This window comes from Prionailurus bengalensis, chromosome E2, assembly GCF_016509475.1.
Source record: "Prionailurus bengalensis isolate Pbe53 chromosome E2, Fcat_Pben_1.1_paternal_pri, whole genome shotgun sequence".
Classification (NCBI taxonomy): domain Eukaryota; kingdom Metazoa; phylum Chordata; class Mammalia; order Carnivora; family Felidae; genus Prionailurus; species Prionailurus bengalensis.
In genome coordinates, this window is record NC_057352.1 from 20,655,118 (window position 1) to 20,777,219 (window position 122,102).

Below are 122,102 nucleotides of genomic sequence, written 5' to 3' on the forward strand. Positions count from 1 at the left end.
GTTGATCAGGACATTCACTTCAAATGTGCATAAAAAAGATTAAGAATATATATATATATATATATTTAAAATCATAAAAGTTGATAGCTGAATCATTTGAGGGTGCCTATTTTTTTAAATACTCTTCTTAACGTTTATTCACCTTTTGAGAGGTGGAGACAGTGTGAGCAGGGCAGGGGCAGAGAGAGAGGGAGACACAGGATCGGAAGCAGGCTCCAGGCTCTGAGCTGTCAGCACTGAGCCCGATGTGCGGCTTGAACTCATGAACTGTGAGATCGTGACCTGAGCCGAAGTCAGACGCTTAACTGACTGAGCCACCCAAGCACCCCTTGAAGGTTCCTTTAATGACCAAGTTATAAATGCTTCACATTACCTATTTTACTTAATTAACAATTTTCATTAGATCATCATTCAAACAGTTGACATGAAGCCTTTAATTCCACGTGGATCTGATGCCTTGTACAAAGCAACCCGTGCTGTGCTCACATTTCACATCAGGTGGCCAATGCAGTTACAGTGCTGAGGGCACCAGGTTACTTACAGAACAGGATTTTCCCAGCCTCCCTGATAAGTGACAGGGTTTCACATCTGTCACGTCGCAGAATCAGGTTAGGTGGCCTGACTGCTGGGTAAAACAAAGTGTTTAATATATAAATAACTAGGCTTTCTTGGACTCAGGCTTATAGTCGGAATTTAAATTCCGAATCTAATTTAAATAGTATACATAAGTAGCATGTACACGAATTTACTTTTAAGTCCATCCACTAATCCTGATATATACGAAAACAACAGTAAGCTCAGTTCATTCTGATTTTTAAAATGTCTAGGGAATTTTACCAACAGACTAATTTTAGAAAATAACCACCACGCTGTGATATTTTGTTTCAATGTGTACGGAAACCAACAACAACCCAGAATCCCCAAACAAAGTAACGCTTTCTTGTTGAACTTCATTCTGTTAAATGTTTTAAACTCTGGGAGAGACCTTTGCGACAATCGGTCAGGACTCCCCCAATTTCTCCATTGAGGGAACTGAGGCACAGGGAGGTCAGCGACTTATCTGAGGTACTTGGAGAGAGAGGCAGAGCCCCTGCCCATCACAGCTGGTCTGGCCTTGAGGGAGGAGGCAGTCCCCAAAGGAAGACAGAGGCCAGTCCTTCAGTTCTTTACTTAGGCTGACATAGGGGCTCACACTTTGGGGCTCGCACCTTCAACAAGCATTCATTACAGAAAGGACAGGTGCATCTGAAAAGCTAAGGGCACAGCTAAAAATGTATCCATATGCAGGTTGCAAAGGAAAATGCAGCATTACCAGGATCCTCACGCAAACCCAAACTCTCTAACCAAAACTACTTGTCATTTGACATCATACATGTCTTACGTAGCTTACTGTAAACCTTGTAGGTAAACCTACTGTAAATCGTGCAGGTTATACTCTGAATTTTACTTGCCAAAAATATTTCCCTTGCAGCATTTAAAAGCCTAAGTTCTTAGACTACATAAGAAAGAATTTTCCAGGCATGTTTTTTCTTTCCTACAAACATTCCTGTTTTTTTAAACTACTAACAATAGTTCAAAGTTTCTGTAAGTGCCATGACATTCCAATTGTCTTCTCAGTCAGATAAAACTGTACTGTTTTCCCAAAAGAGAAGTCAGTGATATTTTCTCTTTACAGGTATTTATCATAAACATTTAACTCTGGAAATAAAGATCTATCCTTTAACCTGTACCTGTAATTTGGGAAACTAGCTGTTTTTTGCCATAGTTTCTAGCACTGACCTCATCATGCATACCCTATATTAAACATTTTGAATTTGGGTTTTTTTTTTCCCCTACGCTTGTATCATGGTATGAAATACCAAATGTTTTTAGAAAATTAATGACTTTGATATCATACATCTAAATTGAATCAGGCTTCTATCAGAAAGCGATGTCTTGAATTATATACATAGAAATGAGAACAGAGAGCTACAGTGAGAGCAGCCTATAGCTCAAACAGAAAGTGATTTTGCTGGCCTCACATAGCAAAAGTTCTAGTAGGCAATGTTTTAACTCCAAATAATACCAAATATTCCTAATGCTTAAAACTTCCAAACTCAGAATTGTTTAGGCTAACAGGTCCATTCAGCTTTTTTGTGTGTGCAGATGCAACATTAATCACTGATTTCAGTGAGCAGAGGACTCTCAGAATTAGGTACACATCTGATTGCACATATAATTAAATACCCAAGGATCTGCCAAGTGAAAGGCCCTCAGACCATGGCAAGAACAAAGAAATGTGTCCTAGTTGCTTTCTATGGATTACACAACGTCTGATGGATTTTGTTCGCCAATAGGTTCTGTTGAACAATTTTTTTGTTGTTGTCATGAAGCAAAACAGTTTGGTAAGAACAGAAGAGTTACTGTATTAGAAACAGAAGAATATACTTAGGGTGTGGTTTTAAAGGATATTTTCCAACATTGGGTCACAGAATGCCCCAGCCTCCTCTTGTCTGGGAGAACTGAGAGTTTGGGGAAGGTAATAGAGATCCCATGCTGCCGTTGTGTATGGGAGGAGCGGGAGGGTACTTAGAAAACTTTTTGTGTTGTCTCTGAAGGTACCCTGAACCTTCAGATGCAAAAGAATTTGAGCTGGCCCCTATTCAGATGAGGCAGAAGGTGTTCCTTTTATTAGTTAAGGTCATAAAACTTTTAATCGGCTTAAGACCTTGTGGGTGTTTTAAAACCATTATCACAGACAAGCACACAAACAGATCCCATACTTTCACTGTGAGGTACTGGAATCTGTGTGCTCAGGAAGGGTGGGAGGAAGTTGGGCTGGAAGGGTGGCCCTTAGGACCGCCAAGGCTGTAATACTTGTATCTGCCCCTACTCCTTGGCCCTCCAAGCTGTCCTTGTGAGACTGTCAATTCCCTTCTCTGGTCCCCTTTCCCACCTTCAGGGTACAAAAGAAAAAAAAAAATCCTTGTCAGTTTTCAGCCAAACCAAAGTCTTGGGTTTTATTCCAAATTACCCTTGGAGAGTTAAATGCGTGCGTTTTCTCAGCCTTATTTCCCCAACGATGTTCTCTCTGCACCACAGGCAGAGGTGGTGGCACTGCTCAGGTAAATTCCAGCCTGGGTCCCAGGGTTTTCCACATTCTTTATTGAGCGAAAGAAGCAGGGGCCACTCAGCTTCTGTTACCCACACCGTGTTCCGGTAGTTTATGCTATAACCTGCCTTCGAGAAGGTCTATTTTAATAATAGATGTAGATTTACTAACTTAAGCATGTAAGTAAAGACCACGATGTTTGACTCATTGGCACGTATGGATTCGTGGCCAAATGTCCTTTACCGAAAAACCCAGCTTTGAGAAGACAGAACAAATGTTATATGGTTTTTCTTTCAAATGGTTATTGTTTTTAAAAAGCTGCTGAAATTCTGAGCCGAAGCTTTTGCATTCTAACCCAGTCTCAGGGCTAACTGGCTCAAACTGACATGAGACAGTGAGGTTTCCCCTCTCAGGGTCAGTGTGAGGGTCAGGGAGCTATGCAGCTTCCTCCAGAGCCAGCTCTCCTACTGGCTAGCAGGCAAATTCCAAGGGATAGATAGGATTAAGGGCTCCAAAGAGGATTCTGCAGCTCTCCCCCAAAGGAGGATCAAACACTGGTCTAGTTTTGGAACAAAAAATAAACCCCAGCAAAGGAGAAAGTGCCTCTTTAAACAGCATGTGTCCCTTACCAAAGCTCGTGCCCCTTCCAGGCTGGCTGGGGAGAGCCCTTTTTAATAGGCAAGTGTGTGCAATGGATCCAAGAATGTGAGGGCAGGCTCGACATGCCTTCTCTGGTTTCCTAAGTAGGGTCATAACTTGCGGGGCAGGTCAGCATCCCAAACCTCTTCCCGCTGCTTTTGGTAACTAATGGATAAACTCTGCCAAGAAGCTCAATCGTGCACCATAGAGATAGCACTTTGCATGAATGTCTCTGCACACTCTCCTAAGCTTAGGCCCCAAAGGATTAAGGTAATAAAACCTGCTTACATCTTCTTACAGTTTTGTCCAGGAAACAAAGTCACCACCCACACAGAGCAAAACAACCCCACCCCCACTCATTTCACCTCACCTCCCCTTTCAAACTGCCCCCCTGCGCGTGGACAGTGGGAATCGCTGGTAGAGGTGGGGTAATCCGACTCAGACTCCGTTGTAAACGCGCCCCAGCTGCACAAGCGGTAACCCATTAACTTGGAATCTAGGGTCACTGTGGACGGTTTTCTATTAATAGGGGATAAAGCTGCTGCATACATTAGCGGTAATGCCCTGGCCGCCCGCGCAAAATTAACTCCTCACAGGCCAGCACCAGGCAACCATGTTCTGCCCAGGCAGATGTGTACACACACACACACACACAGGGCTTTAGAACCCCTTCCCTTAAACATGCCAGATCCCACTCCCATCCAGAGTGCAGGCAGTGGCAGTCGTTCCTGAAGGATGTCTTCGGGGAGGGAGCGGCGGCGGCGGCGGCGGCGAGTAGAGTCTTCTGTCGGTCAGCTCAGCTTCGCCACGCAGATGGCCAGGGCCACGGCCGCCAGCAGCACGGCGCTGAAAACGGTGGCGGCCAGGGCCTTGCTCACGTCGCAAGGCCCGGTGCGCTCCTGTACAGACACGACGCCCACCGAAGAGGCGCCGACACTGGACAGGAGCTCGGCGCCCGCCGTTTGGCGGGCCTGCACGGTCCAGCGGGGCACGTTGACCTTCATCTCCATGTCGTTGACCATCTCGCTCACCTGAAGGATCTCCCGCTCCAGCTCGCGCAGGTCGTCCACGTCGAAGTCGCGCTCCGCCTCGTGCCGCAGGCTGCGGGCGCTCAGGGCGCGCGCCGCTACGCCCGCGGAGCCGCCCGCTACGCCGGTGCGCACCAGCGGCCGCCGCGGCGCGTGCAGCGGGAACGCGGTGCCCAGGGCCAGCGCACGCCGCATGTCGGCCTCCAGCAGGTCCAGGCAGCCAGAGAAAGCCACCCAGAGGCGCTCGAACTCCGCGCGCTCCTCGGCGCCCAGGCCCCGGTCGCGCAGCGCGGCCGTCAGCTGGGCGCGGATGGCCACCGCCAGCTCCTGCGCCTTCTGGCGCGTCTTCTGCAACTCCTCACGCAGGTTCTGCGAGTCTGCCGAGCCGCCTACGGTCAGCACCAGGTGGTGGTAGCATGCGGTCGTCTTGTTGAGAGCGTCCAGCAGCGCCTTGCACTCCTCCCTTGCCATGGCGGTGCGCTCGGGCGCAGCCCAGCCGCCCACACCCCTCTTCGCCCCCAAGCTCTCAGCGCGGCAGGACGCGGCCGGCCACGAGGGCAGCCTGGGGCCGGGCGGTCCGCGCGCTTCTCATGGCCCGAGACAAGCTCGGCGCTGCCGCTGTAGACAGAACCTCTCCAGCCCCACGACGTGCGCCTCCGCGGACCGGACGCAGAGACAGAGCCCCGTTAGCTATCTCTCATCCCCTCGTCCATCATTTCCTGATGCACTTCAAGTCACACGCCGAGTCTCTGCACCGCCCTCGCCTCCACGATGGTCCTCTGCGAAGCCCGGGTTGCGGTCCCCATCCTTCTGTGCCGTCGCCAGCGCTAGCGGCCAACGAGCCGCGCGCGGCGCCTTAGCCACAGCCAAGGGCTGCGGGGTCGGGTTTCTTAGGATCCGCCCACCCCCGCCCGTCCTCGCGGAGCGCTTGCAACTCTTGGATCTGGGATAGGCGGGGCCCCGCGCGGGGAGGTCACGTGTAGGTCCCCCATCTCCCCCTCCTCTGCACCCCATTACATATTTGGAGACTAGCCCTCGGCAGTTCCAACCCTCCAGTATCGTAAAGATGGGGAAACCGAGGCACAGGTAAAAGGGAGCCTAGATCACGCGACGTCCGTACAAGTGGGGGAACCAGAACCCAGGGACCCTAACTCCTAGACCCCTTCATTGACATAGTGGTGTCCCTTGTAGGACAGGAGGACTTCGTCCTCCGAAGCTAGCAGTAAAGGGCGATCCACCGGGCGGGACGACTCCCTGATGCTCCCTATCCAGATCCCGCCCGCTTTCTAGGGACCAAGCTTGGACCCCACCTCTAGTGTCAGATCAGCTTTCGGCCCCGCCCCCTCCCGTTCCGGGCACGCGCAGTCCGCGGCTCCAGGCTGGTCCCGCCTGAGTAGGAAGCGCTTGTGCGCCGCCTGAGCCCCACCCCGGCTGGGCGGGCTCAGTGATTGCTCTGTGCACACGTCACTCTGGCTAAGGGCTGTCGCTCACTGGCCTGACCAGGTGCGGCTCCGCCCAACGGCGGAGTAAAGGGGTGGGCGGTGGAGCTGAACTGCTGCGCTGGGGTGGTGGGCACCGAGGTCCGAGTCGAGGGCCCGGGAGGTGTCGCCGCCGCTCCTGGAAGGGCAGGGAGTGAAACTATGTAGCCTTTTAAGTAAGTGTCCTCCCTCCTGTCTCCTTCCGCGCCTCCCTTCCTCCGGGACGGCTGCGCCTCGGGGCCTAGTGGCCGGGCGGGGCCCCAGAGCTGGAAGGGGGAGGGGCTCTTTTCTCACCGCCGCGGGAGTCCCGCGGCGCCCCAGGCTGGGCTGGCTGCCCCTGGACGGCCACCCCAAGACCCCAGTCCCTCGTTAGCTGGGCCGCCCGCCCGCGCTCTCCGGGTCCGATCGGCAGCCGGGCTCTCTCTGCCCTTCGTGTGCGGAGTGGGGGATGGCGAAGAATGCGCCCTCTGATCCCCATGACTACGGGACGGGTCAGCGGGTGCGGGGGCTGTGAGCTCGGACTTGGGGGCAGTGGGCGGGGCCGTCGCCCCAGCGCTGAGTGGCCTCGGTGGTTTGCTGACTGCCTGACCCGGCGGCTGGAGGGGGAGGATGTGGGTGGGGGTCCGGAGCCTCTGGCCTTGTGGTCCCGGGGGAGTGGGGGGGGGGGGGTGAAGGGGCAGGGAAGGAGGAGGGAATCCCTGTCAGTCAGTCGTCTTTCATCCTGCTGGGTAAAATTTACTCCAGGAAAACTTAAGCACCAAGAGATGTTCCAGATTCTGGGTCTGTTCAGTTCTTTTCGTTGAACATAGACTACTGTGGGCTCTTGAGCCAGGCATGGCCCCTGGAGATGTTGAGGACTTGGGCACTGGAAACCGAAGCCTGTGCTGGGCCATCACGGAGCAAGTGACCCGTCTTCCTTGAGAATTTAGGACATGCAGGGAGGGAGGAGCTGGAGAGACTGGAGGGACTACTGGTTTGCATGCGAACTGGCGTTTTCCAAGTTTATGGGTTTCGTGGGGGAGAGTACCCTATTTTGATTAGCGCAAGCCTCCCGCCAGCCCCAGAGAAGAGCAGGGAATCTTGGTGAGATATTAGCGTTTTGAGTCTGCCTCCCCCAGCATGGTATTGAGGCAGTCCAGAGGATCCAGAGCGCTTCACCCCAGGGTTCCCTCTCACTGAGCTCTCTGTCCTTTTATCTATTGATTTGGGGCCATTTGGGGCCAGGGCTTGGATGATTCTTGGATGATTCTAGGCTGTGTGGCTCTTAGCCGCCCACTGGCCACATGGGGCCATGGCAAGGGAAGAGTAGTTTTCAAGACAAAATGGACAGGAGGGAGAACCCATCACTTTGGGGAGCTTTGGGGACAGTGGAGGGAGGTGAGGCTACTGAGATCGGTGGAAGGCCAGAATGAGAGGTTCTTAATGCCAGGTGGAGAAATTGAGAGTTCATCTAGTAGGGAGTTCAAGTACGTAAGTCCTTGAAGAATATAGTAGCCCTCTTTTTTTTTTTTTTTAATTTTTTTTCAATGTTTATTTATTTTTGGGACAGAGAGAGACAGAGCATGAACGGGGGAGGGGCAGAGAGAGAGGGAGACACAGAATCGGAAACAGGCTCCAGGCTCTGAGCCATCAGCCCAGAGCCCGATGAGGGGCTCGAACTCCTGGACCGCGAGATCGTGACCTGGCTGAAGTCGGACGCTTAACCGACTGCGCCACCCAGGCGCCCCAATATAGTAGCCCTCTTTAATCTGTGGGGGATGTTTCCCAAGACCCTTACTGGATGCCAGAAACTTTGGATAGTACCAAATCCTATACCTACATACCTATGATGAGTTTAATATATAAATTAGGCACAGTAAGAGATTAACAAAAATAACTAATAAAAAAGAACACTTATTCATGAGGCACTGTGATAAAAGTTATGTAAATGTGGTCTGTCTCAAAATATCTTACGGTACCGTACTCATTCTTCCTGTGATGATGTGAGATGATAAAATGCCCACGTGATGAAATGAAGTGAGGGGACCCAATACGGGTTATTATGATACCGTGTTAGCTACTGTTGACTTTCTGACCGTATGTCAGAAGGAGGATCTTCTGTTTCCGGACTCCAGTTGACCATGGGGAACCAAAACTGGAAGATGAAACTGAGGGTAAGGGGGACTACTATACCATACAGACCTCAGTGTTGCAAAGATCACTTTGTTATCTTTTCATGTGGACCAGTATGAGTAAGGTCAGGAGGCAGAAGCCCCTGAGGGAGAAGTGCAGGATGGGAGCAGGGACAGACACTTGTGACTAGCCCCGGCGACAGGAAAGCAGTCGGGGCTCTGAAGTGGAGAAGCTACTGGGGTGAGCTCTCTTGACTTTGGCTTGCCATCTGAAATCATCCTGCCTGGCAGCATTGCCGGGAGAGCAAGCAGTAGTGTCTGCAGTCAAGGTCTTCTTGATTGTGTCTCCTTGTGGCTCTTGGACTGCATTGCCCTCGTGAGGGCAACCGCTGGGTCTGTGCACCGTTAGTGTTTCTGTGGGGGCTCTCCCTCCATTTGTGAATTGTCAGAATTAGATTGGTGGCCAGTAACTTAATCCTCTCCTAGAGGAGCAGAGGAATGTGGCCATGTGATGATAGATACCAGACCTCGAAAGGATTCAGACCCGAATCCAGACCTTCTACGTCTGCGAGACACCGAGACGCGGCCCTCGGAACTCCCGCCTTTCTGCTCAGGATTCTGGCAGGAGTTGGGTGCTGGTGCCTCCTCCGGTGACTTCCGGAGCGGGGTGATGGAGTGGTGTTCTGAGGGGCGGTTGTGCTCCTCCGAACTCTCCTGCTTAGTGGTCACACCCCTCTTCCAGCTCTGAGGCCTTCTCTCCCTGTGTGGCCCTCCACATTCCAGCTGTCACTGCGTATGGCCAGCTCTGAGCACAGTTTGTTTCTGGCTTTTTGCCAGTGCCTGCATAGCTGCCTGGGGCCAGCTCCTCACCCTCCCCTGGATATGGGCAGTGGATTTTCAGCTCCTATGAGAGATGACACCTCCCGGGGAGCTTGAGCTTCCTCTAACACCCCGCTATCATTTTGTTCAAGTGGACGACACAGATACAGCATGCCTACGGAGAGCCAGCTGGCCACAAACAGGCTGGAAGCTTTGAAGGAGAGCTTTGAGAAAAGTATAGATAGGATCCACAGATGTTACAGGCCGGAAGGACATAAGTGACTGTAATGCCATACGTTACACCGTCCAGCTGCTTCCATTTGCTATTAAATATAGATGAATTAGAAAGTTTTGCCCTTTTGCCTTTCCCTTCTGAACCACAGATGAAACTAGTTGGAGAATGTTGCTCATCATTTGGAAAATATGCCTGATCAAGACCTTTGGTGAGGGCCCTGTAAGGGTGGGAGCAGCCAGAGCAGTGACATTTCAGCCGGGAGTTTATCTCTGGGAGGCACAGACATTGGATTGTGCTGAGCGAAGCTGCACGCTGTCATCAGATGGTCCCTGACCACCCAGCCTCATCTAGGCTGATGGGACGGTTGAAGACCACAAAACCACAAGTGTGCACACCACATCTTGAAATGTCTGGTGCTAGTTTGAGACCTTGCCTGGCTCTCCTGTTCATAGGGTCACCTCAGATAACTCATGTTCGGGGGTATTTGTTACCTGTGACTAATTTCACATTGGAGTTGCTGTAAATCATCCCATCATTTGAGCTTCGTCAAGGGGGGAATTTTTTTCTTAAGGGGTTTTATAAGAGGATTTACTGCTCTTTCCAGTTTTATGAGGAAGAATCCATTTACTTTGCATGTTATTTTAAAATCTAAAGCTAATTCTTGCAAGTAAACTTGTTCAGGGTGTTAACCTACTTTAAGTATTTACCTCTGTATGAGAATTCCATTCTGGCATTAAGCACCAGACTGCATCAGATTATTATATGTTTTTAACACTGGGAGGAAAAGGTGGACAACAGTTCTGGACAGAGCTCTTAGAATCCGTACTCCTGGACAGAGGGTTCAGTCCTTGGCAACTGGGAGGAATGATGTCCGAGAGAAAACAGATGACTTGGGACTGAAACACAGCAAGCTCTGTCCCATTCACCAGCAATGCTTGCTCGGTCTTGTGTGTTTCGTGCATTTGAATGGAATGTTTTTCTTTTTATAAATGTTTTTTTCATTTTATTTCTTTTTAGAGAGAGAGAACGCACAAGTGGGAGAGAGGGGCGGGGGGGGGAGAGAGAGAGAGAGACAGAGAGACAGAGAGAGAATCTCAAGTAGGCTCCACGCTCAGCACAGAGCCCAATGTGGGGCTCGATCCTACGATGTTGGGATCATGACCTAAGCCGAAATCAAAGTTGGACGCTTAACCGACTGAGCCACCCAGGTGCCCCTGAATGGAATGTTTTGATGTGGCCTTCAGGGGCCTTCCTTTACCTTGCTGCCCCTCTCTGACTGGCACTATTTGGATTCTTGTATTTCCCTGGACTCACTCATCTGTCAAGAGAAGTTTACTCTTGGATTTCTGTTCCTGCTTCCCAAACCCTTGTCTTACTCTGGTCCTTGCCAGGGAGGCCTTCTCTGCTCCCCACCCCACCCCCTTTCCTTGCTTCTCCCTTCTCTTGTCTGGTCCTTACCTGCCGCAGCGCTGCTCTGGGTTGGTTTTACTCTGCTGATACACATTCCTTGCCTCCCAGCCAGGTTGTCACTTCCTCCATCAGAGTTTGCCCTTGTCACCTCCATCTTGGGCGTGGAGGTGTGGACGCTGAGCCCGCACCTCGTCTGAGAAGCAGAAGGAGTGTCCCTTCCCAGCTTCATTCTGCCCGAATCTCATCCTGTCTCATGCGGTTTCTGTCCAAGGGGTGTTTACTTTTGCACTCTGCTGTGTAGAACCAATTGTGTCAGAAACCAGGAAGAATTTTTGTTTTCTTGCGACTCTGTCCCAGCAAAGTCACCTTATCCAGTCGTTCTGGTAGGGACTTGGTAGGGACTCGTAAAAGGATTATTTGGACTCCGGTAATAATTGAATTCAACAATTCAGATACCTGAATTGTTCAGGTACCTGAATTGTTGCAGAGCCGTCTCTGGGGTCCAGGAAGGGATTATATGTAGCCTTTTTCATGCTAGGCTCTTCCCCTAAGAGGATTTTCAGGGAACTCAGGCAGTCCCCAGGGTGGGGCTGTCCCCTGAGGCAGTCCCCAGGAGGGCCTGTAGCAGAGACTGTTCTGGCTGGACCAGACCGGGGGAGTTCAGTGTAGGGCCTGTGTGGCTGTCTGTCATGGTAACTTTTCCTTTGGGGGAATCTGTGCATCTGTGACTCATGAAATAACCCTTAATCCAGGCTTACTTATTTTTACACGATGAGTGTAGTTGTTGAAGGGGTGCATGTTGGAATAAATTCTGACATGTGTGTAACCTCGAATGGGCCAAACGTGCCTCAGTGTCTTCATCTGCAGCATATGGGGGCTAATGATACCAACAGTTGTTTTGAGCATTAATTATAGTTAGTTACCTATAGTTATTATGAACATTAAAATGGGATGAAGATACATAGACGTTATCACAGTGCCTGAACGAAAGATGCTTTCAAATAGTTGCTGTTTTTGTTTTTTAATGTTTGTTTATTTTTGAGAATGTGCAGGCAGAGGAGGGACAGAGAGAAGGAGACAGAGGATCTGAAGCGGGCTCTGTGCTGATAGCAGAGAGCCCGATGTGGGGCTCACACTCATGAACTGCGAGATCATGCCGTGAGCCAAAGTCACTCAACCTACAGAGCCCCGCAGGTGCCCCATCAAATAGTTGCTATTTTTATCATTAGCTGAAACTGATAGAATTCATAATGTATGTACTTATGTCTACTGTCCTGGTATTTTCCCAAGAAGGCATTTTGGAATATTGTTATATAGTAAGAAAGTAATTCAGTTTTTCATTCCTATTTCATTCATCTTATTGTATCAGGGATAAGTTACTTGATGTTCTTTGATAGTTGCTAATTTTCCCTTTTCAGTGAAGGGGTCTCAGGCTCGGGTTCAGAGTGTTTGGCAGGTAGTGGTATTTAGCAAGGTTTTAACGTCAATTGTTTTTATAATTTTTAAGATTACATATTTTATAGGAGTGATACTGTTTTTATATTTAAAGTTGTAATAAGGGTTCTTTTTAAAATAAATTTTAGAGGCGCGTAGGTGGCTCATTTAAGCGTCCAAGTCTTGATTTTGCTCGGGTCGTGATCTCACTGTTAGTGGGATCGAGCCCCACATCGGGCTCTATGCCAACAGCAAGGAGCCTGCTCTGGATTCTCTCGCCTCTCTGTGCCCCTCCCCTGCTTGTGCTTTTCTCTTTCTCTTTCTCTCTCAAAATAAATAAATAAACTTAATAAAAATAAATAAAATTAAAAAAAATTTTTAAACGTTTATTTATTATTAAGAGACAGAGAGAGACAGAACATCGGCATCGGAGGGGCAGAGAGAGGAGGAGACACAGAATCCAAAGCAGACTCCAGGCTCTGAGCTGTCAGCCCAGAGCCTGACGCGGGGCTCAAACTCACAAACCGCGAGATCATGACCTGAGCCGAAGTCAGACGCTCAACCGACTGAGCCACCCAGGCGCCCCTAAATAAAATAAAATTGAAAAGACAGTAGGTGTTTAAAGGAATATGTCAAACATTAGCAGTAGAGTCATTGTGTATAATTATGCAGATTATTTACTACACAGGTGCCCTGCCCAGGGGAGGGAGATATTGGCAAACTGGGACTGATAAATAGCCTGTGAGCTACTTACCAAGCCATGTGCCCTGGCATAGGACTGTACCCACTGGGAGGATGGGGTCCCTTTTTCTGATTCTCACAAAGACACCATATGGGCCAGCAGTAGGTGGTGGTATACTGGTATGCAGTATGGCAAAAATACTGAAAGCGGCATGTAAATGGGAATCCTGCAAGACAGGTGTTTATATTCTTCATTGCACTGCCTGAGATGGAGGCTCAGATTCTTTTTCTGTGCCCATTTTTCATATTCCTCTCTGATAGCTCAGGGACACCACACAGATGTATGGTAAATGGAGCAGACAGGGGCAATGGAAGCTCCATTCACAACAGGAGAAAATCTATACAGAATATGCAAATAATGTTTAATAAGAGTTGTATATAATCTATGATTTTTATGGAGAAAATTTAATTGGAGGACATAGAAGAAGACATACAGGGAAAGACATACCATGTCCATGGATGATGAGATTCATTATCATAAAGATGTTGACTTTCCAGTCCATAAATTTAGTGCATTTCTAATAAAAATCCCAAGAGGATTTTTCATGGAATTGATGAACTGACTTTAATTTATGTGATATTGCAAAAAGTTAAGAAGAACCAGACAATTTTGGAGAACAAGGAGGGAGGCCTTTATGAGACAGCAAGGCTTATTATGAAGCTATAGTCATGTAAAACAATGTGGTGTAGCCCTACTCTGTCCAGTGTAATAGCCACTAGCCATATGTGGCTATGGAGCACTTGAATGTGGCTAATATGAATTGAAAAGTGAATGTAAAGTACACACCAAATTTTGAAGATTTAGTAAGAGTAAAAAAGAATGTAAAATGTGTCATTAATAGTTTTAAAAATTGATCACATGTTGAAAATATAATATTTTGGGTGTATTAGGATAAATATATTATTAAAATTAATTTCACCTTATATTAAAAAATTTTTTAATGTTTATTTTTGAGAGAGAGAGAGAGCAAGCAGGGGAGGGGCAGAGAGAGAGGGAGACACAGAATCCAAAGCAGGCTCCAGGGTCTGAGCTGTGAACATGGAGCCCAGTGTGGGGCCCGAATTCATGAACCGTGAGATCATGACAAGAACAAAAGTCAGATGCTTAACCCACTGAGCCACCTGGGCGCCCTGAAAAAGTAAGTTTTTTTTAACGTTTATTTATTTTAGAGAGAGAGAGAGAGACAGAACGCGAGAGGGGGAGGGCAGAGAGGGAGACACAGAATTGGAAGCAGGCTTCAGGCTCTGAGCTGTCAGCACAGAACCTGATGCGGGGATCGAACTCATGAGCTATGAGATCATGACCTGAGCCGAAGTCAGATGCTCAACCAACTGAGCCACCCAGGCGCCCCTGTTTCTTTTTTAATGTGACTACCAGAAAATTTTAAGTTATATGTGTTTATGCATAGTGTGTATGTAATTACATTTCTCAAGTGTTGGATGGCACTGGTTAGACTGTTGAAATAGCATAGAGCTCAGAAACCAGCTAAACATATATAGGGACTTGGAATATAGCAAAGGTAGCATTATTGGCCAGTGTGAAAGTGATCGACTATTCAAAAAAGCATGATGGGACAGTTAGCTTATGCTATGTACTGAATTTTTGTGCCCCCACCCCCCCATTCATATGTTGAAATCCTAATCCTTAATGTGATGGTATTTGGGGGTCAGGCGTTGAGATTCATAGGGGTTAGATTAGGTCATGGGGCCCTCGTGATGGAATGAACAGTCTTGTAAAAAGAGGAAAAGACAGGAGAACTCTTGCCATGTGAGGACCCAGCGAGGTGGTGGCAGTCTACAAACTAGGAAGTGGGTCATCAAGAACCAAATCTGCCAGGACCTTGTTCTTGGGCTTCCAGCCTCCAGAACTATGAGAAGTAAATTTAAGCCGCCCAGTCTGTACTTTTTGTGTTAGTAGCCCAAACAGCCCAAGATAGCTTACCATATAGGAAAGAAATTAAATTAGATGCCTAATTTATAGTATATATAAAAACGAAGATTCTTAGGAATTATAGTGATTATATTTATGGTTTTGGAGTTGAAAGGATATGATTTCAAGTAGTCTGTGTTGCATAGTAAACCAGCCCAAAACTTAGTGGCTTAAAACTGCCACGATTTATTGTTTCCTACTATTCATGGGCTGGCAGACTGATTCTTCTGCTAGTCTCACCTGGGCTCACATGGCTGCATTCAGCTGGTGGGTGGGCTGGCTGGCTGTACTCACTGGACCACATGGGCCTCTCTTCCCCTCATGGTCCTTCATCCCACGGGCTGCTGCTGCTGCTTCTTCTTCTTTTTTTAATTTTTAAAATGTTTTTATTTATTTTTGAGAGAGGCAGAGCATGAATGGGAGAGGGGCAGAGAGAGAGAAGGAGACACAGAATCTGAAGCAGGCTCCAGGCTCCGAGCTGTCTGCACAGACCCTGACACGGGGCTCGAACCCACAAACCGTGAGATCATGATCTTAGCCAAAGTCAGATGTTTAACTGACTGAGCCACCCAGGCGCCCCTCACAGGCTTCTTCATAGTGTGGTGGTCTTAGGGTGCCAAGAGAAAGGGTGTGGAATCTGCAGTCTCTTGAGGCTGACACTCTAAAATCCCAGAGCATCACTTCTGTCTGTTGGTTGGCTAACGCAGTCACAGGGCTGGCTCAGATTCACAGGGGTGGGGAGGTAGACTCCACCTTCTGAAAGGGAGAATGATGAAGTCACTTTGCAGAAAGGTACTCCAGATGATAGGATTTCCTAAGATCCACAAGGCACTGACCATTAAGGCAAGGGTTGACAGGTTCAGCCACATTAAAATCAAACACTTCTATTTCTGAAAACATCCATTTGAAAAAATGAGGAGACAGGTCACAGATCGGGAGAAGATATTTGCAAGACCTTTTAGTATCCAGATGCATAAAGAACTATAAATGGTAAGAAAAAGGCCAACAACCCATGTAAAAAGTGGGCGAAAGACGTGATAAGGCAATTTATAGAACATAAGGAAATGACGTTCAATTTGTTTTTCTTTTTCTTTCTTTGTTGAAGTGTATTTAGAGAGACAGCATGGGCAGGGAAGGGGCAGAGAGAGAGGGAGAGAGAGAATCCCGAGCAGGCGCTGCACTGTCAGCGCAGAGCCCGATGTGGGGCTTGAGCCCATGAACGGCGAGGTCATGACCTGAGCCAAAACCAAGAGTCAGACACTCAACCAACTGAGCCGCTCAGGAGTCCCGATGTTCAATTTCATTAGAGAAATGAAAATTAAAAACAGCAAAATACTATTTTATACTCCCAGACTGGCAGAAATGAGATAATTGGACAATACTAAAAAGGGTTGGCTAGGATGTGGTATGAGGGAGGGGTGCACCCATGCTCTTTTCATGGAAGTAGAAAGCAGGTGGGTGTACCCTAGACTGCCTCTCCTAGGGACGTTCCCACATATGTGCTCAGGCTATACACATAAGGGCATAAGCGAGTTCATTCCAGCATTGTTTGTAATCCCAAAAATGTGGATGCAATATAGGATATCAGATAAATAAATTGTGTCATGTTCCCTTAAAAGAATACTAGACATCAGAAGTTAGTGAAGGAACGTCTGATCTGTATGGATCAGCATAGCTAGGATTTGAAAACTTGTTGATTGGAAGAGGCGTGTTCCAGGATACTTGCAGCGTGAAGCCAAGTATGGAAATTCTGAAGCTCCTAAAAGAATATTTTATGTTACTTATGAATGCACGCGTATTAAAGGAATAGAAACGTGAACAAGAATAGTGGTTGGTTCTGAAAGAGGAGGAGGGAATAGGATCAGAGGGGCATAGGGGGATTCCAGTCTATTCTGACAGACTTCTTAAAAGAAACTCTGAAGCAAATACGCAAAGTGTTAAATTTGGTAATCGGGGGTGGCAGGTTTCCATTGTTCCTGTAGGCTTAAAGTATTTCATTCAGAATACACACATATATTTAAAATGTCATAATTTTGGTCACAGAGGATGTTCTAAAAATAGCCATTTTTATTTTTTGCAATGATTTGGAGCTTAAGATTTTCAGGATGTAATGTATACAGTTAGCCAGTAAAACAACTCATCTTGGAATTGGTGGGTTATCTTTGATATTTCCTGATGGGGTGTTAAGTCTGTAGAGTAGAATAATACATGTCAGAGATGCTTTTTAGAAGTTGCCAGAACAGGACTTTTCTGTGTTATATAAATCTGAAAGTGGTCATTAACTGCTTTTTCTTTCCTTGTCCCAGGAGACGGTCTCTGCCCCATCTGAAGTCCATATGGCTCTATATGACGAAGATCTCCTGAAAAATCCTTTCTATCTGGCTCTTCAGAAGTGGCGTCCTGACTTATGCAACAAGGTGGCCCAAATCCATGGCATTGTAAGTGCCTCAAGCCTGAGGGTCATCCTTCTCCATTAGGCGTGGACCAGGCAGTGCCGACGAGGCCAGACATACTGTCGAATTTTGTTAAGCATAGAGGGAGTCAGTTACAAACTTGCTCAGTATAACAAGCCCCTGGCCATGCTCAGTATGTGAACCAATAGAGAGGGACCACCACGAGCTGCCTCCTCCAGGAAGCCTCCTGGTGTTGCACCAGCCTCGGGTGTAATCCTTTCTCTGATGACATTATTGACAGCCCCTGATGACGTTGATCTCATGATATTCACCTCTGTTTCTCTTGTCTCCATGTTGACCATGAGGGCCTCTGGGGGCAGACGTCATATTTCCCTCAGGGCCTCAGGCTCCTTGTCTGTGAGGTGTGTGCTCACTTGCATGGAATAAGGGAGCTATAAACGCATTCGTACGTTCCTGTGGGAGGCATTTCCTAAAGGGGAGGACCTGGTGGAATAATCGAGGCATCCAGATTGCAGGAGGAGGGAAGCGCATAAGAGAAACCACGGTTTGTCGCTGGGGCACCTGCTGCCTGCAGGGAGGCAGGCCCCGCAGCGCAGAGCTTTCCAGTGCTTGGGTGGTGACGGCCGCCTCTTGTGTACACGGCCTTGCGCCACACAGAGTGCTCGGTGCCTTCGGGCTGCTGCCTGCTCGTTTTCTTGCCTTTGTGCTTCTTCGTGTGTGTTGCCCTCTTCTCAGACCGGGTTCCTGCTTTGCGGCCAAGGAGTTGAGCTGGAGGAGAAGGCAGCTTACTCGGGTTCACTGCACGTTCATTGTTGGCTGCCTTGTCTGGGAAATGGGAGGTGACTTTCACCTTCCCCTTTCTGTCCCGCGGCCACCACAGCCTGCTTTCCCCAAGTTCCTCCCCGGTTTTAGGGTCCACTTTGTGATTCATAGATTTGTCCCAGAGTTACTTTACTTCGGTTTGAAGAAGTCACAAAGTTCATTATGTATAACGTATACATGTGTGTGTGTCTATATATGTATGTTCGCGTGTGCGCACGCACACACACACACACACACACACACACACACACAAGCAACTGAAGACTATCGCTGTTTCCAAGAAGAAAATAAGGAGCTTCTAAAGTTCACCAGAGACACTATCATCTGTTCATTTCACGGCAGTTATTAAATGCTACTCTGAGCAAGGTACCATGTTTAATGCTGAGGGTTCAACAATAAATAAGATTATATAGGAATATGTTTTCGCTGTCTTTACCCTTATGGAGCTTAAATTCTAGTGGGGGAGATGGCAAATACGTACTAATTACAGCTGTGGTTCATGTCACAGGGAAGAAGTACAGGACACAAAGCAGTCACGCTAACTGACCGAATAGGGGATGTATGTCCTCCCCATCTCTGTCCTATATTTGAAAAAATACTGTCTAGATAAGAGCCTACTACGTGTAACTTTCTCTTGCTCTTTAAGAATGCCATGCTGTGAATACCCTGTGGGACCCATCTGTCTTGCCAGATTGTGTTGCCAGCACGTAGCACGGTTCCTGTCCCCAGGTAGATGCTTTTCCGGCTGCAAGCAGTGGACTCCCACTCGAGCTCACTTCAGCGAAAGGGAAATCCTGAATGTGAACTCCGGCATCTTGGTCACCTTCCTTCTGGCTACCCCAAGGAACGGGAGATTCTTCATAAACTGTGTCATCCCGAGCTCCCGGTGGCCCCCAGGTCCTTACTCCAGCCGCTCCTGAGATCTGCAGGGTCCGGCAGCAGCTGTCTGGGGCCCACATTTCGCAGCACTGACTTTCTGGCCTTCAGTAGATGGGAGAGAATCAGTGAGGCCAGCTTGCCAGCAGAAGTCACAGCGGGAAGGAGCTAACTGCCGCTGTCTGCCTCAGCCCGGTCCCATCTTGATGGCTCGCTCCTGCCCCTCTCAGCTGTGTGATGGGCTAACCCATAGTAGTGTTCTGTCCACCTCTGTTGGTGGAATGAAAAAAGAATATTCCAGTAGCCTCTGGAAGAGTACTTAATTGTTTCTGCCACCGCTCAGGGGTCCCTGCCGCCCCAGCGGGTGAAAGCTGAATTTTTTCCCATGGGGTTTGGCCATCGGGCCAAGTTTGGCTGCCCCTGAATCAGCCCTGGGCATCAGAGTTGTTTATTGGGCTCTAAAAAACTGTGATCATCACTTTTGAACATGTGTTCCCCCCACCTAGGTTTACCTGCCCCTCACACTCCTTTCTAAAGCACAGCTGGTTGGCCGCCTCATCCTCCTGTGACAGTGTGTGGCAGCTGAGGGTGCACCTGACTGCCCCCCCTCCCCCGCCCCCTCCCTCCTTGAGTTTGACTCCTTTCAAAACCTTCCCATGATTCAGATGCCTGCATCCAGGCAGGCGCCTCCTGCCATCACCTGCTCTCTGACTGGACAGGAAGCTCTTACTCCCCGTGTTTCCCAGATTCCAACCCCAGAGGCCTGTGACACCCCCACACTGCTTCTATTTAATTAGCACCCAGCTAATTATATACTGTGGATTCTTCAGAGTGGGCTGGGCAGGCCCGCTGCTTCCCTGGGGCTCTTGTCCGTGGGGTATCAAGGATTCCCAGGTGGATTAGGGGTGGGGCCATTTGCCTACAGGAAAAACACAAATTTCAAAGGGAGATTAAATTTGTTCCTCTCCTTGCAATCTTTTAATTATGGGGTACGTAGGCTTTTGAGGGCCCGCCTGGGAACCTGTCAGCATGTCTTCCAAGTTCCAAAGAACTGACTTCCAAGTAAAATACCTAGACAGGCCAGCTGAGGGCACTGAGGTCTGTATTCCAGTTCTCAGCTCTTGTTTAGCGTAGATCCAGCCAACAAACGTTTATTGAGCACCCACTACGTGCCAGCCCAGCACTGTGCTGGGTTTCCAGGATCACACAGGTGGGTGGGGAGCATGGCACGCCTTCAGGGAATTCCAGAAGCAGGCCGTTGGTAGCTCAGAGGAATGAGTGTCAGGACAGAGGTCATCCTAGGCGCCTGTGGAGTGCCTAACATGGCCTGGAGAAGAGTCCGGAGTGTACCCAGGAGTAGCAGCATGCTAATGCTGGTTCTTGCTTTTATTCTACTGTCCTTTATTTATTTACTGTTGTATAAAAATTCTTTATAAAGGGGCTAGAGTAAAAACTTTTATTGTTAATCTTTGAAATAAGCAGGTCCCCAACCTAGGGTCTACTCAGAGACTCTAAACTTTGTGGCCTCCATGTAGACTGTAATCTCCATGAGGTCTGCTCCAGAAGTCTCAAGCTCTGTCTTGGGAGGGCCCCTGAGACACTTGCACTTGACCCCGCGTCCTGTGGGCAGCTTCACTACTGCTCCTCGTCTCTGCCCTCCAGGGGCTGGCTTCCTTACCCCCTTCTCGGCCAGGGAGCCCGGCTCCTGCCTTCTGCCTGTAATGAAATGCTCCGGGCAGCATCATCTACCTGAAACTGGGGGGCCCTTGATGTTAGAGGACCCCTGCTCACTCAACAAACATTCATCGGGTGCCTACTGTATTGTCGAACAGTGAGCAGGAATGGGGATCCAGTACAGCAGGAGCCGGTTGCGCTTTATTCAAATCAGGGAGGCAGAGAAGGCACACGTAAACAGGTAAATAGAATGGAATCACAGTTGGGGTGAGGTTCTCCGAGGCACCTCAGAAGTTCCTGGTCTCTCACGTGGGACTGTGGGACTCCTTCATCCATGGAGCGGGCATGGGACCATCTCTGGGCCTCCCTGAGTTTGGGCGATAAACAGTCCCCCTCCTGGTTCATGGTGTTCTCTTGCCTGTGCCAGCTCTCAGGTCCCCAGGCTCTTCTTTCTGTGCTCCCTGCGACCATGAGGTTGTTTCTCAATTCATGCTTCTATCTGATGGCCTCCCTTTTCTTTCTTTAAGTTTTACTTGTATTAAAATTTAAAATTATATGTTTTAAAAATACCTTTTGTTGAGTAATCTCAGTGCCCAACGTGGGCTCAAACTCATGACCCTGAGATCAAGAGTCACATGCTCTATGGGGTGCCTGGGTGGCTCAGTCGTTTGAGCGTCTGACTGTGGCTCAGGTCATGATCTTGTGGTTTGTGAGATCGAGCCCCGCGTTGGGTTCTTGCTGACAGCTAAGAGCCTGGAGCCTGCTTCAGATTCTGACGCTCCCTCTTTCTGCCCCTTCCCCACTCACGCTCTGTCTCTCTCTCTCTCTGTCAAAAATAACAAACATTAGGGGCGCCTGGGTGGCGCAGTCGGTTAAGCGTCCGACTTCAGCCAGGTCACGATCTCGCGGTCCGTGAGTTCGAGCCCCGCGTCGGGCTCTGGGCTGATGGCTCGGAGCCTGGAGCCTGTTTCCGATTCTGTGTCTCCCTCTCTCTCTGCCCCTCCCCCATTCATGCTCTGTCTCTCTCTGTCCCAAAAATTAATAAACGTTGAAAAAAAAAATTAAAAAAAAAAAAACAAACATTAAAAAAAAAGTCACATGCTCTACCAACTAAGCTTAATATCAAACATTTGATAAGAGAAGAAAGAGTAATATAAAGAGCCCCATGCATCTGTCACCCAGCTTCAGGAGTGATCAATTCAGTGGCTGGTCACATGTCATTTCTGCTCCCTCCTGCCCTCCGCTCTCAGCTACTGGATTCTTTTGAAGCAAATCCCAGAAAAATTGTGTCAGGTTGTCATGTGGTTTTGTCTGCAGATATTTAGGGATGTGTTTTTAAATGATAAGGACTCTTAAAAAATGTGACCACAGTGCCATTATCACAGCTAAAAAATTTCCTTAATGATTCTTCAGTGTTGTCAACTATCTAGTCAAATTTCCCAAACCATCTCGTAATTGTTTGTCTGTTTGTCTGTTTTGCAGTGGGTTTGTTCAGATCAGGATCCAGAGGAGGTCCACAAGTTATGTTGGATTGAGGAGTCTTTAAGTCTGTCTTTTCTCCTCACTGCTGAGCTAAACTGGAGCACGCAGAGCCACACATGCTGCGTGTGTGAGATGCGGTCAGTTTTGACATTTGTGTAGCCTTCTGAAACCATCACCACAGCTTTGTGTGTCTTTTTAGTTTTATCTTCCCCTTTCTTGTTTTCTTTCTCTTCCTTCCTTCCTTCTTTCTTTCCTTCCTTCCCGTTTCCTTTCCTTTCCTTTCCTTCCTTTCTTTCCTTTCTTTCTTTGAGATTCATTCCCCTGGGTCATTCACCCTGTAGTTTCCTGCATTTTGACTTTTGCCAGTTGCAGTCCCATGGTGGTGTTGACGGTGGTCCTCTGTTTCCTGCGTTTCCTGAGATTGGTAGTTAAATCTAGACGTTGATCTGATTCAGTCTTGATTTTTTTTAGGAGGGGTGAGCCACTTCATCGACAGGGCTGTGTTCTTTTGTCAACAAGTGCCTCCTTTTTCTGCTGCGAGGAGTTGGCCTGTCCCCCATGGGGGGCGAGGCCATGCTGCTCTTCCTACCCTGCCTGAGGAAGCCCCTGATTACAGCCTCTCTCGCCGGCTGCAGAGTTTTACGGTGTCTTTGCAGGGGGACGTCCAGCCAGCCCTGGGCTGAGCTCCCAGCACTGGCTCCAGGAAGTGGCAGGACTTTGAGTCATGGCACCGCCACTCACTGGCTGTGTGACCCTGGACAGTTTCCTCAGCTCCCTTGAGCCTCAGTTTCCTTGGGCATGTATGTATGATGGGGATATGTGCAGAAGCCGTTTGCTTTGTGCTGGGTTGCTTTAGGAGAGGGGGCTCTGAGGGACTAGGCCGTCATCTTCCTTCTGGGTACACTTGAGTTTGAGAGAGTCCCTGAGCCATGCAGACTCGCTTGTTGGTGCCCAGTCGGCGTGGTGGCCACGGTCGGGCCAAAGTTCACGTCTCATGTTGAGCCTGCCCCAAAGACAGAGTCTGGCACGCCAGGACACCTTGGTGACGGTGAGAGTCCACACAGGAAGTTGTGTTTCTGCGGCTCACATTACAAACTATGATCATGACTAGGCTTAAAAAAAAAAAAAAGGCAGGGAAAAAAGACAGGAAGGAAGCTGTCTTTGAGGTGCAGGGTTTCTCGTTCAGGTGGTGGGACTACATGTGCCTTCTTAGTTTCACTTTCCCAAACTACCCCGTCTTCATCTGGAACCATCCCTGAGCCTGCTGAGAATACAGTGGGGCGCCTGGCACTGGCCGTGGGGCAGGACCCAGGGCGCCTGTGACCGCCTGCCCCTCTTCCCAGGTGGGGAGCGCAGCTTTTTCACCAGGACTTCATCACCCCCATCACTCGGCTCCGTCAGCCAGTAGGTCCCCACAGCTGGATGCAGCCCGTCCTGCCAAAGCTGTACGTGGCCCATCTCTTAGCATTCACCCTTGTTGTTTTTTCCAGGTCCTGGTGCCCTGCAAGGGAAGCTTGTCAAGCAGTGTTCAGTCTACATGTCAGTTTGAGTCCTATATTTTGGTACCAGTGGAAGAACACTTTCAGACCTTGAATGGAAAGGTATTCATCTCTTTTTGGGTCGCCCTGAGTCACTCTCTCAGTGCTTGGGAGGTGGGGGGGGGGGGGGGGAGGAGGGCAGGGAGACCTGCTTCTCACCCTGTCCCATCTGTGTTAAGTGGTGGCTCTGACACACACACACAGCAGCAGCCCCGTGGTGTGGGAGGAGATACTAGTCATGAGCAGGGCCTGGCTAGACCTCTGCCTGGGACAGGGAGGGGGTGGGGTGGGGAGGGCAGGCATCTCTCCCTCAGCCCGTGGGCCTCTTGCTGATAAGTGCTCCTGAGAGCTCATTGGTTTCCGGGCCACAAACTGGACACCAGGGATGAATTTTAAATCTTTAAAAAACACGGTTTTGAAATCATCTCAAACCTACAGGAAGTTTCAGTAAAGTACAAGGAACTCTCATATACTCTTCCCCCAGCCAGCTCAACTGTTAGCATTTTGGCCCCATTGTTTCGTCTGTCCCTCTCTCCCATCCCCCACACACTATCATTACTTTTTCGGAACCTTTTTCAGAAAAAGTAAGTGTGAGTTACAGACACCACGTCCCTTTATTCTAAAACGTGGATTTCCTGCATCATTACAGCAGAGTGATCACAATCCAGAAATTTAATAATAGGATACTGTTCAATATTTACCATCAATAGGATACTGTCCTCATACAAACTGTGCTAATGATACAAATAGTTATTCCCTTTTATAGAAAAAAACTTTTTTTTTTCTTTTTAGATCCAGGATCATGCAATGCATTCAGTTGTTGGTCTTTTTAGTTTTCTTCGATTTGGAACAGTCCTCAGGCTGTCTTTGTCTTTCGTGACATTGACAGTTATGTTTTGCTTTGTAGACTGTTCCTCGGCATGGGGTTCTCAGAGGTTTCCTCATGGTGGGAAGGGTGTTTCATTTTTCTCAGTGTATCGTGACCGGAGACATGTTGTCTGTCTCATTGTTGATGTTTAACTTTGGGGTCTATGTTTTCATTCATTATTTATTTTGAGAGAGAGAGATTGAAAGGCAGAGGGGGAGAGGGGATCCTAAGCAGGTTCCATCCTGTCAGCGCAGAGCCGGACGCAGGGTTCGACCCCACCAACCGTGAGACACGACCTGGGCCGAAATCAAGAGTCGGATGCTAAACCAACTGAGCCACCCAAATGCCCTGCATTTTCTTATTTTTTAGGTTGAGATAGAAAGATTCTGAGACGGGGAGGTCCGTTCCTCGCCAGGCCTGGCGTGGGTCCAGGTGCACTGGTGTTGGTGCTGTGGCTTGGTCCCTCGGACCTGGCAGCCAGGGCTCGTCAGCCCTGTGGTGGGAGGGGAGGGACGGGACACAGGGTCACCGGTGCACCAGCCCGGGGTCAGCAGCCCTGTTAGCCCTGCTGGTCACTGTGAGTTTGTTCTCTTTGAGGAATCCAAATCCACACAGAGAACATGGGAGTCAGGCTTATGGCTTGTCTGCCTGGGCACCCCGGCCACGGCCAGAGTGGTGAATGTGGGCAGGACTGCCGCATGCATGCTGGATCATTCTAGAAGAGCCTTCTTCCTTCCCCCTTTCCCAGAGGCACAGGTTTTCTTCTGCTCTGAGAGCAGCATGTTTCTCTGCCACAATATTTAAAAAGGATCAGAGTACTAAGGAGCCGCAGCTGCAGGGTGAGCAAAGGGGAAAGAAAACAGTTTTGTATCAAAAAGCAAAACAGAAGAGTATTCATGCGTGCCACCCCCCCCCCCACCCCGCCCCACTGCAAACCCACACTGGAGTGAAGGCGGGAAGGTTAGAAGTGCGCTGTAGGGGCCAGGCTGAGAGCGGATGGACGGGCACCACCGGCTGTGGGTGCAGGGACGCCTTTCTTGTTCCAGGATGTCTTTATACAAGGAAACAGGATCAAATTAGGAGCCGGCTTCGCCTGTCTTCTCTCAGTGCCCATTCTCTTTGAAGAAACTTTCTACAATGAGAAAGAAGAAAGTTTCAGCATACTGTGTATAGCCCACCCTTTGGAAAAGAGAGAGAGTTCAGGTATTCTGGGAGAAAACCCCTTTCTCCTGATTTGGAGAATTGTGTTTCTTGAGCTTCCTCCTGACAAAGCTGTTATTAACATCCTATAAACTATTCAAGAGCCCACTGGAAACCTGCATAACGTTATAGTAACTCCCCCAGGACTTAATCAAAAAGTCATCCAGAGCCAAGACAATGTGGCTTGGGTCTGCCGTGTATGGTTGCACAGGTTGGACGTTACCCAACTCCGGGAGGCAATATTGATGTAGATCTCTGTGTGAATGTTGCCCCCTGGAGTTGTGCAGAACGGGAGTCCTGGCTTGGACTGGGCCTCAGCTTTAGAGCTGCTCTTTACCGTCATTGCCCTCCAGCTTCACTATTGTGCCTCTCTGAGAGTCATTCAAAAAAAAATTTTTTTTGAATGTTTATTTATTTCTGAGACAGAGAGAAAAAGAGCATGAGTGGGGGAGGGGCAGAGAGAGAGGGAGACACAGAATCCGAAGCAGGCTCCAGGCTCTGAGCTGTCAGCACAGAGCCTGACGTGGGGCTTGAACTCACGGACCATGAGATCATGACCTGAGCCAAAGTCGGTCGCTCAACCAACTGAGCCACCCAGGCACCCCAAGAGAGCTAATTATTTTTAATAAATAATAATTCTTCAGTTGTTCCAGGAAATCGAGATAACAGTGTGCCAGATGTGCTCTGAGGCCTTTATTGTTAGGAGTCAGGGCTTCCTCACCAAGAGCCTCATGGGTCATGCCCATGGTCCCAAATTGTTTTGTCCAAGGAAAGGGCTTCAAGAGGACCGGGCTCTCTGGACCCTGAGCTGTCCTGTAACTGGGCTGCTCTTGGGTAGAATCTTGAAATAATTCCTATCCTCCTCTGGGAGATGGGGCTCCAGATCCTGGGGAAGCAGGGCAAAGGATGTGGTACTTGCCCCATTAGGAAACTGTGAAGGCTTCAGCCATTCTGACCCTCTGTTTCTTTTTCAGAAGAGCCTTCAACATCTTCAGATCCCTTTTCCCTGAAAACCATCGAAGATGTGAGAGAGTTTTTGGGAAGACACGCGGAGAGATTTGATAGGAGCATTGCCTCTTTCCAGCGAACATTCCGGGAATGTGAAAGAAAGAGCCTGCGTCATCACATAGTCAGTAGCTGCGTCTTGCTTTGCCAGACATGCTCTGTTTCAGGCCAGTTCAAGAGCATGGGGATCCCTCTCAGTTCACTCTGAAACTTTGCTGCCTCCGCTGTTGGAAGTTTTGTTTAAATGTTTCTCTCTAACTCTAAAAGTAGTACAAGCCACCGAAGAACGCTTGAACATGACAAATATAAAGATGAATATTATTATCACCTATGTTAACCCCAGAGGAAATTTTCTCCTGCCCTTCATGCATATACAGCTAAAAAAAAAAAAAAAAAAATTGAAAAAAAATCACATAATTTATTTGATAAGCTTGTATTAGGACTTCAATACAGGAAATGCATCTTGCGAGATGTTCTCACTCCGGGACACATTACACGTTCTGGGTTTTGTGTCGTGGCCTCGGACTGTGAGAGTGACCGGTTTCTCTGTGTTGCACAGGACTCGGTGAATGCTCTCTACACCAAATGCCTCCAGCAGCTTCTGAGGGACTCTCACCTGGTAAGCAGCAGGATCTCCGAGAGACAGAACTACGGTTTGCCCACATGCCGATCTAAGCCCTTTAACGGTGGTACCTTCTTGTTCCGCAGAAAATGCTTGCCAAGCAGGAGGCCCAGATGAACCTGCTGAAGCAGGCGGTGGAGGTAAGAGGTCAGGGCGGCGAGGGGCGAGAAGGCAGCGGTGCCAGGGGGCGCTCCTTGTCACCTCTGCACACCCCAAACGGGGGTCTGTTCGTTGATTCCACAGATGTACGTCCAGCACGATATTTATGACCTGATCTTTAAATATGTGGGGACCATGGAGGCAAGCGAGGTAGGTTCTAAATCGCCGTCATCCCGGTTGGAAGCCGCCTTCGAAACTTTTTAAGAAATCTGAAGCCTCGTTAAAAATCTGTTGTTAGGATGCTGCCTTTAACAAAATCACAAGAAGCCTTCAGGATCTTCAGCAGAAGGATATTGGTGTGAAACCTGAGTGCAGGTAAGGGTATGAGCTGCAGCATCTTGGCGTCCTCAGCGGCGGGGGCTGCTTCTTCTGGAAGCAGGGCTCTCAGTGGCAGGGGCCGCACGCTGGTTTGACTTAATTCATACTGAGGAGCAGTGCGGGGTATTTGTGACCAGAGATAAAGGGCCGAGGTTGGCAGATGAGTGTTTTGTGGCTGTCACCCTCCTGCACCTGTCATGCCAGCTGGTTGGGAGCTCCAGGGTGGGATTTGGCACAGCTGGTCTCTTGGCAGGCCCACCGCTCCCCCAGGTGGGTCCAGTGTGCGGGCGTCTCTCCTCACCTGCCTGTCTGAGGGAGGCCTGCCAGAGAGGCACTGGCTTTTGAGTTAATTTCCGTTCCATTAAGATACAAAACTATCTAAAGTGGTTATGTTTAAACTGTTTTAACCCCTTGGAGCTATTTCACTTTAGGGCTGAGGACTGTTTTTTTTCCCCCTAATTTTCTGGTGCAGCTATAATATCATTTTGCATACTGAGTGGGACATTCAGAGGTGTTGAGTTTTGCCACTGACCTGAGTCAGATTGCTTCTGAGTTTCTGTGCGTGTTTTCTGTTACTTACAGTTTGTGGGAAGCAGTGTAATAGGCCAGGGAAGAAGGGCCCTTACACTGTGGTCTTAAGTTGTCACTTTCCAAATTTTTTCACAGCTTCAACATACCTCGTGCAAAGAGAGAGCTGGCTCAGCTGAACAAATGCACCTCTCCGCAGCAGAAGCTGGTTTGTTTGCGGAAGGTGGTACAGCTAATTACACAGTCTCCCAGCCAGAGAGGTTTGTGCTTGGGGCAGGGGGCCGGCCGGGGCGTAGATACATCCACATGCAGATCTGTCAAGGAGCAGTGTTCTCTTATTTGTTTTTAAGTTTATTTTAATGTTTATTCATTTTTTGAGGGGGGGCGTGGAGAGAGAATGCGCTGGGGAGGGGCAGAGAGAGAGGGAGACACAGAATCCAAAGCAGGCTCCAGGCTCTGAGCTGTCCGCACAGGGCCCGATGCAGGGCTTGAACCCACGAACCATGAGATCATGACCTGAGCCGAAGTCAGCCACTTAACTGACTGAGCCACCCGGCACCCCGGAGCAGTGTTATCTTAAAGGATCATACAGATGGGCTCACGTGCAGCAGACTGTTCCAGCATGAGCCCCCTGGAGTCTGCTCTGATGTGTGGGTGCCTCGTAATGGGGGTGAAGAGGTAGGTGAGGTATGATTCGGGTAAGAAAATGGTGGCAGAGAAGCAGCGCCCTCAAAAATGAGCCAGGCTGCCCCACACCTGCATGGACATCATGCAGCTGATACATAAATCAGAATCCAAGCTGCGTAGGTCCTTTGAGAACCTGACTTTGCGAAGTGAATGACACTGTCTGCTCGAGTCTGAACTTGCCTGGGTGCCGGAGCGTGTATGATTGACTTTAAACTTCCTATTGTGTGTTCTCTTGAACCTGTCACAGCACTGGGGCCGGGGGGGGGGGGGCGGTATTCGTTTGGTCCAGTGCCGAATTGTCCACTGGCCCCTTCTGCAGTTGTGTTCCAGTCTGACAATGTTTGGTTGATAACATTCCTTGGCTAAAATTAAACACCTTCAATCTTAAAGAAAAATGAGCCAAGCTGGTGATGGGTACATGGGGGTTTGACTGTTCATTAGACCGCTCTTCCTAATTTTGTGTATGCTTAACATTTTCCATTATAAAAAGTAAAGCAAAATAAGCTAAGACGAAAAAAGGAAAGGGGAGTCATATCTGTGTGCCCAGATAGGGGATGCTTTTCAAAGCACATCGAGTGAAATAAATGGGAGTGTATATGGTGCACTTCTAACAGCATTCCAGAAAAAGGAGGCGGCTGTATGTGCACGACGGCGAGTTCCTAGACTGTCTCTGGAGAGGCAGGTGGGAAGCCACAGCAGTAGCGTCTGGGGGAAGAAGACTGCCTGGCAGGGATGGGAGAGACAGTCACAGACTGCTCTTCTGCGCTATTCGAGTTTTTAGAATGATTAGTGAATGGAGTCCTTAAAGTTTCGAAGTGGAAAAAATGGAAACGGGCTAAGTGTGAGCATTAGGATCTGCAGTACATAAAACGGAAATGATCTCAGGAGGGAAGAGGCTTTTCGAGGTGGCTCTGGGCACACCTCTGCCCACCTTCACTGACTCTAACCGTCCTGGAAGGTGGCGAGGGGTAGTCTGCTGGGAACCCCCTTCTTTTGCGCGTGTTCTGAGAATGCTAGGCATTCCCCTCAAATGTGACGTCTATTTAGGACACTGTAAAGAAAATCATAGAGTTGAGCCGCTCCCTGAGGCATAGCCGTACTGGATTGTGGTTTTGTGGGCTGGATGATGGTGGGGAGTTGATATGCTTGTTGGTCTGTTTGAATCTCATGCTGGCTTCGAACATGTGTTTCCTTCCTGCAGTTAACTTGGAGACCATGTGTGCTGATGATCTGCTATCGGTCCTGTTATATTTGCTTGTGAAAACGGAGATCCCTAATTGGTAATATTTTCTGTTGAAATACTTTTTGAAAATAGCAAAATGGTTTTAGTCTAACTGCAGGAGATTGAGCGCCCCTTGTGAGTCCGTTGCTGTGCCTGCCCTACACCCGTTCTGGGGGGTGGCTGTCATTCCACTTCCAGATGGGGAAACTGAGGCCCACAGAGCTTATGTTTCTTGTTCTGGAAGACACAGCTAGTCAGTGATGGAACAGGAAGCTGGCTTCAGTTCCGACTCCAAAGCCCATCCTCTTCCGATGGGAACCCCTGGTTCGCTTTACAGTAATCAGCTTTTTCAAAACTAGCATACTCCAGGAAAGGACCAGGTGGTTTTTCTTATTTTCCTAATTGCACATGCGCTAGAGGTTAAGGGGGTAGCAGTCATAGGTCCCCGGAGCTAACGGACTTCAGTCACTCACGCCAGCTTGAGTGACTGCACTGTTTGTGGAGAGGTGTGAATGGGATATACAACAATGAAACTGTTTTCTTCCTTTTGATAGGATGGCAAACCTGAGTTATATCAAAAACTTCAGATTTAGCAGCTCAGCAAAAGATGAATTGGGATACTGCCTGACCTCCATTGAGGCTGCGATCGAATATATTCGGCAAGGAAGCCTCTCCGCTAAGCCGCCTGTAAGATCCCTCCTGCCTGGCCTTTCTTTGTGGGTGTCAGGGCATGTTTGATAGGGTTCTGAGGTTGGGGGTGAGGAAGGGGATTCTTAAATGTCCCCCAAGAATGAGGCCTCTGTTGTCTAAGGGCTGTGAGACTTGACAGTCGCCTAGCAGACCGAAGTGCTAAAATTGGTTGTGAAAGTGGCAGATTACGACCGGGATTCACGTGGTTAAAATCCTGCTTCGTGAATCGTCACCATCCTCAAAAGCATAGGCAGGAGGGGGAAGCTAGAAACCATGAGTTTGGGTATGTAGGCAAGAGATGAGGTTATTAATAAATGCAATTTTAGGACTCAGTGGTCTTATTATTTTCTTGGCGAGCTTTGCTTAGGGGAAGTGATTATATTTCTACGTGAAATATGAGAATCTTAAACCGGGGTTGCATTGCTGGCCTGTTTTCACCGGCCAGCAAAATGTGACCATACCCCCAGAAATCACAAAGTTGAAATTGGTAAAGTGAAGAGATTCCTGTATTACACACAAGGAGTCCTGAGGATTGAACACTCCCTTGATCTTAATTTTCTGCTGATGTCAGAATCTCCCAAAGTAATGATAAGTTAATATATCTGGAAAATACCCATAGGCCTGCCCAGACAGGCGCACTTGGGTAAAAACAGTTCCCCTGACTTCGTTCATTGTTAACATGTGTATGTGCTTTCCTGTCCTCCCATCCGTGTATACTTCACATAATTTATATCATATATGGCATTTTACACTGTTTTTCCCCAAAACAGTGGTCGTATTTTTTTCTGGTGAGAAAACCAATACTTGCTTACAAACAATATTTGCAATATACAGTTGACCCTTGAACAACGCAGGGATTAGAGTTGCTGACCCCCCGCGTGGTTGGAAATTGGTGTCTAACTTACGACTCCTCAAAAACTTAACTACGAGTAGTCTACTGTTGACCAGAAGCCTTACCAATAATGTAAATGGTCAATTAAGACATATTTGAGGGACACCTGGGTGGCTCAGTCAGTTAAGAGTCCGACTTCGGCTCAGGTCATGATCTCAGGGTTCACAAGTTCAAGCCCTGCATCCAGCTCTGTGCTGACAGCTCGGAGCCTGGAGCCTGCTTCGGATTCTGTGTCTCCCATTCTCTCTGCCCCTCCCTGCTTGTGCACTCGCTCGCTCTCTCTCTCTCTCTCTCTCTCTCAAAAATAAATAAATAATTAACTAAAAACCTTAAAAAAAAAAAAAAAGGAGAAAAAAACACCCTAAAAAAAAAAAAAGACATATTTTGTATGTTGTACATATTCTATACCGTATCCTTAAAGTAAGCTGGAGAGGAGAAAGCATTATTAAGAAAAACACAAGGCCGAGAAAATACATTTAGAGTACTGTGCTGTGTCTGTCGCCATGTAAGTGGACCCATACACTTCGAACCTGTGTTGTTCAAGGGCCAGGCCAGCTGTATAAAGTTGCAGTGAAGAGAATAAATACCTCTCATAAACTCACTAGCTGGAGATGACTTACTAACCTTTTGGTACGTATCTTTTTTCTGTGCCGACGCAATTATATTTTTAAGGAAAATTTGAGATTATGCTCCTCTTGTTGGCACGTAGGCTGATGGTAGGAATTGCCTGACATCCCTCGTGGGGTCAGAGGTGCTCCTGGTCACCTGGAGGGAGGTACTCGCCTCCTGAGGGTGCAGCTTTCCCCTTGCCGTCCCCATCCTGCACCATGGCCACCCTGATTGCTTACTTTCTGTGGTGTGTAGGCAGGAAGCGCAGCACTTGAAGCCTTTGACCAGAGCGTAAGGAGGTGGCTGACCACAGAGCAGCAGTCAGCTTCCCACATCCACTTTGACTTCATACAGTGTCCCAACTGGGATCGGGAGAGGTTTTTGTTTGTTTGTTTTTTTGATTTTTATTTATTTAAGATTTTATTTTTAAGTAATCTCTACACCCAACACAGGGCTTGAACTCACAACCCCGAGATCCAGAGTCGCATGCTCCACCGACAGAGCCAGCCTGGTGCCCCTGGACTGGGGGGCATGTTGAGGGGTGGCCCTTCTTGTGCTGGTGTTGGCTTGAGCCTGATAACTTGTGTTAGCCCTGGGCAAGGCTGTCTCTCTAAGTTTATGTCCATTTCTTGTCTACACTGAAGACGATGCTGTATGCTTGACCTCTTGCTGGGAGTTTACGAGAAACAAATAGGGTATTTGAAAGTGCCTTTGTGAAGCAGAAGATGATCCTGGTGCCCTTAACTTGCTCTTCCAACACCCCTGCATCCGGGCGTCTCTGTTTCCTGGTCCTCTGGTGCATCCCGCATGGATGGCCCCAAGGAAGGCCATTAGTTTGGGTGGGCAAGGTAGGGACACAGCCCAGTGTGCCCCTCTTGTCCGGGGTGTCTGACCCTGGTCCTGGTCCTGCCTTCCTGGGTGGGGGGTGGTTGGTCCTGTCAGATGTCGGGACAAGGTGTGCATCATCCTTACGGCTGGCCGTGAAGCCAGTCCCTTGGGTCTTGAGTGGGTCAGGTCTGAGAGATCCTTACCTTTATTGACAGAGCAGGTAGTGTGGCTTCCTTGTCTTTCGTGATGCCGGCACTGAGATTCTCCCGGTGGCGTTGCCTCGGCCTTAGCTGCTGACTGGATTCTTGTCAGCAGTGCAGTTCCATCTTGGAATGTGGGAGGCCACTGCCCTGTGTTGGTGTCCTTTCCTGGGGAAGGAGCTTAAGTGTATCTGCACACGGCGGGTGAGGTTTCTGAAAAGCATTAAGGACTAAGTATTAGTAAATCAAATTATGTTTTACTATTCCTTCTTTATATAACACGATGTTGTTTCACAGAAAGTTTACCCCCCAAGATATCATTGTACTTGAGGTGACCTTATATATATTCTTTAAGCATAAAGACTTAAAAGTCTCGTAAATAAAGACTAGCTTCTTGCAAATGAGCATTACTGAGATGACTCTAGTTTAACCTGTGTCGACCAGAAAACGGGGAGCACTCTGTTCCAGCTCTGTGGGCTTCTGGTCTTTGTCTCTTTATTGAGCTTCTAATAAATAGTATTTACCCCTTTCCCAAATAGATCTGAGCTGATATGTGGTCTCTTCTGGTAGCTCATTTCTCCTTGAAGATTCAGGACCTCAGGGCTTGCCCCTCTTCATCACTGCCATTCATGTAGTTACCCAGAGTCGAGGAAGGGACCCCAGATTTACCTGAGCAACAATGTCTTTGACATTTCTCTGACATTAAGCTGCGTGGCCTATTAATCACTGAATAAAAACAGGTTGTTAGAGCCTTATATCGCCGATGGTAGGTGGGAGCAAAGTGGCTCTCACCCTGAGGGGTTGGTGTGTGTTTGCCGGGTTAACCCTTTCAGGGCAGCTGGTGTGAGGGACCCTGTCTGACAGAGGACCCCAGAAATGGGCCATCCCTTGAGGTGCTGTTGGCTCTGTCTTCAGCTGGATCTCTAAAGTCAGAACTTGTAGGGCCATCAAGGGCCTTCTCCCATAATTTTGTCAGGGTTTGGGGAGTTCTTCTAGCGGCAACTGGCTGGGGAAGACATCTCCCTTTACTTCCCACTGAAACTTCTGAGGAAGTTAATTTGTCATTAGTCAATTTGCAGGTGCTCCGGTGAGCATTGAAGTGTCTTGCTAGGGATTATTTCATAAAGTAAGGATGCAGTTTTAGGTTTTTGTAGCTAGGTAGATATTACCTGCAATACGAAGACCTGAGTTTATTATTTGGGGTGGACCCCGGTATGTTATAGGATTTGGGAACAGTGGCCATATTGTCTGCTATTTTCCGAAGTATGTTAGAAAGGCAAGACCCCTCTCTCTCCTGCTGGTTGACACTGGGAAGCGCAGAACAGCCTGTCAAATGGGTTTCTCGTCTGTATGCCCAGATAAAGTGGCAGGGGACAGGGCTAGGCAGGCGTTAGGACAGCAGTTTGAGAGGAGGAGGAGGAGGACTGGACAATCCAGGCTTCGATCTGGAGGGTGATGGTGTGTGCACGCTACATTCCACACTTAGCGATGACACATTCCACACACGGGTGCGCATCGGCAGCGTGCCGCCCCTCGCCCACGTCCCCACCGGGAAGGGACCATCACAGCTGCCGCTTCCTGTGGGGACAGACGGGAAGCGCTTCTCCCAGCCGGATGCGGATCTGCTGTCTGGCTCAGGGAGAGAGGCACTGCCGATCCTGTTCTGTGCAAAGTAGCAAGGACTGCTCCCGGGCTCTCCATTTTGAAGGATCTGCACTGACATCTTGTGACAAGTTGATAAAACAGATTGTTGGGTTTTTCCTGCAGGAGTCTGAAGGATTCGGTGACAGGCTGTTCCTGAAGCAGAGAATGAGCTTACTGTCTCAGATGACTTCAACTCCCATTGATTGTCTGTTTAAGGTAAGACACCCAAGACGCCCTTGTGGGCGCAAGTGTGTGAGGAACGTTTCATCTTTCTGCATCTCTGGGGTCTCTGCAGAATCCGTCAGGGTGGTCTGCTTGGTGAAACACCACGGTTCCTTTTGTGCTCCGGGTGGGTGGCCGGAATACTGAGCTTTTATGTCTGTCTCCCTCCCCCCAGGTGTGCTGTGCCACAGCCGGGAGGGGCCAGCACACCAAGGGCACTGGGCCTCGCCGACAGCCCTCTGCCCGGCTGTCCTCTCTCCCCTCGGCAAAATACGACTTGTTCTCCGTGATCTGCCCTGTGGAGCCTCACTGGTGGCCTCTGCGGAGCTGACACCTCTCCTGGGCTCCAGGAGCCCCGTGTCGCCAGTGTTTGTGGGAGCTCGCCCCAGGCTGGGAGCTCAGCGCCCGGTGGTGGTTTCATCACTCATGCATTGAGCCCTGGGAGGCTGACAAGGTGCCCTGCTGGGTAGTTGGCGAGGGCTGAGTGAAGGCACACCTCCGGGAGCCTGTGGGTGCTTCTGGCTACCCAGAACCACACTGTGTTGGTGGAGCACCCCTGAGCCTCCCCGGGGGCAACGTGCTCCCAAGAACATCTCATCTCCTGAGAGGGGCGCATCCAGGAATCGCAGGGGTGAGCCCTGTAGGCCTGTTGGTTGATGGATCTCTTGCTAACTGCAGCCGTTCCCTTTCCCTCCAGACCAAGGCTCTGTTAGAATACAAGGGGACAACACCGAGGGGTGTGCTAGTGAGGAGTCAGCGTCCACACTGAGGTTCAGGAGGTGTGGTCCTCCCCCACCGTTGGTTTGGGAATTTTGTCACGTCGTTGTTGTTTTCAATTACAGAAGATTTGTAACATTTCCAAAAGTGGACAGAGTATAAATGCACACCCACGGGGCTATCTTCGTCTGTTTTTGTCTCCACCCCCACCCGCTTGCCCTGTCCGCCAGGTTATTTTGAAACACATCCCAAAGAGCAAGTCGTGTCATTTATCTGTACAGAGATCCTGGCTTCTGTAAGGAAGCTCCAAAAATTCACGCCTTAAAAAGCAAGTAATTCCTTAAGATGGACATTATTTTTGATGTCACTTCTTAGCACATTGCCTCAGGTAACCAGAAAGAAGTGGAAAGACTTCTGAGCCAAGGTGACCAAGATAAAGATGCCGTCCAAAGGATGTGTCATCCTCTGTGCTTCTGCGATGACTGTGAGAAACTGGTCTCCGGGTAAGAAGGTCCCCGGGGAGGCCGGCAAGTGGCAGGGCAGGGCTTTCACGCTAGTTGTGCAGTTTTGAATAAAGACCTTCCCCTCCCTGCACTCCGCTTCTGCTGCTGTAAAGTGGAGACAAAAACACCCGCCTCTTTGGAGAATCAGATGGGATAAATTTCGTAAAAATACTTGGCACTCTGCTGGGCGGGATGCCAGAGTAGGCAGGCACAGAGCCTGCCAAGCCTCAGAAAGTAGATCTTAGGATGGGAGGGATGTCAGTTTCTCCCAGTAACCCTTCGGGTTTCTCTTCCCTTCGTCAGGCTGTTTCCAGGCTGTGTCGCTGGATGTCATGGCCTAGAGGGGGTGGGTGGGGGGAGGGAGTCTACCAGCCACCTCACCCTGCAGGAGGTCAAGCAGGGACTGGATGATCTCTGGGAAGCTCTTAAAGAGACCGAGCTTGGCTCACACCCCTGAGATCTGTCTGCTAGCCCCAGGACCCTGGCATGTCCAGCATGGTAGGGAGAGGCTTTGCCCTTCTGTTCCAAGGATATATTTTTCTGTATCTTCCTCTTCTAGGAGGCTGAACGATCCCTCCATTGTCACTCCATTTTCCAGAGACGACAGGGGTCATACACCACTCCATGTGGCCGCCCTCTGTGGTATGTGGTTTTGCGTTGGCCTTTGGTTGGGCTTTTAAGGCAGAGGGATGGAGTGGGGGGTGGTTCAGCAGAGGCCTGACGGACAGGGCGGTGGAGTTGGGGGTGGAAGGGGCCGTGCCATGGGCCACTTCACCACCTTCTGTTGCTGAGGGGTGGACTGGAGCCGAGCCCCCTCCAGACACCCTACAGTGTCCTGAATCTGTAGAGTCTGACTTGATGTTAGCTCTGGTTCCTCTCGAGTAGAAAAACACTTCCTGGCATGTCTCCTGCCAGAGAAGAGAGTGAAATAACGGGGCTTCACATTTAGGGTTTGGAGAGCCTCTGCTCTTTCCTTCTCTGTGGTGCAATGCTTCTGTTCCCCAGGGCAGGCATCCCTCATTGACCTCCTGGTTTCCAAAGGCGCGGTGGTAAACGCCACGGACTATCACGGGTCTGCCCCGCTTCATCTCGCGTGCCAGAAGGGCTATCAGAGCGTGACGGTGAGCAGGGGAGCCACCCCCGGCTCAGCGTGCTGACCTCGTGGTCATGCGCCTGTGTCGCATCCTGGGTCTGCTGCAGCCTCAGGGAAAGGCTGTGCGTCTGAGCCTCAGGGGTCTCCCTGTGGGTCCATGGGACAAGACCCTTCGGTGTAGACCTGACACAACAGGATGGCTTCGGGGAAGGAGGGTGGGGCTCTAGGCCTTTTCCTTGAATGTCTCAGCGCTTCGCAGGGAAGGCTGGGAGTGATGGATCATTTTAACTGTAGTGGAGGGAGATGTGGTTGCAGTTGGAAACGGGCCACTTCCCCGTGGGGCTCCAGGCTACGCCTCCCGCGGGAAGCGTGCACCTGCAGCGGCTGGGGGGGGGGGGCCGGGGCTCACCCAAATCTCTCCTCTCCTTTGGAAGCTGCTGCTGTTGCACTACAAAGCCAGCCCCGAGGTGCAGGACAACAACGGCAACACGCCTCTCCACCTGGCCTGCACCTACGGCCACGAAGACGTAAGTGGCGCTTCCCGCTCCCAGAGTAGCTGTTCTTTCCCTTTCTCGCTCCTGGAGAGAGGTGCACTTCCGATTGGTTTAACATCGTTAGTTTATGTCGATCGTTATTGGAACATTTGGCGTGCAATTTCTTTTTAATTAAAAACATCTTAAATTTATTGCAGATGTTCTACTGAAATAACAGAAATCTAAACTTTAATTGCCCGTTAGCTTATCCTGAAATTAAATCATTGTCACTCATCCCCACGGCCATCTGGTTCTTACCTTTGTTCGTATTCAGTTTTTATGTTTTGGGGTTTGGAACAATAGCAAAAATTCTATCATTTCTGTCTCCACTTAACATTTAACTGTGTGTGTGTTATTTTGCCATAGCCACTCTGTCTCCGTCTTCTCTGTGTGGTAACACAGGGGTGGGTTTATACAGGTTGAGGCCGGATTAGGTGGTTGATGTGCAAAAAAACAAGATCATACCCTACACGTCTTTATGCAACTTTTTCTTTTTTAAGTTTGTTTATTTTGAGAGAGGGCAGGGGGAGGGGGGAAAAAAAGAGAGGGAGAGAGAGAATCCAAGCGGGTTCTGCACTGATGGTGCGGAGCCCGACGCGGGACTCGAACTCACGAACCATGAGATCGCGACCTGAGCCGAAATCAAGAGTCAGATGCTTAATCAACTGAGCCACCCAGGTACCCCTATGCAACTTACTTCATTACCACTGCATCATGGAAATCCTGTAGGTCAGTAAATGTAGATCCAGCCCGTTCTTTAATCACTATCCAGTGATCTGTTACATGTGTGGTGTCTGTGTCCCCAAGACCGCCCCTTGGTTCAGTACTTTGCTAGGACGACTGAGAGGACTCAGCATATGGTCATATTGCTATGATTGATTATAGCAAAAGGACACAAAGCACAGTCACCACAGGGAAATGTGAGTGGGTGAAGTCTGGAGGACCCCAGGTGCAAGCTTCAAAGCGTCCTGTCTCCAGGGAGACACGCAGGCCATACTTGGTTCATCCAGCCGTGAGTTACAACAGCAAATATGAAGTGCTGTCTACCAGGAAAGCTCATTAGGGACTCTAGGCCCAAGGTTTTATTGGAAGCCAGTCAGGTGAATACCCTCTGCCTGGCACATACCTGAATTCCAGACTCCTGGAAGGAAAGCAGGTGTTCAGCATAAACCACATTGTTGCACGATTTAGACGCAGTGAGCCACTCTTAACGCATTAGGGGACTGGGAACACTCCCCAAATCCAAGCTCTCCAGGAACGTTGCAAGTCAAGGGCCAATGTTGCAAGCATTCAAGGGATAGCGGTCTCATGCCTGCTATGGTCACTCCTCTCTGCACATGGACATATCACAATTTATTCAGCCTTTTTGTACTGATTGGCAGTTGGGTTCTTTAGAAAAAATGATGTGTCCTGATGAGGTAACCCGGAAGGAACCTTTGAGGTCTGTCTGTTCCCGCACACTTGCTTGGTGAGCGGAGCCCAGATTCCCCTGGGACGTGGACTGAGGCTGTGGAATCCACAGACGTCGCCCGAGGCTCAGCGTGTGACTTAACGGTGGCATTTCCCACTTTCTTTGCAGTGTGTGAAGGCTCTGGTCTACTATGACGTGCAGTCATGCAGACTGGATATTGGTAACGAGAAAGGAGACACTCCACTCCACATAGCTGCACGTTGGGGCTACCAAGGCATCATAGAGACCTTGCTACAAAATGGAGCATCCACAGAGATCCAGAACAGACTGAAAGAAACACCCCTCAAGTGTGCCCTAAACTCAAAGGTAGCTTTTTTCATCTCCGAGCATCAATGTGACTTTAAAACAAAAAAAAAATCAATGTCCAGAGATTAGCTCTTGGCCGCGCTGGACAAACTGCACGCTAGTGCCTGAGAACAGAGCTTGGCCTGCACCCTGTCTGCTGCATTTGGGGCCTGGTGGCTAATGGGTCTTACTTATTTATATTGTTTTGAGCGTCACTCGCGTATTTTGTCCATGTTGTTCCAAGAGCTGCTCGCTGCAGAGTCTGCCCCGACCCCGAGTGCTGTGGGTTTATGAGCAGACAGAGCGGGGGGAATAGGACAATGGCTCTGGCCGTGAGAAGCAGGGATGGGGGGCCCGGGGCCTGGAGGCAGTGAGCGTCGGAGCTCTGTCTTCCTGTTACTTCATCCTAACAGCTTTATTCTCTTTTGGCCAGTTTTGAACATCGTTGCGTATGGTTTCTTTCCTCAATGGCTCACGAATGAGCGATTCCTTTCCTGTTAGTAATTTCTGGGAACACGGAGTGTGGTCAGAGTGCTCGGCTCGTGGGCGGGTGGGGAACGAGGGATGTACAGAGGCCGGCTCTCTGTGCCTCTCCTCTTGCAGCCGCTCTGGCTGAAGAGACACCTTCAGAGAAGCACGGTTGGCCCGCTGGCCAGGGCAGCAGAAGGCTGAGGCCGTCACACTGCACCCAGAACATCACGGATTTGCAGTCATGTCAGCGATTCTGTGTTAATATGGGTCTCCAGCCACTTCCCTTTGCCCAGGCTCTGCTCTCTGCCCCTTAACGTTTCACTGGCCTCTTACACAATTGCCATCTGTCTTCCAGGGCGTTCTCTCAGTGTTCCGGTCTTTTTCTAGGGGAGCGGTTTTTGTTTTTCAGCCACTTTATTGAGGCACAATTGACATACAAAAAGCTGAACTTCTTTAATATATACAATTCAGTGGGGTACACACAGACCGGCTCTGTAACCCATGCCATGGACGTACTCATCACCTCCAGATCTTTCCTCCCGCCCTCTTGATTTGTCGTTACTATTGTCATTATTTTGTGTGTGTCATAAAAACACAACGTAAGATCAGGAGCAGTTTTTGAAGGTTTCAATCCCCACTCCTCACCCCAGAGGGCCTCAGCCATGCTTCCCGTGCACTCGCGGGGTCTCGGGCTCTGTGGCGGCCAGAGCTGATGGGATGGGCGATGCCACCCTTGGCCTGAGGTGTCCGTGAGCAGCAGAGAGCTCTCCCGCCGCTGTACTCCCTTCTAGAAGGATATGTGTAGAGAGAAGGGCAGACCGCCTTCTTGGCTCAGCTGTGATCGGTTCCTGCCTGAGACCCGGGGGTGCCAGTGGAAAGGTCACACTTTGTGTCTGTGGACAAACAGCCCAGGGGCCCCTTCTGTTCCTGGACTTCTCTTGTCCTCTGAGCCCATTCATGGAAAGCCCCAGCTGGTAGACAGCAGGAACAGAGGGGTGGCAGCAGGAAGCCCATGCTTAGTCAGTGTGATCCTGAGTGAGCTCCTGCCCGTTCAGGCTGTGGTTTCTCTGTCCCTCCAAGGGTGTGGTTGGGCCGCGTGACCTTCGGAGGGGATGGGCAGGCAGCAGGGCATATGGGTGATGATGCTCTGGCAGCCTTCCTTGTTCAGTATCTTCCATATCCCCTTCTCCTCCTAGATTCTGTCAATAATGGAAGCCCGTCATTTGTCCTTCGAGAAGAGGAGGAAGTCTTCCGAGGTGAGTGGACAGGGCTGGGCTTGGTGGCCCTCTCTGAGCCCTGGGCCTGCTCTGGCCCTCACGAGGCCCTTCTCCTGTCGGTCCCCCTGGCTGCAGGTCCCAGTGCAGCCCGCTCAGCGCCCTGTGGATTCCATCAGCCAGGCCTCCTCTACCTCCAGCTTCTCCTCTGTGTTGGCATGCTCCGTACAGGAGCCCAAGAAGGACTACAGAGAGGTGAGGCTCCCAGACGGGAGGGCGGACGGGATGGTGGCCCTGTGTCATGGCTGCTACTTAAAGAGCCATGGCGTGATGAGAGCTGCTTAGCGGGCCACCACCGGCACTACTGGGCCAACTTGTCTGCCGTGGCCTGGAGGGAGCCCAGCCAATTCTTGCCTTGCTTCTTGCATGGTCAGCTCCTGAAACAGCTCTTTGCCTTAGGGATTGTGTGTGTGTGTGTGTGTGTGTGTGTGTGTGCGCGCGCACGCACGCGGCAAAGGGAGAGAAGAAGGAGCCTTCTAGGAAAAGTCCCAAGTCAAGTCTCCTGTCGGTCCACAGATTTAAGACCATTTTACAAACTAAATTCTCTCCCCTTACGACCCACTCCATAAGCATCCTTGTCAACCTGATGCGTCATTTCTGACTTCTTGCAAACACATTGTGTTCTGTAAAAGGTGGTTTATAGCCTGTTTTTTTTTCTCCACTTAATCTACCTGAGAGCTTGTCCAGCGTCAGCCCCCAGAGCAGACCATCCCATGCATGTGCCATGACTCCTTCCCCTCTTCCCCTGTGGATGGGAACCTCACTGTGTCCACCCAGGGCATCTGTCCCCTGCCGCCCCCATACCGTGATCTGCTCTTGGAGGGCCCGATAAGCTTAGCTCGAGTCGATAGCACAGCAGCACAAGCCAAGAGACACATTCCAAAGTCTAACGGAGACCTGAAGTTGTTCCTGGGAGGGGTGTGCCCCCTGGTGTCCCCTCAGCTGTCAGACGCTGAGGGCTGAATACGTGTGGTTCTAGAAGGTGGCTGGGCTCCTAGGAAGCACCATCATGTCACTTGGCCATGTCACTAGCAGAGACCTTTCAGAGAACTCAGGTGGTAGTGGCTTCAGTGCATGCTGGCGCCCTCCCAGACATCCTACTGGGGCAGTCTCAGGGATGTTTGAAAGATACTGAATGAGGGGCGCCTGGGTGGCTCAGTCAGTTAAGCATCCGACTTCGGCTCAGGTCATGATCTCGCGGTCCGTGAGTTCAAGCCCCGCATCGGGCTCTGTGCTGACAGATCAGAGCCTGGAGCCTGTTTCAAATTCTGTGTCTCCCTCTCTCTCTGACCCTCCCCCATTCATGCTGTCTCTCCCTGTCTCAAAAATAAATAAACGTTAAAAAAAAATTAAAAAAAAAAAAGATACTGAATGAGATGTTAAAACTCCAATAGACCAACAGACCAACCAGAACTACTAGGTTTTCAGACTTGGTTACTATTTCTTTTTTAAATTTTTTTTTAAGATTTATTTATTGTTGAGAGACAGAGACAGAGCATGAGCAGGGAAGGAGCAGAGAAAGACGCAGACACAGAATCAGAAGCAGGCTCCAGGCTCTGAGCCGTCAACCACAGAGCCCGATGCAGGGCTCAAACTCAAACCACGAGACCACGACCTGAGCCGAAGTCAGACGTTTAACCGACTGAGCCACCCAGGCGCCCACCCAGGCGTTATTTCTTTTATTGCTTTATTATTGAAATCATTTTCTAACACTCTTTTTCCTTTAATTAAGGTAGACAAACTTCTAAGAGCGGTTGCTGATGGAGATCTAGAAATGGTGAGTTTTGAGAAGCGCATCTGAAAAAGCTTGCTCTCGGTTGAAAAGAGCTGTATGGGTGTTTCTTGTCTGTGGTTCCTCCAGGAGCCGAGTTCTGTTCACTTTCACTCGGAAGGGCTGCGTTGAATGACTATGTGGTAATGGAGATGTTAGCAGTTTCCCTTCACGTGACAAGCAGGTGGATGTAAAGTCGCATAGCGAGCCTTTTAGATATTCACATTCCCGGAGGCTGATGAGGTGTTGGCCAGCCCTCCCGTGTGCAGGAGCTCACAGTGTGGACTCAGAGCCTGGCCCGCTATCGGGGAACAGGATGTGTGGGCAGGGCTGGCAGAGAGGAGGGGTGGAGGATGGAGGGCCGGAGCCCAGAGGTGCCGGTGTGGCCCTGTGGAAGTTGTGGGTGGCTCTGGTGCCTGGGCAGGAGGCTGAGGTCTGAGGCTTGGGGCTCCAAGGAGTCACAGGCAGGTGTCTGGAATAGGTGGTGCTGGCTGCTCTGGCCTGGCATGGGGAGGGGACGGCCCTGCTGGGAGAAGGTGTCTGCCCCGAGCCTCACTGTCAGGTGACAGAGAACATCTGACGACGTCACTGGAGGGTGGACACAGCCTTCCTCAGATTCCACAGGCAGTGTTCCCTAGCTTGCCTCTGGCTTCCTGAAAGGAACTTGTTATGTCTTCTGCTTTAATTTTTTTTTTTCAACGTTTTTATTTATTTTTGGGACAGAGAGAGACAGAGCATGAACGGGGGAGGGGCAGAGAGAGAGGGAGACACAGAATCGGAAACAGACTCCAGGCTCCGAGCCATCAGCCCAGAGCCTGACGCGGGGCTCGACCTCACCGACCGCGAGATCGTGACCTGGCTGAAGTCGGACGCTTAACCGACTGCGCCACCCAGGCGCCCCTATGTCTTCTGCTTTAAAAGGAGGAGTAAATTGGGTGCTTACCAAATTAGGAGCTCTGAGAAGATCATATTACGAGAGAGTTTTGCAGTGATGTGTTTCAGGAGTGCCTTTTGCTGATGGTCAAGCTTGAGGTGGCGCACAGAGGTTACGGGGATCTGATTATAACCAGCTCAGGATGTTAAGAATCTGAATGTAGGGGCGCCTGGGTGGCTCAGTCGGTTCAGCGTCCGACTTCAGCTCAGGTCACTATCTCGTGGTCCGTGAGTTCGAGCCCGCGTCGGGCTCTGGGCTGATGGCTCAGAGCCTGGAGCCTGCTTCCGATTCTGTGTCTCCCTCTCTCTCTGCCCCTCCCCCATTCATGCTCTGTCTCTCTCTGTCTCAAAAAAAAAAAAAAAATTAAAAAAAAAATTGAAGAATCTGAATGTAGTTACTGGTATATTAGCTTCTATCCAGAGACCACTGCTAATCCATCAGACTGGCACACGGTTCCTCTGGGGGGCAGGACATGGTGTCTGTATCTCTGTCTGTCCTCTTGTGAGACTGGCCCCGGGAGAACCCAGCATTCTTTGGAGGAAGCAAAGTAGGACTTCTTCAGGCACCCTGGGAGCCATGGTGTGAGCCGGTGACATAGTCTGTGTGGAGAAGCGAGGATGGCCGTCCCTGCATCATGATACACCCACTCCTCTTCCTCCTGTGGGTAGATGACGGGGCTGAGGCCGTTCGTGAAGGAGGTGAGCAGAGGCAGACTGGCCAGTGTCTTGGGGTCAGCACCCAAACTAATCTACACGCGTGACAGCCTCTGACCCCCTGCCCAAGGCACCTGCCCCTCCACTCCCCCCCGTTCTTGTCACCGACCCTCATCTGTCTCTGTTAGGTGGCCTGTTAGGTGAGGCCCCTGAGTCGACACCTTTGGTGTTTCCGCCCTGTGGAGTATCTGCTGTCAGGATGTGGAAGGGACCTGAAGGAAAGACGTTTGGGCTGGAAAGGGGTCTTCTTGGAACCCTTGTCCCTCCCTGCATGCACGAGCTTAGAGTGCTCAGAACTAGGCCTAGAAATGTACTTCCGTTGTTTCCATTTTTCAGATTTAATATCCTAGACACCAGTTTTTACTGGAGCATAAATTTGACCTCTTGGTGGTCTGCAGTACTTTCACCTACGGGCTAGCGCGTGGTCATGGAAGGGACGCTGGCGTGGAGTCAGGGAGCCTGTGTGTAGGTTCCTACCACCACTTCCTAGTTGTGTGGCCTTGGACAGGTTGTTCCCTCTCTGAGTTTTCTCCCAGCTTAGAAGGGACGGCTGGGTGTTGAGAGTGTGCAATCAGGTGACACCAGGCAAGGTGCTCAGTAAATGCTCCGGGACCAGGGTGTGACAGCGGCACCATTCTTCCCTTTCTAAGATGAACGAATGCCTGACACAAGCTGGAGAAATGGTAGCGTGAGTTCTCTGGTTCGCTGGGAAAAGGACCGAGAAAGGTTTGCGTGCTGTGAACCCAGTCGTGTGTCGGTCACGGTGGTGGTTGAGGACGTGTTGGCCCTGATATGGGAGCAGCTGTGTGTGTGTGTGTGTGTGTGTGTGTGTGTGTGTGTGTACGTGTACGTGGGACAGAAGGAGGGAGGGGGAGATACCGTAGCTTGTAAAGGAACCAAGGATGAGTCTTAAGTCCTGTTCTCCTTCCTGCCCAACACCAGGTGCGTTACCTTTTGGAGTGGACAGAGGAGGACCTGGACGAGGTGGAGGACACTGTCAGTGCAGAAGATGTTGACTTTTGTCACCCCTTGTGCCAGTGCCCGAAGTGTGCTCCGGCTCAAAAGGTTTGGCCTTGCTTCTCTTGGTGGCGGTGAGGGTGGGGAGGCAGATTCTTCTCTTTCCCCTTAAGAAAGTTGTCTGCTTCTCAGCCAGCTAGTTACTGAGTGGCTGGAAGTTGGTATCCCTGAGATGTGGTGGGGATTCGTTGTTTAGTTCCGGGAGGAGAAAAGCCAACACCAGGGTGGATCTGGCTTGGGAGGCCTGTCTTCTGAACGAGCAGGGCAGTGAGCAGGGACATGCACACGTGCTCAAATGTTTCAACTGCTCTCTGGGCCCCCGAGTCACAAGGCAAGAGTTCATGAACAGACGCGCCTGAGGGTGTCTGTCCACCTGGCTGCCAGTCCCCTGAGGAAGCTGCATTCGAGATCCATGGCCCGCTGTCTTTGCTCAAGTTGGTACCCCCTGTGGGAGGATCCTCCCTCCAAGTACAGAGGATTCCCTGTGCCCTTTACCCAGTCTCCCCCAGTGCTAACAGCTTGCAGAGCCATAGAACAGTATCCCAACCAGGATATAGACGTAGAAACCATCCCCACATCTTATCCACATTTCTCCGATTTTGCTTGTACCCACGTGTGCACACGTGTTCACTTTGATCACATGCATAGCTTTGTGCATCCACAGTGAAGGTACTAACCAGCTCCCTTGCCACAGGAAGAGCCACCCGTGCTGCCCTTTCCCACACCCTCCTATTTCCCTGCCATCCCATAACCCCTGAGCTAATTTTTTACAAGGTGTGAGATTTAGGTTGAGGTCCCCTTTTTTGTCTATGGATGTCCACCCGTTCCACACCCCTTGTTGAAAAGACCATCCTTTCTCCAAAGACTTGCTGTTCTACCTCAGATAATATATGCTGTGGGTCTATCTCTGGACTCTGTGTTCTGTTCCGTGGATCTGTGTGTCTGTCCCTTCATCAGTTCCACACTGTCTTGATTACTGTAGCTATAGGAAGCCTCAGTATTGGGTAGAGTGATTCTCCCTAACTTACTCTTCTTTGCCAGGATCATTTTAGCTATTCTATGGCCTGTGCCTTTCTGTATATATTTTAGAATAAGTTTGTTTATGACTACCAAAAATCTTATTAGGATTTTGGTAGGAAATGCATTAAAACTGTAGATCATGTTGGGAAGAAACGACGTCTTTACTGTGTTGTGTTTTCATGAACATGGTATATCTCTCCAAATATTTAGGCCTTCTTCGATTTCTTCATCATTTTGTGATTTTTAGCATAGAGATCCTGTCCATATTTTCTTAAGTGTACACTTAAATATTTCATCTTCTTTTGAGCAATTGTAGATGGTATTGTGCATCTAGCATGCGCTTGTGTGCTAGTTATTTAACTTGATTGTGTATGTCCCATACTGAGAAAATTAATTTGACTCTAGAAAACATGTATAGTGGTGTTGTCCTTTGTATTATAAGATAATGTTGCCTTATTTAAAAAAGCTTCACTGTGGGTTATTTTTTTTTTAATTTTTCTTTTTTAATGTTTATTTGTTTTCGAGAGAGAGAAAGAGAGACAGAGTGCGAGCGGGGGAGGGGCAGAGAGAGAAGGAGACACAGAATCTGAAGCAGGCTCCAGGCTCTGAGCTGTCAGCACAGAGCCCGATGCGGGGCTTGAACTCACGAACCGTGAGATCATGACCTGAGCCACAGTCAGATACCTAAGCGACTGAGCCCCCCAGGTGCCCCTTCAGTGTGGGTTATTTTAACCCAATGATATTGAAAAGATTAAACTTTCATTCACATGTAGCTTTTCATCTAGCTGCAGGGTCATGTGCACATTGGGAATGTGCAGCTTCTGTCCTGTCCCCATGCGGCTGGATATATACAGCCCAGAGAATGATTCCCCCTCTACAGACTGCTATGAAAATAAAAAAGGCGGACGGTGTTTCAGAGAATACGATGTGAGGTGACAATACTTCAGGCCCGGTCAGCGACTGTGTGTGGCTAGAGGCCGTTACTGCATCCGTCCCTGTCCTTGCCATTTTCCTACACTCTCTTCTTCCCCGCCTCACGGTTCGCTAGTTGTAACAAGAAACTGAATTACGCATTAAAATAACTGCTGGGTTTATCGAATAAAATCTTACGTTCTCTGCTTTTTGAAAACCTCTTACCTTTTTCCCATCTTGAAATGTCTCAAAAAGACGCAGAAGACATAAGAAATACATTTATATGGGAGTTGCTCCCTGTCTGTGATTTAGTTAAGCACCCCTGGACCCCACCATCTTCTAGCCCACTGGTGTGTTTAGGGTGTTTGTTTAAAAAACCTTTATTGAGGGGCACCTGGGTGGCTTAGTCGGTTAAGCATCTGACTTCGGCTCAGGTCATGATCTCACGGGTCATGAGTTTGAGCCCCACATCAGCCTCTCTGCTGTCAGCGCACAGCCCGCTTCAGATCCTCTGAACCCATCTCTCTCTCTCTCTCTCTCTCTCTCTCTCTCTCAAAAATAAATAAACATTGGGGCGCCTGGGTGGCACAGTCGGTTAAGCGTCCGACTTCAGCCAGGTCACCATCTCGCGGTCTGTGAGTTCGAGCCCCGCGTCGGGCTCTGGGCTGATGGCTCGGAGCCTGGAGCCTGTTTCCGATTCTGTGTCTCCCTCTCTCTCTGCCCCTCCCCCGTTCATGCTCTGTCTCTCTCTGTCCCAAAAATAAACGTTGAAAAAAAAAATTTAAAAAAAAAAAAAAAAAAGAAAAAAAAAATAAATAAACATTAAAAAAAACCCTAAAAACCTTTACTACAGCAAGATACAGAACATGACCATCACTTCTGAGGGTTTTCTTGGGCTGCTTTGAAACTCTTGCTTTCCCCCTTCCTCCCCTGTCCCAGGCACCACCGGTCTGCTGTCCATCATGACAGGCTCATTGGCATTTTCTAGAATTTAGTGTGAATGGAACCAGACAGTACACACTCTTTTGAGTCTGGCTTCCTTCACTCAGCAGAATGTTTTGAGAGCCATGTTGGATCAGCGGTTCATTTCATTTTATTGCTGGGTAGTGTTTTGTTGACTATACGACAGTTTATCTAATCACCCCTTGATGAACATTTGAGTAGTTCCCTGCTCTGGGCTTTGTGAAGAAAGCTAGTGTAAGCATTTGTGAACGAGTCTTTGTATAAATATGCATTTACTTGGGTATATACCTCAGGTTATAATTGCTGGCTTTTGTAGTAAGTGCATGTGTAACTTCATAAGAAACTGCCATTTTTCCAGAGTGATTATGGCATTTTCCATTCCTGCCACTGGTGTGTGAGAGTTCTGGTTGCTCCATATCCTTGTGCCTTTTTAACTGTAGTCGCTCCTGTAGGTGTGCAGTGGTATTTCATTGCGTTTTTTCTCCCTGTTCCTTCCTTTGTTTGTTTTTTAGTTTTGAGGTACAATTTACATGCAGCAAAATTCACCCCTCTAATTTTGCATGCAGTTTTTCTGAGAGAGAACCTTCTTAATCAGCAAAAAGTGAACTGGATAACCAGTTTTAATTCTTGGCCAGTCACGTAAAACGCTGACATAATGATTCTATTATCAAAATGTATGATTTGGTATCTTAATTTAATGTTTGTTTTCGGTTATATGGTTTATAAATGTTTGTCCTTTTTTTTTTAATGTTTATTTATTTTGAGAGAGAGAGAGAGATGGAGCATGAGCAGGGGGAGGGGCCGAGAGAGAGAGGGAGACACAGAATGGGAAGCAGGCTCCAGGCTCTGAGCTGTCAGCACAGAGCCCGACATGGGGCTCAAACTCACGAACCCTGAGATCATGACCTGAGCTGAAGTTGGACGCTCAACCAACTGAACCACTCAGGCGCCCCTTGTTTGTCCTTCTAATTATTGATTGAGGGGCTCCTGGGTGGCTGAATCAGTCAAGTGTCCAACTCTTGATTTTGGCTCAGGTCATGGTCTCACGGTTCGTGGGACGGAGCCCTACATCAGTCTCTACACTGACAACATGGAGCCTGCTTGGGATCCTCTCTCTCCCTCCTTATCTGTCCCTCCCCTGCTTGTGTGCATGCACGCGCTCTCTCTCTCTCAAGAAGAAATTACTAGTTGATTGTCCTTACATTGGCATGATCGATTTTAAAACCGTTGCGACTCGTAAGGTAGTTTCGTGATAAAAATGACGAACGATGGAGCTAAGCAGCAAACAGCTCTATGAGGCTTGACAAACACGTGGTCGTGTAACCACCGGCACAGTGCACAGTATCTCCATGATACAAATGCAGATTTTCTCCCCCCAGATCTTTTGCCTATTTTTTTTCTTAACGTCGGATTGTCCAATTGCGTTGTAAGAACCCGTTGTTTTAAAATTCTGGTGGGGCGCACCTCTTTCATCAGACCTACATAACGCAGATATTTTCTGCCACTCTGTGACTTGCCTCTTCATTTTCTTAATTGTGTCTTTCCAAGAAGAACCATTGAAAACCAGCTTGTCAAACTCTTCCCTTATGGTTTTTGCTTTTTGTGTCTTCCCTAAGAGATCTTTGCTCATCCCAGTGTTGCAAGGATTTCCTCGTGCATTCACTCCAGGAAAGTGAAGTACGACACGGTCGTGGCTCTCACATCTAGGTCTATGAGGCGTTTATAGTTCTTGTGGGGTGGAGTAAGGGCTGATGTGCACTTTCTCCGTATGTGGGCATCCAGTAGTTCGGCGCCATTTGTTGAACAGACTTTCTGTTTCCCGTTGAACTGCCTTGGCATAAATAAGGTATCATTTCAGGGGGGTTGGTCTCTTGAAAATAGAAGTTACTCCTTTGGGATATCTTACCTTTCTCCAGTTGTAGGAATTCACCTGTGGGCCACCTGATTCTGGATCCCACCGTGACCCCAAATTTTGCACAGGGATGGTGGGGGAGCGCCTGGCTTCAATTCCCAGTTTCTTAAATACTGATGACATCTCTGACCCCATCCTCCGCTTTTACTAGAAGCTGGCAAAGATCCCTGCCAGTGGGCTCGGTGTGAATGTGACCAACCAGGACGGCTTCTCCCCACTGCACGTGGCTGCCCTGCACGGTCGGGCGGACCTCGTCCCCCTCCTGTTGAAGCATGGTGCCAACGCAGGTGCCAGAAATGTGAACCAAGCCGTCCCGCTCCACCTGGCCTGCCAGAAGGGCCACTTTCAGGTACGGGTTCTGGCTCCTGGGCACAGGCTGCTTGGCGGGAATGCTGCAGGGGGCAGGTTTGGGGGGCCGGCCCGGAGGACAGACACGTTACCTTCCTCCCTGCTCTGGGATTCTGAGAGGCACATGGCAGGATGGCTCAGCAACAGAACACAGAGCCCTGGTGCTTCTGGGTGAGGACCCTCTCCCTTTCCCCGTCCCTCCTCCCCGCCACACCGCTGGCATTCACATCCCAGTGGCACGGAGGCCCATGTTCTGATTCCGACCCCACCAGGAGCTGGCTCTGGTGTGTGGGTGTGGGTCATTGAGGGCTCTGCCTGCGATTAGCACCTTTCACCCCCACAGCCCGTGGTCTGTGTCAACAGCTTAGTACTTTATAGAGAATGGCCCTATGGAGGAGGTGCAGGAGACCATTGTGAAATGCTTGACTTTTTCAAAGTCCTGTATTTCTTTTTGAGAATTATCTATTTAAAAACAAAAAAAAGTCTCCCTGTTAGCTCTACTCTAAGATTTTAATTTTTTAATTTTTTTAAAAAAGTTCATTTATTTATTTTGAGAGAGAGAGAGAGAGAGTACTCAAGCGGGGAAGGGGCAGAGAGAGGGAGAGAATCCCAAGCAGGCTCCACACTGTCAGCACAGGGCCTGTTGTGGGGCTCAATCTCATGGACTGTGAGATCACTCACCCAACTGAGCCACCCCGGGACCCTAGCTCCACTTAAATAAAATAAGCTTATATTTTTTTAATTATTATTTTTTTAATCAATGTTTTTGAGAGAGACAGAGACAGAGACAGAGCACGAGCAGGGGAAAGGCAGAGAGAGAGGGACACACAGAACCCAAAGCAGGCTCCAGGCTCCGCGCTGTCAGCACAGAGCCTGATGCGGGGCTTGAACCCATGAACTGTGAGATCACGACCTGATCCTGCATCAGGCGCTTAACTGACTGAGCCACCCAGGCGCCCCTATAAGCTTTTAAAGGCCAGGAATCAGGGGCACCTGGCTGGCTCATTCAGGGCTGTGAGTTCAAGCCCCATATTGGGTATAGAGCTTACTTAAAAAGATAACAAAAAATAAATAGGGGTGTCCACCTGGCTCAGTCAGTGGCACTTCCGACTCTTGATCCCGGGGTTGTGAGTTCAAGCTCCATGTTGGGCGTGGAGCCTACTTAAAAAAAAAAAGCGTAAAAATAAAGAATAAAAGACAGGAACCACCTCAGGCCTTCCATGTCTCTTGTAGCACCTAGCATAGCACTCCAAACATCAGTTTCCTAATCTCTTAAGACTGGGATAATAATTCGGCCCTCCATAGGGTGGGTCTAACCATGAAATGGGAAAAATCGCGCCTAGCACATTGCCGGGCAGAGGAGACCCCACTTCCGTTGGTCTGTCCCCTCCCAAGAGTCAGACACGTGTGGGAAGAGCCTTCTAAATACACTTAGAGAAAAGTCCAAAGGATATCAAGTTACAGGATCTCTCTCCACAAATTTAATTACGGTTGAAAAATTTGCCTTCTCTGGGCTAGGTGGTGAAGTATCTCTTGGATTCTAACGCAAAACCCAATAAAAAGGACATAAGTGGAAACACACCGCTCATTTACGCCTCTTCCAACGGCCACCACGAAGTCGCGGCGCTGCTGTTACAGGTGAGCTGCCGATCCCGGTCCGGGGCGGGCTTCGCGTCGCCTGGAGTCTGCGTCACTGTGGTCTGCCCTTCCTTTCGACCGCACCGTCTCTCCTCCCAGCACGGGGCCTCCATTAACGTCTGTAACAACAAGGGCAACACGGCGCTGCACGAGGCTGTGATCGAAAAGCACGTCTTCGTGGTGGAGCTGCTTCTCCTTCACGGGGCATCGGTTCAGGTCTTGAACAAGAGGCAGTGCACAGCTCTAGACTGTGCTGAACAGGTGAGCGGGGGGCCCCCTCGCAGCTCCCTCTGGATCCCCTGTGGTTACACCGCACCTGAAATAGCTATAGCTGACCTTGGAATCGCCGTGCTGGGCTGGGTGGCTGTGCCAGAAGATGGCCAGTGTGGTCAGATGTCCGGTCCTTGGTCCCCTGGTCAGGTGTCCGTCCGGTCCTGCCTGGGGAGCTGGGAGTCAGTCCTTCAGGGCTCGCTTTCCATGGGCTGAGTAGAGGTGCTCCCCCAGCAACTGCGGGTGTCGGTACCCTGGGGTGGCCCGGGGACAAGCCATCACGTGCTCACGGGGAAGTTCGGGGCTCACCCTGCCTGCAGTGGTCTTCACGGCACCATGGAGAAAGTTTGGTCAGTTGGCGGTTCTAAGACTCTTTGGTGCGAGGGGAATTGTGGGGACCAGTTCACCCCTCCTTCCAGTGCCGTGGGTGTTGGCATGGGGCAGTGGCGAGGAAAAGGCTTCCTCTCCTCTCCTAGGAGAAGCAAGCTGTCTATTCCTGTTTTCCTGTTGAATCTTTTCATTTTTGACTCTGGGTAGACAGCCAGTAGGCTGTTAAATGAATCTGGTGTCGCATAAAAGTCACTATAAACCCAACGTACTCATGGGCTTATCGTATTAATTTTCAGTGGCATTTCTTAACAGAATTGAAACATTTTATTTTATTTATTATTTATTATTTATTTTTATTTTAGAGAGAGAGCGAGAGTGAGCAAGCAGGAGAGGGAGGCAGAGGGAGAGAGAGCCTCCCCAATAGGCTCCACACTCAGTGCGGAGTCTGATGTGGGGTTCAGTCCCACAACCCTGGGATCATGACCTGAGCCAAAATCAAAATTTGGCCACTCAGCCAACCGAGCCACCCAGGCACCCCTGGAATTGAAATATTTTAAACCTTCAGTTAGCACTTTCTCTGATGACGATAAGGATGAGTGTTTTTTATCTCGTAGTCACTATGTGCTGGGTCGTCCATGACCTCATGATAACGTGCAATAACAGAGCCCGTGATGGGCAACCCAGCGCACGGAGCAGCAGTACCTGGGAGAGGAGGAGCCGGGCTCCGAGCGCTGGGCTGCCCGGAAGCACAAGGCTCCGTGGCGTCACAGTCCCATCTGTGGCTGCTCCTTGCTTCTCTGTCCGGCCGCACCAATATGGACAGTTACATCAAAAACGAGCACGAACCTGCTAAGAATGAAAACTGTTCCTGTAACCTTTTCCCTTTCAAATTGTAGAATTCAAAAATAATGGAATTACTTCAGGTGGTACCGAGCTGTGTGGCCACGTCAGGCGATGCTGGCGAGACGGACCACAAGGAGTACGTTACTGTTAAGATCCGGAAAAAATGTAAGAACTTAACATTCTCTCTGTAATTCTCAGCATGGGCCTCTTTGGGAATCCATGAGTAGTTGCTGGTGTTCGTTTAATTTTAAATGTAGAATGTCATCATACTGGTGACTGGGGCAGGGATATGGGCACCAAAGAAATGGACGATACAGCCTAACTCGGCGGCTTGTTTTGCTACTGATTTTCTGGCTGATCGGGATGATGCTTCCTCCGGAAGTGAGGTGGCCTCTCTCAGCCTCACCTTGAAGGCTCGGGCCTCCCCTCCGCCAGCTGGAGAGGAGGAGCAGCCGCTGGGAGATTCTTTCCTGCCGCCTGTCCCCAATCCAGGCCCTTTTTTTTTTTTTTAATTTTTTTTTTTTTAACGTTTATTTATTTTTGAGACAGAGAGAGACAGAGCATGAAGTGGGGAGGGGCAGAGAGAGAGGGAGACACAGAATCGGAAGCAGGCTCCAGGCTCTGAGCCATCAGCCCAGAGCCCGACACGGGGCTCGAACTCACGGACCGCGAGATCGTGACCTGAGCTGAAGTCGGACGCTCAACCGACTGAGCCACCCAGGCGGCCCAATCCAGGCCTTTTTAAAGGTGTTTCCTGGACCTCTGGGGCTGTGTTTCCTGCTAACTTTAAAGGTTTTTTGTTTGTTTGTTTTTAATTTGCACGTATACAGAATTTATTGGTAATTAGAACAATAGTTGCCAATCATGGGTGGGGCTGAAGTAATTTTTTTTTTAAACTTGTTATGGTCTAGGTAGGTCTCATGTTCTACTCTTTACTTTTATTTTTTTAAAGATTTTCTTTTATTATTTTTTTTAATGTTTATTTTTGAGAGAGACAGAGAGACAGAGGCAGAGCATGAGTGGGGGAGGGGGAGGGGGAGAGGGAGACACAGAATCCGAAGCAGGCTCCAGGCTCCGAGCTGTCAGCACAGAGCCTGACGTGGGACTTAAACCCACAAACTGTGAAATCATGACCTGAGACGAAGTCGGATGCTCAACTGACTGAGCCACCCACGTGCCTCAATTTTATTGTTTTTAAAGTAATTTCTGTACCCAACATGGGGCTCAGAGTCACAGCCCTGAGATCAAGATTCACTCGCTGTACTAACTGAGCCAGCTAGGTGCCCCTCTATTCTTGTTTAAAATTACAGTATAGTTTGTAGTGTAATAATGTGAGAAACCCATTTCCATGTCTGGATAATCCTGAGTCTGTCTCACAAAGTGTCCTGTGTGTTAATAAGGATGCATCTTTCTTCTTTTCCGTGGGGGCTTACCGGTAATAAACAGATAGCTACTAATATGTCTCTTTAAGCAAATGCAGTGTGTAATTTTCTCAATGTTGTTAAACTAAGAAAATTGAAAGGTTGCATCTGTGCTACAACTTTAAAAATCCTTAAAACTACTTCAGAAGTTCTCAAATGTTTATCCTTTTTTATCTACAGGGAACTCAAAAATGTATGATCTACCAGATGAACCTTTTACAAGACAGTTTTACTTTGTCCACTCAGGTGGTCAGTTTAAGTGAGTATAAAATTTGCGTTGATTTCTGGGCTGTGACCCGACTTTTACTTACAACTAAAGCCAGGTATGTGCCCCTTTGATGGGTTACAGAAAAATCTGCGCTCGTCAAATGCTGCCACCTTGTGGCCAACCAGAGTGTTTGACACCACTGTCCCAAACACTGATGTCACTTTGGTTTCGGTTTCAGGGGAAGGACTTCAAGGGAGATTATGGCGAGGGAGAGAAGTGTCCCTAATTTTACTGAAGACTGTTTGCATGAGGTGAGTCATGAAACGCTGGCTTATCATCATATTTCTTTTTTTGTTTTTAATTATTTTTGAGAGAGAGCTAGCAGGGGAGGCGCAGAGAGAGGGGCAGAGGGAGAATCTAAAGCAGGCTCCACACCATCAGTGCAGAGCCCGACAGGGGGCTCGATCCCACAAACTGTGAGATCATGACCTGAGCCGAGACCAAGAGTCGGACACTTAACCGACTGAGCCACCCAGGCGCCCCTCATCGTATTCTTAAAGCCTGGCTTTTCCAAAACGAACCCGTGGTGAACACGTTTCTCATGTCACGATCCCCTTCTTTTCAAGAGTCAGTAACAACTAAGATGAGTTCGTTAGCGGCACAGCCAAGGGCACAGACTTCGTTTACTGAGAAAGGAGAGCGAGGGGGCAGTGGGAACAGGGGTGGGCGCGGAGAGCCCCTGCAGCTTGTGGCGTGTGTGCTCAGTGAGATAGCTCGGGTTACGCCATCTAGGATTCACTAGTGTGTGAATCACCGATGTCAGGAAGAAACCAAGTTTGTGTCTGGATGGGTTCAACAAAAGCCTTCTCCGAATACGGTCGGAAGCTGCTCACGTGGACAGATCCGCGTGTGGCCGCCTTCCGACAGCCTGTTCACTCACTCAGTTACAAAAGGGAGGCTGCTTTGGGTGCGGTGGTGCAATGGTGCCTCTTCCCAGAAACCTGACTTTCCTGCCTGCTCCTGGCAGTATGACCGCGGATGGGTACACTTGCCAGCACGTGCGGTGGCACAGGCTTGTCGAAGCACGTCTGCGCAGGCGCTAAGTCTTTGCTTTAGAGAACTGAAGTGATTTTTGTCAACCTGGCTGATTTCGGCCTCCGACGCAATCTTCTGGGACTTGCTGACGGACCGTCCCGCCGCTGCGTGGGAAACCCACAGACTGAAATCTGCTTGGGCTCAGTCGGGTGCCAGCTCTTCCCCTGTGAGCGACGGGGACTTAGGCAGGTTGCTTCCACTTGCTGACCCTGTGCCTCAGCCGTGCACGGTGTAGCCATCAGGGCATACTTGTTATAAAGATTAGATGTGAGATCAGGTAGAGCCCTGACGTTGCATCTGACACACAGAGTATCAGTGGCACCCATGCTGTCCCACCGGGATGTCAGAGCTGAAGTTATGCCCAGAAAGTAGCGAGCACGTCGGGTGACACACAGAAGCACCCAAGGACGCCGTTCTTGTGTGGTTCTTGTTTTACACGCAGTGTGAACGAACTGCTTGAATTGTACCGTTTCTTCAGCCAGGGAGGCAAAAAGTTACACGGGAGCAGAACAACCCGCCAGACCAGGGCAGACCTGAGACTGCGGGCAGAGGAAGCAGCGGTCAGCCCGAGAGGCCCGGGCTGAAACAAAGCGTTCCTGCGAGCCGGCGGATGCTGCGCAGACACACCGTCGAGGACACGGTCGCAGCCAAGAGCCCCGGGACCGCCGGAGACCCAGCTGCTCCCCGAGAGGCTACTGTTACTTCCCAGTCTTAACAGCGGTAAGCGGTTGTTAAGTCGGCTGCCAGGAGGTGAGTCCTCAACAAGAAGGTGCCGAGCAGGAACCCAGCTGAGAACTGACCTGTACTTTGCGTTTGGTTTGAGAGTAAAGCAGAAAGTTCCTGAAAGCTTTTCTGTGGCCGAGGGAAAGAATGCAACAAAGAACACCATCACCATCTCTCTCCTCTTCAGAGCTCATGAATGCACTGGAAAGGGAATACACACAGTTTCCAGTGGTGTCCCGATCCCTGAGACCGGGTGTGGGCTTCTTCTGAAGCAGCAGGCCACCTGGCTGCAGAGATGGCTTTCATCACTGGGTTCCGTCCTCCCACCGCAAGGTGCTAACCTCTGCCGTGTGTACAGATTAGCAAACCATCGGCTAAAGAACCCCGCCCTCTGGGATAGGCTGCGGAGAAGCAGCGTGGGCTCCAGGGCACCGTGGAGGCCGGGCGGACGGGACGCGCTGGCCTGGAGAAAAGAGGGCCTGGAAAATATTCCTTTGCAAAGCAGCACTCCAGCCCAAAGATGTCCCCGTGCCAGTGTGGCGTTTAGTGAAAAGGACATTTATGACCTGTTCTGCACTATGTATGTGGGGAAGGTTGGGTGTAATTTTTCTTCCAACAAAGTAAGTACAGGTGTTTGATCACCGCACATACGCACCCGTATCAGTGTCTCTCGAAACCTCCCCTCCCGTTAAAAACCTCCCTTGGATGTCACACCTGCCGGATGGTTCCTGAGCTAGAGAGATTTGGCACATCTTTCCTTAGTCTTTTGATTCAGATTCAAAACTTACAGCACAAACCAGGTCAGAGTTACTTTCGGTTAGAATTTATTGCCATTTATTCCTTTTTATAAATTTCTATAGATTATACTTATTTTTTTATGTTACTAATTGGCCTACAGCTGCAAACATGGGTTTGTCCTGAGTACATTTTCAAGTAACTTTGTAATAGGGACATGGTTTTGTGCATGTTCTTGGAAATACTTGTGTATGTATAGAAGGGAGGGACTGATTATTTTTCTACAAAGTAATTTATGATTTCTAATTTTCTAATGTGCCTTGGATCTGTGCCAAATGATGGGAAAGAAAACAGTAAACTCTATGATTCTTGAGCGTGTCATGGTACACTTCTTTAGTTGGTCTTTTGCTCTGGAGATGGGTGTTTCTCTTCCTCTCCGCTATAAACGTGTGCTTTGTGTATGGAAAGATCTTCCCCCATTGGATGGATACACACTTCTCACTGAAATATGTAAACCGGATCATTCAGAGCAGACCCTCACCCATTCGCCTCCCTAGGACTGACTGAGGCTAGCAGGTGCAATGCCCAGAAAAAGGTTTTAATTTTTTAAAAAACCAGAACAGAAGTGAATGCAATATAGCGTTTTAGCCCAAACAGGAAATAAGCACTGTTGCTTTGCAAATTTCTTTATTCAGGTTTATTTTTCCTCCTTTTCCACAGTATTAAACAAAACGACCTCATTGACCTAAGTCGCGGTGTGCTGCCCTCCTAATTAAGAAATCGTGTCCTGCGCAGTCTGTCAGCCAAGCTGCAAATACACGCATTTGATATCCCCTCATTTTTTGGGTGGTACGATAGAATTTTGAAAACTATTTAATTCTAACAGTTGCCCCGACTGGTAGAACTGTCAAATGTTGAAATAGGTTCAGAGAAAGAAGGGTGATTTGCTGGCACTATCAGATCTGGGGTCACGGCCTGCTTGGTGCTGTCATCTGAACTGGTAGTTTCCAGTGCGGTGTGTCTTCTGGAGATGTAAGTACCTTGAATGAGATGGTTGATTTTAGGGGAGAAGCTTCTTCCTGAGCTACTCTGCGATTAGCAGGGTGAGCTGTCTGAAGTGACTACCTCAATTATTTTTTAAAACTTGTTTTTCTCCAGTTCTTTCCCACTTAAAACTTCATTTGACACTCAGAAATTGGTAATGCCCAAATTTCTATACTGTGTGAGAATGCTTTGAATTCAAAGTATTGTCAACTAAATTAGAAAGCTTAGAATAACCACGCCCCATTTCCTAGGCTGCCTTGCAGAACTTTTATCCTTGTGTACAGAACCACTTTCCATCCTCAAGTGTCCTTGAGGACAGGATAGATGCCGTCAGGACAGTGGTTATTCTGTAGGAGGAAGTACGTAACAAAACTTGCAGAGAATCATCTAGTCTCCTTCCAGCATTTTTATGTAAATAAGACCTAAAGCAAAGTTTACCTATAACTGGGATGTGCTTCCCCCCCCCCAAAATCCCTGAGCAAAACTTATATTTGACTCTAATTCTGTTCCTTTTAAAAAATTTTGATGTTAAAAGTTCTACTCATTAGTTTGTTTATTCGGGAATGCTAGATGCTCCAACACGGACTTTCTTGGCCACAGTTCCAAATTTCAAGTCCCCAAATGAGTAACATCTCAAATACACAGTTTAGATGTAGATCAGCAGTATGCTCATTAGAGAGACTGGGATTCTAAACCATTTTTCCTGTTACTTTCCTGTCACCAATCCTATTCCCTTCATATTAAATGTTATGAACTTACTCCTGGGCTGAGGCCTCTAAAAGGTTACACCAAAGAGCTCACTTGAGAAGTAAATTTATGAGTAAAGGCTTCAAAATCTAGTGGGAGGAAAGCACAATAGATGACATGTGCTTTAAATTACCTGCAATTTTATCGGTGAAGAACTCCAACAATTCTACCAAAATGTTTAACTGCTAAAGTTAGAAGGCACTTACTTTGTTTCCAACATGTTGGTTATCGTTCCTGTATTACTATCAGTGTCTCCTAGTTATTTTGGTAATTTTCTGTAATGCAAGTACCACTGTCTTGGATTGGGGTAATACTTGTTAAGATAATATAGTCTCAGTGCCTTTGAAAAGTAGGTTATAAATGAAACCAAAGCAAGGAATTTCCTTACCTTAAACATACAGATCATCTTCAGGAAGAAAAATAGTGTACCTGGTTTCAGAACCTAGATTTTGGAAATATTAGATGTTAAACATTAATAAAAGTTGATTCCTCTCAATCCATGGGTTTTAACTACCATGTTACTGGATGCTATTTCCTTCTTACTGAAGGGTAAGCCAGCGTCTATTTCTGCAAAGGCCATTTTCCTAACACTAATGTCACAGTTACAAAGAATATATTCATGCTGCTACACGTTTATAAACTTTTGGTATGAAAGAAAAAAATTCCAAACGCAGATCTGTTCATTCGGCTATGGTACAAAAAAAACTTTGCCCAAATTGTTTTATTTTGCATAACAAGTTTATTTTTTTAAAAGGCATATAGACAATAAACAAAGTAAACAATCAGATCTTTACTTCCACCAAGTGTTATCTGTCCTAGAACTGTTCCATTAAGTTCCAGTCTCTAAACATCTTAAACTCAATAATCATCCTCTTCATCAGAGTCCATGACTTTTCTTCTGTTGAACTGGGGGGAAAGTAAAGGAGTGTCACTACAGGTTTAATAAAGCAGAACTCAGACTTTCTGACAAGAACAAGGTCTACTACTACAAGACATTAGACCTTTGAAACAACTTAGGGTTTTGTATCGATTGGGGGGGGAACAAAAGAGCTTTAATAATTAGACCCCTCAACAAGTGCAGCCTTTCTCCCCAAATTTTCACCTGTTACAAATGGAAAATGTTTACGGGCTGAAACATGTTTTGATACAGTAGATAAATACAGGATATTTAACACTTATCATTAAAATCTTTTTCTTTTGCCATGCGCATTTGGGGAAACTTACTTTAACTGTGGTTTTCTTTTCTGTTTGTTGGCTTACTTTTTCAAGGATTTCTATTAAACCTTGTTCTGATACCTAGGATAACCAGAAAGAAAAACAGTACTTTTTTTAAACAAAGAGTTTATACCTCAGCAGATTGAATGTTTTTCATCTTTCTGGGGGCACGGGGGCAGAGGTCAAGAGGCAAGGAAGGAGAGGCAAGACAGGAGGTTCTAACTACTGGTTTAAGTTCCAAATCAATTTTGCTCTGCTAGCCTCATTTGAGGAGAGGGGAAGGTATCCATCGATTAGCTCTCTCAGGAAAATTCCACATTAAGAGTACTTAAGAACACCTTTAGCACCACTAAGACAATGACAAGCACCTACACCTGTGTTGGAGACACACGGCTTGTGCTCTTGAAGAGCTTAAATGAAGGAGAGAAGTCACTCAAAATAGATGAACGGTCATTGTCTCTTCCGCACATGCTCTTAGGGTAAGGGGTTCAAGCGCAGGCCTGATCCCCGCAGGCTATGGAGGCAACAGCCAGCTTCCAGTGCAGGTGGGGCTCATCTTGAAGGAAGGATCTTGAAGGAAGGTCAGGCTCACCAGAGCTCATCAGGGCATCACAGCCACGCACATAATAACCAGGAATTTCAGCACCTCCTCCTTTGCAAAACACGCTCAACTTATACGTACATGGGTAGTATTTTATTTGGTATCACTGACAAACCTGTTGCCAGTGTAGAAGCAATTAGATGCTGACCCTAATAGTCCCTGGGTCACACACACACACATCAAGGTTCCATAGCAGCGTCATAAAGGAAAGCAGCAGAGGACTTTAGGAAAGGCAATTAGTTATCTTTTAGGATTTATGGTAGACACAAGTATTCTCTCCTTTATAAATTGCTTCACTGAAATAGTCAACAAGAACTTCTGAACCAGAAGATGAAACTGACCTTTTGAAGATATGTTTTGATAAAGTCAATAACAACAGGTAAAACGGCCTCAAGACAGTCCAAGCTTACCTTCCCACTTAGTTGCCCGTATCTTGCCATCTGTATGAGGTAATTCTCTACTGCTTTAGTTTTTTCAGGCTTTACAAGTGCTAAGTTACTTACTAAAAAGAAAAAGAAGGAGTCAAAACCAAATGCACACTTAGAGAACTTAAAACTATTCACCAACATTTCCAAAGCACTTCACAGACCTGTGTTTTGAGACTAGCAAAGTAGGCAGGTAGGGCGGATTGTACAACAGTCCGTCTTAAAAATGAGGAAACTCAAGTGCAGCCATGTCAATCTCAGTCAACACCACACAGAGGTAGTGGGAGAGCCAAGGTTCAACTTGGGTCCTCAGATTCTAAGCCTGAGGTCTTTTGTTTTTATTATTATTATTTTTTAATGATTTCCACTTAAATGGAAAGCAATTTCTGTATGACCACACATATATAATTGTTGATCCATCTAAGAAACCTGCCTCTTCTAAGCCGGGCTTCAAGTTACAATACAAAAGATACTAGCTCATTTGGATTGGCTTATTAGTTTTTTCTATATGTTTTTGAATTTACTGTGAAAAATTATGAACATACACTAAACAGAGACAATAAACCTCCCAAATCCCCATCACCCACATAAACTACCAGCAACATTTTGTGATTGACTCGATTAAAGAGTGGTTTCCTATAAATTTGACCTAAAATGCACTTGGAGATCATCTCTTTGATAAGCGAGAACTGAGCTGGTATTTTTAGCAACGGTTTAATTACATTTCTTTAGGTTTATTAACTTCACATTTCTCACAACTTTATCTGCATCACGTTTTTACGTTAAACAAATATTTAATCCAGAGACAGCAACGATATCCTAGATCCCTTGCCCTATTCCAGTAGCTCAGGTCCATTTTATGGAAATAAGTTAGAGGAAACTAAAGATGCTTACGGCGGGCCCGGGCTGACTGATCCAGGACTTGGGCTAAGATACTGTTTCTCATTTCTGCTTCCCTACGACACAAACAGATCAGCACAATTAGAACCATGCTGTCAGCATTCCTACTGAACACACAACTCCCGTGTTTCCCAAGATGGAAGCCTGCCGCGCACCCAGACTGCGCTATGGCAGGCGCCTCGGGGGCAGCAGTTCCCATACCCAAGTAGGAGTCCAGGCCCGCCCTCAAAAGTTAGCTTTATTTTATGGGGGTACTAACCTACCAGGTTTAAAGGTAAAACTTTAGATTTTCATCATTCAGGGTGTTTTAGTTCCGCCACTATTACCAACATACATAAAGTACCCAGTGTGTGAGAGGTTCTAGAAATTGGTAGTTAAGATTCCAGGCAATTAAAGGACCAAATGATTAATCTGTGATTTTTCTTAGAGATGAAGCTGAGACCTAGGAAGGCTATGTTATGGGGACACAGGTAAACCTGGCCAAGCTGGAACCAGACCCCATGGTTCAAGACTCTCAGTTCCACTTTTTGAGTGGGGAGGGGGAGTGAAATTATAACCTTGCAACCATCCTTGCATCTTTCTACCGATTCAAGTGGGAACTAGTTCTCAGGACAGTGGTTTCGAACTTTTATTTAAGCAGCAAAAAAAAAAAATGTTTTTCCCAAATGAAATCCTTTAGCGAACTTACTACACAACACAGACAAAAGCAGATCCTCCGGCTGAATCAGAAGGGGAGCTGGGGCTGGCTGTGCCTACGGGCCACCCCCAGCTGAGGTGGCTAAGCACACGGTGGTGCACAGCCCACCTCCACAAGCCATTTCCTTATTGCCCCTGAGTACTTCAACCCTGTTATTTACTGTGACTAGATTTCACTGAATCAAAGAATGCCATCAATTGTAAGATGCGCCATAGTTTACGTACCTCTAAGAACAAAATGGGCGAGTCTAATAAGAGATCCCTACTCAAAGCTGGGTATCAAAGAGTAACACCCACAGTACAAGGTAAACAAAAAATAAACCCGCCATGCAGAAAGGGACAGAAAGGATGCATGCCATCAGCCTTGGTCCCGAGTGAAGGAAGAAAAAAGTTCCTGTCAGAGTCTGAACTTCAAGCTTTAGTCTTACAGGTTTTCTGTCTGAATTTACACTGCTTGGGGGTGAGTGAAATCTCAAGCACAGAATTTTTTTTCAGTTTATTTATTTATTTTGAGAGAGAGCAACAGAGTAGGGGAGGGGCGGGGAGGGGCAGAAAGAGAGAATCCCAAGCAGGCTCCACACTGCTAGTGCGGAGCATGACAAGAGGCTCGAGCCCTCAAACCACGAGATCATGACCTGAGAAAAATCAAGAGTCAGACGGTCAACTCACTGAGCCACCCAGATGCCCCTCAAGCACAGAATTTAATTTTAAAAGGTCTCAGGTTAGAAATGTACCCAAGTTATGGCAGAAGCAAAAATAAATCCTCTCTGGAAGAATCCAGGACAAGAGTGATCCATTATGAGACAGATCTAATCTCTGTTAAATGTGAAAAAATACATGTCTTACAATCAATGAAATTCACGTCGTAGTTTTATTTTCTTCTCAGCACCATTCTCCTCCCACTAATAAGCCCCAGAGGGACGGAACCTTTTCTGCCTTGCCGATTTCTCTAGACCCAGCACAGTGCCTGATTCGGACCTGGTGCTCAATAACTACTTGCTGAATGAATGAATGAGTTAAATGGCAGCATGATGGGGAGAGGGGAAAATGGTGTTCAACAGGTACAGAGTTTCCGTCTTGCAAGATGAAAAGGTTCTAGAGATCTGTTGCATAATAATAACACTACAGTAAACACGAATGAGCTGCACACTTAAAAATATTTATTACGGTATATTTTATGTGTGTGTGTGTGTTTTTAAATCACCGTTAGGAAAAAAAGGTAGCATGGTGAGGTAACTGGGTGTTCATTCACTAAATCTGCTATGTGTGAGGTGCCCAGCCACGTGCTGGGATAAAATAAGAGGAGTTTAACAGTTAATGTGCAGAGAAATTTACTAAATGTGAAGCACTGTACCTACGTAATCCTTACAACATCCCCATGAGGTAGCCCTATTATTAGGCTCATTTTTAAGGTAATCACAGTTTAGCAGAGAAGCAACATCAACCAGCAATTACAAGGGAAGTATGCGGAGTTCCATACACCTTTCTTTAATTAGCAAATTAATAACGAAAATACCCTGATTATTTATGGGAAAATCTCTATGCCAGGAAAAACTTTAAGATGGACACATCTATTAAATAACTAAACTAGGGGTGCCCGGGCTGGCTCAGCTGGAAGAGCATGTGACTTTTTTTCTTTTAAACGTTTATTTTTGAGAAAGAGAACGGGAGCACAAATGGGGAAGGGGCAGAGAGAGAGAGAGAGAGAGAGAGAGAGAGAGAGAGAGAGAACGAACAACAGAAGATCTGAAGCGCGCTCCTGCTGACAGAACCCCCGGAGTCCGGAGTCAAGTCAGATGCTCAGAGACTGAGCCACCCAGGCGCCCCAGGGCATGCAACTCTAGATCTCAGGTTTTGAGTGTGAGCCCCACCATGGGTATAGTGATTACTTAAAAATAATAATAATAATGTAATAACTAAATTTTAAAACCCATTTGGTGGTTTTTTACCATTTTGAACCATCCTTCAAAAAGTTCAGAATTCCAGCCCATACCTGTGCTTTGCTTCCTGTTGTGCTGCATCGCCAGGATCCTGGGGGGGGGGGGGGGGGGGGGAGTAAAAATTGTATCTTTTAGTCAATTTCACTTAAGAAGAAAGTAGGAACTACTTTCTTGTTTCTGATACCTAATAGGCTCCAGCAGTGGTAAGAATCAAATTATCACCAAATAACTAAAAGCTGGGCCTCACAGAAATCAATAGGATAGTTTCCACTTACTACAATGTTTTGACAAGCTTCTAAAATCACAATCTAGTAGAATGTTTTAAATACAAACAACCATGAGGGAGGGGAGTCCCTGTCCTACGAAACCGGAGTTTAGGAGGTCATAATAATATTTGCTTCGGTATTGGGGGCGCGGATTCAAAGGGCGCTTCCTTGGAGACCTTCCCGCTCCAGCCCTATCACGGTGGTCCCTTGGCAGTCTTTAACTTGAGCACTTTATCTACGGGATTAGTGTTGGGCGCCTGGCTCCTCCCCGGGACCCGCAACTCCGCCAGAGAGGATGTTCCCCACTGTACCCGCAGCACCTCGCACACAGCAGACCCTCAAACAATGTCGACTACTTGGGTCGGAACACCCTAATTTTAGGAAACAATTCGGCCAGAAAGCTAAGGGGACAGAGAGAACCGAGGAGCTGAGCACTTTGTCCTGGAGAGACGCCGGCCCGGCGAGGCCCAGCGCCTGCCCGCCCGGGGGCCGCACGCGGTCGGCCTCCGCGGCCCAGCGCCCACGCGCCCGGAGAGGGGCCCAGGCCGGCCTCGGGGGCCAGCGACGGGGTCCTGGGCCCGCGGGGCGAGCTCCAGCCGCGGTGCCTGAACCTCCGCCTGGGGCCGCGCCCTCCACCCCGGGCGAGGGCGGTGCCCGCTAGGAACGGGCCGGGCGGGGGCGCTCACCCCGTGCTTCGCCTGCAGCTCCGCCAGCCTTTGCTTCCTCAGCGCCTCCAGCTCCTCCTCCGCCATGGTGCGGCGGTTCTGAGTCCAGCAGCCGCAGCCAAGCTCCGAGGACTCTCCAGCGGCGCCCGGGCGCGAGGGCGACCCTCCCCACTGCGCAGGCGCCCGCAGCGCCCAGGCATCACCAATCCAGCCCTGAGCCGCGCCGCCAGCCGCAGCCAGGGCGCCGGGAGAGGCCCGATTGCTCGATCGCAGGCGGTAGGGTGCCCCGCGGCGTTTGGGCATAACCCCACGCAAGTCTTCGCGAATCCCACCTCCCCGCCCACGCTGGACGCGCTGCTCACGCGAGCGCGGCGGGCTGTGACCGCACTGCCAGAGGAAAAGGATAGTAGTCTACAAAACGGCAGTCATCAACAAGCATAATAATAGTATGTAAACTCTGCTGGTGGCCGATCCGTGCTAGGCTCATGTTATTTCCATTTACAGTTCAGAACGCAGGGGCTCAGAAAAGCCACGTGGGCTGCGGGAAAGTTCTAAAACTGGATTGCAGTGATGGTCGCACCACTCTTGCATTTGGTAAAAAGACCCTGAATTGTACACTTAAAATGAGTCGGGGGTCGGGGAGTTGGGGACAAAGTCCCTGCCACTGGGCCATTAAGAAGCCAAGTTAAAGCAAACTTGGACGACGAGACTCAGCCCACTTGGCCCAGACAGGCCTTTGGAGCTGGGGTGTGGGGCGTGGTGTAAACTTCTAGACAACTACCCCTCACCCTACCCCAGCCTGGCCCGCATAGACACCACCCCAGCCCCCAAAGACCTCCCCACCTCACCCAGACACCCCCTCCTACACCCCATAGACACTCCCACCCACCCCCACTCCACAGGCACACGAGGGCCTGTGGGAGAACTTTCAGGGGGCAGATATGCTGGGTGAACTCCCTGGCGGGTGGCCTTTAGAATAGAAGCGTTGTGTGTGGAGGGGGAGGCGGTGTAATGCTGAGTCCCTAACCCCCAGGTTATCCACCTGCTGTTTTTTTCAGTGGTGACAAACTATAACATTTACCATTTTAACCGTTATTTGGTTCAGTAATGTTAAATACATTAACATTGTTGTGCACCTAATCTCTAGAACTCCTTTCGTCTAGTAAAACTGAAACTATACCCATTCAATAACAACTCCCCAATTTCTACTTTCTATCTTAAGATTTTGACTACCTTAGGTAAGAGGAATCGTACAGTATTTGTCTTTCCACTTCAGTTAGCATTCTGTGTTCAGGGTTCATCCATTTGTAGCCTGTGGTGTGTTAGAATTTCCTTACTTCTTAGGGCTGAAAAAAATTCCATTATACACACACACACACACACACACACACACCATATTTTGTTCATCCACTCATCTGTCAGTGGACACTTGGGTTGTTTCCACTTTTGGGATATCGTGAATAATGCTGCTGTAAACATTATTAGCGTATAAATATTTCAATTTAGGTACAGAGAATCTATGTCTTTTGAATTAGACATTTATTAGACATTTTGAATTTCAACATTAATGATCCTCTTCTCTAATATGTAAGCAAGCATGATTTAAGGGGGGAAAGGGGTGCTTGGCTGTCCCAGTCGGTGGAGTGTGGGGATTGTGAGTTTGAGCCCCACATTGGGTGTAGAGATAACTTAAATATAAAATCTTAAAAAAAAAGATTTGGGGCACCTGGGTGGCCTTGTTGGTTAAGCTTCTGACTCTTGATTTTGGCTCAGGTCATGATCTCATGGTTCTTGAATTCGAGCCACTCTGTGCTGACAGTGCAGAGCCTGCTTGGGATTCTCTCTCCCTCTCTCTCTGCCCCTCCCCTAGTGCTCTCTTTCTCTCTCTCTCTCAAAATAAATAAATAAACTTTAAGAAAAAGGTGTGAGAGGGATAGTTTATAAACATGGTAGTCTGGAGTTTTGAGGGAGTCACAGTGGAGACCCTTTGTGGACCATCTGTGAGCTACTCACTTCTCAAGGCTAGAGAGGACGTGGCCCTCACCCACGAGGAAATGAGGAAACCAGAATCAACTGATAGGGATTCTCACCTCATTCCTTAAATCTAAATGCATTCCCCATGGATCAGATATATAAAGTTTGAAAAAACACATCACAGAGTTACGATAACTTCTTTCTGTAGTTATGTGACAACTGGAGAGCAGAAGTGAAACGATTTTCCATAAAAAGATCTGAGTCGGGCCCCTCTTTTAAGTATATCATTTTGGCAGCTTTTCATTTTCTTCTAGGGTCATCAGCCTGCTCAAGTTTTCTGTTTCTGCTCAAGATAATTTTAATTTCTAGAGAACCATTCATTCAGGGCTTCACATTTTAAAAATGTATGGCTGTCACATCTGTGTCTGTGGTTCCATCCCTTTAGGGATTGTTGATGTGTTTACATCATTATTTTTCTCGATTATACTTTCTAGCCATTTTAATATTTTGCTGCTTTTTTTTCCACAAAAAAATCACATTTATCAGTATTCTTTTGCAATTGATTACATTCTATTTTTATATTTATTTCTACCTCTTTTTAATATTTTCGTTGTTATATTCTCTCTGGTTCCTTCAGTGCTCTATTGTTTATTTTTATTGTTTTTTAATAATAAAAACGTTAAAGGAATGAATTTGTGGGCGAAGTTTTGATTGCATCCCAAATATAGTGTATTCAGTGTTCTTATTTTTTTCTTGTTCACAGTGTCCTAAAACATTTTTCTGTTGTTTTGAAGTAATAATAGTTTCTTTAAACCTTGATCAAATTGTGTGTGTGTGTGTGTGTGTGTGTGTATATATATATACTTTTTTTTTTTTTAATGTCAGTGGTATATAGGAAGAGGCAACTATTCTTGGTCCACCCCTACACAACCCAGTCTGAGATCCTCAAAGGTGAAAACTTTTGCCTCTAGCTTGGCTTCTGAGGTGTCTTTCTAGTATTGCCCTCATTTATTCCTTTTTTTTTTTTTTTTGAGAGAGAGAGAGAGAGAGAGAGGGAGCATGTGTGAATGGGGGAGGGGGCAGAAGGAGAGAGAGAGAACCTTAGCAGGCTCCATGCTGAATGTGGAGCCCAACATGGGGCTCAATCCCATGACCCTGGGCAGGGTGGGGGTGGTGGATCATGACTTGAGCGGAAATCAAGAGTCTGACACTCAACTGACTGAGCTACCCAGGTGCCCGATTTATTCTTTTAATAACTACGGCACAGGCAGAATCAGGACACGAGTTAAAAGGCTATCTATTTAGAGGTGCCTGGGTGCCTCCTATGTGCCAAGCACCTGTTCTAAGCACCAATATATACAGAGAGGAATACAAATGGGTAAGCATTGGGGCGCCTGGGTGACTCAGTCGGTTGAGCATCTGGCTCTTTTTTTTTGTTAATGTTTGTTTATTTTTGAGAGAGAGACAGAGCACAAGTGGGGGAGGGGCAGAGAGAGAGGGAGGCACAGGATCTGAGCAGGCTTCAGGCTCTGAGCTGTCAGTACAGAGCCCCATGCAGAGCTCAATACTCGCGGACTATTGAGATCATGACTTGAGCTGAAGTGGGACACTTAGCCAACTGAGCCACCCAGGTGCCCTCCTCTTAATTTCTTAATACACGTATTACTGTTTTTAGTTCTAAAGTTGGTTATTGTTGTATCTTTAAGCAATATCCTTACACTTTCTATTTCTCATTCTATCAAGGACAGATGGTGTCTCTTCACTCTCAGATTGAAAAGATAAAGATATTAGCATCTCTACCCCACGGTAAGCTCATATCTTTTTTTGTACATTCTCAGCTTCTATTATCTGTGCGTATATTTCTATATCTTACTGATATTCTGATTTGCAATGATAATAAAGTCTTTTTGCTTTGTATGTAGGTTGATTCTAAAAGTTAAAAATAAATAGCTTTTCCAGTTCTTTTGCTCTTTTATAATCGCGGTAAAAGATACATAGCATAAAAGTTACCATTTTAACCATTTGTAAGTGTATAATTCAGTGGCATTAAGTACATTCAGACTGTTGTGCAGTCTTCACCACTGTTAACAATAAACGGGGGTTAGTTATTTTACCAGCAAAAGTGGGTTTATTCAGGACTGACAGAATCTCAATTTGAGACCAATAAGCTATGGCAAAACCATAGACAAATCCAGGAAACAAAGGAGAGGAATCTTATTTGATAGAGAAGAAGGATAAAGTGTAGATGTGTTGTTTGGAACAAAAGATCATGAGTCCAGGGTGATGATGGTTTCCCTTTGGCTGAATTATAGGGGGTTGATTTCTAACAGGAGACGCAATGTACATCTTTTCGAGTTGATGCCTGCAATTAATGATTCTTTTCTGTTGAGGGTTCTTCTGCTGGGTTCCTTAACTGACAGTTCTTCCTATAATTGATGTTTAGTGGTAAGACTTCCCATTGTACCACCCCAGAACCCCCACCCCCGCCATCTAGCCTCCCTGCTGCATTTTAGTGAGGTTTCCCTCTCTTAATTTTTGCACCACCATCCACCTTCAGAACGTTTTCATCTTTCTTGACTGAAACCCGACACTCACTAAACATTAACTCTCCATTCCCTCCTTCCCCCAGCCCCTGGCAACTACCATTCTGCTTTCTGTCTCTATGAATTTGACTACTCCAGATACCTCCTATAGGTGGAATCATACGTTTGTGACTGGCTTATTTCACTTAGCATGATGCCATGTTGTAGCATATGTCAGAATTCCCTTCCTTTTTAAGGCCAAATAAAATTCCATTTGAGTTATCCATTCATCTGTCAGTGGACACTTGTATTGGTTATTATCCATCTTTTGGTTATTGTGATTAATGCTGCTGATACGGCATACAAATATCTGTTAAGAGTCCCTGCTTTCACTTCTCTGGGTATACATCCAGAAAAGGAATTGGTGAATCATATGGTAATTTTATATTTAGTTTTTTTCTGAGAAATCACTGTACAATTTCCCACAGTGGCTGTGCTATTTTCCATTTCCACCAGCAATTCACAAGCATTCCAATTTCTCCACATTCTTGCCAACACTTGTTATTTTTTGTTTTTGGATAAGAGCTATCTAACTGAAGTTGTATCTCATTGTGGTTTTGATAAGCATTTAAATTAGTGATGCTGAACATCTTTTCATGTGCTTTTGGCCATTTGTATATCTTCAGAAATGTTCATTCAAGTCTTTTGTCCATTTTATATACTGGGTTGTTTCTTTTTTTGTTGTCGAGTTGTAGGGATTCTTTATATATTTATATGTAAACATATGATTTGGAAATATTTTCTCCCAATATATGGGTTGCCTTTTCCCTCTTGTTGATAGTGTTGTTTGATGCACACAAGTTTTTAATTTTGATGAAATCCCACTTATCTACTTTGTGTTGCCTGTGCCTTTGATGTCATACCAAAGAAATCATTGCTAATCCAAAGTCATAAAGCTTTCCTGCTTTGTTTTCTTCTGGAAGTTCTATAATTTTAGTTTTTATGTTTAGGTCTTTGACCTGTTTTGATTTATTTTTGTGTCTGGTGTAAGGTAAGGCTCCAACTTCTCCTCCTCCTCTTCTTCCTCCTCCTCCTCCTCCTTCCTTCATGTGGATATCCAGTTTTCCCATCCCCATGTGTTGAAAAGACTATCCTTTCCCCATTGAATGGTGTTGGCACCCTTGTATAAAGTTATTTATACATTTAAACTCTCATGTATGTGAGAGTTTATTTCAGTGCTCTGTTTTAGTCCACTGCTCTATTTGTCTGTGTTTGTGCCAGTACTACGCTGTTTTGAATACTGTAGCTTTGTAGTGAATTTTGTAATCAGCAAGTGTGAGCCCTTCAACTTTGTTTTTTTTCATGATTGTTTTGGCTACTCAAGGTCCCCTTAGATTCTATATGACTTTTAGAATAAATTTTTCTGTTTTTGAAAAAACACGTCATTGGGGTTTTGAGCGATACTACATTGAATCTGTAGGTCACTTTGGGGAGTATTGATATCTTGACTATATTAAGTCTTCCAATCCATGAACATGGGATGTCTTTCCATTTATTTGTGTTTCCTTTCATTTATTTTGGCAACATTTTAAAGTTTCAGTGTGCAAGTCTTTTGCCTCCTTGGTTTAATTAATATCTAAGTATTTTATTCTTTTTTAATGCTAACATAAGTGGAGTTATTTTTCTTAATTTACTTTTCTGGTGGTTCACTGTTAATGAATAGAAATGCAACTAATTTTTGTGTTGATTTTGCATCCTGCAACTTTGCTGACTTTGTCCATTAGTTCTACCAATTTTTTAACAAAATGGATTCTTTAGGCTTTTCTACAGACAAGATTATATTGTTTGTGGACAGAGATCATTTTACTTCTTTTCAAATTTGGATGTCTTTTATTTCTTTTTCTTGCACAATGGCTCTGGCTAGGACTTCCAATACTAAGTTAAATAGATATAGTAAAAGCAAACATTCTTGTCTTATTCCTGATCTTAGAGGAAAAGCTTTCAGTCTTTTCACCATTGAGTGTGTTAGCTGTGGGTTTTTCATATATGTCCTTCATTATGTGAAGGTAGTTTCCTGCTGTTCCTAATTTGTTGAGTATTTTTATCATGAAAGGGTGTTGAATTTTGTCAAATGCTTTTTATGCATCAATTAGGATAATGATGTGAGTTTTTCCCCTTCATTCTTTTGCTGTGGTATATGGTACTTTGATTTTCATATGCTGAAACATCCTTGTATTCTAGGAATAAAACCCTCTTGGTTATAGTGTATAATCCTTTTAATACGCTTTTGAGTTCTGTTTGCTAGTATTTTGTTGGTGATTTTTGCATCAGGGTTCATAAGGGATATTTGTAGTTTTCTGTTTGTTTTTCTTTTGGTGTGGCAAAGTCAGACAAATGACTTTGGTTTCAGGATAATGTTGGCCTCATAGAATGAGTTAGGAAGTGTTCTCTCCAAAAGTGTTTTTGGAAGAGTTTGGGAAGGATTTGTTACATTTCTTCTTTAAGTATCTGTCAGAATTCACCATGTGGTCCTGGACTTTTCTTTGTTGGGAGCTTTTTGATTACTGATTCAATCTCCCCACTGGTTATTGTTCTGTTCAGATTTTATCTTTCTTCATGATTCAGTATTTGGTAGGTTGTGTGTTTCTAGGAATTTAAACATTTCCTCTAAGTTACCCAATTTGTTCCTGTACAGTTGTTCATAGTACTCTCTTATAATCCTTTTTATTTCTGTAAAATCACTAGTTATGTCCCCTCTTCCATTTCTGACTTTAGTTATTTGAATCTTTAAGTTAGTTAATCTAGCTAACGGTTTTTAAATTTTGATCTTTCCAAAGACCAAGCTGTTGGTTTTGTTGATCTTCTCTACTGTTTTTCTGTTCTCTATTTTATTTACGTTTGCTGTAATCTTTATTATCTACTAACTGTTGCTAGCTTTGGGGTTAGTTTGTTCTTTTCCTACTTCATCAAGGTGTTGATTTGAGACGTTTCTTATTTTTAAATGTGTTTATGGCTGTAAATTTCCATCTTAGCACTGCTTTTCTTTTTCTTATTTATTTATTTATTTATTTAATATAATTGAAACATTTTTTAACATTTATTTTTAAGAGACAGACAGAGTGCCAGTGGGGGAGGGGCAGGGAGATGGGGAGACACAGAATCTGAAGAAGGCTCCAGGCTCTGAGCTGTCAGCACAGAGCCCGATGCGGGGCTTGAACCCACAAATGGTGAGATCATGACCCAAGCCAAAGTCAAATGCTCAACCGACTGAACCAGCCAGGTGCCCCTGTTAAATATAATTTTTTGTCAAATTAGCTAACATACAGGGTGCTCTTGGCTTCGGGAGTAGATTCCTGTGGTTCATCGCTTACATATAACACCCAGTGCTCATCCCAGCAAGTGCCCTCCTCAATGCCCATCACCCATTTCCCCCTCTTCCCCGCCCTCCCCAACAACCCTCAGTTTGTTCTTTGTATTTAAGAGTCTCTTATGGTTTGACTCCCTCTCTGAGACTATTTTTTTCCCCTTTCCTTCCCCCATGGTCCTCTGTTAAGTTTCTCAAATTCCACATATGACTGAAAACGTATAATATCTGTCTTTCTCTGACTGACTTATTTCACTTAGCATAATACCCTCCAGTTCCATCCATATTGTTGCAAATGGCAAGATTTCATTCCTTGTCAGCACTGCTTTTCTTGCATCCTGTAAGTTTTGGTTTTCATTTTGATTTTTCTGAAGATATTTTCTACTTTCCTTTGCGATTTCTTCTTTGCCCTACTGGTTGCTTAACAATGCATTGTTTGAGGGGCGCCTGGGTGGCTCAGTCGGTTAAGTGTCTGACTTGGGCTTGGGTCATGATCTCACAGTTTGTGAGTTCGAGCCCCACATTGGGCTCTGTACTGACAGCACAGAGCCTGGAGCCTGCTTTGGATTCTGTGTCTCCCTCTCTCTCTGCCCCTCCTGCCCCCCACTCATGCTCTGTCTGTCTCTGTCTCTTTTTCTCTCTCAATAAATAAAAACATTAAAAAACAAAAGAGAGAATGCATTGTTTGGGGTGCCTGGGTGGCTCAGTCAGTTGAGCATCCAACTCTTGATTTTGGCTCAGTTCATGATCCCAGGGTCCTGGGATCGAGTGCTGTGTTGGGCTCCAAACTGAGTGTGGAGCCTGCTTAAGATTCTCTTTCTCTGCCCCTCTTCCCTGCTCACACACATGCTCCCTCTCTAAAAAAATGTGTTGTTTAATTTCCACATATTTGTGGACTTTCCAGTTTTCCTTCTGCTGTTGATTTCTAGTTTCATTCTATTGTGATCAGAAAAGATATTTTGTATTATGTCAGTCTTTTGAATGTATTAAGACTTGTTTTGTGGCCTAACATATGGTCTATCCCGAGAATGTCCTGGGTGCACTGGAGAAGAATGTGTTCTCTGCTCTTACTGGCTAGAGTATTCTGTATCTCTCTGTTAGGTGCAGCTGGTCTGTGGTGTTGTTCAGGTACTCTATTTTCTTATTGATCTTCTGTCTGACTGTTACTTCCATTATGCAGAATGGGATATTGAAGTGTACCATTCCTGTAGAGCTATCTCCCTTCAATTCTGTCAATGTGGGCTTCAAATATTCAGGAGCTCTCGGGTTTGACACATGTATTTTTATAATTGTTCTTTCTTCTTGGTGAATTGACCCTTTTATCATCGTATTATGCCCTTCTGTGTCTCTTACAACAGTTTTTGACTTGAAGTCTATTTTGTCTGATAGCCACTCCTGTTCCTTTTTGGTTACTATTTATATGGGATGTATTTTTTCATCATTTCATTTTCAACCTGTTTATGTCCTCAGCTCTAAAGTGACTCTCTTACAGGTAGCATAGAGTTGAATCCTGCTTTTTATTTAGCACTTACTTTTACATTTTATTTGTTTCATGTATGTTTTACAGCATTTTTGTTTCTTATTTTCTCCATGACTGCTTTCCTTTGTGCTTAGTTGAGTTTTTTGTAGTGACACATTTTGTTTCCCTCAGTTATGATTTTAAAATATTGTTCAACACAGAGCCAAGTAGTGTACTATTTTTCTTGTTCAAATTTTTGCATTTGCTAGAGTTTCTAATTGTGTCTACTTTCCTTTTCTTTTTTTAAGCTTTGCCTATTATTTTTTTTTAAGTTTATTTATTTTGAGAGAGACAGAGCAAGTGGGGGGGGCAGGGAGAGAGGGGAATTAATTAATAATTAAAAATGAGTTATTTGATATTTTCCTTTCCATATTTGTTATGTATTGGTAGTATTTTTTAAATTCCTTACTTTTCTGGGTAATGAAAAAGTGCCTGGATGGCTCAGTTGATTAAGTGTCTGACTTTGGCTCGGGTCATGATCTCATGGTTTGTGCATTCAAGCCTTGCATCAGGCTCTCTACTGCGCGCGCTCTCTCTCTCTCTCTCTCTCTCTCTCTCTCTCTCTCTTTCTCTTTCTCTGACAGCCCGGAGCCCTCTTTGGATCCTCTGTCTCCCTCTCTCTCTGCCCCTTCCTTGCTCACTTTTCCTGTCTCTCTCTTCCTCAAAAATAAACACTCAAATAAAATAAAAGTCCTTACTTTTTTGTTTGAAAAATACCAAATCTGTAAAAAATGGAAGGAGTGATACAAAGAACACATGTATCTGTCACATAGATTCACTAATCTGTAAGATTAAGGTTTTACCAAATTTCTTTATCTTTTTCTGTCTACACACACATGAGTGCCTTTGTGTGCACGTGTACACACACATACACACACACACACACACACACACACACACACACACACAGTTTTTCTGCACCATTTAAACGTATCTAGCAGGGGGTGCCTGGGAGGCTCAGTTGGTTAAGCATCTGACTCTTGATTTTAGCTCAGATCATGATCTCACAGTTTGTGAGTTCAAGTCCCATGTTGGGCTCTGAGCTGGCAGTGTGGGGCCTGCCTGAAATTCTTTCTCTCTTTCTGTTTCTGCTCTCTCCCCCCACCCACCCCCCGCCTTCTTTCTCTCTCCAAAATAAATAAATTAAAAAAAAAAAAAAAAGGAACTGGAGCACCTGAGTGGCTCAGTCGGTTGAGCATCTGACTTTGGCTCAGATCATGATATCATTGGTTCATGGGTTTCAGCCCCATGTCAGCTGTGCTGACAGCTCGGAGCCTGGAGCCTGCTTCGGATTCTGTGACTCCCTTTCTCCCTGCCCCTCCCCTGTTCACGCTCTGTCTCTGTCTCTCTCAAAAATAAATAAACATAAAAAAAAACCACTACCTTGCAGATATCATGTCATGTCACTCCTGTGTATGCATATCCCAAAAACAAAGACATCTCATACATAACTAAAGTACAATTATTGTACCCAGTAAATCAATATAGATAAAACAATATCTTCTACTTGGTGTACAACCCACCTTCATATCTCTCCGGTTGTTCAAGTGGCCTTCACAAGAGGTGTTTCTTTTCTTGTCAATCCATGACTCAGTGGTGTGCGGCAGTCAGTTCCCCTGAAGTATGAAAGTATGGCTCCTCTGTTTTCTAACAGTTGGTGTTGGTGATAAAAGACAACCTGATGTATGTTCCTTCAGAAGTGGTGTTTTTTTCTTGAGTTGTTAGGATCCTTTCCTTTTTTCCCAATGTTCTAAAATTTTACAAAGATACGGGTCTACTACAAGTACTTAGACTGTTTGCTTGGTGGGTCTTTTAAACCTGGACCTTTGCAAGGGCGCCTGGGTGGCTTGGTCAATTAAGCGTCCGACTTCGGCTCAGGTCATGATCTCACAGTCTGTGAGTTCGAGCCCTGCATCGGGCTCTGTGCTGACAGCTCAGGGCCTGGAGCCTGTTTTGGATTCTGTGTCTCCCTCTCTCTCTGCTCCTCCCCTGTTCATGCTCTGTCTCTCTCTGTCTCAAAAATAAATAAACGTTAAAAAAAAAATAAAAAAACAAAACAAAACCTGGACCTTTGCAGAATTTTGTCATATTGTTCATCTGATGATTTTCTTTTCTTTCTTTCTTTCTTTTTTTTTTTTGTTTATTTATTTTGAGAGAGACAGAGCGTGAGTGGGGGAAGAGCAGAGAGAGAGGGAGACACAGAATCGGAAGCAGGCTCCAGGCTCTGGGCTGTCAGCACAGAGCCCGATGCAGGGCTCGAACTCAAACCACGAGATCATGACCTGAACCAAACAAAGTCAGACGCTTAAGTGACTGAGCCACTCAGGCGCCCCTTCTTCTGATTTCCACTTTTCTGGAGCGCTTGTCAACCGGACCTTCGGGATAGATCTTCTGTGTCTCTTTTCTTTCATGTCTTCCGTCTCTTGGTCTCTACATTCTGGCAGATTTCTGCTGCTTTATCTTCTGAACCTTCTGGTCAATTTATTTCAGCATATTTTTATTTTATAAGAGCCCTCTCTTGTTCTCTGCACCATTTCCAGAGTGTTTTATTCTTGATTTTGAATGCAATAACATTGAATATAGTTACGATAATAATTGGAAAATATGTTTATTTTATTTATTATTTTATGTGTTATTATGCCATTTCTTGAATAAGTTCTCTTTCCTTAGTTGAATTTGTTTTTGCTTTTAGTGGAACTGTTTTTTATGGCACCCCTTATTAAACTAATACACATTTGTCTCTTTCTCTTTTTCCTTCTCCCTTCTTCCCCCTCCTCCTCCTTTTTTCCTTTTTTTCTCCTTTTTTCTTGAGTTATTACATTTCCTCATGGAGGGACTCTCTGATGTTTCATGGCCCTGCATTCTGAAAAAGGGGAGGAGGGGACGGGACTGGGCTGTTGAAGGCAGTCTTTCAAGTAACCCCCATATTTCTGACCCAGTGTCTTGTACCCCATGTCTTGTGCTTCTCCAGAATTCCATAGGGAAGATCAGCAACCCCCTCAGCGGTGTTTCATCTGTTGTCCCTTCTGTATCAGCCTGACGTGGTCTCAGAAACTTCTTTTAAGCTCCTTCCACAGATTGACAACTTTCTGTTATTCTTTGTCATTACGGATGTTATTTCCGTGTTAGTTCTTTACCACCATCTGTGTAGGGTCTGAGGAGGGAGAAGGGAAAAATCGAGTGGTCAGTCCATCGTTTTGAAAATAGCACCAATTTTCTAGTCTCTTGCTCACAGTTTTGATGTTCTTGGCTGAGGGCTCACTTAGGAGGCCCGTTATCAGTTGGGATGGGCTGGCTATGCTGTAGTGACAAAACTCTCAAAATCCGAATGGCTTAAAACAGTAGAAGTTTCTTTCTTGCTCATTCTGTCTGTGCACCGACATTGGCTGGGGGCTCTGCTCCACGTCCCCCCACTCTGAGACCCTGGCCAACCGAGCGGCTGTATCGTGGTGATACCGGTTGCTGTGGTGGAGACAGCCTGGGGAAGGAACGGCTCACTGTCCCCTTCAGGCTCCGCCCCAAATGATGTCCATGATTTTTTTCGCTCCACGTTTCATTGACCAAATCATTAGACGGTGCCCATGAAAGGGGGGTAACATGCAGTCCTACTCTGTGCCTGGAAAATGGAAAGCTGGGAACATTTGTTGAAAAATACTATGGCCCACCAGAAGATTTCAAGGGACTGAATTCTTTTAACTCTTGGGTTGTTTTTTTTTTAAATGGCATTGGAGTCAGAGAATGTAAGCTTGTATAAAATCCTGAGGGTGTTTTTTCCCCACTGTCTTATTTATCATTAATTTTGATGAATGTTTTATCGGATTGAATGTTTTATGGGATTGGAAAACAAGGATTCTTTTATTGGTTGTGGACAGCTTTGATACAAAATAGGAAGCTATTTATATCTTCTATATATCTATTAAGTTTTAATTACTGGATCTATCAAAGACTAAAGAAGTAGGAAGTACTGAAAATTCTCACGATAGAGTTGTGTTTCTATAGATTTCTCCTTGTTTTTTTTTATTAATTTTTTTAATGTTTATTTTTAAGAGAGAGAGACAATGTGAGCAGGGGGAGGGGCAGAGAGAGGGAGACACAGAATCTGAAGCAGGCTCCAGGCTCTGTGCTGTCAGCACAGAGCGCCATGCCGGGCTTGAACTCACGGACCGTGAGATCCTGACCTGAGCGGAAGTCAAGACAGACACTTAAGCGACTGAGCCACTCAGGCACCCCTCTCCTTGTTTTTGTAAATAGTTTTACACCTTTTTTACTTTGTAACAGTTCATAGTAGATGTGCATTTTCTATTTTGTTTAAATAACCTTCTTTGTCCCAATTAATAGGACTTAAAACATTTTTGTTCCATTGACTACGTGCCTTCCGTACTCTATTAGCATCTCCAACTGCTTCTTAATTATTTTTCTGGATTCTGCAGCAGTTAATTTTCAGAGCAATGGATGAACTAACTGTTGCTACTCCTACTTAGACCAACTCCTCCCCCTGACTTGAATGTGTTAAAGAAAAAATAATTCTGATACTTGTTAAAATGGTAAGGACTTTATTATTGCAAATTCGAGCTCAACCCTGAATACAACAAAGACTAGTGGGGATTTATAGCCAGGGAGCTGTGTGAGGAGGTCAATGGATGGGAATTCTTAAGAGGAGACAATGAGGGTGGGGGATTTTTACTAAACTGGCCTGACAGGATTCTGGCTAAGTGCAGGTCAAGGGCTTAGACAGCAAGGATGGGAGATGAGGAATTTGATAAGATAGGTAAGTGATGACTTAGCAGGGTTCTTTGCTAAGACTGGGCTGGGCAGGTCAAAGACAGGAAGGGGGCCAAGCTCAAGACCTAGTCAAAAAGAGGGCTCAGAGGAGCCTAACACGTGCTCAGGGAGAGAGTCTTTTTTTTTTTTTTTTTTTTGGTTAAACGCTGCATTGCATCCTCTCTCACCCACTCCAGAACTTTTCTTCTACAAACACTCCCCTTTCTCCTGCGTATAGTTTTTCTCTCTACTCGGTCACTTCCGTCAGCACAGAGACATTCTATAATACGTTCCTTCTTTAAAAAAACAAAAACAGGGGCGCCTGGGTGGCCCAGTTGGTTAAGTGTCCAACTTCGGCTCAGGTCATGATCTCACAGTTCGTGAGTTTGAGCCCTCCATCGAGCTCTGTGCTGACAGCTTGGAGCCTGGAGCCTGCTTTGGATTCTGTGTCTCCCCCTCTCTCTCTCTGCCCCTCCACCCGTCCGCCCCTCCCCGCCGCTTTCAAAAATAAACATTAAAAAAGTTAAAAAAAAAAAAAAAAAAGCAAAAGGGTGCCTGGGTGGCTCAGTCAGTTAAGCGTCCGACTTTGGCTCAGGTCACGATCTCACGGTTCATGAGTTTGAGACCCGCATTGGGCTCTCGGCTGTCAGTGTAGAGCCCAGTTCATATCCTGTCTCCCTCTCTCTCTGCCCCTCCCCCCTTCTCTCTCTCCCCCCCCAAACCAAAACCTATCTTTACCTTACTCCAGATAACAAAAACTAACTCAAAATTCATCCAATAACCAAACATAAGAGTTAAAACTATAGAACTTTTAGAAGAAAACTTAGGGGGAAAGCTGCAGGATATTGGATTTGATAATGACTTCTTAGATCTGACACCAAAAGCATAGCCAACAAAAGTAAAAATAGATACACTGGACTTCATCAAAATTAAAATCTGTGCATCAAGGGGCACCTGGGTGGCTCAGTCGGTTGGCGTCCGGCTTCGGCTCGGGTCATGATCTCATGGTTTGTGGGTTCAAGCCCTGCGTCGGGCTCTGTGCTGACAGCTCAGAGCCTGGAGCCTGTTTCAGATTCTGTGTCTTCCTCTCTCTCTGCTCCTCCTCTGCTCGTGCTCTGTCTCTCTCTCAAAAATAAACATTAAAAAAAATTTTTTTTTAAATCTGTGCATCAAAGGACACTATCAACAGAATGAAAAGACAGCCTGCAGAATGGGAGAAAATGTTTGCAAATCATATGTCAGATGAGAGGTTGATATCTAGACTTCAGAAAGAACTGTAACTCAACAGCAAAAAAAACCCAAACAACCCAGTTCCAAAATGGGCAAAGTACTTGAATAGGCATTTCTACAAAGATATGCAAATAGCCAACAAACACATGGGAAGATGCTCAGTATCACTAATCATTAGGGCGATGCAAATCAAAACTGTAATAAGATACCATCTCACACCCATTGCGATGGCTGCTATGAAAACAAACAAATAACAAAACCCAGAAGATAACAAGTGTCGGTGAGAATGTGGAAAAATTGGAACCCTTGTGTACTGTTGGTGGGAACGTAAAATGCTGCTGCTGCTATGGAAAGCCGCTATGGACAAAATTAAACACAGGATTACCATATGATCCAGCAACTCACTTCTGCGTATATACCCAAAAGAATTGACAGCAAGGTCTCAAAAAGATATCTGTACGCCCATGTTAATAGGAACATTATTCATAATAGCCAAAAATGGAAGCAATGCAAGTGTCCATTGATGAACGAATGGGTAAACAAAATGTGCTATGTACATGCGATGGAGCATATTTAGTTGTAAAAAGGAAAGGAATTCTGACACATGCTACAATATGGATGAACCTTGAGGACATTATGCGGAGTGAAATAAATTAGTCACAAAAAGACAAATACAGGATGATACCGCTTATAAAAGATACTTAGATGTTATGGACTGAATTGTGTCCCCCTTGAATTCATATGTGGAAGCGCAATCCTCAACATGACCGTATGTGGAGATAGGTTCTTTAAAGAGGTAATTAAGATGAACCGAGGTCTTATTGGTGGGGACCTAATCCAGTATGATGAACGTCCTTCTAATAAGAAGAGACACTGAAGAGGCATACACACAGAGGGAAGACCGTGTGAGGCCACAGCGAGAAGGCAGCCAAGGGAGAGACCTCAGGAGAACCCAACACTGCAAACACCTTGATTGTGGACTTGTTACCTTCAGAACTATTAGATAATGAATTTCTATTGTTTAAGCACCGCCCCCCCGCCCCCAGCCTGTGGTAATTTGTTATGGCAGCGTGAGCAGACTCATACACTAGAGTAGTAGAATTTCTAGAGACAGAAAGTAGAATGCTGGTTTTCAGGGGCTGAGGGGAGAAAGGAATGGGAGCTGTTTAGGGGGTATTTAAGTTTTGCAAGACGAAAAGAGTTCTGGACATTGATTGCCCAACCATGCAAATGTACTTAACACTATAGAACTGTACGTTTAAAAATGGTTAAGATTGTACATTTTATGTATGTTTTACCACAGTTAAAACAGAACACCGCCCTTGGTGCGGCACACCCCTCCTACCGTGGCACTATTCTTCCGCCCTGCTTGAGAGCAAAACTCCTGGAAAGAGTAGTTTGTTTGCTGTCTCTACTTCTTCACTTCTCATTTTTTCCTTGAATCCATTCCAGTCAGGATTTTCTGAAACTGCCGTGTTGTGAGTCATTGCCGAAACTCCAACCCATCAGCATTTTTTTGGATCCCTCGTTTCTCGAAATACTTGCCCCTTGGCTTCTTGATTTTCCTCTTGCTTCTGCCTTGTTGGTTGTGGTTGGCTCTTCCTCCTGATTCTGTCTGTGAGATACCCCAGGGCTCTGCCTCGGACTTTGCACACTCACTCTGTGGCAACCTCACCCGGTGCCGGCTGTACCCTGGTGAGTTTCAAATCCCATCTCCAGCCCCACCCGCCTTTGGAACCTAATGCTGGGACAGCCACCTGCCCACTCAACATTGTCATGAGGATGTCTAACCGGCATCCAAAAGTTAGCATGCCCAAAGTAAAGCCTTGACTTCTTTAGAATCTGCCACGTCCATTGTTCGCTCTCTCAGTAAATGGCACCACCTGGCAGCCAGGTCAAAAAGTAGGCACCCCCATCATTGCACACCTGACTCCTCTCTTCCCATCTCACCCCACATCCAACTCACTTGAATATCCTGTGTTCTCTCTCTTTAAAAATCTCTCCAGAATCCTACCCCTCCTCACCTCCTCCTGCATTACCTGCCTTGGCCAAGCCATCTTCTTCTCTCTTCTGGATGATCGTGGTGGCTTCCTTGCTAAATAAACAAATGAATAAATGCTATAGGTGTTGGAATTAATGATACAAGATATAAATGTACATTCCTGAGGACACCATCAGCAATGTAATTGAACATTTTTCTATGCAGGTGAGAACAGGTGTCGTATGTGTCAGCATATATATGTGTATATACACACACACACACACAAATATGTATGTATATATATGTATATATACACACACACACATGCAAATATGTATGTGTATGTATACATATATTTATGTATATGTGTGTGTGTATATATATGTGTGTATATGTATATATATATATATATATATATGCGCACAGGTTATATATGTCAGCATATATACCCCAGAGAACTAGCCAGTATCTCTGCTCCCCTGTCACCCAGCATCTAATTATGCCCAGTAAAATAGTGCTGGTATCACCAGGAAGTCTGCAAACACACATGGCATCTCTACTGACTAACTGAAAGGAAATTAGCATGGCCATTATAAGAGGGAAATCAGAGAATTCCAGATACCGACCATGCAAATAACCAACTATCAGAGAAGTAGCCGTTTTGCTTAGGATGGTTGACAGTTCTCGGAGGAGCGAGCGTGGTCCTGTTTCAAAGGGTATGTCTGCCCCCACCCCTGAGCGCATCCACTTACCCCACGCCAGTCCATCTCCTGGGGTCAGGGTTTGTGATCTGTCACTTACCTCGTGCTGATAGGAACAGCTGGAGTTTAAGCGTTTATTTTTGGTTTGGCCAAAACGGACACATCAAAGGTGTGGCATTAAAATGTTTCTGACCCACAGGGGCGCCTGGCTGGCTTAGTCGGTGGAGCATGCAACTCTTGATCCCCGGGTGGTGAGTTGGAGCCCCATGTTGGGTGGATGGATTACGTGAAATTAATTAATTAATTAAAAAAAATAACACGTTTCTGCTCTCCTGGAGTTACCGATGCATTAAAGTGTCCTGTTGCCAAGGGGCGCCTGGCTGGCTCTGTCGGAGGAACACACGACTTTTAATCTCGGGGTCATCAGTTCGAGCCCCACATTGGGGCTTTAGTGTTTAAATAAGACATTAAAACAAATAAAAGTCGTGTTGCTGAGAAGCGACCATTGAAGTGGAACCATGGTGGGGGCTGGGAGGGAGCGGGCCAGGCTCTCTGGGACACATCCCCTGCTGCTGCGTGGAAGGCGATAAACCTGGGTGGTGCAGTCTCCTTGGTGCAGTGGGGCAGTCCTCCTCGGACAAAGCAGAACGCAAGGAACTAGCAAAAGTATCGGCAGCAGTCTGAAACAGAACCAGAGGGGCTCCTGGTAAGGCCATGTGGAGAGACAAGAAGAGAGAGAGAGAACGGGATAGAGGGGCCACCCTGGCTGGGTACCATGTCATCACTTCTGTGCCACATTTCACTAGGGTCACAGGCGATGTGGTCAGTACAGCTGATGGCTCCTTTGTGTTTTTCTGTTGTGCCCTCTTCTTGCTCCTCCTTGCGGGAGCTGCACCGATAGTCCTGATCTCCCGTTGAATGGAGTCTGTCCCTCCGCAACGTTCAGCCCCCCTCCTTTCTCCTGCCAGGACAGGCCACCTGCTCTGCTGCAGTCCCCAAGGATTCCCCGTGTGCCTGGAGTCCTGGTGTCTCCTGTCAGCAGCAGAGGGAGCCCACACTCTACGGAAAGGGATTGAGTTCCTCATCATAATACAAAGCAGAAAATACAATAATTGTTGTTTTTTTGCCACGCAGTATGTCCTTACAGATGATGCTTTAATCTCCCTCGTACATCTCTGTTGCTGTAAATTCATGCTCCATTATGGCACCATATGCCCGGATTCGCTTGGAGAAAGCCACAGCGAGCTTGACGGCAAGCTTGGGCTCCAGAGCTGTTTATGCCTCATGTTGGATTGCACATTGTTACTCACACATTTAAGGGTTATGTCTTAATAAGTTCTTTTATACCAGTGTATTAGCCACGATCCTACAGTTGATTAGTTATATCATGGGACGGTACCACCAGACTCACTGACAATTACAAGATGCCAGAGGCAGAAGGAAAGTGGGGCCCATTAAAAAAAATCTAAAGGCACGAAACACAACAGAGTGGGGTTTCGTCTCATTGCCTAGCAGCTGCCGATTTGCCTTCTCATCTGTTTCTAAGTAATAGATATTGATGCTTCTTTGCTCAGCGCAGGCCTATTTTACATATAATTGCATGTGGTACATGGAATGGCATTTTTTCAGACCCCTTTCGGGGGAACTGTTAAAGCTAGGCTTGATGTCAGAAATCAGGATTCGGGGTTATTGCTGTAACCAAGGCACACCGCGGGTGTTCCTCACACTGTGCTCTTCCTGGGCAAAGGAAAACGTTCGCTTTTTTAATGAAACACTCCTGCCACTTCATCTCCTTCCCAGAATGATGGGCCAAGTTCTGAAAGCACTCTTAGGAGGGGGAAAAAAAAAAACAACCCTCAGCTCCTGTATCCTGAGCCACAGAGCAGCTGTGGCCATACCTGGTGGGGACGGGGGGCAGGGGTGGGCAACAGGAAATGTTTAGAAAAGCATTTCTCATCTAAAGCCTATTGTAGAGCCGTTTCCTGCAGGAGTGGGTCCCCCTCAGGCTTTTGTGACCACTTGCTGAATGGCAGCTTCCTTCTTAGCAGGAAACCTCTGTGCTGGAGGCCTCGGCTGTGTCACCCTATCTAGGACGCTCTTCATAGCTGGAAAGCTAAAAGGCACAGGACCAATCTAAGAGCCTCCTGAGCCCCAGGGGCTTTTACTTTGGGACATAAAATGTCAAAAATGTAGAAATGCACTGCCATCCCACAGCAAGATGGTGATATATGAGTGAATAATAGGTGACAATACATGGGTGTGGAAACTAGTTGACATATTATGTGTCATCAAGTGCCTTCATCTTGACGTTGAATTCTTTCCTCTGTGGTTCTGCCCCAGTACATTATTTCCTCCCAGGCTGTGTATACCCCATTGGGTCTTTGGAGAGCTCTGGGTTCTGGGTCCTACTTCTTGGGGATTTGATGCAGATGGTGGGGCCTGAATGGTCGGAGGCCCTAGTCCTCACCTCTCTGACCCAGAATGAACCAACCTTAGAGGAAATGAAGAAAACCCTTACCTGCCCTTCAGTAAACCAGAAGGACTCTCACCTGTGTGCAAAAACGTACTGAGAAGGAGATTCCTTTTCTTTCTCTGTCAGCAAGCTCACTCACTCATTGACTCACTCATTCAAGAAACATTTCATTGAAAAACTACCAAGTGCTAGTTATAGTGCTGGGCATTCAAGAAACAAAGGCAGATAGGACATAGTGCCTCCCCTGAGGAGCCCAGAGTCCCTCAGTCCCTGTCTCCCAGAGCTGGCTGCTCTCAGTCAGCCCTCAGGATCCCACCTATGCCTCCAGAGCCTTCTCGGACACCCTTAGCTATTGGCTGATTTGTATCCTCCAGAAATTCATATGTTTGAGTCCTAACTCCCAGTACCTCAGAATGCGACTGTATTTGGAAATAGGGCCTTTAAAGAGATAATTATGGGGGGGGCGCCTGGGTGGCTCAGTCGGTTAAACTCCCGACTTCGGCTCAGGTCATGATCTTGCGCTCCAAGAGTTCTAGCCCCGCGTCGGGCTCTGTGCTGACAGCTCAGAGCCTGGAGCCCGGGTCACTTCCGGACTGACTTGTCTCCCTCTCTCTCTGGCCCTCCCCCCGTTCATGCTCTGTCTCTCTCTGTCTCAAAAATAAACGTTAAAAAAAAAATTTAAAAAAAAAGATAATTAAGGTTAAATGACGTCATCACGTGGCCCCTAATCTAACAAAAGTGGTGTCCTTAGGAGGAGAAATTAGGACAGACCCATCTACAAACCAAAGAGAGAGACCTCAGAGGGAAGGCATCCTGTGGACACGTTGATCTTAGATTTGTAGACTTCAGAATCGTGAGAAGTAAATTTCTGTTATTGAAACCACTCGGTCTGTGGTGCTCACAACAGTGAGTTGCTTCACACACCAGCCTACTCGGAGGCCCAGAAGACACTGGGGTGTTTCTCAAGGAGGATGCTCAGCCAGCTCCCCCTCCATGTGGCAAGAACTTCTGCCGGAAGGCAACCCCATGGTGCCCTTGCCCACACCTTCTTCAGCCTCATTCCTTCTCGGTCTGCTTCCTGCAGGTGTATGTAGACAGACAGATTAGTAGTGCCTGGGGGATTTTGCTGAGGATACTGGGTTGGGTCCGGGTACCCTTTCCTTGGCGACAGTCATGGTTCTCTCTAGAGCTTCCTCTTTGTTATTCCTTGAGGGGAGGGGGCTGCCCTCCCCTGCAGCTGAGGCTGGGGGGAACTTTCACTTCATTTTCCTTGACCCCCCAGGTAGTGCTCGGGTCCTGTAAAGCTCTCAGGCTGGCTCCTGCCCTTTGCTGCCTCTTGCTGCTCCGAGGGTCTGTTCAGACTGTCCCCTCTGCTATGAGTGTCTTCTGGCGTTCACCAGCCTATCAGCTGCTCAGCCAGCGCCTGTCCCATGAGAGATACGCCTAAGGCCCAACAGGCTGGTGGATGTGTGACAAAGGCTCTTCAAAAAACCAAGCAAAATAAAACCCCAAGTTGTTTCCTTTGGCACTTTTCATGGTGTAAATACACCCATCGTGGCCAATGTGAGGTCACTGAACGGGGAGCTGAATTGGGAAGAGATGTCTAGTAGCTGCGACAACAGTCATAAGTGGCCTCAAGGGGAAAGGACTTCGTGAAACATGGTAACTAGGGATGATGTTTGGGGGCTTTCTTACCTTTGTATTTTAATACAATTTAATTGTACGCTCATATGAGCGTATTAATTTTTAATAATGACTGTGTTTAACAACCAGCTCGTAAACTTTCCAGAAATTTAACAGTTGACTCTTCCAAGCCAGTAGGGGCTGGGTCCAGCACTCAGCTAGGGGAACAGCCCTCTGGGTGAAATAGAACGGTATGTGGATGCAGCAGAAGGGGCGGGCATGGTGAGCAAATGACCCTGGTCTGTAAGACTGTGCGTTGTGAATAAAAAAACGAACCATCTGGAAGCTTCCAGTGGGACAGAGTGAGGAGACAGTGCCAGGGCCATGAAACAGTTGCTGGGTTGTTGGGTTTTTTTATTATTATTATTTTTTAATGTTTATTTTTGTAAGAGAGAAAGAGAGACAGAGACAGAGCATGAGTGGGGGAGGGACAGAGAGAGGGAGACACGGAATCCAAAGCAGGCTCCAGGCTCTAAGCTGTCAGCACAGAGCCAGATGAAGGTCTCAAACTCACGAGCCACGAGATCACGAACCGAGCTAAGTCTGACACTTCACCGACTGAGCCACTCAGGCACCCCAACAGTGGCTGTTTTGAACGAGCCCTATGGCCACAGCCTGATACCTAGACAGCTCTAAGCCCTGTCACCATGCCCTGATGGTGCGTTTTTCTGCGTAGTTCTAGGTGGACTCCCGGGGTGCACGTCTCTATCCAGGTGGCCATAGGACAGCCTGGGCTTTGTCTGGGGCCTGTGTGAGTTTACGGGCCCAGGGAACACATGGGACACTGTGCAGGACTGGTTTTGAACCATAAGGAGCAGCAACGCTCTGTGCTGGGCTCTCCCACTCTCCTGTGTGATGCCACAGAGCAGGGTCACTTCCGGACTGACTTGTCTCCCAGCAGTCCACCCATCTGCTTCTTCCCGGGCTTGCATTAAAATGCTTTATTCAGGATAAATCTATCCCTTATTCCTTACATAACAGAGCATTTACTAAAATTGGCTATTGTAAATTCACCAAATTCATAATTGTACATTAAATCATTACTATTAATTAAAAATATAAAGATTCCCTTTGTGATAGAATTGTGTCACAGTGAAAATCCAAAGAGCAGCCCGTAATTAAAATGTGTATATATGTATATATAAACCAGTCTTAGCCAGTATGTATTAATAGCAATAAAGCCACAATTTCAAGGCCCGTACTTCTGCTGGGTCTAGAAAAGAAATATGATGGAAACAATAGGCTGGGATTACCTGCGTCAATTAAAGAAACACAAAGCCATAAATGCCCATCTTTCCAGGAAGGCATCATAAACATGTAGCCTGTATTCTATAAATGCCTGCTGATTGATTAACTGATACTAAACCTCAAGCCTCTCAGCTTGGGCTGCTGGGGACAAGTGTAGGATTTTAATTCACAGGGACTGTGGGCAAACCAATTTGTCTTCTTTCCCAACAAGCATTTATCTTGATACATATGCTTACACGTATGATATGGATCATATGTATGCTTACATACGTATGTATATGACATATAGGTCACATATGTACAAACATGTAGGACAGAGGGTTGGGGGCAGTGAAATATCTGGCTGAAAAAAGGAAAGCTTCAGTGAGCTGACTCTTGACAAACACACTGTGAACGTTTCACTTCGTGAAGACAGAGCATCCAGATCTGTGGCTTTGACTTTCAAACTCAGCTTTCCTGTCCGTGCGGTGGCCATGGCACCTCCATGGTGAACGGGCTCGTGCCTGTTCACCCCCTGCACCATGTGCTGGGACCAAAGGGCCGCACTGTGGGTGATTCATAAAGACCCAGATAAAAGAGGCTTTGGAAAGTGCAACACAATTTCCTTTACTCCCAGCTCCTGCAAAGGCATTCCTCTCAGGTGTTATTTTATTTTTTTATTTTTTATTCAGGTATTCTTTTAATAGACGAGTGAGTTCCTGGATGTTTCCAGAGGATGAGGCAAAGGTGTGCTGGGCCAGACCAAACGACCCAGGGTCCCAGCAACGTGTAGGCCTCGGGACCAGTAGGTGGTGGGAGGAGCAGTTTCTGACTCTTGTCTCTTCTTCTTTTTTTTTTTTTTTTCTAAATGTTTGTTTATTTTTGAAAGAGAGTGCCAGCAGAGGAGGGGCGGAGAAAGAGGGGGACAGAGGATCCGAAGCAGGCTCTGCGCTGATAGCAGAGAGCCAGCTACTGGGTTCGAACTCACAAACCAGGAGATCGTGACCTGAGCTGCAGTCAGACGCTAAACCGACCGAGCCACCCAGGCGCCCCTTGACTTTTGTCTCTTCTAGGCGTCAAGTCAAGAAATAAAGTGTGTTATGACCCCTGAAATGTTTTCTCACGGACCAGCTACTATGGAATTCACTGAGGTTCATGAGTTTATCAGTCGGTAGTCCTCATTTTGTGTTACTTTTCAAGAATCAAATTTATTGAGGTACAATTTACATATTCACATATGAGTGGGTGCCTGGGTGGCTCAGTCATTAAGCATCTGACTTTGGCTCAGGTCATGATCTCATGGTTCATGAGTTCGAGTCCCACATCGGGTGAGCTCATGCCCCACTTGGGGTGAGCTGGAGCCCCACTTTGGGTGAGCACGAGCCCCGCTTCCCTCTCTCTCCCTCCCTCTTTCTCTGTCCCTCGCTTAGTTGCACGCGCTCTCTCTCAAAAAAAATTCCACCTATGACTGAAATAAATCATACGGTATTTGTCTTTCCGTGACTTATTTCACTTGCCGTTATACCGTCTAGCTCCATCCATGTCGTTGCAAATGGCAAGATTTCATTCTCTTTTATGGCTGAATGATATTTCATTGTACACACACCACATCTTTATCCATTCATCTATCGGTGAGCACTTGAGCTGTTTCCATAATTTCGCTATTGTAGACACTGCTGGTATAAACATTGGGGTACATGTATCCCTTCGTATTAGTGTTTTTGTATTCTTTGGGTAAATACCTAGAGGTACAATTGCTGGGTCGTAGGGTAGTTTCATCTTTAACTTTTTGAGGAAACTGTATACTGTTTTCCAGAGTGGCTGCACCAGTTTGAAAATGCACACATTTAAAATACATGGTTCGGTGAGTTTTGGCAAATGCATCTACCATGAAACCATCACTCTAATCAATATATAGATCACTTCCATCGCTTAAAATATGCCTTGTGTCCCGTGGTATACTGGTAAATATTTAACAGCAGGCTCTGGGAAAAAATGTTTTATTTTAACATCTATTTCTTCAACATAAATAATTGAACATACTAAAAGTATAAACTTCACTGATGTAGAGGATGTTTGTTACATAATTGATAAATAGTAATAAACTGTATGATATTCTTTATTGTAAATTGTATGTATTCAGTTGATTATCACAAACTGTTTTCACTGAGTTTTGCCAGAGTCTTGTATCTCTAGCCAACCACTGGTTGCAGGGAACTGGTGTAGTTGCTAATTTCATTTAGTTTGAGGAGGAGTAAGACAAAAGGGAAACACAACGCTTGTTGGAAAAATCGCTTGTCTGTCAATGACATAAGCAACTTCTTTGCCGAATCAGATTATAAGTTCTGAACGTTGGAAGACTATTTTCTCAATTTTGTGGTGCAAGTCGCAATGTAACAGCTATACACACTACTCACTTTTCAGTTCAAATGGCATGATTAGCATTTTTCCCATCGCTTTGTTTGGTCTAGACACTTTTAAAAATTAAATCAAGGCATGATTTGTAAAGCTTGCCCGTTTCCAGGCAGAGAGATTTCTGTGTATCAGAAATCTTTGCCTACTCCATGGTCCCAAAGGTTCTTTCTGTATTTTCTTCTAGAAACTTTCTAGTTTCAGCTTTTACATGCAGGTCTCTGATGCGTTTCAAGTCAGTTTTTATGGACAATGTGAGGTAAGGATAGAGCTTCAGATACCCAATTTTATCAACATCATGTGGGTCTATGTCTGGATTTCTGTTATGTTCCATTTATCTATACATCTATCTTTATGCCTGCATAAATCCTCCAACTTTGTTCTTTTTCAAAATTATTTTGGCTCTTCTAGATCCTTTGAATATCCACATAAATTTTTGAATCAGCTTATAAATTTCTACATAAAGGCCCTGTTGGGGTTTTGACTTGGATTGCATGAGTCTGTAAATCAATTTGGGCAGAATGGACATCTTAACAAATATTGGGTCTCCCCATCCATTAGAGGTAGGGGTTTCTGCATGTATTCCAATCTTCTTTAAATGTTGCAGTTTTCAATGTAGGTGTCCAGCACAAATTTCATTCCTAAGTATTTTATGTTATCTTGATCTGATTTCTGTCAGTATAGATTATTTTTGATGCTATTTTAAAATATCGTTTCCCAGTTATTTGTTGTTAGGTCCTAGAATGGGACATGGTGACGGTAAGAAAACAGAGAGTCATATTCACCTTTGTGGGTTTCCATTAAGCACGGCGTCTGTAGTGGATGGCAATAATGTCTGTAAAGCGAGTTAAATTCTGCTCCTGTGTGTATGCATGTGTCAGACACGTTCTCTGATTTCAAGAATTTTGTTCGGTAAGACTGCTTATAAAGAGTGACTTTCCAAGAAAGTGGATCCTCTCTCTTTTCATTCTCCTCTTTCCTGAAGGCAAGAGATGCTTGGATGGATCCAGTTCTTCTGTCCCTTTATCTGTTTCTGAGCAAAATGAATGTGAACGGAGTATTACAAAGAAAAACCGGGATATTCTCAGTTGAACCAGAGCACTGGAAATATGCGCAGACTTTTCTTTATCCCGTGTTTTTCTGATAGGCTCCGAGTCTTATTCCAGGAACTCAGCCTAGCAGGACAGCCAGCTTTCAGAGGGCTTTCTCTGGCCCTTGCCTGAGGTCATTGGATATCCTACCATTTGAACACGTTATGTGATAAAATCTTTCAGGAGCGATAGTTCACATCTATCACCTGGAACCCTTTCTGTCTGCCATAGTGGAGGCTCCAGGATGTGTTTACCCTTTGTTATGGTTTCCAATATGCAGGGAGGTCAGTGCTCTGTGTGCCTAGAATGCTGGGCTGGTGTTCTCAGAACATCTTGAAGACATTGGAGAGTCATCCCAGGATAAGAACTTGATTAGGGGTTGGAGATAGCCCAGGAAGCTTCCCAGGTACCAGTCCAAAAGCAATGGGAAGATATCACTGAAACACATCAGAAATGTGCTGCCAGCGAACCTAATTCTTCACCTTACTGGCAACATGTAAATTGCTTCTGTCATGGAGGGAATCCGCCTGATGCAGGGGCAGCCTCCCATTATGCAGCTGTCGGTGCAGAGCCCCCTGAGGCTAGCTGGACGGTGCCTGCACTCATCTGGGATCATGCCAGATGGGGCCCCTTTCGCTGGAAACAAATGAGTTATTTATGATCCACATTTTAATTGGTATAATAAGCCTCCAAAGAAGTTGTGTGGTTTGGAAATAGACATGAACTTATTTCTGTTTCTACAGAAATTTCGTATTTTTTATTTAAAAATCAGAGAGGGCTCCTGGGCGACTCAGTCAGTTGAGCATCCAACTCTTGATTTCGGCTCAGGGCATGATCCCAGGGTCATGGGTTCGAGCCCCGTGTGGGGTTCTGTGCTGAGTGTGGAGCCTGCTTAAGATCCTCTCTCTTCCTCTCTCTCTCTCTCTCTCTCCCTCCCTCCCTCCCTCTCTCTCTCTCTCCCTCTCTCCCTCTCTCTCTCTCTCTCTCTCTCTCTCTCCTCCACTGCCCCTCTGCCCTGCTCCCACGCTCTCTAAAAATAAAAAATAATAAAAATAAAAGAGTATCAGTTTGGAAAGCTACCTATTTATCCACCACGCCCAGGTGCTCAAGAAAGGTGACGTCTGGTGTGGGTCTCCTGCCTGCCCTAGTCTTCAGGTCCCCGAAAAGGGAAGCGGTAGGTCACACAGCCGAAGGGGTGGGGCCTGAGGAGTCACCACAGTCTTTCTCACTGTCCACCTCTGCCTGGAGGCCCCCTCTCGTCTTCCCTTCGCCTCCTACCCACTGAGGACAGGGAAGCAAGTGCTGAATGAGGGACAAAAGGTCTCATATCCTTGGCTCTCCTGCTTTCTGGCTACTGGACAGGAGAGCTCAGTGCATGCCAGGCCAGAGACCCCACTGGGAGTTAGTTTCCTCTGTGGTAAGGACTCTTTCCCCCAGGGGTCACATGGTATTGGGCAGGGGCGGTGCCTAGCGGTTCCCTGGACTCTACCCAGGGCAGGTAGGTGTGTGGTCTAGGACCCTGGCAAGGCCTGGAAGAGGGAAGGGGCCGGGACCCTTGGCCAGCTGCTGGAAGTGGTGGGATATGGACTGAGGGGACTGGGAACAAGCAGACACCCCCTAAGTTGCACAGTGACATAAAGCGCTGGTGTCACTTACCTGGAAGGCATGCTCAGCACTTCTCTTTACCAGCCATTTATGGGATTAATTTTGTAACAGAGGCATTGGCACAGTAGACAGCACGTTGGGGGGCACCTGGGTGGCTCAGGCGGTTAAGTGTCTGACTTTTGATTTCAGCTCAGGTCATGATCTCAAGGTTCGTGGGTTTGAGCCCTACCTCGGGCTCTGCACTGAAGCGTGAAACCTGCTTGGGATTCTCTCTCTCTCCCTCTCTCTCTGTCCCTCCCCCGCTTTTTCTCCAAACAAACAAACAAACAAACAAATGTTGGGCGGGGGGGGGGGGGGAGGGATAAAGCACATCAGGTTTTATGTAGCACCTGTTACTCTCCCAAGTCATAAGATCCGAAATGTCCAGTGGTTAATCCAGACCTCTCAAATGAACTGGGGTTAACAAACGTTCTGCGGACAGAATCTCCAGAATGTGGGTGGTGCTCAGTTTTCCATGTTCAGCCCTCCCTCTGCCAAGTGGGGGTCAGAGGTTTTGCACAATGCCCCCTCCCTCCAGTGGGAACCCCAGCTCACCAAGTTGGGGAGCCAGGCTCTGTGGGTGCCACCCCGATTCTGTCCTGGGCTCAGCATCCGCAGTTCTCTGCAGGAACGGGCAGGAGAGGCTAGAGACCTTAACACACAGAAATGTCCAAAGGTCTGTCTTTGTTTAAATAATTTTTAAAAATTTATTTGTTATTGAGAGAGAGAGAGGGAGAACAAGCTGGGGAGGGGCAGAGAAGAGGGAGACACAGAATCCTAAGCGGCTCCAGGCTCTGAACTGTCAGCACAGAGCCCAACGCAGGACTGGAACCCACAAACCAAGAGATCGTGACCTGAGCCAAAGTTGGACGCTTAACTGACTGAGCCACCCTGGTGCCCCCAAAGGTCTCTCTTTAACATCGGGGCTAACCTTCTCTGGCCAAACTCTTGTTTCTGAGTTGCCCTCAGAATTATGGCTCCTTCCAGTCTTTCTTCTTCTCCAGGCTTGTGCTGTGGTCGGGGAAGCAGAGGCTGGGCAGGTGAGTGGGTGCCCCCCTCCCACAGCCCTGCCGCACACAGGGGGACCATCTTCTTGCTCTTTGAGGTGCCTTCAGCCATATGGGACACAGGCTTGTCTGTAAGGAGACTCAGACAGGGAGGAAACCCAGAGAGAGGCAATATTATTTGGCTGCTTGGTAGCTACATAAACATCCTTTTCGGAAGGAGAAAGAAAAGAAAAAGACAAAAGTATTTTTCCCGGTACATCCGCATTTTAGAGATAGCAGATATTTGTCTAGGAATTGTTTTACCAGAAGTGGAGTGATGACATCCACCATGTAAGTCCCGTGTCCCAGCCCCCAGAGAGGTAGAGTCAGGGACACGTTGAAAGGGACCTCCTTGTTGCCTGGAAAACCAACAAAGTGTTTTCCAGGTAGTAAGATCATATAGATAAATAATACGTGGTGAAAATGTATAGACCTAAAACTCAGTAAAATGGAGCAGCGAGGCTGGGAGGGGGAGCCTTACCACAACATCAATTACAGGAAGAATTGTCAATTATAGAGCCCTACAGAAAAATCCTCAACAGGAAAGAATGATCAATTACAGGTCCCATCAGGGAAAGACGTACATGGCATCTCTTACAGATTCTGTTATTCCCAAATAAACCCTTGTTTTTTTTTGTTTTTTTTTTTTTGCTAGTAAAATAACTGTTCTTATTTATTTAGCCTATTTCACTATTAAGGTCAACTACTTGGTGGGTCAATTACTTGGGAGCTAAGAACTCCACCCTCAACTCCAGGACTGCACAGAGCCTAGGACTGAGCTAGCCTGCAGGTGTCCAGGCCACAGGGACCCTCCTGGGGCCAAGGAGGAAAGGTGAGGCTTTCCTGAACTTGGGAGGGCTGCACCTGCTGCAGCCCTCTTGCCCTGAGGTGAAGCCAGATGCTAGGAAGTGTCCAGAAAGTTTCAGGATTCACTGGTTGGACCAACTTGGGTTATTGGCCAAAATGGCAGATGTCCACCGTAATTATTTTATGCTTAGTTGGAATCTCCATAATCTATAATAGAAGCGGTTCTCACTTGTTTAACTATTGCTATAAAACTTATGGCTTAAACTTTCTTTTTCTTTTTTTTTAAATTTTTTTTTAACATTTATTTTTGAGACAGAGAGAGACAGAGCATGAATGGGGGAGGGGCAGAGAGAGAGGGAGACACAGAATCGGAAGCAGGCTCCAGGCTCTGAGCCATCAGCCCAGAGCCCGACGCGGGGCTCGAACTCATGGACCGCGAGATCGTGACCTGAGCTGAAGTCGGACGCCTAACCGACTGAGCCACCCAGGCGCCCCATAAACTTTCAATAGTTTATTATGTCTTATAATTTTTTAGGTTGACTACTTGGTACTTTCACTGATTTCACTTGAGATCATTTATGGGGCTGTATTCAGCTGGTGAGTCAGGTGTGCTGATGGCCAGCGGGTGTCATGCAGTTAGTGCTGGCCCCTCGGTTCTTTTCCAGTGGCCCCATCCAGTGGCTTGTCTTTCTTAAGTGGCAGTGTTGAAACTACCTTCCAGGAGAACAATATTGAAATTGCTGTGCTCAAGAATCACACAATGTCCCTCCCACACATTCTATTAGCCAAAGTAAGTTAGAGGACAGCCCAGGTATTAAGAGCTGAGCAAATGAACACTACCTCTTTATGGAAGGAGGTATAAAATATTGTGGCTTTGCTTTTAGTCTGGACAGCTGTTTTTTTCGAAGTATAGCTGTGTTCCCAAATTTTGACATATAATGCTCTTACTGTCCTCTCTTTATAGCTGGTGACTTTTGTTGATTTCCAGTTGGACCAGGGAAGTGACTGTATGTTTACAGGTTACTGGTATTTTTGTTGGTTTAACTAATCATTTTGCTATTTTTTTTTTCATAGTGTAAGAGCATGAGCCCTGTTATTTGGGGGAATTAATTTAGGTGTTTTTGTTTTTGTTTTTGGTAGCATAGTATATGGTTATTTTTTTTTTCAACGTTTATTTATTTTTGGGACAGAGAGAGACAGAGCATGAATGGGGGAGGGGCAGAGAGAGAAGGAGACACAGAATCGGAAACAGGCTCCAGGCTCTGAGCCATCAGCCCAGAGCCCGACGCGGGGCTCGAACTCACAGACCGCGAGATCGTGACCTGGCTGAAGTCGGACGCTTAACCGACTGCGCCACCCAGGCGCCCCAGTATATGGTTATTTTTTGTCTATTACCATGGACTTTTGAAAAGATTGTGGGTCTTTTGTTGTTGTTGAAGAGATAAGGAAATTGATAGATTTATCACTTTATATTTTTCAAATATCCTATATCCACTTGTCTAGTGTATCCTGCCACTTTCCTACAGGACTCTTGGGATGCATTATGTTGGGTAGGTGAGGAGGAGCTAAAAGAAATCAAGAAATGGTTTCCATTTGGGGATGGAGGAGGATCTCTAGAGGGGAGGTACGTGTGTTTTATACTCTTAACAATGATCACAACCGGGGCGCCTGGGTGGCTCAGTCGGTTAAGCGTCCGACTTCGGCTCAGGTCTTGGTCTCACGGTTCGTGGGTTCGAGCCCCATGTCGGGCTCTGTGCTGACAGCTCAGAGCCTGAAGCCTGTGTCAGATTCTGTGTCTCCCTCTCTCTCTGCCCCTCCCCCACTCGCACTCTGTCTCTCTCTGCCTCAAAAATAAATAAACATTAAAAAAAAAATTTTTTTTTAAACAGTGATCACAACCAGTGTAATAGGAGGGCTTATTTCCAAAGAGATAAGCTGGGTGGCTCGGTTGGGCATCCAACTCTTGGTTTTAGCCCAGGTCATGATCTCCTGGTTCATGGGATCGAGCCCCACATTGGGCTCCATGCTGACATTGAGGAGCCTGCTTGGGATTCTCTGTCTCCCTCTCTCTGCTTCCCCCCTGCTCATGCACACACTCTTTGAAAAGAAAGAAAAGGAGGGAGGGAGGGAGGGAAGGAAGGAAGGAACGGACCCAACAGTCATTTGTAACATACTGCTCTAAGTAGAAAAAACAGTTCATGAATGACTGGTAGAAAGAATTTCAATATCAAACTTAGAGCTGCCTTAAAAAAATCTGCATTGAGACAGTGAGTTGATGCAAACATTCTGTATCTGGGAAAAATACTCTTCTTGTGACTTCTAACACTCCACAAAATAAAATTGTGCTTTTGAGAGGGAGCATCCTGTGCTGTGACTTGTGCCAAGGTTCGGGTTAGGTTGACTGGAGGGAGGGCTTCAGGCAGGAGAAGGAATGGGACTTAGAGGTGGGATAACTTGGCAAATGCTACAGGCAACGAGACCTTGTTGGGAGCACAGTTACATACCAGAATAGTAGGGATTCTTTTTTTTTATTTTTATTTTTTTTTTATTTTTTATTTTTTTTTTCAACGTTTTTATTTATTTTTGGGACAGAGAGAGACAGAGCATGAACGGGGGAGGGGCAGAGAGAGAGGGAGACACAGAATCGGAAACAGGCTCCAGGCTCCGAGCCATCAGCCCAGAGCCCGACGCGGGGCTCGAACTCACGGACCGCGAGATCGTGACCTGGCTGAAGTCGGACGCTTAACCAACTGCGCCACCCAGGCGCCCCAATAGTAGGGATTCTTAAGGGTGAGCTACTCTATTGTGTGGACAATGGAATGCTGGTGACTTTTTCAAAAGCAGAACCACTTATTTATAATGAATAGTATTAGTTCAAATATTTGGCCAGGGGGCGCCTGGGTGGCGCAGTCGGTTAAGCGTCCGACTTCAGCCAGGTCACGATCTCATGGTCCGTGAGTTCGAGCCCCACGTCAGGCTCTGGGCTGATGGCTCGGAGCCTGGAGCCTGTTTCCGATTCTGTGTCTCCCTCTCTCTCTGCCCCTCCCCCGTTCATGCTCTGTCTCTCTCTGTCCCAAAAATAAATAAACGTTGAAAAAAAAATTAAAAAAAACAAAAAACAAAAACAAATATTTGGCCAGATAATACCTCTTCAGCATCACATGGGCCTTCAGGTCTGTATCTCAAGTATTCATAAGAAAGAGTGAGGAATCATTTCTTTCTTATTATTATTTCTTAGATTTCTTCACATTATAAGAAAAATTCTTTTTCAGAGGTTGCTCGCTTTTCTAGATTAAATACGTAGGCAATACTGCAGCTGCAGGAGAGACCAAGGGATCGCTTCCCACGTAAGCTGAGTGGGACGAAAACCTATAACGATCTGCTACGAACTGCAAGGCAAAAAAACCAAAGAGGGCCGTGCACGGTACCCTCACTAAGTGAAGCGTAAGGTGTCATTACCCACTTGCCATTCCCACTACGTCATGAGAGCAATTCAAGTTTGGGGAAAATAGTTTAATGTATTGCTCAGAAACAAAAGTTGTTTCTATCTTCCCATCTCCAACAAGGCGGTGGCTCTGAGGTCCAGCGCCGCCATGCAGCCTCCATTCTGTCCCACACTCACTCACGAGAGAGGGTCCAGAGTGGGCCGGGCGTCCAGGGTGGTGAACTGGTAGTCCTGTTTGACCTCACCGCCATCGCAGTAGCCGATGACCTATCTGACTTCTGGCCCACAAGGGTGGATGTTCCAATCGTGCCTGTCAAAAGGCAACTTGTACCCCATCCAGGAATGAATTCTTGCCCTTGGTGAATACTCTTTCTCTTTACCTCTGAACCGGATGAGTGATGGAGCACGAAGGATGTTCGGCGGCATGAATGGCTTCCTACTTCCGGATCTTCTTCCGGGCTTGCTCATTATTCTGATTGTGAATTCTGATGCTATTATGCTGTCTTTGTGACTAATATCCTCATCCTTCCATTTCCACCCTTCCCGTACCATCGCATTCCAGAGCATCTGTTCTGAAGGATAAGCCCACTTATTCTCCGAATCTGCTCTCGGAATGGATGAGTCCTCTCTCACAGTAAACAGTGCAAATGGCTGATCGGTGGTGGTGGGGGCAGTGTCCGATCAGGTGGTGGCATCAGATGAGAATCTAGGTGCTCCTTATTCTCGGCCACAGCGCCCGTAACAGGACATCCCATGGACTCACACACGCGATCCTGCCCTGGCAAGCAGGCACAGGGCTCATTTGTTCTCACAAGATGGGTCACATGCTCTGCACTGGACAGCCTTTCATTTTCCCTTCATGCATGGGACATCCTGATGATCTGAAGCATGTGAGGTCTGAACTGTAACAGTGGTGGTAGATGCAGACAAATCCACGATTGGAATCCTGGCGCTGAATCCAAACAATTCTGACTCCTGTCCTGGGCCGCTGTCGGGAGCCTCTAACCGCCTTCTCTCTCGGTCACCATTGTCGCAGTCACCGCTGGTGCTCGAGTACACCTCTCCAGAGTTTAGTTTTCACAGGAGAGGGACCACATGGCTTGTCCTTGGTCCTGCGTCATGATTTCTGTGGTGTCCCCGGACTCTTCATGAGTGAAGAACCTTTTATGGAAACACTGGAGCACCGCTCCAGTTGTGGCAAACCGTAATTTGTTTTTTTGTTTTCTGAAAATGTTGGCTCATTGATGGTTCAATTTGACCTGTTTACTTGCCAGAGAGATGCAAATCTTAGGCCGCTTAAGAATTCAAGAATGAATTCCCTGGGGGATGTCTTTCTGTGGTCAAGGTAATGACCAGTTCAATAAAGGGCCAAGCATAATCATGATGTAGAATAAAATGCATTATGCAGGGTGGTCCAAACCCTGAGAAGGTCTTGAACTACTGTGCACATCTTGATTGCTAATTGGAAAAAGGTGTTTCAGCCCAGAAACCATTGAAATACGCGAACTGAGAGGCATCGGTTATGGAAATTAAAATCAAAGGCATCGAGCTTCACATTTCTGATTACATATTCAAACCACAAAATTACAGTGTATAAAATCAATTTTTATTATAGTCATAAGTAGTAATTAGACATAGACTTTTAAAATTCAAATCATATTTGTATTAGGTGAAATTTCTCCACTTCTTTACCCCCACGCAGGAAAAGATCTGAATGGGAAACGGCTGCCAGAGGCTGCTTATCTTACAGGTCGTCCTTAAAATAGCTCAGCTGTAACCCCCTCAGTCTGATGGGGACACACTGGGGAAAAAAAGTGAAGAGGTTGTCTCCCTTCAAATATTGTACCATGTATGTTCGCAGCTGCTAGTTTTTCGAGCTTCCGACGTTTCGTCAAGGAACCGATGCCAGAGAAAGGGGAAAAGAAAATGAGGGTGGGGTAGAGAAGGGGTAGAGAGGTAAAACAGCAAAGACCAGTTCTTCACCAGAGTAAGTAAGAGGGGCCGGGAAGCAGTGAAAACCCTAGCACCCAGATTGTGGTCTCTAAATACCATTCCCTACCTAAAGGAAACAAGGCTACTTGGAAAATAGTGGATTCCAGTTCTGGAGCAGAAAAGGTACAAACGAAACCTGGAATGCCTTGTTCCCAAGTGCAAGGACATGCCCCAGGATTGATGGGAACATGGCAAAAGGACACAGGAACTAGCTTTGGAGACATCCCCACTGGGCAGATCTGGGGGTTGTAACACATTGGATGAAAAATAGTTTGAGTCGTACTAATACTGATCCTCATGCCCCTAAAATGAATGACAATGAATAAATGTAGAAGAAATGGTAAAACTAGAAAATCACTCTTTTGCAACAAGTTTTTGTCATAATCGATTCATAGAAAACTTACTGGTGGATGCTAAACCACTGAGTTTAGAGAGGGAGAGAGAGAGAGAGAGAGGAAGAGAAAGGGAGAGAGAGAATCCCAAGGAGGCTCCACAGCCAGAGCCAGCGTGAGGCCTGAAGCAGGGCTTGATCCTATGAGCCTGGGATCGTGACCGGAGCCGAAATCAAAAGTCAGATACTCAACTGTCCTTTGTTCTTAGGATTCACAGGCTGAAGTCCTTAGGAGTAAAGGGTCGTGGATGTCTGCAACTCATACTGGATACTTTAGCCTCCCTAAAGTATCTAGGTGCTCCTTATTCTCGGCCACAGCGCCCGTAACGGGACATCCCACGGACTCACACACGTGATCCTGCCCCTGGCGAGCAGGCACAGGGCTCATTTTGTTCTCACAAGATGAGAGAGTGATGAAGCAAATGTAACACATTAACGAGTGGTGAACCTAAGCGAAGGATATGTGGCTGATCATGATACTATTATTTCAATTTTCTGAAGGTTTGAAGATGGTTAAAAGTAAAGATTGAGGGAGAAAAGTGAGCCGAATCAGTGGGATTCTATGTTAGATGAGTTTCAAGTAAAAAGAATGAATTTCGTGGCGCCTGGGTGGCTCAGTCGGTTAAGCGACCGACTTCAGCTCCGGTCGTGATCTCACAGTTTGTGAGTTTGAGCCCCGCGTCGGGCTCTGTGCTGCTTCAGATTCTGTGTCTCCTTCTCTCTCTCTGCCCCTCCCCGACTTGTGCTCTGTCTCTCAAAAATAAATATATGTAAAAAATTTAAAAAGAATGAATTTAGGTGCAATCACATTTTTAAACTAATGTCAATAGGATTGCAATTCATTCTTATTTTTCTTAAATGAACAAGTTTTTAGGCATGTTAAATTAAAAAAAATTTTTTGTAATTTTATTTTTGAGAGAGAGAGAGAGAGAGAGGGCAGCAGAGAGAGCGGGAGACAGGATCTGACACAGGGTCTACACTGTCAGCAGAGAGCCCAACGCAGGGCTCCTGCGATCATGACCTGAGCCGTAGCTGGAAGCCTACCTGACTGAGCCACTCAGGCGTCTCTAGGCACGTTAAATTTTAGGGCAAAAATATGCTCACCTGATTTACAAAAAGGTACATAGAGAAATTTCCTTCCATCCTTACCCCCAACTCCTCTGTTTCTGCCTCAGTTGCCCCTCTGCCTTTGGTTTCTTATGGACCCTTTTAGAGATTGGGTATACATAAATACGAAACATAAATTTTGCTTTTCTTCCTTTGCTGTTCAGGATAGCTGGTTCTACATATAGTTCTGGATCTTACCCCTCACCTAACAGTATCTTAGATATTGGGGCACCTGAGTGGCTCAGTCAGTTAAACATCTGACTTTGGCTCAGGTCGTGATCTCACGGGGTTTGTGAGTTCAAGCCCCACATGGGGCTCTGTGCCGACAGCTCAGAGCCTGGAGCCTGCTTCGGATTCTGTGTCTCCCTCTCTCTCTGCCCCTCCCCCACTTGCGCTCTATCTCTGTCTCTCGCTCTCACAAATAAATAAACATTAAAAAAAATTTGTTTAGACCTTAGATATCATTCCGTGTAAATACAGAGAGCTTTGTCATCTGCATCTTTTACTGTAGCTGCGTAGCATCCACTGTACGAACATACCGTCATCTGTTTCGCTCTTGACCGACTCTAGATGGCTTCTTGTCTTGTGCCATTTCAAACAATACTACAGTCAGCACTGGTGCACGGACACCTTTTCACACACACTTGCTGGCACGAATATCCGCAGAAGGAAACAATCAGATGGGAACTGGCAAAGGATGTGCTGTTACAACCTTGGTGGCTATCGCTAACGGAGACACGGTGCTCCTTCACGTACGGTTCCACCCCCAGTGCAGAAAATTGCTTTCCCCGCAGCCTTGTCAACAGCATGTGCTGCCAAAGCTGTGGAGTTTGGCCAGTTGGATGGAGGAAAAATGTATCTCAGGGAAACGTTCATTTGCCTTGCTGTAAGGTTGAGCATCGTGTCCTGTGTGGAAGAAGCACTGGCAGTACCTCTTCTGTGAGCTGTTTGCTCGCATCTTTTGCCTCTTTGTTATCTGATTATATTTTATGGGAACCCGGAGTTTATTAGAGGAATTAGAACTTCCTCAAATGTGTGGGAAGATAAAGAGGCCGGGGCCAGAGGTGTTGAAAGCCTCTAATGGCGACAGGCAGAAACGCTGGTGCAGCCGGGGGATCAGAGCCTGCGGGAAAGTGCTTGGAGCTGGGTGCGTGAAGGAGGAGGTCTGAGAGAGCCAGGCTGTGCGGGCACTGTAGCCCAGCACTCTGCAGTGGTGCCCGAAACCAGCAAGTGTTTCACCAACGACACCTTTCAAGGGAAACGGCGTCTGCTTCACTTCCGTCCTTTCGAACCTCTCTTGGCCACCTTTAACCCTGGGCCATGCAGGAGACTGGTTTCCCAGCCTTAGACCAGACCGGTGGTTTCAAGTTGAGAATATCCAGCACGTCCCGCCCCTTTGTCATCCTGGCATCCATACGCACTTCCTTTCCCTACACTTAAGTCTCAAAGAGGAACAGAACCGCAGTCACCCAGCAACTATCTCTCATGTACCCATCTTTAGGTGATGTTCGTTCCTCCTCTCTGAGTCACAATCCACCTTTGGTGCCCTGTAACTGAAGTACTGAGGTTCACTGCTTATTGTAGTCAGATCCTGCTGCTCTAATGGAATATTCATAGATGGGGTGGCTTAAACAACACACGTTTATTTCCCATATTCTAGAGGCTGGAAGGCCAGGATCAAGGCACTGGCAGATCTGGTGCCTGGTGAGGCCCCTCTTGCTGGTTTATAGATGACTGCCTTCATGCTGTGTCCTCAAGTGGTGGAGAGAAAGGGACAGAGAACCAGAGCGGGAGGGGGATAGGAGGGAGAGGAGGAGGGAGAAGGAGAAAAGGAAGGGGAGGGGGAGGGAGAGGGAGCCTGGGAGAGCTTGGTGTCTCTTCTTACATAATCCTATTCATGAGGGTGGAGCCTCGCAAAGTCTCCACCTCCAAATACCGGTCACACTGGGCAAGGAGTTTCAGCATAGGAATTTTGGTGAGACCCACTGTGAAAAGTCTAAAGGTCTGGCTTTCTCTTGGGAATCTGTAGTTCATTTATAGTTCTTTCTAGTCCAGATGCAGTTTACCCACCAGGGATCATTCTTATCGTAAGCAATGTTGCCTAGAAGCATAGTTAACAGACCATCATATCAGGCTTCCCCAGCAAATCAGTTACAGTGAACCACCCCCAGACGTGGTGGCTTAGAACAACAGCCTTTTATTTGCTCATGATTCTGTGGGTTAGCACTGGGCTGGCCTCCCCTGTGTGGTTCTTCTGTGGGTCACTCAAGTGGTTGTAGTTATCTGGTGTTCCACTGAGGCTGGATGGTCTAAGATGACCTCGTTCTTGCATAGCTGGTAGGTGCTTATTGAATTCTTATAGTTTTCAATGAATTCCCTTGAAATTTCCAATTATACCATCTACAAATAGTGATAGTATACATCTTCCTTTCTAACTTTTATGCTTCAGATTTCTTTCTCTTAACTAATTGCATTGGCTAGTACTGCCAAGACAATGCTATGTGACAGCAGTGATGGTATATTCTTCATGATTCTAGTGGGAATGTTCTCAGTGCATCCGCACTATGTTGATACTTGGGTTGGCTTTGGGTTGAGATTTTAAAAAATCACTTTGGAAGTAGATGGATATCCCCTTGTTTCAGTGTTTATTAAGAATGGCATTCAGGGGCGCCTGGGTGGCGCAGTCGGTTAAGCGTCCGACTTCAGCCAGGTCGCGATCTCGCGGTCCGTGAGTTCCAGCCCCGCGTCGGGCTCTGGGCTGATGGCTCAGAGCCTGGAGCCTGTTTCCGATTCTGTGTCTCCCTCTCTCTCTGCCCCTCCCCCGTTCATGCTCTGTCTCTCTCTGTCCCAAAAATAAATAAACGTTGAAAAAAAAAAAAAAAGAATGGCATTCATTGAATGTATCTTTTGAGCATTTAGGAAACAATCATAATTTCTCCTTAGGTTCAATAACTTGAAAACAATTCACATGGTCAGAAATCTATTCACAGAATTCAAATCAATTTCCCATTTGATATTGGCTATAGAGTATCTTCTAGGGAGCTAAGTCCAGGGTGTCCAGGATCAGGATAATAGGAGAAATAGATGATTTTGAGTTACATTTTGGAAATAAAACCAATGATGGATTCAGTGTGACAATGTGGGGTGTGAAGGATAAGGAGGAACTAAGGATGATTCCTGGGTTTGTTCTTGAGAAATGGCTCAGGCTGAGGTCCCCACCTTTCTCACCTTGCCCGACACCTGAGATCTGTGAGTCCACTGACCACTGTCTCCACTTTCTGTTCTGCAACCTTAGGGCCTCTTCCTTCACTGTTTCTTCTCTGTCTCTTGGTGGGCTCTTCTCGACCTGCTTTCACCTGGATGCCCAGGTGGAAACCCCCACCTTGGCTCTGTTCTTAGCTGCCTTCTCTCCCTGAACAGACTTGGAAAATCTCATCTCTAACACAGGGTATCGCCTATGATGTACCACTTGTGATGCTGATGGCTTCCACACCCGTGCCTGTAGCTCTGTCTTGCTCCTGGTTCCCAGCTGAAGATCCACTTGCCTGTGGGACTTCTCTCTACATGGATCTTCTGCAGGTGTCTCAAAGCCTTCAAGTCTAAAACCACATTCCTTACCTGCTCCGATTCTTGGTTCTGATTGCGTTTTTGTCCACACCACCAAGCAATTCTTCGACACCAGCTGAGTGTCCTAAAATTCAACTCCATTCAGACACTGTCTACCTGGACACAGCATCAGACCCCACAGGTTGAGGGCTCAGTCCCACAAGACTGCCTCCTGACTCCTTCAGACACAATCGAGAGTTCAGGGTGTCATCTGTGCTTCTGACTGGCTGTAGATCAGAGGTCCCACGCCCCCCCTCCTTGGGTTTGATTAAGTTACCAGAGTGGCTCACAGAATGCAGAGAAGCATTTTACTTAACGGATTACCAGTTTATTATAAAAGGATAGAACTCAGGAACAGCCAGATGGAGGAGACGCATAGGGCAAGGTATGGGGATGGGTGTGCCGCTCTCCCCAAATCTCCACTTGTTCACCAACCCAGAAGCTTCCTGAACCCCATCCTTTTAGGGTTTTTATGGAGGCTTCATTACATAGGCAAGATTGGTGAAATCATTGACCATTGGGTATTGATTCAACACCCAGCCCCGCCTCTTCCTCTCCTGGAAGGTCAGAGGGTGGGGCTGAAAGTTCCAACCCTCTCACCAGAGTGGTTCCCTTGGCAACCAGCTTCCAGCCTCAGGCGTTTCCCCCAAATTGCCTCATTAGCATAACAAAAGACACCTTTATTTCTCTCAGCACTTAGGAAATTCTAAGAGTTTTAGGAGCTCTGAGGCAGAAAAGGGAAGAAGACCAGTATGTTTTCCTTATTACAAATCACAGTATCACATCTACCTTTCCCCAGACACGATGTGGGGGGCCGGTGTATCCTAGGTTCCTTTCCCTCCTTCCTTTTTCCTGATCACGAAACAAGTCCTGAAGATTCTACTATCTGTGATCTATTCCTTCCAGCTTCTTAGTCCTGGTCATCTGTGTTGGGACGCCCCTGACAGCATCCTCCGTTCCCTCTCCACTCCCTTCCTGCATTCCTAACTTCTTTGTTTTCTTCAAGTGTCTTTAAAAAATCTGTTCAGAGGAGCACCTGGGTGGATTAGTGGGTTGAGTATCTGACTCTTGATTTTGGCTAAGGTCATGATCTCACGGTTCGTGGGTTCAAGCCCCACATCGGGCTCTGCTCTGACAGTGTGGAGCCTGCTTGGAATTCTCTCTTCCTGTCTGCCCCTTACCCTCTCTCTCTAACTGAAAATAAACATAAATAAACTTTAAAAAAAGAAGCATATTCCATACATTTATAATATATAGTATTACATAATATATTCATACATATTATATATATGTATATATACTTATATATGTGTACATGTACTTATATATATGTGTATATGTATGTATACATATGTATATATATACATATATACATATATGTATATATATACATATATACTTTATATATACATATATATGTATATATACATATGTATATGTATGTATGTGTGTATATGTACATATATATATGCGCATATATATACATATATATACTTTACCAGTCTAGAATGATTCAATACACGTTTTTTTTCCTATTTGTATATTCATAGAAGATACCTAACGTTTATTGAAGGCTCTGTGGGCCTTCTGTGTGGTGTGCTTCCGGAGCCTTTATTTCCTTAATCCTATCACAGTCCCATTTTACAGATGAGGAAGTGGAGTCCAGAGAGGCTGAGCAGCTGGCGATAGGAGAAGCTGGTATTGCCTCTAGGGGCTGAGATGTTTACAGCTCCTCTGGACAAAGAGCAGTGGCTGATGTTTCCCTAGTTGTGCAGGTTATTCAGGGGTACTTTTGACAGTCCTGTTCAGTTTCTGATGGTGATGAGTTTGGAAAAAAAAATGATTCACGGAGGCGGCTGATTGCTCTCCAGTCCTTGCTGCTTATGTTGTACGTGGGGCTGTGAAGGTGAAGCCTGTTGAGCAGGTGGCCAGACAGTAAGTAGGTTACAGACATTTTAAAATAAGGTGTTCAATCCGGTGTGAGACACGACATCCTCACCCCTCCAAGGAGCTTCTGATTAAACTCACTTGAGGGATCAGCTCTTGATAGGAAGCCAATAGCCACATCTTTTTCTCTCCATCATTGAGCTGGAATTAGGAAATGGGACTTAAAATCACTAGTGAACTTTATAAGATTTTAATGTCTGAGAATCCAAATTAGCATGTCTCTGTCCAAAGGGTATGAAAAACTAATCTGAGCATAATTATCATATAATGTGGTACCTGGGCAGGGACCTGCTGCCGGCTGCCTGAGATCTGGAGTTATTAACGAGGAGGGGGCGTGGATGCCTCCTGACTCCCATCAGTCGGACCCCACCTGCAGCCACTTAACAGAGCAGCTCAAGGGTGACCCCTGCAAGGTCTGAGAGTTCGAGGCTGCTGAAGGTTGACATCCTTAGAGCAGGGCCACAGAGTGGTTGTGTGCTTGGAGTCCTGGAAGAAAATGCACATTTAAAATTCAGATTTGGGAGGCTGTCAGGGGGAACGTGCTTGTACACAGGAGGGGAGGGGCCGTGCACGGTGGGTGGAATGATACCTGCCTCCCTTCCATTTGATTCTAAGGGGTGGGGCCACTTCTAATAGGGCATCAATAAAGCTTCAGGATAGTTGAGTGCCCAATTGAGTGTCTAAATTCAGCTGAAGCAATTCGTTCGGAATTGTGCCGTGTCTGCGATGCATTGATGTCTAAGAAGTCACATTTTTGATTTTTTATTTCGTTTCTTAAATTCCTTCAATATGATTGTGGCTGCCTTGTGCATATTTATGACATTGGGTAGTTTGCTGTGGCCACACGGTGCAAGTCAACAAATAAATGCGGTAGAAAAATAATATGGAAAATCTGAAAGGTAAACAATGAGAAATGAGTTTAGACAAGAGCCCCAGAAATTCCTTTAAGGAAAATTCACTCAGAGAAGTGACAGTGTATTTGGATTATTGACACTCACTCCTGCCAGGGAACCCTTGGCTTTTTGCTAGAAATGACGTAGATTTTTTTTATGGCTTTTCTCGACAGACCTCTTCTTTCACCTCTGGGAGAATGTTACTGCCTTTCTTCAGTATCTGCGCTTTGGGTTCCCATCCCCTCTGGCAAAACATTTATTAAGTGCCTACTGTATGCACTGTTGCACCCTGGTTCTTGCTCCCAAATTTTGCCCCTCACCCTCTCCTATTTCTTCTTTTTCCTCTCCTCACCCAGAGAGGCATACTGGCCCTACACAGCCAGCCGGGCAGACAAGTGAATCCAGCTGGACCCTAGGGGTAGGGGTGAGGTGGGGGGACTTGGGCTATTTCAGGAGGCTCCTTGGAGCTTTGGTCTCTGTTCCACATTATCCAAGAGCCAGAGTACTGCCAGTGAAGCCCACACTTCAAGCCTTCAGTTCAGAAATTTATGTGGAAATCCCTCAGAAGGGGAGAATCTGCCCCAATTAGGGCTTTATCTTAAAACCCAGGATTTATTTATTTATTTATTTATTTATTTATTTATTTATTTATTTAGAAAGAGAGAGAGAGAGCATGCCTGCAAGCAGGGGAGAGGCAGAGAGAGAGAGAGAGAGAGGGAGAGAGAGAGAATCCCAAGCAGGCTATGCACTGTTAGTGCAGAGCCTGACATGTGACAGTGCAGAGCCTGACGTGGGGCTTGATCCCAAGAATCTGACCAAAATCAAGACTTGGACATTCAACCAACTGAGCCACCCAGGTGCCCCTATTATTATTATTATTGTTTTTTAAATTTTGGAGATAGTGCAAGTGAGAGACGGGGGCAGAGGGAGAGAGAAAGAATCTTAAGCAGGCTCCACATTCAGTGCAGAGCCCAACACAGGGCTCAATTCCATGACCCTGGGATCATGACCTGAGCCAAAATGGAAATCAAGATTCGGATGCTTAACTGACTGAACCACCCAGGAGCCCCTCGAGCATTATATTTAAAAAAACTTTTTCATGTTTATTAATTTATTTTGAGAGAGGGAGGGACAGAACATGAGCAGCTAAGGGGCAGAGAGAGAAGAAGAGAGAGAATCCCAAGCAGGCTCTGCACTGACAGCTGCCCGCTCTTTGGGCTCGAACCCACAAACCGTGAGATCATGACCTGAACAGAAATCAAGAGTAGGACACTTAACTGACTGAGCCATTGAGGTGCCCCCTCCAAGCATTATTATTTTTTTAATGTTTATTTATTTTTGAGAGAGCGAGAGAGAGAATACAGAGTCCAAAGCAGGCTCCAGGCTCTGAGCTGTCAGCACAGAGCCCGACACGGGGCTTGAACCCAAGAACCGCGAGATCATGACCTGAGCCGAAGTTGGCCGCTTAACCGACTGAGCCACCCAAGTGCCCCTATATTTTTTAATAAGAAGTATAAAATGTGAAGATGTGTCTGATGCTCAGTGTACATATGCCTATTCTGTGTCTGTCTTTAACATGGGAGATTTCACACATACACACAAGTTAAGAAAATACGATGAGCCCCACATTTCAGTAACTATTAGCTTTCAGCGGGTTTGGTTTCATCTGTACCCTCTTCTCCCTGGATGATTTGGGAGCAATCTCAGACATCGTGTAATTTCATCTGTAAGTATTTCAATATGTAATTCTAAAAAAGAAGGGCTTGTAAACAAAAATTCACAGAACCATCATTCCATTAATCCCCTTCTGCCATTTCTTAAGATCAAATATCTAATTAGCACATGCTCAGATGATTCAAGTGCTTTTTTTAGTTCATCCCTCGTAACTGGTTTCCAGATAAGGTCCATGCGTTGGAGCTCACATTTGAGTACTTCTGATCGGAACAGTGCTAACCACGGTTCCAAGTGTTTTAATGAGTATCAGATTTAATCCTTTGTCCTGTGAAGTGTGTGATATTATTATCCACATGGTACAGAGCTGTGTTGCTCATCCAGGCAGGATCTGAGCCCCTGGACATGCATTCTGAAGGCAACCTTTTACTCAAGGCGACGGCTCCTGCCGAGGACCCCTCACCTACAGCCCAATTGTCACAGGGTTCCAGAAAGACCATTCCCTCCCCTGCCCTCTTTGGCCCCGGAATAACAGCTTGCTAGTGTTGCTGGTTCCCCATACTTTCACCACCACGCCCCCTTCTCCCCCCACCCCCTGCCCCCTGCCCTGCTTGCTCTGCACAACCCAGCTCACACCTCTGTAAAGAGTTCATTAAACTGCTTTCCTTAAACTCTTTGAGCACCCACCCAGCAGGGATTGTGACTGATGCTGTCACGTCTGGGGAGGGCCAGGGCTTGGATTCAGCTTGTTTCTGGCAGGCTCTGCCTGCCTGTTACCCAGAAATAGGTTAAAGACATAAGAAGACAATAGTTGAGAAGCCATAGAAGATGAGGATCGAGAAAGTTTAGGTTGGTGTATTTTTTTTTTAAGTTTAGTTATTTAGGGGCGCCTGTGTGGCTCAGTCTGTTGTGTCCGACTTTGGCTCAGGTCATGATCTCACAGTTCATGAGTTCGAGCCCTGCATCGGGCTCTGTGCTGACAGTGCAGAAATAAAAATTTAAAAAATTAAAATAAGGTTATTTATTGAGGCGGGGAGAGAGAGTGCATGGGCAGGGGAGGGGCAGAGAGAGAGAGAGAGAGAGAGAGAGAGAGAGAGAGAGAGAGACTCTCAAGCAAGCTCTGCACTAGTAGTGCAGAGCCCAATGTGGGGCTTGAACTCATGAACTGTGAGATCGTGACCTGAGTCAAAATCCAGAGTCGGACACTTAGCTGACTGAGCCACCCAGGTGCCCCTAGTCGGGTGAATTTTAATTTAGTATTGAATATCCCCTTGTTTTAAAAAAGAAAAAAAGTTGTTCTAACATTGTTATAATTATCACACTATTCATTGTGCTATTTTATCTATTACCACTTCATATCAGTGTAGTAAAATAGTTGATCTAAGCAACTATCTTTTTCAAACGGTGTCATAGAACTTTAAGTTCTTGTTGTACCACTGTTGAAGTGTTTTGAAAACCAGCGAGGCTCTCTGTGGTTCCCCCCCGGGGGCTGCCAGCTTCAGCCTCCCCATTGGGTTTTTAATTGTCATCACAGAGGAGAATGCTTATTCTCCAGAGTTTAGACAGCTGGTCCATGGTGAGGACATTGTCTTTGAAAGAGTTACCATGACAACCTCCCTCTTCAAGGTAAGCATTTGAGCTTTATCAAAACGAAGGACTTGGCTTTGTGTTAAATTGGTCCCCATGGCAGTGTTCATCACAGCATGCATGCTTTATCAGCCGCCTTTGCTCCTGGGGTATATTTTTCCCAAGATCTGGGGGCTCAGCTCATGACTGGGTGGCCACCTCCTTGCATGTTTGACTCAGGCCAGAAGCCTGGTGTCTTCCATCAAACAAGAGCTGTCTTCCCTAAATAAAGCTTTCTGTCAGTTGGCTGGGTATGGCTCATTATGTCGTTACCACTTCCCCTTGGACTATATGCTCTTAGAGTGGAAAGAAAATATAATGCACTGGGACAAACAGTTGTTTTTTTCCTCTCTTCCTTCTCCTCTCCCCCTTTCTCTGGGAATAGTATTTCACTTCTCTTGGTGGACTGGTCCATTGGTTATTCAGTGATTTTCTTGGGACAGCTGGTTCCCCATTGGGGAGAAGTCATTTCTCTGCTTTCATGTTATTCACAAAAGTCTGTCTGGGTTAAAAATCCAAACATAAAAGAACTAGGGGCACCTGGGTGGCTCAGTCGGTTAAGCATCTGACTGTTGGTTTGGGCTCAGGTCATGATCTCATGGTTTGTGGGTTTGAGCCCTGCATCTGTGCTGTGCTGACAGCACGGAGCCTGCTTGGGATTCTCTCTCCCTCTCCCCCCCTCCCCCCCAAATAAATAAACATATAAACATAAAAGAACTAAAGTAGCCAAAGAAGATCTAGAAGGATGTTTTCATAATCTGAGAGTTGGAAAGAAATCTAGAAGCAACAGAAGAAAAAAAGAGGGGAATCCCATATTTTAAAACTTGTGTACACAACCACGTTATAAAGTTAATAAATAACAAAACTGAAAACATACTTGTGATACTTGGCAATGTAGTAGTATCCATAATGTCTGAAGGGCTTCTTTTTTTTTATTAAAAATTTTTAAAAATATTTATTTTTGAGACAAAGAGTGTGAGCGGGGGAAGGGCAGAGAGAGGGAGACACAGAATCCGAAGCAGGCTCCAGGCTCTGAGCTGTTGGCACAGAGCCCGGACGTGGGGCTCGAACTCGTGAACTGTGAGATCGTGACCTCAGCTGAAGCTGGATGCTTGACCGACTGAGCCACCCAGGCACCCCTGAAGGGCTTCTGAATATAGATAAGACAAATATGTGGTAAAACGTACTTATATTTATGAATCAAATATGAATAAACTAGCAAAAATATGATTGTCACCTCTTGGGCCAGCTTAAATGTCAAAATCTAGAGAATTTCCCATCTTTGGGGATGGTAAATGTGGCAGGTTGTATCCATTCAAAATGCCCCTGACTGTCAACTCCCAAATTCCCTTCCTAATAATAATAATACAGGAATCCTCTTACAGATTGGAGTGTGTGAGGTGTGAGTGTGTGCGTGCAAGTGTGAATCTAACATCGTTGGTAAATTTGCTCACGAGTCTCTCTCCTCTACTAGAAGCAGGGACCCTGTTGGTGGCAGTCAGCCCTTTGTCCCCAGCACTAGGTTTGGTGCCTGGTAAATGGTAGGTGCTCAGATATTTGAATGAATGACACTCAGACAAGATGCAACTAAAAATAACTGGGATTGTGTTATTAATATGTGATATGGATTTGGATCAATGTCTGAATGATACAGAAGGTATGATTCATGATGACGATCATACCCCTCCCACAGATGTAGCAAAGTACTGAAGTTGAAATACATAAAGCAAAAGTGCAAGAAATTCAAGAATAAATTGTCATAAGGAAAATCAGAGTGAGACTCTGGAACACACTGTTCTCAGTCTTTGACAGGTCAAACAGGAAAGACAAAAGAGTCAGACGGGCACCCAAGTGGCTCAGTCGGTTGAGCATCTGACTTGATTTTGGCTCAGGTCATGATCCCAGGATCCTGTGATCCCATGCTGAGCGTGGAGTCTGCTTGAGATTCTCTCTCTCTCTCTCTCTGTCCCTCTCCCCCGCTCACACTCTCTCTCTCAAACAAAACAAAACAAAACAAAAACAAAAAACCAGAGTCCGAGCCTTCATAATAGTCTGACTTACAGATCCACAGACTTTGTGCTCTGTGCATAATCACCTACTTGCCTCAGAACCCATGAAACTCCCCAGTTCCACACAGCGGGAGCAGGACAGGGCACATGTTCTCACAACGATGTAATAAAACTAGCAATCAGTTACAAAAAGTTTATTTAAAAAATTCAAGACCTGGGGGCGCCTGGGTGGCTCAGTCGGTTGGGCGTCCAACTTCAGCTCAGGTCATGATCTCGCGGTCCGTGAGTTCGAGCCCCACATCGGGCTCTGGGCTGACAGCTTAGAGCCTGGAGCCTGTTGCGGATTCTGTGTCTCCCTCTCTCTCTGACCCTCACCTGCTCATGCTCTGTCTCTATCTGTCTCAAAAATAAATAAATGTTAAAAAAAATTTTTTTTTTTTAAATTCAAGACCTGGAAGTTAAACAAACAAGGGTTAACCTCTGCCAACAAGCAGTTAGGGGCTCCTATAGAGAAGTTAGGAACATGGAAAGCACGGAGCCCCCAGACCTAGGAGAAGTGCGGCCAACACTTAGCTCTGAGTAAGAGAATGAAAGGTCTCCATTATCAGGCAAGAAAGGGTGAAAATCAATGAAGGATTCAACAAAAGCCTAGGAAAGCACTAAAGCCAAGAAGAATACAAAGGTAACTACTGGAGACAAAGTGAGAGGAGAGATTAAAGAACTAGAGTAGAATTTTTTTTTAAGATTTTCTTTATTTTTTCTTTACTTTTTAATTTTAAAGTTTTTTAAAAATTTACTTTGAGAGAGACAGAGACAGCATGAGTGGGGAAGGGCAGAGAGAGGGAGAGAGGGAAGCCCAAGCAGGCTCTGCCTCACGTGGGGCTCAAACACATGAACCGTGAGATCATGACCTGCGTTGAAATTAAGAGTCGGACACTTAGAACTGACTGAGCCACCCAGGCGCCCCTAAGATTTTTTTAAAGCAGTCTCCACACCCAACATGGAGCTTGAACGTACAACCCCGAAATCAAGAGTCGCATGCTCCAGTGACGGAGCCAGCCAGGTGCCCAAGAGTAGAATTTTTAATACAGGGAATGGTTCTCTGGAAAAGATAAAAGGGACTCAAATTTTGGCAATGCTAATCAAGGAAAAGAAAGAGAAAGCACTGTGATTGGTGGAGGGGCATGAACCACAGCATTAAAGGGGAATGAATGGCATTTCAACACAGTCTTGGTCCCTGTCCCCATTCTGTACTCGGGCCTGGCTCTGGGGCATGGGCAGAGAGAGAGAGAGCTCCGGGGCGCCTCCGCTGCTCTGGGGGGAGGTCCACTCCCGTATGTCATAATGCACAGGCAGGGACAGCAGTGTCCTCATCTTCCAGTCGTCACAGGCCACAGGCTGGAGTAGAACTGGAGAGGACACAGCCTCCCTCCTGGAAGTGAATTTAAGATTCTGTGGCTCAGGTCAGTCTGGGTTCTTCCTGGAAATCGAGAACATGCAAACTGGAGAGCCGTGGATGGCCATTTTCCATAAGGGTGTGGAGGGAGCCATTCTTCCCAGGGGAGACGGCAGCAGGTGTGGGGACCACAGGGAGAGACAGACAGACAGACATGATGTCCCAGAGCGACCCAGACAGAGGCTGCTTCTGGAGGCAGAGTGGTTCCTCCCATCCTTGGGTTGTCTGATACCCATTTTCACCATATGTTAACATATCATTTATGAAAGATCAAATAATAGAGGGGCGCCTGGGTGGCTCAGTCGGTTGGGCGGCTGACTTCGGCTCAGGTCATGATCTCGCGGTCCGTGAGTTCGAGCCCCGCATCGGGCTCTGTGCTGACAGCTCAGAGCCTGGAGCCTGTTTCGGATTCTATGTCTCCCTCTCTCTGACCCTCCGCCATTCGTGCTCTGTCTCTCTCTCTATCTCAAAGATAAATAAATGTTAAAAAATTAAAAAAATAATAATAATAGAATAACAGTAAAAAGAACAGTGTCAAAGATTTTCTTTAACACCTTAATTAGTGTAGGGACCAGGAAGATGCTACAAGTGACTCAAAGTGCATTTGAGGAACCAGGTACTTTAGGCATTTTCTTTCTTTCTTTCTTTCTTTCTTTCTTTCTTTCTTTCTTTCTTTCTTTCTTTCTTCTTTCTTTTTCTTTCTTTCTTTATCTTTCTTTCTTTCTCTCTCTTTCCCTCTCTCTCTTTTCTTTTCTTTCTTTTAAGGTAGGCTCCATGCCCAGCGTGGAGCCCAACATAGGGCTTGAACTCACGACCCTGAAATTGAGACCTGAGCTGATCAAGAGTCGGACCGACTCTTAACTGATTGAGCCACCCAGGCTCCCCTGGGCAATTTTAATAACGGAATTAGGGTAGGATTGCTGGTTTAGATAGTTATCTGGTTAATTTCTTACTGGGCCATAGCCATATCACCTGGGATGATTTTTCCACTGCTCAGCAATTATTTGCGTATCTAACTGAGAAAAGTCTCTGAGTTCACATCTGCCCGAGCAGAGCTGTAAAATAGTCAAGTTCGATAGAAAGGCAATAGAAGGACATCTAGCAAATCTCTTTCATCTATTTTCAAGTTTTGAGTAGCTTTCATAGTGCTTAAAAATAAATCCCCCCTTTAATCTTACCTGAGAGGACTTTGGGTGCTCAGAGCCTACAGGACTGGTGGGACGGAAGGGGAGCCAGCAGCCAAGGCAGCCAGGCACGAAAGACTTTCTGAAGGGAGAGGGATTCTCAGCTGAGCCAGCACCAGCCCCAAGAGAACATTCAGACAAATATCAGTGGTTTTTAGGTCATTATAAATTAACCCATCAAAGTATCAAGCAACTGGTGTATTTGAGAATGTGCCTCGTGTTTACAGCCAGGTTGGAAGTGCAGTTGGTCCTTGAACAACACGGGGGCAGGGGCTCTGACCCTCATGCGGTTGCAAATCCACGTATAACTTGTGGCTCCCCCGCACGTAACTGCTAATCGCCAACTGTTGACCGGAAGCCTTACCGATGAGGCATAAACAGTCCCTGTACACATATTGCGTACGTTACATACTGTATTATGGCAATAAGGTGAGCTGAAGAAAATGTTGTTAAGAAAATCATAAAGAACAGAAAGAAGATGCATTTACAGGCCTGTACCATATTTATTTAAAAAATCCGGGGGCGCCTGGGTGGTTCAGTCGGTTAAGTGGCCGACTTCAGCTCAGGTCGTGATCTCGCAGTTCGTGGGTTCCAGCCCCACGTCGGGCTCTGTGCCGACAGCTCAGAGCCTGGAGCCCGCTTCGGATTCTGTGTCTCCCTCTCTCCCTGTCCCTCCCCTGCTTGTCCTCTTTCGCTGTCTCTCAAAACTGAATGGAAAAAAAAAAAAAGAAAGAAAGAAAGAAAGAAAAGAAAAAAATCCTAGTAGGACAGACCCATGCTGTTCAAATCTGCATTAAGGGTCAACTGTGTACCCGTGTGGAAGTTCTCTAAGACGGCTCTGCAGGACTTCACCAGTGTAAACAAACACCCTGAAATTCATTCTGCCCGTATCGCCCGATCCGCAGGCAGCGAATGGCAAGGATGTTGTGGAAATGGACCAGACCTCCACGGTCAGAGGAGTCCACCTGGACTCCGAGGATGATACTTTCTGTGGCCAGTTTGCTACAGGCTCTGTCTCCATCCCCCTGGCAGAACGAGATGATCGAACCGGGTTGCTGTAAGGACATCAACGAAAGTGACACTGAAGAGTATGTGGCCTTAGAGCTAGAAGAGAAACTGTGTCACCCAGTTCCCAAACCAAAGAGAGGCTTCTTCTACAGAGTCCTCAGTAGAGGGGCCCCAGGAGTGCGCACTCGGTGTATGACCCCATCTGTGAACAGCAATAAACATGTGACACCTCATAAACGTAAAAAAAGAAAAAAAAAGTGTGTTGCTTTGTCCTAGAAATCTTTATAATCATACAGGTTATTGTAACTTAGGGAGAGAATGAGATACTTTATGAGAACTAGCAGCAATGATGACTAGGGCAAAAATAAAAAGAGGAAGAGGCACATTTGTGCTTTCAGAAATTATTCTTTTTAAAATTTTATTTACTTATTTTAAATTTGTTTTACTGTTTATTTTTGAGACAGAGAGGCAGAGCGTGAGCAGGGGAGGGGCAGAGAGAGAGGAAGACAGAATCTGAAGCAGGCTCCAGGCTAAGCTGTCAGCACAGCACCAACCATGAGATCGTGAGCTGAGCCGAAGCGGGGCGCTCAACCACTGAGCCACCCAGGCGCCCCTATTCTTTTTTTTTTTCTTAAGTTTATTTATTTATTTTGAGAGACAGAGTGAGCGGGGTTGGGGCAGAGAGGGGGACAGAGGATCCGAAGTGGGCTCTATGCTGACAGAAGAGAGCCCACTATGGGGCTCAGACTCAGGAACCATGCGATCATGACCTGAGCCGAAGTCAGATGTTTAACGGACTGAGCCGCCCATGCGCCCCCATAAATTATTCTTGATAGTCACACCCAGTGTGGTGGTTTCTCCTACCACAGAGACTCTCTCCTGGAAACCGGGCATTATGGGATGGTGTCAGTTACCCGGGCGGCTTCACAAACCAGCCCCCAACACTATGACTTACTATTTCTCATAGTTCCAGGGGTCGGCTGCGTTCAGAGGGGGGATTCTTCTCCAGGTGTCACCTGGGCTTTCCCACGTGCTATAGTTCTCTGGCAGCTGGAGGGTCCCAGATGGCCTCCTCAGCGGCTGGGGCCTCGGTGTTGGCTGTCAGCGGGGGTCTCGCTCCACTGGGTCCCGCGTCGCTTGGGAGTCTCGTGCAGACTTGCTCACGTGGCAGCAGGAGCGTCCCAAGAATTGAAGAGGAAGCTGCAAGGCATCTCCCCCACCGCCCCCTCCCCCTACAGCTGCTGCATTCCATCAGCCAAGCTTGCAAAACCAGCCTAGGTCTCAGTGGTGGAAAAATAGACCCCACCGCTTGATGGGAGGAGCCACGAAGTCACATGGAGAGGGGGCGTGGCCCCAGGGAGGAAGACCCGGTTCTCGCTGTTGGGCAGGGGTCTCATCCTCACCAGTTGGGTGGTTATGGGGTTGAGCATGAACCAGGCATTAGGCACTTAGGCTACTGCTTAATTCAGTCAGGGCCACATATATGGGAGGATTTTAATAAACCTTTACTGTACTGAACCAGACTGAGTGAATTTAGACCCAAACCGAGTGTTTCTTCTTGTTTTCTAACCTCCAGAACCTTAACTTGCACCCTCGATGGACCACAAGCCCTGGAAAAGGTATTTAAAGGACTGGGTAAAACCCTTTCCAGAATTTTTCATTCTACTTAATTTTAACAAATAGTATATATCTCAGCTAATGAATATTTCAGTCTTTCACATATGAACCAAAAATGTAATTATGGATTTGATTTTACCCACGTTTGCTGCCTGCAGTAGTCAGTGATCACAAATCGCATTAAATGAAAGGTGAACTCCATTATAGTATCTGCAAAATGGAGCTTAATAAGTTTTGTAATTATGGGGCAAATCTATGCAAATTGCAATTTTTATTAGGCAATTTTCCATCTTCATCTAGACTCTAATAGTCTATTAGACTGGTGGCAGTTCAGTGCTTTTATTAAAGAAGTTCTTTAACTTCCTTTGTGTTTGGTTCCTTATAATGAAGAAATTGCATTTTGGGGTAAAATGGTCACAGGCCTGATTTACTTATCTTTTTCAATCTTATTACAAATAGGAAACTGAATTCTATGTTAATTATTCAGCTAAAACTCTATAGAGCCAATTCAGGTCCATCTTATACAGAGACTAAGAACTTAAGAGAATTTTGTGCCAAAAAGAAAAAAAAAAAAGAAATCTTACAATCAAGGTCTTTTCC

General features: G+C 46.7%; 3 protein-coding genes and 1 pseudogene across 6 annotated transcripts; 1 reads left to right on the forward strand and 3 right to left on the reverse strand.

Moving 5' to 3' along the window:
- Positions 1 to 414: 414 nt before the first annotated feature.
- LOC122494152 (regulator of G protein signaling 9 binding protein) lies at positions 415 to 6,048 on the reverse strand. The gene has a single exon (XM_043599108.1). The coding sequence runs from the start codon at positions 5,227 to 5,229 to the stop codon at positions 4,522 to 4,524; it is 708 nt and encodes a 235-aa protein (XP_043455043.1). The 5' UTR covers positions 5,230 to 6,048; the 3' UTR covers positions 415 to 4,521.
- A 222-nt stretch (positions 6,049 to 6,270) lies between these two features.
- Positions 6,271 to 58,987, forward strand: ANKRD27 (ankyrin repeat domain 27). 4 transcript variants are annotated; one of them, XM_043599100.1, is made up of 29 exons: positions 6,271 to 6,412; positions 17,223 to 17,354; positions 23,675 to 23,785; positions 25,637 to 25,793; positions 26,765 to 26,919; positions 27,355 to 27,414; positions 27,504 to 27,557; positions 27,661 to 27,726; positions 27,815 to 27,891; positions 28,561 to 28,682; positions 30,311 to 30,389; positions 30,886 to 31,018; positions 35,318 to 35,410; positions 36,509 to 36,636; positions 37,196 to 37,278; positions 37,642 to 37,757; positions 38,164 to 38,256; positions 39,842 to 40,039; positions 41,686 to 41,745; positions 41,842 to 41,958; positions 43,496 to 43,540; positions 46,124 to 46,246; positions 51,157 to 51,354; positions 52,872 to 52,991; positions 53,091 to 53,252; positions 54,488 to 54,599; positions 56,036 to 56,114; positions 56,302 to 56,374; positions 57,637 to 58,987. In XM_043599100.1, the coding sequence occupies exons 2-29, from the start codon at positions 17,253 to 17,255 to the stop codon at positions 57,871 to 57,873; spliced, it is 3,153 nt and encodes a 1,050-aa protein (XP_043455035.1). In that variant the 5' UTR covers positions 6,271 to 6,412; positions 17,223 to 17,252; the 3' UTR covers positions 57,874 to 58,987. The 4 variants fall into 4 exon arrangements, with proteins under 4 accessions (XP_043455035.1, XP_043455038.1, XP_043455036.1 ...); XM_043599103.1 differs by having other exon boundaries at positions 6,281 to 6,412; positions 57,601 to 58,987; XM_043599101.1 differs by having other exon boundaries at positions 6,281 to 6,412; positions 51,160 to 51,354.
- Positions 58,988 to 61,129: 2,142 nt separating this feature from the next.
- PDCD5 (programmed cell death 5) lies at positions 61,130 to 67,303 on the reverse strand. Its single transcript, XM_043599110.1, has 6 exons — positions 67,137 to 67,303; positions 66,238 to 66,275; positions 63,543 to 63,604; positions 62,634 to 62,725; positions 61,632 to 61,703; positions 61,130 to 61,313 (listed from the first exon to the last, which is right to left on the reverse strand). Exons 1-6 carry the CDS (start codon positions 67,200 to 67,202, stop codon positions 61,266 to 61,268), a joined length of 378 nt encoding a protein of 125 aa, XP_043455045.1. The 5' UTR covers positions 67,203 to 67,303; the 3' UTR covers positions 61,130 to 61,265.
- Positions 67,304 to 100,868: 33,565 nt separating this feature from the next.
- On the reverse strand, positions 100,869 to 108,193 carry LOC122494305 (annotated as a pseudogene).
- Positions 108,194 to 122,102: the final 13,909 nt, after the last annotated feature.

What these genes read in the sequence shown, in the direction of transcription:
- LOC122494152 (XM_043599108.1), bottom strand. Translation starts at nt 5,229, where the DNA reads ATGGCAAGGGAGGAGTGCAAGGCGCTGCTGGACGCTCTCAACAAGACG.
- ANKRD27 (XM_043599100.1), top strand. Translation starts at nt 17,253, where the DNA reads ATGGCTCTATATGACGAAGATCTCCTGAAAAATCCTTTCTATCTGGCT. An exon ending in AGAGCCTGCGTCATCACATA is followed by an intron (nt 26,920 to 27,354) that starts GTCAGTAGCTGC and finishes TGTGTTGCACAG; the next exon opens with GACTCGGTGAATGCTCTCTA. An exon ending in CTGATGGAGATCTAGAAATG is followed by an intron (nt 43,541 to 46,123) that starts GTGAGTTTTGAG and finishes GCCCAACACCAG; the next exon opens with GTGCGTTACCTTTTGGAGTG.
- PDCD5 (XM_043599110.1), bottom strand. Translation starts at nt 67,202, where the DNA reads ATGGCGGAGGAGGAGCTGGAGGCGCTGAGGAAGCAAAGGCTGGCGGAG. An exon ending in CAACAGGAAGCAAAGCACAG is followed by an intron (nt 63,605 to 66,237) that starts GTATGGGCTGGA and finishes TTTGTGTCGTAG; the next exon opens with GGAAGCAGAAATGAGAAACA. An exon ending in AAAAGAAAACCACAGTTAAA is followed by an intron (nt 61,314 to 61,631) that starts GTAAGTTTCCCC and finishes CTTTCCCCCCAG; the next exon opens with TTCAACAGAAGAAAAGTCAT.